This window comes from Bubalus kerabau, chromosome 10, assembly GCF_029407905.1.
Source record: "Bubalus kerabau isolate K-KA32 ecotype Philippines breed swamp buffalo chromosome 10, PCC_UOA_SB_1v2, whole genome shotgun sequence".
Lineage (NCBI taxonomy): Eukaryota > Metazoa > Chordata > Mammalia > Artiodactyla > Bovidae > Bubalus > Bubalus kerabau.
The window spans coordinates 48,888,168-49,005,953 of record NC_073633.1 but is presented as its reverse complement, the minus strand read 5'-3'; the positions used below and the strand labels follow the sequence as shown (position 1 = coordinate 49,005,953).

Genomic DNA, 117,786 nt, shown 5'->3' with positions numbered 1-117,786 from the left:
TCATCTCATGAAAGAAAAGAAGATATATACATATATAAAATACTCATACATAGAATTCAGTATCTATTCATTTGTACAAAGAAAACGTCAAAAAAACAAACTCTAAATTAGTGATATTGGTTACCTACAGTGATTGGGAACAGGGCAGAAACACATGGGGAAAGAGAAACAGGGTAGTGATGGGAGGAGTGGAAGTATTCTGAGTATACTTTGATTTAAATAACTCTGATATTTAAAACAATGTAATGTTTCACACACCCCAAAATAAATAAATGATTAAACTAGGAGGTGGGGAGAACCCAAATGGAATGAGCAATAACAAATGAACTTAACAGGATTACAGATGGATAATGCGCCCATTTGAAGGAGGTGGAAAAGGAAGAACTATCCTCAGATGCAGTATTTTGACTATCTATTACAAAAAGAAGTAAAAAGAAATATGCACAAATATTGTACTCTACTTAGTCAAGTTGTAAATACTGGTTGTGAACAAACAAGTAAATATATTATGAATAGGAGCCAGGTTTCTTGTTATCAAAGAAAGACATTGCAAATAAGGAAGTGGAGGTAAAGTGCTGAAATGAATCCTATGATACTGGACTGGAACTGGAGGTGACAAGGGGTCGCACAGAGTCAGACACGACTGAAGCGACTTAGCAGCAGCAGCATATGAACTCATACTTTTTAATATGTGTACAGATGGATAGCTATGAAAATATTAACACATGAAAATGTGTGTGTGTGCATGGGTTAATATACATACATATATTTTCCAGCTCTATCCTCTGAGAGGGCCTAGAAGCAATGAATGAGCACACCTCACTCCACGATTTTGGTTTCCGAATACCACTCTCCAATAAATGGAACCAAAGCTCCTTGGAGAAACGGCAGGATCCAAGACTGGGACAGGAAAAATAGAGATGCACCTCAAACATTTCCTGGTGCCAGAAAGGAAGGAGTGCTCAAAGAATGATAGGGGTGTGCTGAAAGGATACAGGAGCCAACTGGAAGGAGCTTAAGATAGGAACAACGTACATTTTGATATTTGCACAACAATCCATATGATAGTGATTGATTATACTCCAATTGATGAAAATCAGCCTTCCGATTAATAAATGCAGAAGAAGTGATGGAAACAGAGAATCAGGGTTAGGCAAACACCGTACCTAGTAACTGTTACAGAGAAGAATCATCAATGGATAATAAAATTAGTAGGCAAAAAGTATTATGAGAAACATGGTTTTTCCATAGTCTCAAAGTATCTCCCTACAAGATACTTAAGGATTACAAAGGAAGAAACAGCCACCTGACAGCGCAGAGACCTGGCATCAGATCAGATCAGTCACTCAGTCGTGTCCGACTCTTTGCGACCCCATGAATCGCAGCACGCCAGGCCTCCCTGTCCATCACCAACTCCCGGAGTTCACTCAGACTCACGTCCATCGAGCCAGTGATGCCATCCAGCCATCTCATCCTCTGTCATCCCGTTCTCCTCCTGCCCCCAATCCCTCCCAGCATCAGAGTCTTTTCCAATGAGTCAACTCTTCGCATGAGGTGGCCAGAGTACTGGAGTTTCAGCTTTAGCATCATTCCTTCCAAAGAAATCCCAGGGCTGATCTCCTTCAGAATGGACTGGTTGGATCTTCTTGCAGTCCAAGGGACTCTCAAGAGTCTTCTCCAACACCACAGTTCAAAAGCATCAATACAACATCCTAATCAGGCGATCAGCGTGAACATCACCAGTAACAAGACATGGCGACATCATGCACCCCGATGGAATGCAGTTAGAAGGGCATAACTTCTCAATATTCTTAGCAAAAATTGCAAAATCTCGGTCCAAATGTGAGACATCATTAGACAAACCCAAACGAGGGACATTCTACAAAATAACTGACCAGTACTCCCCAGAAGTGTCAAGGTCATGAAAGACTATTAGAGAGATAATAGAAACATGACAACCGAATACAACGCATGATCCTGGACTAGATAGATCCAGGACCAGAACAATTTCTTCAACATTAGTGGGAACATTATTGAATGTGAATAAGGTTTATAGATTAGTTGATAGCAGAGTGTCAATGTTAATTTCCTAATTTTTCTGTTTAAGTGTAAACCTGAGAGAAAGCTGGATGGGGTATATGGGAACATTCTGTATTATTTTTACAAGTCTTTTCGGTGGCTCAGACGGTAAAGCGTCTGCCTACAGTGCGGGAGACTTGGGTTCGATCCCTGGGTCAGGAAGAGCCTCTGGAGAAGGAAATGGCAACCCACTCCAGTACTCTTGCCTGGAAAATCCTATGGATGGAGGAGCATAGTAGGCTACAGTCCATGGGGTCGCAAAGAGTTGGATACAACTGAGCGACTTCACTTCACTTTATACTTTCTTCAAAAATAAAACTCTTTTTAAATGATTAAGAAGTGATGCTGTAAAGTGAAAACATGTCCGTGTGGCACATTTCTGAAGAGTATTACATGTGTAACACCTTTTCATAATTACTGACCTTAAATTGCTCTGCAGATAATAATTTGTAAATTCTGTAGGAAAAATGTTGGACACCAGAGAAAACATCAGCAGAACAATACTTTGTTTAAAACATCACAAAATAAAATGGAGCCTATTTGTTTATTTAGCAGATTTGGGGAACTAGGAATCATAACTAGGAGTTATTTGTGCTATTTCCATGTTTTCAGAAATATAACCCAGCAGTCACTAGTGCATGCTATGCACTCAAAACTGAGTTGGGGCCTGTTAGGTTTGTGAATTTTTAATGAACACTTCTTATGCACTGATGTAAATCCTTTTGGTCCCACCTTATGGAGTTAACACTTGCATGGGTCAGCCTCAACCAACAGGAGACAGAAACCAGTGAACAAATGCTTCCCCCTTTTGCTTCCCAGGCAAATAGTTCAGAGACACGTTTAAATCTCCTATCAATACTGAGCACCATTGACCCACAAGAATGGAAAATTTGATAATGTTTCACTGTATTAGTTTTCCCTCCCTTCCTATTCAATTCCCCTGATTCCTCATCCTTGCTCAATGGGATCACTTCCAAACAAATTACTTACTCACCAGGTTTTGTCCTGAGCTCTGCTTTTGGGGGTCAGAGAAAACAGGGTGAAAGGGAGCGTGGAGGAATGGATGGTAGAGACACAAGCTAAGAAACTTATGGGCTTACCTTTAAGTATAAACTGCAGACACAAGTATGAAATGGACACCAATCAGTGGGAGTATATTACCAAGTACATAAAACAGTCATAAAGACGTCCACAATGAGAATTCTACCCAGTGAACAATCTGTTCCAGATGGAGGGAAGCTGTGAACTGATCCCTGAAGGAGTAATAACTTTTTGAGAGAGTGATAGAATAAGCAGAGGGCATTCCTCATTCAAGGAGCGACAACTCAGAACCGGTTTTCTTTTTGCCACATGGAAAACAAGACTGTCAAAAGGCTTCACCACCACTGCTCAACGACTTTTTATGTACATGAGCTCTGAAAGAAGTCCACTATTAGCCTGCAAAGACGAAAAATGAGAACATTTTGACCTGGGTAGGAAAAAGGTGTTATTTCCGACTTGCTTATATAAGTCCTACAAGTTTTTAAAGGGAGGGGTTTCTTTCGTGAAATACCAGATAAGAAATATTTGGTTTTTTTACGCAGGAACAAAAAAAATTAGAGGATCCTAAAAGAAATACAGTTTAGCAAAGTTTCCATCCAACCTGTTAAAAAAAATAAATTCAGCCATATAGATACTAAAACAATTTTTTAAACAAAACAGCTAGCTATCAATTTATGCCAATCACAGTCACATTATTCTATATTTGGAACACAAAACTTTTGTTGCTCTTCTCTCCCTGAATTTCCTTTCTTTATGGTAATACATTAGCTTGCTTTCTTTAAAAGATGTATTAGCTACTCCCCTTGAGAAGAAAAAAGAGGAACTGTGAAGTAAGACTGTGGTTAGCCAGTAACCACATTCTTTGCCAATCTGAAATTTCAGCTGGAAAAATACTCAGCTACTCAACATCAGATCAGATCAGATCATTCGCTCAGTCATGTACGACTCTTTGTGACCCCATGAATCGCAGCACGCCAGGCCTCCCTGTCCATCACCAACTCCCGGAGTTCACTCAGACTCACGTCCATCAAGCCAGTGATGCCATCCAGCCATCTCATCCTCTGTCGTCCCCTTCTCCTCTTGCCCCCAATCCCTCCCAGCATCAGAGTCTTTTTCAATGAGTCAACTCTTTGCATGAGGTGGCCAAAGTACTGGAGTTTCAGCTTTAACATCATTCCTTCCAAAGAAATCCCAGGGCTGATCTCCTTCAGAATGGACTGGTTGGATCTCCTTGCAGTCCAAGGGACTCTCAAGAGTCTTCTCCAACACCACAGTTCAAAGCATCAATTCTTTGGCGCTCAGCCTTCTTCACAGTCCAACTCTCACATCCATACATGACCACAGGAAAAACCATAGCCTTGACTAGACGGACCTTTGTTGGCAAAGTAATGTCTCTGCTTTTCAATATGCTATCTAGGTTGGTCATAACTTTCCTTCCAAGGAGTAAGCGTCTTTTAATTTCATGGCTGCAGTCACCATCTGCAGTGATTTTGGAGCCCAAAAAAATAAAGTCTGACACTGTTTCCACTGTTTCCCCATCTAGTTCCCATGAAGTGACGGGACCGGATGCCATGATCTTCGTTTTCTGAATGTTGAGCTTTAAGCCAACTTTTTCACTCACTTCTTTCACCTTCATCAAGAGGCTTTTGAGTTCCTCTTCACTTTCTGCCATCAGGGTGGTGTCAACTGCATATCTGAGGTTATTGATATCTCCTGGCAATCTTGATTCCAGCTTGTGTTTCTTCCAGTCCAGCGTTTCTCATGATTTACTCTGCATATAAGTTAAATAAACAGGGTGACAATATACAGCCTTGACGTACTCCTTTTCCTATTTGCTACTCAACATAGTGTATCTTAAACCTGGTCAAGAAATCCAGCAAGAAAAAAAAAAAGAAAAAAAAAAATCCGCCAAGGTTTGAAAGATTTGTAAGACAGCTACTTCTCCTGGGATGAATAGCTCCTCCCAGGTGAGGTAAACACATGCACAAAGGAGTTTAGTATAAACAAAAAATAATGCATATTATGCATTATTTATACATCATAATAAAACATTAGGAGTTTGGGATTAACATATACATACTACTATATATAAAGAGGTAAACATAAGGATCTACTATATAGCACAGGGAGCTTTGTTGTACACTTGAAACTAACACAACATTGTAAATTAACTATACTTTTTTAAAAAATGATGTTTTACTGAGAGTTTACTCTTATCATCTCCATATTTAACACACCTGATGAAGATAATGTGGAAGTCTGATTTAGAAACTTAAACTTTAGACGTGATTTATCATCCCCATGAGACAAACTTTCCTCAATATGTCAAATCATGTTGCTTTCATTTATCTATTTCAGTTTCTCAAACTACAGGATGCAAGCTTTTAGGAAATCTAACCACCACATACAGTTATGCAGCTTGCACTGCACAAATGTACCAGGGGGATGTGAGGGCCAACGAAGGGGTTTGGCTGGCCCCAGGAAATTGTAGGAATATATATGTACAAACTGTTTGTAATGTCAGGGTCTCTCAAACTTTCTGAGGCCCAGATCACAAGTTTAGAATCCTTGCTTTATTCATGTCTATTCACATAAATGAGGTTTGCATCAAACAATGGGGATTGACAATTTGTTGCTGAGTCAATCCAACCTGAGGCACAAAATTAATTACAAATGTGCGTTCTTCAAGGGAAAACAAAATTTATCTTTACCAAGTTAATTAATTATTTCATCCTCTACTGTAAAACATAGATTTTTATCTAAATAAGATTTTAACACAATAACTTCCAAGTATTCTCTCTACAATTTCTCTTCTATCCCATGAAAGATCACTCTGTGACCTTTATAAATTTAATAAAGAGCTAATACAATAGAAAGCATTTGTTGTTGTTCAGTTGCTAAGTCGTGCCCGACTCTTTGTGAGCCCATAGTCTAATATCTACTTTGTATGATTTTAAAGTTTCACTAAAATGAGTAGAATTTATCATTTGAAACTATCAGTTATCACAGCTTAACTGAGTGAAATGGTGCAGCAACATTTCCTTAGATATGTACATTCATCTGTCAAACCCAACTGATTTAATAATATATTTAACAATGAAAGGGAAGAACAAAAGCATCACACTAATGCATCACACAGTTATAGATGCATCTATAAATTTAAACTATTCAGTTCTGTTGTTTGTGACATCACCCTTATGCTTCAGCATAAAGATGGCGTCAAATATTATAATTAAATGATCTTCCACAATAAAACATTTTTGTTCATCTTTAATTTTCTCAAAACATGGCTAAAGTAATGGTGATTACTTTGAGATTTTTTAAGTGTAAATCTACAAAATATAAAAAAGAATAGGAGAATACTTCTGTTTTACACAATTCAGTGGAGTGGATAACTCGAGAAAAACTCCCAAGACAGTTATCTAAAAGATCCAGACAAAATGTTTTTTATTTCTTTAAATTTATGGCTGAGCATTTAAGGAGAAATGCTCCGCAGGCCAAACAAAGCAAAGACTTGAATCCATGAGACAGCTAGGTGCTACAGCTAACAACTTCCACTGAAGACTCTGCCCACCTTTGGGAGGTCTGATTTCCAGTATTTTGGTCTTTATAAAAACAGGGGCACCAGAGAAAAACCCTAACATGGCAGGTCAGATGAGACGAGACTTGCCAACAATTCCCTCAGAAATAAGATGAACACAGACATGATGAGAAAATGTGTCTATTTTACTTTCACTCTGGGGGAAAGGAAAGGTCTTCTCTGGAACTTTCCATCCACATGTTGGCCCTGCACACAAAGACAAAAATCTGTACTTCCCTTACATGGGAAAAAAATCCATGGTGAGAATTTAGCTTAAACACTCCAACTGACTGGCAGGAATAAAGGCAAATCCTAGAGGAACATATCTTAAAGCCAGGCCTCCAAAGATTTATAGATAAATAAGACCTTCAGATCAAAAATTCTTAGGCACAGAAGGAAACAAGTTAGCATCCACGACTGACACTCAACAGATTACAAGCACATCCGACTCACAATGACTGGAAATAATTACACTGAATATATTCAAAAGATAGTACTTAAAATATGAACAGGCAGATTTCATAAGTGTATAGAAATGAAAACATAACTGAATTTAGAAACTCAATGAAGAGATGAAATAGAAGATTAGACATGATTGAAGAAAGAATTACTACTGGAGATAGGTCTGAAAAAATTATACTTGAATAAGGAAAGAATATAAAGAGACAAAAAAATTAAGAGGGAATTTAATAGACATTGAGAACAAAGGGAGAATGCTTAACATATCTCTAATAAGAGTGTACGAATGAGCTAATAGATAATATAGGGATGAAGCAATATTCAAAGATAGAACAGCTGAAGATTTTCCAAAAATGATAAAATGCACAAATCCTCAGATTTAAGAATCTGGATGAATTCTAAAAAGCTTAAATAAAGAGATTCACACCTAAACACCAAAGAACAACAAAAGGCAGGTCATATATGCAGTCAGAGGAAAAAAGACAAGTTACCTTTAAAAAATTAGCCTAATAACTGGCTTCTAAAATTCAGGAAGAAGTAAAATAGGCCCAAAATCATGGTACATAATGCAAAACCCAACGGTGGGCAAAACAAATGGAACCTATATGGAAAAACCTAAATTAACATTGACTGTATAAGAGAGCAACAACAGTAATATCTAAATTGTGGGGTTAAATATAGAGAACTAAAATTTTTAAATTATATAATTTGGGAGGTGGGCAAAAATAGTGATTTTGAATTTGTTAAGTTAAACATGCTTGTTAGGACCACAAAAAATTAAAATAGCACCAAATTCAACAAAGAAGAAAGATGGAATTTTTTTTTTAATTCTTAAATCTCTATCAATCCAAAAGAAAAGAGAAAATATGTATATAAAAGGCAGGACATCCAGAGGGATAGTACAGGGAGGGGTGTGGGAGGGGGGTTCAGGATGGGGAACATGTGTACACCCGTGGCGGATTCATGTTGATGTATGGCAAAACCAATACAATATTGCAAAGTAATTAGCCTCCAACTAAAATAAATAAATTTAAATTAAAAAAAATAAAAATAAAAAAGTTTATTCATTTAAAAACAAAAGGCAGGACACTTACAAAGCACAAAATAAAATGGTAGGAAGAAATCCAAATATATCAGTAACAACAATAAATATTAAAGGACTATATTCTCCAATAAAAGGCCCTTATCTAGCCATCTGTTTTATAAATACTGCACTACTGGAATGCAGTTACACAACTTGCTTTATACATTGTCCAAGGCTGTCTTTGTGCTACAACAGCAAAGTTGAACTCTTTGACAGTGTCTAACTCTAGGCTTTCCTAGTTACTAATAAATCTCTCTGCCTATTTGTACAATAGCAATGTGTACAAGCTTTTAGTGTTCTTGACTTAATTTCATGGGAATCAAGAGGTCAAAGGTTTACCACAATCTTCTTTTTGACCTAGTGGCAAAACCTGCTGCTCTGATAGTTACAGCATTTAACCCAGTGAAGGCTTCTGTGAATTTTGTTTCACGGTCTCCTTTAAATATGATGTGTCTTCAGTTCAGTTCAGTCGCTCAGTCATGTCCAACTCTTTGTGATGCAGCATGCCAGGCTTCCCTGTCCATCACCAACTCCCGAAGCTTGCTCAAACTCATGCCCATCGAGTCAGTGATGACATCCAACCATCTTATCCTCTCATCCCCTTCTCCTCCTGCCTTCAATCTTTCCCAGCATCAGGGTCTTTTCAGATGAGTCAGTTCTTCCCATCAGGTGGCCAAAGTATTGGAGCTTCAGCATCAGTCCTTCCAATGAATATTCAGGACTGATTTCCTTTGGGATTGACTGTTTTGATCTTCTTGCTGTCCAAGAGACTCTCAAGAGTCTTCTCCAACACCACAGTTCAAAAGCATCAATTCTTCAGTGCTCAGCTTTCTTTATAGCCCAATTCTCACATCCAAACATGACTACTGGAAAAACCATAGCTTTGACTAGATGCACCTTTGTTGGTAAAATAGTCTCTGCTTTTTAATATGCTGTCTAGGGTGGTCATATCTAGGGGCTTCCCTGGTGGCTTAGAGGTTAAAGTGTCTGCCTGCAATGCAGGAGACCTGGGTTTGATCCCTGGGTCGGGAAGATCCCCTGGAGAAGGAAATGGCAACCCACTCCAGTGTTCTTGCCCGGAGAATCCCATGGACAGAGGAGCCTGGTGGGCTACAGTCCACCGGGTCGCAAAGAGTCGGACACAACTGAGCAACTTCACTTCTTCAGAGTGGTCATAGCTTTTCTTCCAAGGAGCAAGTGTCTTTCAATTTCATGGCTGCAGTCATCATCTGCAGTGATTTTGGAGCCCAAGAAAATAAAGTCTGTCATTGTTTCCCCATTTATTTGCCATGAAGTGATGGGACCTGATGCCATGAGTTGAAGTTGAGTTTTAAGCCAGCTTTTTCACTCTCCTCTTTCACTTTCATCAAGAGGCTCTTTAGTTCTTTTTTACTTTCTGCCATAAGGGTGGTATCATCTGCATATCTGAGGTTATTGATATTTTTCCCAGCAATCTTGATTGTAGCTTGTGCTTCATCCAGCCCAGCATTTTGTATGATGTACTCTGCACATAAGTTAAAAGTAGGGTGACAATATTGGAGAAGGCAATGGCACCCCACTCCAGTACTCTTGCCTGGAAAATCCCATGGATGGAGGCGCCTGGAAGGCTGCAGTCCATGGGGTCGCTGAGGGTCGGACACGACTGAGCGACTTCGCTTTTCCTTTTCACTTTCATGCATTGGAGAAGGAAATGGCAACCCACTCCAGTGTTTTTGCCTGGAGAATCCTAGGGACGGGGAAGCCTGGTGGGCTGCCGTCTATGGGGTCGCACAGAGTCGGACACGACTGAAGTGCCTTAGCATAGCATTAGCATAGGGTGACAATATATAGCCTTGACGTACTCCTTTCCCAATTTGGAGCCAGTCCATTGTTCCATGTCTGGTTCTAATTATTGCTTCTTGACCTCCATACAGATTTCTCAGGAGGCAGGTAAGGTGGTCTGGTATTCCCATCTCTTGAAGAATTCTCCACAGTTTGTTATGATCCACACAGTCAAAGACTTTGGCATAGTCAATAAAGCAGAAGTAGCTGTTTTTCGGGATCTCTCTTGCTTTTTTGATGATCCAACGGATGTTGGCAATTTAATCTCTGGTTCCTCTGCCTTTTCTAAATCCAGCTTGAACATCTGGAAGTTCTCGGTTCAGGTACTATTGAAGCCTCGTGATGTGTCTTATGCTGCATAATCTTTGTTGCTTGCTGAACACACACATTTCTGAGCAAGTGGGCTTACTCCATATGAAATCCTATTATTTTCTCTTCCACATGTTCCATTCATTGTTATAATATTTTAAATGATGCTGCTCTTATTTTCTTGGACTGCAAGATCAAACCAGTTAATCCTAAAGGAATCAACCCCAAATATTCATTGGAAGGACTGAAGCTAAAGCTGAAGCTCCAATACTTTGACCACTTGATGTGAAGAGCCAACTCATTGGAAAAGATCCTGATGCTAGATCCTGATGCTTTTTACTAAAAGGAGAAGGGGATGGCAGAGGATGAGATGGTTAGATAGTATCACCTACTCAATGGACACGAATCTGTGCAAATTCTGGGAGATAATGAAGGACAGAGGAGCCTGGCATGTTACAGTCTATGAGGCTGCAACTTAGCAACTGAACAACACAACCCTTCTATTACCTGGAGAAGGAGAGATTCATGACTATTTAATCTCTATGTGTGAACTCTCTATTCTCCAAATTAATTCATTAGAAAATCCAAACTTAAACTTTCTCTGTTGATGGATCATATCTTAAGACTTACATTAAAAAAAAAATACCAACGGAGATACACCATAACAGGTCTCACTTCGTCTCTAGAATATGACCCCTTGCAAGAGGCAAAATTTGCCTGTAATGAGCAGAACTCATTACACTCACCAGAGCTTGTTGGTTATTTAAAGATAAGGGCATTGATACATAAACTGACAGCAGATATGCTTTGAGGATTGCAGAGTCAGACCGGACTGAACACACACACATGCTCTGAGAGTAGACCATGTTTCAGAGTGCTTTGGATACAATAAAGGTTCTTGGCCTCAGACCAAAATCCAGTTAAGATCAGTTAGCAAAATAAGTAACTTTTTAAGTGGTCTAAAACTTTTTAAGGTGCTGGTTGTTAAAAAAGTTTGGACCCATCTCCAAAATGACTAACCCTCAACAAAACGCCCTGGCTGGCCAGTATGTGACACAGGCATCTCCTGCTAAGATCCTAGCAGCCATGAAATCCCCAAAGACCCAATTTTTGGAGCAGCTCAAAGAGGCTTTTACAGAATGCCAGCAATTAGATCCAGAGTTGAAAAGAGGTACTGGGAGAAATCTGGACACAATTATGTAAGGTTGAAGCACAAACTGGAATCAAGATTGCCAGGAGAAATATCAATAACCTCAGATATGCAAATGACACCACACTTAGAGCAGAAAGTGGAGAACTAAAGAGCCTCTTGAGGAAAGTGAAAGAGCAGAGTGAAAAAGCTGACTTAAAACTCAACATTCAGAAAACTAAGATCATGGCATCTGGTCCCATCACTTCATGGCAAATAAATGGAAAAACAGTGACAGACTTTATTTTCTTGGGTTCCAAAATCACTGCAGATTTTGTGGCTACAGCCATGAAACTAAAAGACACTTGCTTTTTGGAAGAAAAGTTATGACCACCATAGACAGCATATTAAAAAGCAGAAACATTACCGACAAAGGCGCGTCTAGTCAAAGCTATGGTTTTTCCAGGAGTCATGTATGGATGTGAAAGTTGGACTATAAAGAAAGCTGTAAGCCAAAGAATTGATGCTTTTGAACTGTGGTGTTGGAAAAGACTCTTAAGAGTTCCTTGGACTGTGAGGAGATCAAATCAGTCAATCCTAAAGGAAATCAGTCCTGAATATTCATTGGAAGGACCGATGCTGAAGCTGAAACTCCAATACTTTGGCCACCTGATGGGAAGAACTGATTCATTTGAAAAGACCCTGAGGCTGGGAAAGATTGAAGGTAGAAGGAGAAGGGGATGACAGAGGATGAGATGGTTGGATGGCATCACGGACTCAACGGACATGAGTTTGAGTAGGCTCCGGGAGTTGGTGATGGACAGGGAAGCCTGGTATGCTGCAGTCCATAGGGTCACAAAGAGTCAGACACAACTGAGTGACTGAACTGAACTGAACTAAGGATCATCTCTGGTATCCCCAGCATGGAATGTTGTAAAGTTTACATGAAATTACTCACCACAGTAAGGAAATATTGGCCACTGGACTGAATCAACATTGGTTCCTGTATTAGTCAGAGTCCTCCAAAGAAACAGAACCAGTAGAACACGTATAGTTATAGGAGAGATCAAGATGGTGGAGTAGGAAGACGCTGGGCTCACCTCCTCTCACAAACACCTCAAAACTACATATAGAGGGACTCTCACTGAAATCTACCTGGGGATCAGAAGGACAGCTTTTCTACCACCAAGGCTGTAAAGAAAGATCTACACAGAGTCTCGTAGGAAGGGCAAGGGGTCTGGTTGAGACCCATACCCCTAGTACAGGACATAGTAAAGGAGAGAGCTATCACGGGCTCAAGGATCCTCCCTGGTGGGGTGGGGGATGGTGAGAAGTTCGATCCACATATTAGGCATCCCAGCCACAAGGTCCAACACCAAGAAGACAAGCCCCTTAGAAAATGAGTGGGACTTACTGGAGGACGGTAAAAAACCAAGACTCCACAAGGGCATGTGCACAGACTTGGTTATTCACAGTCACAGTGTGGATGCGAGAAACTAAAAACTGCCTGGGGCTCTCTCGCCTGCTTCCCAGGACCACCCTATCATACCCCGTCCACACCAGGCTGCTACTCCAGCCCCTCTTGCTCCTGTGCTGCTTCCCACTAAGGTGGGGGCTGCCAGGGAGAGTGTGTACAGTTGAAGAAAATGAAGCTTGCTTGGACCCTAGCCCTGCCTCTGACCAGGACGGAAGCAGCCATTGCCAGTGTGTGCATCAGTGAATATACTTGGGAGGGAGTGAAACCAGCTCAGTAATGTAGTACCAACCCCTCCAGCCCCAATCTGGATTCTAAACAAGGCACGTCCACTGGGGGGGAAAGGAAACCAGCACAGAAATGCAGACCCAAGCCCTCAGTGTCCGTCACGCCCCTAACCACGGCAGATGCTGCCATCACACCTGGGAGAAACCCAACTCCCTCGGGGCTCCTGCTCCGGAACCTCAGGCCCAATCAGTCCCCCTTCCTCCACAGGATGGTGATGGCCTAGGAGAAATCCCAGCTTGCGCCTGGCTCTCGTTCTAGCTCCTCCAACTCTAGCCCTACCTCCCACCAAGACTGTGGCCGCCACCACACCCTAGGGGAGATGCAGTCAGTGTTCACGCCAGGGTCAGCTCTCTCACTAAAGGCACTGGGCACCTAAGACTACAGAGGGAGGTTCCACACAAGCACATGCCATCAAGACTGGGGCATGCAACGGTTTTAACTAATTTTATAGAGACAGAAAAGTTCAAATGAGAAAACAGAGGAGTATGTTTCAAGCAAAACAACAAGGAAAAAAACCCGGGGGAAAAAAAGTTAATGAAGCAGAGATAATTTCCGTAATAAAGTGTCCAAAGCAACTGTAATAAGAATGATAATTTTACTTCAGTAGATGAACAGTGAGAATTTTAACAAAGAACTAAAAAACAAAAGAACTGGTCAGAACTAAAGAGTACAATAACTGAAATGAAAAATACACTAGAGGGAATTAATAGCAAATTAGGTGATACAGAAGGCATAAGCAATCCAATCAGAACAGCAAAGAGAAAAACAGACTTTAAGGGACCTCTGTGACAACATCAAGCATACTAACATTTGCATTATATAGGGGTCGAAAAGGAGAAAAGGGTCAAAAATGTATGGCTGAAAATTTCTCAAACCTGAAGGAAACAGATACCCAGGTACAGGAAGCACATACATCATAATTAAAATAGCAAAAGTTAAAGAGAGTTCTAAAGGCAGCAAGAGAAAACCAAAGAGTCACATATAAGGGACCCCCTCATAAGTCTATCAGCTGATTTTTCTGCAGAAACTTTGCGGGCCAAAAGGGAGTGGCATGATATATTTAAAGTGCTGAAGGAATAACACCTATAACTAGAGATACTCTACCCAGCAAGGTTATCATTCAGAATTGAAGGAAAGATAAAAAGCTTCTCAAACAAGAGTTTATTGATACTGACCTTACTTGAAGTGTTAAAGGATCTTCTTTAAGTGAAAAAGAAAAAGCTATTGACCCTTATATCACCTGGAGCCAGACTAGTCTTCATGCTGCTGCTGCTAAGTCGCTTCAGTCATGTCTGACTCTGTGCGAACCCATAGACGGCAGCCCACCAGGTTCCCCCGTCCCTGGGATTCTCCAGGCAAGAATACTGGAGTGGGTTGCCATTTCCTTCTCCAATGCATGAAAGTGAAAAGTGAAAATGAAGTTGCTCAGTCGTGTCCGACTCTTAGTGACCCCATGGACTGTAGCCCACCAAGGCTCCTCCATCCATGGGATTTTCCAGGTGAGAGTACTGGAGTGGGGTGCCATTGCCTTCTTAGGTGGCCTCCAAACCATAAAAAACTATTTGACAACTCATAGGGGTATTTTGACCAACAACAGATGACTGGGTAGCCCGACCAATGGCTAGATTTGTAACACAAAATTCAATTTGTAACACAATTACTTCTTAAACACAAAAGCCTATTGGCTACAACCTGCATTCTATGGATGGGGATAGTTACCTTGGTAAATGGAAGCCTGCCCTAAGGATAGCCTGACATCATCCATGGTTCACTCTGACTCATCAATTTCCCTCTTAGAGATTAGATAACTTAACAAAGAGGAGAATCGGGCCTTGACTGGAGAACTGAAACCCTAACAACTCCTGGGGAATTCTGGATTGCCTTTTTTCTCCTCTGGACTCTCTACCTCATCTTCTAAAAGGCCTAGAAGTAGGGAGACACCTTAAATGCTATGGTTCAGAGAAAAGCAGACACAGGTGAGCTACACAAAGCCACCAAGGCTATAAAGTTCCACCAAGGAACTCATCATCCAAAAGGTTCAGGAAATTGAATGGAATGAGCCCAGCAGATATACATAACTGGTGTCTTAAGGAGAAGCATGTCCTATTTGGCGCAGGCAGGGCACAACAGCAGCTTATATCCATGTAAAACTTTCTGGCATCACTATTACTACCTAAGAGATCTGGTAAACTAATGAAAAAATTACAAAATTGGGTAATTTGGCTAATAATCCCATATCTGGTACTGCAGGCTCATTACATCAGAAATGACATCTGTTCTTCCAGCTTAATTTGGGGCACTCTTGGGTCATGCATTGGGATATATGCTGCTGAAGCGAGCATGTAGCTCATGCATTAGAACTACAAATTCTGGTCATTAACCCTTCCCTTGGTTTTCGTTATATAGTGGCTCAGATGGGTGATGACAAGTTTTAGACTACAAGTTTTATCTATGAAATAGATGACGTGCAGCTGTCATCCACATGATTTAAAAATGATCAAGTAAAAAGAACAAAAAAATCTAACACTTATGGATATTGAAACAACCGTGTGGGGAACTTGACACATGACCATGATGCTACAAATAGTTTTGAAGTTCTGCCGTTAAGATCATGAGATCACATTCCCAGTTGTGAACCCTTCAGTTCAGGCCAAAGAATGGCAATAAGGGGACCATACTGAAAACTGAAATCAACAGTTAACTTACTGTTAACCATCAACAGCTTTATTCTTCGACTGTCTTCATTCACATAGTATTACTATTCTAGGAAACTTGCCCAGGAAGCTAAAATTGCAAATAGCTTTATTGTTCAAGAACTTCCTCAATGTCATTTATCTGAATGTTAGACTACTCAACTTACCCTCAGCAAACCATATACTTCCTTCTGAAAACAATAAATGGCACTGAATGACCGTTTACTTGGGATGATTTTTCACTTTGAAAATCCCTAATATGTCCAATCATAAACAAGCCCTCAAATAAAACATAAAATAAACACCTTAAAGAGAATCCCCAAAGAACGCCATAACCTGACTCTGAGACACTACTAAGACTTATCAATGTAATGACTGTCTTTACCAAATATAGTAGCAATAAACTCAGCTTTGGTTTATCAATAGGATGATTCTGGTATATTTTCAGGGAGCAAGCATAGGACAATAGAGTAGGAAGCTTAAATTATAAGGTATCATACACAAAAAAAAATTCCATACTAGAGTAGCATGATAAAGGAAAAGTTATTATACTAACAACAGACTGGTTATTAATAACAATATTATATTTTAACAACATACTAGAAAGAACAACAGACTGGTTCCAAATCGGGAAAGGAGTATGTCAAGGCTGTATTGTCTCCTGCATGGCAGGTGGTTTCCCTATTGTCTGAGCCACCAGGGAAGCCCAAGTAATTCTTTTTCATCCCTTTCATACTTACACTGCTCCCATTCTCAGTAGAAGACTCAAGTTGCTGTCAAAAATGACATTTAAGAATTTGCTCACTAAATATAAAATCCAAATAAAATAGGATTTAAACTTGCCCATCGTGAGACTGAAGTTGCTTCCTCTGAAGAACAGGGATGCAAAGAAATGGAGAATTTAAAATCTGGGCTCTGGTGTGAAGGATGACATCAGTGTTAACATCAGTGAGAGTAAAAAGGCAGGGGAGTCTTCTCTTTTCCTGCTCCCCCATCTCAGTAGACTAAGGACCCAAGTTAGCTCCTAGTGACACTCACATAGCTTACAGTCAACATTAACAGCTTTACTACTTGACTGTCTTCATTCACATGGCATTAATATTCTAGGAAACTTGCCCAGGAAGCTAAAGTTACAAATAACGTCAATGTTCAAGAATTTCCCCAAGTCATTTATGGGAATACTAGACTACTCAACTCACCTTCATTTCACAAACATGAAAATCAATGTCCAGAGAGGCAGCAGTCACATCCCTTGATGATGTGGAGCAGAGACAAGATCTGGAGCCAGGTCCCTTGACCTCTGCCCAGAAGTCTCCCCACAACACTTTATTTTGTCTCACCCTAAGTGTCAGGCCTCAAAGAGGTAACAATCAGGTTTTTAAGACAACAAAGTGATCTGACACACACACATGCTTTGAGGGTGGACCATGATTTTAGTGCTTTGGATACAGTAAGGGTTCTAATTCTCAACTCAAAACCCAATTAAGACCAGTTAGCAAAATAAATAACTTTTTAAATAGTCTAATACTTTTTAAGGTGCTGGTTATTAAAAAAGAGATTCACCCCCAATGACAGCAATGTTTATCTTGTTGAAGGTAAAGAACCTCAGAAATCACTCTACTCATAAACTGAGGCCTAGAGATGTATTATGATTTACTCAATGTCAGTTAATTGTTATAAATAAATCCAAGAGAAGAAATACTAGATAGTATGGCATTTAAAATGGTAAAAATTGCAAAATAGCTTATTTATGAAAGAAATGACCGTGGGCCAGAAAGGACTCACAGGATTTGAGCTGACTCTTAAACTAACATGTAATGAGATATAGCCTCACAGGACAATAGCTTCACTTGTTCAGGTAGTTTCAGGCACATCAGCTGGGTTGGGGCAGGAAAGACAGAGTTAAGAGCATATAAAATTTTCAACCAAGTATATACTCGATTCGGATGACACAGAAGAAAGCTTCTTAGGAATGCCTTGGTAGCAGTATGTTGAAACTTTAAGTACTTACTTCAGTTGATATAGTCTAATCCACTAACAACCTTATTTCTACTATATACTTTATTAAAACACTGAAGCTTAGAAAGTTAAAAAAAAAAAGTTATTCTTCAAAGTGAAGCATACTTTCAATGAATTTAAAACAGGACTTTCTCAATTATGCTTTGATTTAAAAGAAGTTTTAGATATATCAAATCTTGGTCAACCCATTTCATTTTCAAGATTCAACCAGTCTGAGCTGTGATATTATGATGAAAACAAGCTTATAAGTAATGTCACACATAGTCAAATGGGTACTAAGGAAGGACAGCTGATTCCATTAATGGCCACAATCCGATACTGATATTATCACCATTTGTAATGAATGAATCAACATAAACAAAAAAAAAAATCATTAAAGGAAAAGGAACAGTTTAGATGGTAGTTCAAATGTGTAACTAAATCTTACTACCTACAGATTATCAAAGTTCCGATTTAAACTTAAATGTTTTTCTAGTGTCAGTAGTTTTAAACAGGTACAAAAGTTGCTGGGTGTGCAATACCAACATATCTAAAACTGCAGAAGGATAGTCAATTTAAAATTTACTTTTAGGACTTTACAATTATACTCAATATGACCATTCATTTAAATTCCAAACCCTAACAATTATGAATAAAAGATTCATATCAAAAGTAATTTGTCAATCATACCTCAATAAAGCTGGGGGGAAAATTTACTGAAAGAATTCTAACTACCACGATAAATCAGAATATCCTAGGTAACTCTAAAATGAGTTAAAATGTGAAGTCCAGAACTATGCATTTTTATGCACTGGATTCAATAGACACAACTGCCTTGAGAGAAAATTTCTTTCAAGAGCATCATTTACTGTAATAACCTTCTTTATATATTACCCAATAACACAGGGCTGCAAGTGCTGAGTTCTGGTTACTTCTTAATAGCATTTGTTGCAATATTCTGATAGGAGGAAAATTCTAAGTTGTATTTTCATATATAAAATGCTAGATGTGCAGTACTCACACTGAAGAAAAGCACAGCACTTGAAATCTTGTAGATTCAAATTTTACCTATTTCTGCCAGTTCTTTGAGCCTTCAACTGAATCACATATAAGGCTCAGCTATCACATACTGCAGTAGATTAAGTAATCACAGAAAAATAGCACCACTCCAATACTCAATGAATGAAAAATGTTACCTATGGAATCATTAAACTTTTGTCCGTCTCACTCATTTAAGTATTTAGGCAGTACATAGTAAATGCTGTATTTTCTAGTGATCAGATTTCAATACTTCAATGATGGAGCTGAATGCCTGGGGTAGGGAGGGAAGCAGGGTTCCCCAGGATGCTGATCCTGCATCTTATTCACTCATGAGATGATCTGGAGCTAAGTTGCCATGTGGAGTCCTTTTAAACCAATGCAGATACAAAAGGGGTCTGTTAAATATAAAATGATCCCCATAGTTTCTATAAGTAAGCCTCTGGTGTGAGAGAAAATGGACTATTCAGGTATCTACAGTGACAATCCTGAAGAAATACAAGATACATATCTTTTCTGAAATATCAAGTTTACATGTTCAGTCTACCTGTAACTTTGTGTACATACTACATTTTTTAATCACTTAAATACTTAAAAATATATGATGTGTAAGACTAGAAAAATAGAATGCTTAATTAATGAGCAGCATTTCTTGATCATCTCAGATAACAGAGAGATATATATGACTCTAGCCTTTTGATTACATGTATCAAGTATGTATACAGTGACACCACTATTCACTTGAACACTGTTAAATACATATTAAGCATCAATTAAATATTTAAATGTTAAGTATTAATTAAGCACCAATTAGAAATCACACTTGCCTTCAGCTTCAGTGAAGCACTTAGAAAAGTTTATTTTGTGCTTAGATTTTCCTAAAGCATCACAAAATTATTACACATCCAAACTCTTCAGTGGTAGAATATTTAATATTCTAAAGAAGAGGCCTTTAAAGGGGACATTATAGAAACTGTCTATTACCATAACAGAGAAGTGATCCATTCAGAGTATCTATGTTTTTTCCTTTTACTGCAGCTAATACATTTCTTTACTGCTGCCCCACAACTCCACCCACTTCCTCTTGCTGTAAGGTGAAAACTATTCTCTTTAAGGAGTAAAAAATATATTAAATGTCCCATCTTGCTGATTCCCATCTGTGAAATACCATAATAGAAAGTAGAGAATACAGTTTGTCTTTTCAAAAACATAAAACTTTATGAGTTTAAATCATCAAACATACGCTGACTTTGTACAATCAACTAAGAACTTTTTGGATGAGGACAAATATACATTGAAAACACACACTATAAGATGCTTTTTCCTGAGTAGAATACTAACTTTATATCATATTAAGCTTCTGTGAATTTTCAAAATAGAAAATACCAAGGCTTTTCCACAAAATCAAATAAAAATCAGGAATGTTCGCCTTCAAATCCAAAAAAAGAAGTTCAAGTATAGGTTCAACAAAAATGATGTAAAATCTGAAACAAATAGCCAAAATTTTAAGTTATCAGATGGCTCTTCACTTTAAGTATTCTTCAGTAAACTTCAGTTTGAAACAATTTATTAAAACATGAAAGACATTTCTAGGAAATTATCCAATTTGGAAAATTAAAAAATGTAACCCATGGTAAGAAAAATACAAATCATACACTGAACACAGGAGAACAAAAAAGGCAACCAACCTTTATAAACTTTCTAAACATATCCTGTATTATCACGGGTAGAAAACTGTAATTAAAGTAAGGTAGTTTTTATTAGTCGCATAATCTAAAAGTATGAATAAATTTTGGACTTTAAAGGAGATAAAGGGTTTCAGAGTTGTTAGTGAAATACACATTTCTTGAGACAATGGGCAAAGTTCCCATTAATGGGAAATATGTTCTCTTCACACAGTGAAACTGACAAAAATTATATCAAATGAGAAATCTTCTTCTCTAAAGTAATCTCCTTAAATACCTCAATAATGCAATACTTGGGAAATGTAATTTTTCAACTCAGACTTGAAAGTTATTATGAAACAAACATACAGAAATCTTATTGCTTGGCACCAGATTTTCCAAAAATAAAGAACTGTTTGAACCACCATACTGTTTTCAAATCTTATTTTTTCACAGTGCTACGTTTATTTTCCAAAGGTAGAATGTTCAACCTAATGACAATCCAGGCTGAACCCTGCAATGTACAAGCAAGTCACAGTTCACTTCAAACCAAAACAAATGCTCGATCTTCTGTTTCTGCCAATATCATATGAAAATATTTGTAAAAATTAACTAGGATTTATCTGTGGCCAGTGAAGGACCCACAGAACGTTGTCTTACAGCATTCTGTGCAAAGTCTTTGTTTGTTCCTTCTTTGCTTTCAGATTCCTCTTCTGAAACATCTTCTACATCAGCCTCTTGTTCTTCCTCCACTTTTTTCAAAGGTTGGGAAGATTCTGGTAGTAATTTTCCTTAAAGATAAAAACCAGAAGTGTTTTGTTGTTGATGTATTCTAATACAATCAAGACACAATTCATATGCCCATAAACTGCTTTGGCAATGATTTATCAATCATGTTTGGATTTCCAAAAGGAAAAAGCTGTATTCAAGAACAAATGACACTATAAAAATAACTGGTTTGGAAGGTCCATTTTACTTACCAAATTCATTCTTATTACCCACCTATTCATAAACTGAACTGAAATTAATGAATCAGAATTAATGCTGTGAATATGGATGCCTATAAAAAAATAGACTGCATTAAATAAAACTACATTAATTTACTATTAAATCTTCTAGCTAATAAAGATACTAAGACAAACTTCAATAGTACCCTTGTTTCAGCTCCCAGGCAAACAGGAATCAGATGAAAGCTATTTTCCTAGACATGATTCTTTTTTAAGTGGATTCATAAATGTGCCTCCTCCTCTCCATATATATAATTTTACTGAGGCATAATTACAAAGAACATAATATACCTATCTTAAGTATACAGCTCAATCACTTTTTTAGTATGTACATACGCACACTATCCGCCCCCACCCCAGTTGTTAATAGGAACTATTGCAAGTTAACTTAAACTTAGAACACTTAGAACATACCATGTTACTGAGATACAGAACACAGACTCTGGCTAATGAGCTTTTCTCTGTTCAGTGGTCCAAGACCGTCCCTAATCCTAGGCAATACAGAATGGAGCAGGAAGAAAAGGGGGATAAGGTAGAAGAGACCACAGGAAGGAATTCCCATACAGTGGACAATCTGTTGTTTGATCTGTCTGGCATATCTCTTTCTACTGGGTTAACTCCTTCCCTACGCCCCATCCCATGCAGCTGTAGTTGAGTACAAACAACAGCTGAGAGCAGTGCTTCTCCACCAGGGGCGATTCTGCTGGAACACTTGGCAATGTCTGGAAATATTTCTGATTGCTACAACTGAGAGGGGCAGTGCTGCTGGCAACCAGGGGGATGATGCTAAAGATTCAATAATGTACAAAAGACAGCCTGTCACAAGAATTACCCAGCTCAAAAGACCAACAGAGCCAATGCTGAGAAATTCTGATTTACAGTTTAAAAAAAAAAAAAAAAAAGTGAGCCCTCTACACAAGCAGAGTACACCAGAATTTTTTCAAAAGATAGGTGAATATAGGGAGAAGTATATTTCCTTCTTACTCTGGAATTATGAGCTACAGCTTTCTGTAGTTATTCTATGCTCAGGACTAAAAAGAGCCCCAAATGGAACAAGCACAAAGTCATAGAGAACTGAGCAATTCAGAAACATTTGAGTCCCAGGATTTAGTCAACTCTGTCCTCTGGCTTCCTCACTACATGAACCAATAAATTCCTATTTCGCTTCAAATTAGACTTAGTTGGGTCTTTTCCCAGCAACTTAAAATCTAAGCCAAAAACACAAAATGGAAAACAACTCAAATCCAGAAGCCTGGTATAGAAGGGGCAATATCACATTAAAGTATGGATTAACATCAGCAGTGTAACAGATTACCTAAGACAAATCTGTTGTTAGGTTTAAGGTTTTCTAAGCAAAAAATATAAATAAAACATACATTTGCTGACTTAACTGTCCAATAAGTAATCTGCGCTTATTACACTTTTCCTACAGATCAGTGTCCCTTGGTGGATAAAATTATTCCCTCCCCTCCATGCATGCAACTTTTGATATCGATGCATCTAAGAAATTTTTTTAAAACCCTATCAGTTCTTCAACAATGAATACTTAACTGCCATCTTCACTGAAATGTTTCTAAATTGCTCAGTTCTCTATGACTTTGCACTTGCTCTATTTCATTTCAGAAGTTTTGACCTCAGTAAGTCCTAAGTCACGAAGGCAGCAAAATAGAAATATCAGGCTAAGAGTTCAATTTAGGTTCTACTCTCAGCTCTCATTTTTGCATAAACCTGGAAACACAGTTCATCTCTCAGAGCTTTAGTTTACTCAATCACAAAATGGGAAGAGTATCACTTATGCAGTCCACTTTAAAGAGCTGCTGAAAAGCAAATGGGATGACAGAAAGTGGAAGTTCTTTACAAATAGTAATAAGGCCTTCATAACAGCATAATTTTCAAAATTAAAAATAAATGATAGGTAGGTAAAATTATATTAAGACAAACAGCAGTGAATATTCTAATTCCCATCTTGTAGTAAAATACACAGCTAATGAGACTCCTAAAGCAATGACAGGAATTGCTTTTCCCAATATCCAAACAGAAAAACTTAGACTTGACCAACATACAAAGAAAAAGCCTCAAATGTGGTCACTATACCAATGAGATGACTTCAAGACTGGAATATATTCAACTTTTTTGGACCCAAATATACTCAAATGGATCCCTGAATATTATGGAATTTTCAAACAAATTGACATCAGGTCAATGGTTATCAAATATCTGTTAAGGTACATGCAGTGTTAAAATTCTCCACACTATAAAAGCCAAAATAATGACTATTATGTTCCTAAATGCACTGGGCTGCCATGTCCTTCTTACATGAAATATGTGCTCTCTTCTGCCACTACTCGAATTTAGAAACCCTAGTTAGAAAGGCAACCTGTTATGTGTGTGAGTGTGTTTATTACAGAAATGAATGGGATTACAGTAAACAAAAAATTTAAAAATATACTTACTGGAAGGGTATGGCTGGGGTCTGCGCCTTTTTGAAGGACACAGGCAATCCGCTACAAATATCATGAACTGCAAAAATAAACATAAGAATCTGAATGTATAATAAAAAGCTAGAGCAATTATATTAAATCTCAAAATTCTAAAATATTTTTCTTCCCAGTACTCCAAAAATGAAGAACTTACAAGTCCTAATAACAGTCCTGAAAGCAGAGTTGCTAAAGCAAACACTGTATATGATCCCCAAATCGGTAATCCAAGGTCTTCAATAAAATAGTTATGGCAAGTCTAAAATCAAAAGAAAAAAAATAAACTAAAAATCACAGCCATTTCTTAAAAAAGTGACAGTGTCAAAATGTTTAAAATAGAAATAAATTTGAGCCCTTACCCTGATCCACATAGAGAGCTGAAAGAGTGCTGACATACTACTCATCCTAAAATAAAAAGAAAAATCAAGTCATATACACAGCTCTGAAGTAGAAGACGTGTATATTACCTATATTTTCTATTTTTGACTCTATAATTTCCAACACAACAGATTTTATTGGTGATATTACTCAAGATTAGTGAAACAACAGTGATTTCAGGCCCATAAGAAAGCTTATTAGCGAAAATCAACAGTTTCAGAATTTTTGCCACTATGTAATATCCTCAAACAAAACACTTGATCTTTTTTCCTTTTCTCCTGTTGTTTTGCCTTTAACCTTTCACTTGATGGTTTCTCCAATGTACTGTGAATATAGGTTGAGCTCTATGGAACCAGCTAGTTTGATGTTAGGCACACTATAAGCAAATGGAAACTCTTATTCACCCTTAAAATCCTCCAAAGAACACATAAGGAAGGGAACCTGAAGGAAGACTGGGAGCACTTGCTGAGTCGATCCTTCTCACCTAAGAATTACCCTCCTTTCATATTAAAATAAAATAGAACTTACAATAGTATTAATTTGATACAGTTTAATAACAACAAAATAATTACCTAAGAAATAAGGCACCACAGAAGTAAAAATAACTATTCTCACATAATTAAACCCAAGTAGTTTTGACAGGCAGTCAGAAAAAAGGTATGCTCCAAAAATTAGGTTCGTGGGTTCTCTCTAGCATAAGTGGCACCCACCAACACATACTAATTCACACATAAGCCAGAGCACCTGTACTCAGAATGACCTAATCCAATCACCAGTCTCGGGGGATGGGGGGGCGGGTGCCCCTGCCAAGCCGACCCTAGGAGTACCCTTTATTCAGTCTAACAAGAAAGGTATGAACTGCTGCCCTGAGGAGTCAACAGAGACTTCCAAGCAACCCCCACTTCTTCCATCAGAAAGAGCAAGAATCATTTACGACACGAGATTTCAAATAAAATCAGTTACATTTTCACTCCAACAGAGAAAGGTACTTTAATCATGTTGCTTCTGTTGTTTAAAACACAAAATGGGAACAGGAACAAGGAACCAAAACATAAATCACCGTGCAGGCTCACTGCAGCCTGTGCGAATTAGATTCTATCAGGAACATTAGGTCCCTTACTTGGGTTTGGTGGGCATGGTGGTTCAGTGAGGGAATTCTAACAGTTTAATTCAGAGATATAAGGAAAAGGTCCTACAGATAAACTTCTATTTTAAAACACTGTTTAGGGGTAAACTTTCCTGCACTCCCAGAATCCAGAGCATTCTCTTATATACTGGTATTTCCAATTCTCCATCCTCCAAAGACACAACTGGTAAGAGGACAGGAAGAGATAACTTAGCTGGACTAAGATGAGTCCACGATGGCCTCAGAAAAACTCAATATTCCCAGAGGTCTCTCAAATGACCTGTGAGGCCCTGCCCCCCAAGAAAGTAACAAAAAACCTTCTTGCTATGCCCAATCCTTACTGCCCATAGACATTGCTCATCCATACTCTTCACACAAAAAGTTACCAGACAGGTGGAATAATTCAATCACATTAAAACAAGAAGTGAAATCTAAAAGTAGCACAAGTCAGTATATGGTTGAGGCTTCTCATTCAAATATTAAGCTTGAATGACAGCTTTACCCATTATGTCACTTCTAGAGGAATTATTCTGATGATACAAATGACCATATTTACAGAGCTAAAATATTCCTAACAAGACTTTCAACTTAATTCTATAGAATGCCTCTCTCTACCTTAAAAAAGGACCACGCTATCTGTTGGACTTAGAAGATAAAAGTCTAAACTAAAAATATCACAGAGTAAATCTGAACATATTGTAACAGTCCTAGAATTAAAACGAAATATAAATGCTTTATTTACATGAAATACATAATCCAATTAATTTTGAAAGAAAAAAGAGAAAAACCCTTTATACTTACAAAATAGAACCTGGACCAAACCATGATGAAACGGGTTCAATACTTTTCCACTCTTTGTCACTTATAAAGTTTATGAAGTCCTTCTTAGTTCTTGGACCCTGATACCGCCTAAATTCACCATCTTTACAACTAATGAAGATCAGAAGCAAATATTAGCACTGAATAAATAAACCTTGTTTTGCTATTTCTATAATCTCATTTTACAATCAATCCTGTACTCAAAATCAGCAATGAGCAATACACAAGTAGCAAATTACACTAATTACCTACCCTTAACATCTTAGCCCCGTATTTCATTAACCACTGAGGTTATATTTTTGAACAGTCATAAGCTTTCAGACTTTATTATACTCTTCCAAACAATAAAACTGTAGAATAAGTATTAATAATTATATGTCAATTTGTTGTTGTTTAGTCACCAGGTTGTATTCAACTTTTGCAACCCCATGGACTGCAGCCCGCCAGGCTCCTTCATCCATGGGATTTCCCAGGCATGAACACTGGAGTGGGTTGCCATTTCCTCCTCCAGGGGATCTTCCCAAACCAGGGAACAAACCCTCATCTCCTGTACTGGCAGGTAGATTCTTTACTGCTGAGCCACCAGAGATTACATCTCAGTGTAATTACATCAATTACATCTCAGTAAAAAACTGAGGAGAAAAAGAAATTCAGTATGTAGATACATATCAGAAAATTACTTTTAAGCCACAATACACACATTAAAAAGACGACTTCACGAAAAAGTGGTTAGAATAGTGTCTAACATTTATTATTTATTAGCTACTATTAAACTAGAAGTGAACAATTTGAGGCATTTTTCTGGTCTTTTTGATCATAATCACATCATCTCAGCCATCAAGCTTTAAGTCACTGGAGGCATCTGGTGCAGTGCAGTGATTCTATTTTACAGTCTGCTTCCTGACACCCACCTCCTCCTCCTCCTCCTCCTCTCCAAGGTATGGAGCTCTGCCATAGGATCGTAAGTGCTCTCCCTGTTCCCGTATCTTCATCATTTCCAATCTACCTTAAATAATATTGCCAGTCTAGGCCTACTTACTTAACACTTCTATTTTGATCACTTACGGGCAGAAACTCCCCACTACTTACAGTAAGATTACAGGACCCTTTATCCATCCAAAAAAATTACAGGTTAGCTCCTACTCAAAAAACCAAAGATTTTTGGAGAAAATGGCATTTGAGCTATTTTTGAAGGATAAGTACAATTTCAACAGCAAAACTTAGGGGAATGGGCATGATAAACAATAAGATTAAAAGAAAAGGGCAGGAAATTGTAGAAAATTTCAGGGAGTGTTGAAAAAGCTGGGAGACTAATAAGGGGCATGTGGAGAACAGGACTGCGTGAAAAGGGTGAGAAGCACTTATAGGGAACATGAATTTAAACAGATACAAAGGGGAAATAAAAAGGGGAAACATATGAACATGAAAGAAAAGACAAGGAAAATCAAGATACACACAGAATCGCTGACTTCTTGTTTCAGGAGACAAGTGCCTCCTGGCAGTCAACACATCAGCTTAAGGTTCAGGGCAGATACAGAGATGTAACATTTCTTATGTCTAATTTAGAAGATAAAGACAAACTAAAGAGCCTACACTGAAGACTACATAATGGTGTTTATTTTAACTTAACTGTTTCACCCACCACTGTTCCCAAGGCTGAGCTAGAGCACTTTCTGAGCTAATGTGTAGACATTCCATGCTCCTATTTATGACTGTTTATGAGACAATCCTCAGATGGAACACTTAACTCTGCACTCTTAATAATTCTACTTCCAAGGTTGAGTTTAATCTCCATATTCTCAGGAACCAGTCCAGTGCAGTGATTTTCCCCCTTACCAAATTTCCTGCAGTACTTACCACAACTCTGGGCTCATGATCACTTATGCCACTATTTTTCGTGCACGTCATTTTCTAAGGCAATTAGAAATCCCAGAGATCACGGATTATTTCATACCTCATTCACCCAGCTAAAGGCACCTAAGATAGCACTAAGCAAAACAAACCTTCTAATAAACTTACTGAATATAATGCTCTTTACACATGATCAAGGCTAGAGGCTACTATTCTGATTATGTTATGATGCATCCCTCATAATACTTACTGATAAATAGTAGGAAGAGCAGTTATAATAAATCGTCCACTTAGTCCTACAAATGAGAAAGATTAGAACTAAATATAAGAAAGAACATATAGGTTTTACATGAGCCGATCCTTTACTACTTAAAAGTTAACGCAATTATTTAAATGCTAATAGACAAAGAATATGAAATTAGACCTAAAAAGAATGTAGCTGTATAACATAAACAATGAAAGAAATTTCATTTACATACTTAAAGCAACTTAAAAAAAATACTATATATTAAAAGTACATAAAATCTGAATATTGAAGACATGTGTTAACATATATATATATATATATAAACATTTGGTCGATTATACTACTATAAGATTACTAGCAATGAGTCATAGGACAGCACAATATAACTAGTCTTATATCTAAAACCAAATGAAATTGCATTTGATAATCAAAAAACAAGCACAGAGTTTCTAAAGTATTGCTAAAAATGGAATTGACTCTTTCAAAAGGTGGGCAGTAATAATATCAGCTAAGATTAACCATGTGTTAAACACGAAAATGATGAAGAACCAATCTATGGCTCAGCTTTCACATGTGTAAAACTGGGATATTATCTATCCCACAAGGTTGGGTAAGGACTACAAGATAAATGCAAAACACTTGGGAGCAGTACCTATAAGAGTAGTGCTATGCTATGCTATGCTAAGTCACTTCAGTCGTGTCCAACTCTGTGTGACCCCATAGATGGCAGCCATCAGGCTCCCCCGTCCCTGAGATTCTCCAGGCAAGAACACTGGAGTGGGTTGCCATTTCCTTCTCCAATGCATGAAAGTGAAAAGTGAAAGTGAAGTCTATCAGTCGTGTCCGACTCCTAGCGACCCCATGGACTGCAGCCCACCAGGCTCCTCCATCCATGGGACTCTCCAAGCAAGAGTACTGGAGTGGGGTGCCACTGCCTTCTCCAATAAAAGTAGTGAGTGCTCACCAAATACTAGAGATTATTCCCATTTGGGATAGGGGCAGAGTCAAGAATCCAAGTTTACCGTGGCCAAGAGCAGGTAATAAGCATCACGTAAGGGCAGGGCTTGACACCTGTCCAGGGAGCCAAGTCAGGAGGCCACAACCATAAGGGCTCTGCAATTAAGAGCCCATATCCTCAAATCATTATTAATGGATTAAATTTGGAACCCAACTGCAGAGAGACTTAGATAATTTGTCAGGGAACGTGGCCTGGACTCTACAAAGAACTTCAACCACATGCTCCTTATTCTAAGCTTGGTACATATGTAAATACTGGGGTGACCAATGTCCACTTGAGCCATAAGGTTCTATGCCTTCTCACAGATGTCTTACATACTTGTCTGGGGCCTGGGATGCTAAGGAAAAAAGATCAGAGGAAGTTACATGGGGAACAGTGAGGGGAGGGAGATGCCTCCAAGTTCCCTTACAGAAATACAGAAAAGAATTAAGCTGCCGTACACAACCAGGGAACACACTTCACACTGAACCCTCATTAAGGAGGTGGGTAAAATCAGCTTAACCAGCTGTTCATAAAACCCAGTGAAAGGCAGAATTAAGACCATGTAATGTGGAAAACAGGATCAACACACATCCCAACCTGCAAAGAAACAAAATGAACCAGAGACTTAAACTACCTGGCTGCTCTGTGACATCAACTTTTGCAACATTAACCTCAAGATCTTCTCCCCATTCGGCAAAACTTTCCCATTCTGGTTGAAGATTCTGACAAGCAGGACACCATGGAGCATAACTAAGAAATACAGTTTAAAAAGAAAAGTTAAAACACTCTAATATGAGCATTTGGGGATAAAAATTCTAAAATGTATAATTTGTAAAGAACATCTTTTAAAAACAAGATAGCAAAGTGGTTTAACTTTGTGAAGACAAAAAGGTTTTAAGTGTGAATCTAACACTCTGGAAATCAAGAACTATGAATTGATAATGCTAATCACAGAAAAGTAATTCTGGGAATAAGTTCTTAAGACACAAGGGGACTTTTTTATGTGCAAAACAGCTCTTTAAAAACCTTTGGCTTTCTCTATATAATGGGGCCAGAAAGCTCAAAGCCGAATTTGGGGTTCATCAGTTTTAATAATTTTACGTGCAAGAGTCGCAAATGCAAAGTGCCAGTATGAAAAAAAGGAAGCACCCAGTGCTGTGGTGGATAGGACATGCGTGCCTCATTTTAAAGAGGGAAACACTACCCAACTTGACTGTCAGGGGAACAGCTGGCCCCAGGGAAGCTGGCCCAGGACTGCAGGCTATTCTAATTTAAAAGGAGCTGAAAATCCTTGCTTTTATGTAAAAATGCTACCTCAAAACTTAACCCAGACACAAACACTAGGCAGGCCAAATGAAATTCTTTGGCCAGACCATGGTCAACCTCGGGTTTTCAAATCTGTGGCCAAGCATACTAAGCATTTTAATTACTCTTCTGGTATTCCCTTGAAAGGCCCTGAATCTTTCAGCTTTTCCCATTTTGTATATTATCTCATAATTTACCGCAGTTTTTTTTTTAATGGAACCAGGTAGAATAAAACGTATACCTGTTAAACATAATACAGTTTCTGTACTTCGTTTTCTGTTTTCTTGACTTATTTTATGAAAATAAAACTTCTAAAAGTAATCAGCATTGTGGAAAAAGACTAGTACCACACACAAAAGCCAAAGTCCACAACAATAAACTGAATTACAATCAAAGTATCTCTGTAACATAATTCCTGATTAAAACAGATTTAACATAGATAACTAACTTGTAATAGAAGCAGCCTATTATTAGAAATACTAGACCCTTTTCAAGTTTCTTTCGTTTCTTAGGTGCTTTTTATAAGGTTTAACTTCATATTCAGTAAGCTAAGGGAAAAAATACTATGGTATATGTATTCTTAATTTCATACAGATGCTCTAATTCAAATTCCCTTTCACTTTTGACTTCTATATTGATTAGTTGGATCAATTTTTTTTATATTGATAAAAAAAATCTCCTTGAGTAATACTGGATTGTAATTTGCATACGAATTCATAATCACGATTGCTCAACACATTATTTATGAAATCGTTGAGTATTTTATAGGCACAATCTAAAACAAGTTACTGAGGACCATGAAAACCAAATGCTGTCCCTGGTTGTATTTCCTCACCCCTGCATCTTCAATACTTTCTGAAAATTGTTTCGCTGAGTTATAAACTATATGCATACTACATAAACATTTCCCCTAACGTTCTATGCCTTGTTTGATTTTATGACTGGAGCTATTGATCTGATCTTCTGGGTTCTCCCTTGGAGCTGTCCACCTCCACCTTTCTCCTTCACTGGCAACCTAACCATACAGGAAAACACCTACCTGAATCTTGTTAAGGAAGGGGGTTGTTCTAATAACCTTTGCATGTGTACGCTGTGTTAGTTTCTGGAGACAAAAAGAAAGCCACTATGGCAATACCTGAACATATTAATTAAAGCTATGTCTCGCATCTGTAAAATCCAGGAAATAAGACCTTATAGAATTTGTAAAGAATTTAATATGATAATATATGTAAGTGCTTAGAAGTGTTTCAGTTTGGTTCAGTCACTCGGTCATGTCCCACTCTTTGCAGCCCCATGGACTGCAACAGGCCACGCTTTCCTGTCCATCACCAGTTAACACTCAAAATGGGTGTTTTCTACTAATATCACTAATACCACTGATATCAGTAATACTGCCACCACCAATTCAGCGACAAAAACAAACGCAAATAGTTTATTATCTACCGATACAAAAGGGACATTATTATAATGGAATTAGCACAGACATGACTTTATTCAAATAGCATGTTTTGCAATACCACTTAGGAAACGTAAGAGTAACAACCCATAACATTCAGTACGTTGCAAAAACACACACCGAAAGGAAAAAATGAGATGTGGGCAGAGAAAAGCAACAACAACAACAACAAAAAAATGAGGATTTAAAAAAAATAACCCAAGTTGAATTTATTTGGCATTTAAAATATGCCTAATTCATAAAATAAAATTTTAAAAGTTTCCAACTGTAACATTCTAAGTGGACTACTTTTTAAGGGTAATTAGAGAAAAGGAGAAGAGACTTCAGTTAATTTCCCTCTTTTGTAGAGTTTGGTGAAATAAGTCTGTGAGTCTCTGAAGACTCATTCTCAAATAAATAATTGTAAAGGAAGTACAGAGACCCACCTCCCTCAATCCCAAGGCCAGGAAGAAAAGTTGAAAGAATTCAAAGCTGAACGTAACCTCACAGGCGCACCTCAGCCCTAGCAACCAAACTAGGATGCACACTTTAGGGGAAATTTAAGAGCATTCCCCGGTAAGAAACGAGGAGAGGGTGAGACCAAGGCGGTGGAGGATCCCAGCAGGAGTCAGGAAATCTCGAGGAGTCGGGGGGCTCCCGCCCCATGGCTCAGAGTCGCAGTCCCGGGCAGCCTGGGATCCGCATGAGAGGAATGAGGATGATACCGGGGGGTCCAGACTTGGATCTAGGACCCCAGCCCACCGAGGGGCCCCATGACAACAGCCCCCCACTCACAATTCTATCATCCACTCTCCTTCCAGCAACTCTCTCCAATTTTCGTCCGTGATGATGCGCACGTCGCTCCGCCTCCCGTGGGCCCAGGGAGCTCCCCAAAGCAACAGTAGCAGCACTGCCACCGGGATCCGGAGACTCCCGGAGGGCGCCATGTCAGCCGTTTCGCCCACCCACAACGAGCGAGGCGGCCCCCACCTCCGCGCAGCAGCTCCTCACTTCCGCCCGCGCCCGCTGATCAGTTTGTGCGCATGAGCGCGGCAGGGCTCGCGCGCGCGCGCCTTGAGGACGCGCAATGCGCAGGACAAAGCTGGATCCTAGTGGATTGGTTGAGGAAAGAAAAAGGGAGCGCCCCTAGTGCGCATGACAGAGAACCTTCTCTTCCTTCTTTCTGCTTTGCCCCAGAGCCGTTTTGCAGGAAGAATGAACCGAGGGCGTGGTGTACAAAATGGGGCGGGACTTTGGAGAGGAAAGGCTTAAAAATTTGCATCAGGATTTTGGCGCCAAATGTTTGACATTTATACTTCCTGAATACAGTTGGTAAGTTTACACTAAAGCAGTTTCCAATTAAATGCTCGTCAGAGTTTTCTTTTGTTTCATTTGAAAATTTTCATAAGAAAGCTAATGGATGTTTATATGAGTCAGAATATTGGTTTACTTCTGGAGGATTAGAGAGACTGGAGGAGCATAAGGGAGACTAAATGGGTTCCCTTTATTTTGTATATCTTGGTCTGAAAAGTAGTTACACGGGTTTACACATATGTTAAAAACCATCGACCTGTACATGTTTCATGCACTTCTATGCACTTTAGGATGTATGTTATCCCTCAGTTTTTTGTAAATCATTAGTTACAGAAATAACTAGATCAGAAATTCAAAATGGGACAAGACACATAGGTTTGTAACAAATACTTAAGATTTTTTCCCAAGCACTTGTAAATACAACTGCAAATCAAAATAAGCGCTGTCTTTAAAAAGTATTAATCAGTCAAATGAAAATAATTGAATAATTGCCATTACACCTCCTGGCCTCACATTCTCTCATAAACTCAATTCATTTGGCTAATTTCCCCACCCCTTCCGTGCAAGGCCCTTTGTAGGACACTAGTAATTTACTTGACTGCCAGCAGCATTCTGTCACATACTTTTCTTGAAAGGTGCAATGTGGTGCCTCATTTGCTTTTTTTTCTTCCCCCCTCCTTTTCTCATAGCTGCTCCTTCTGAAACTTCTTGGCAGTCCTTCTGTACTTGACTTCCAGACACTGGCTTGCTCTGGAATGCTGTACTGGCCCCCTCCCTTTTATATCCACACACTCTTCCAGATAACCTTAATTCTGGCTTTAAAAGCCATCAATATGCCTGTCATTCCAGCTCTCACCTTTCTTGGAACTTCAGACATGTATATTGTTAAAAGACAAAATTCAACCAAATAAATTTAAAGATCCACCTGTCTTTATTACGTGATTCTTGAATCAGCATCCCATCCAGCAGCTAGAAGAGCTCTCCTTCAGGTTGTACAAAATGGAAGGCTTTCATAGGAAGAAGGGTGAGAGGAGAGAGTTATTAGCAAAAGTAAAGGAAGTATTATTTTTCAGGTCTTTTTGAGGGGAAAAGAACTGGCAAGGTTTTTATCGTGAGATTGCCTCTTCAAGTCTGGATTGCTGTCATGGGGGACAAATAACTCCATTTTGAGACATTTCTTTTTCAACAGTATTCAACTCTTTGCTGGACATCTTTGGATATCTAATATGTAGCTTAAATATAACAGGAACAAAAAGTAAAATTCTAGTTCTCCTCCTAGTTTTACATTTCAGTTAAGAGCCCCAAGGTCCACCTGGTTGTGCAAGACAAAAATTTGCATTTTAATTCTTTATTATTGTTCTCTCTTTTCACATATTCTTTATGTACTCCATCAGCAAGTCTGATGAACTCTACCTTCTCTTCTTTACATCTCCACAGCCTGGTTCAAGTTTCTATTATCTCTTGCCTCAATAATAGATTTTTAACTGATCAGCCTGTGAATCACATTATCCATCATATTTGTCCATGCTAATTCTCTATGTAGTATTAAACTGATTTGCATCTGTGTTTATGCTCTAGTTTCTTTTCTCACCCAATAAGATGTGAAACTTCTGTTTTGTTCATTACTGTAATCTACAAGGTTTAATGCCAAGCCACATTAGAACCTGTCACATAATAAATGTCCAATAAATATGTGTTGAATGAATGAATTAATGAGGAAAATTATAATTATAGATATGCTGTACTTTTACTGTAATGTGCTGCATTGGTAAAAAGGACATAAATATATTCTTATATGTAATATGGAGCAATACCTGCCATTTATACCTCATGGAGTTGGTAAAATAATAAAATGAAATATGTTCATGAATATTCTTTTTGCACTAAGTCATTCATGAAAATTTATTATGACTATTTCATTTTAATATTTCATTTATATTACAAAAGAAATGCAGGCTTATCACTAAAAAGTGCAAAGTACAAAAGGTTGGAAAGTGAAAAGAAATATCTTCTAGATTCTGTTTAGGTCTCCTGCCAGATTCTGCACCTCTTAAGCAATTGCTGTTAACATTTTCTTTCGTATAATTTCAGAACTTTCTATGCACATAAACTACTCTTTAAAAATCACACACTAATGAGCTCACATTTCATAGGAGCTGAGGTGTGGAGGGAGGAAGTAGGTGGCTCCAGGTAGCAGTTACTCACCAACCATCATGGAAGTATTTCAGTATTTTAGCAACTGGTGTAACTTTATTATCACAGTGTGACCGAATAACTACCTCTGCCAACTAGTTTTTCATTGTTTTATTTCATTAGGTTTAGGGGGAGGAGCCACTGATAATCTACCTTCATTTCGTCATCTTACCATGAAAAAAGCCCTCAAGGAAATATTATCAAATTTGAGTCACTAAAATCAGATTAACCCTCCTAACTAATCAACTAAGTCATCAAGTCCTGTGCATGCTAACTCCTAAACTGATCTCAAATCTGTTATCACAGCTTGGATATATGTCATCATCTTTTTTTTTCCTGGAGTCTATAGAGTTTATTTTTTTTGTAACATCATTATTGGTATATAACTCATATACCATACAGGACACCTACTTAAAGAGTGCAATTCAACAGTTTTTAGTATGTTCATAGAGTTGTGCAACCAAATCAAATTTAGAACATATTCATCACCTAAACAGAAACCCATATTCATTAGCAGTCACTCCCCATTTCTACCCAACCACCAGTTTCCCCAGGTTTAAGCAACCACCAAGCTACTTTCTGCCTCTGGTTTTGTGTACTCTAGATATTTCACATCATATGAATAGAATATTTTAATATGTGATCCTTTGTGACTAACTTCTTTTATTTAGCATAATGTATTCAAAGTTCATCCATGTTGTAGTATGTATCAGTACTTTATTTCTGTTGATTGCTGAGTCACATTCCATTTTATGAATATATCTGTTTATCAGTTCATTAATTGATGGACATTTGATTTGTTCTGCTCTTTGGCTATAATGAGTAATGCTACTGTCAACATTCATATACAAATTCTTGTTGGGACATAATGTTCTCGTGGGCTCTCACCTTGAAATGGAAATGCTTGTGGTGCAATATCTAAGAAACTATTGCCTAATCCAGGGTAACCTATATTTTCATATGAGTTTTATAGTTTTAGCTCATACATTTGTGCTTTGACCCATTTTGAGTTACTTTTTATATATGGTGTGGGATAGGCGTCCAACTTCATTCCATAGCATGTGCATAACTGGTTGTCCCAATACCGTTTGTTGAAAAGACTATTATTTCACCATTGAATGGTCTTGACACCCTTGTCAAAAATTGACCATAGATGTCCGAGGAGGTTTAATTTTCCTCTGAATTTTCAGTTCTATTCCATTCATCTGTGTGTCTCTCAATGCCAATAGCACACTTTCTTCATTACTTTAGTTTTGAAATTAGGGAGTATGAGTCTTCCAACTATTTTTTTTTTTCAAGATTTTTTTTACTATTCTGGGATCCCTGACTGTCCATATAAATTTTTTAATCAGCATGTCAATTTCTATTAAAAAGCATGCTGGGATTTTGCAGTCTGTAGAACAAATTAGGGAATCCTGCCCTCAACAATATTAAGCCTTCCAGCCCATGAACAGAGGAAGTATTATCATTTATTTAGGTCTTCTTAATTTTTTTCAGCAATATTTTATAGTTTTCAAGTTCTAAGTTTTGCACCTCTTTTATTAAATTTATTCTTAAGTATTCTTTTTGATGCTAATGTGAGTGGAATTGTTTTCTTTATTTTTGTTTTGTTCATTGGTGCTGTATAGAATACAATAGAATTTGGTACTCATTTGTATCCTGCAACTTTGCTGAATGTGTTTATTAGTTCTAATAAATAATTTGATAATTTTTAGTGGATTCTTTAGGATTTTTTATATATGAGATTATGTGATCTACAAGTAGAGATAGTTTTACTTTTTTTTTTTCCAATCTGGATGCCTTCTATTTAATTTTCTTATTTAATTTCCCTGTGGTTCAGACAATAAAGAATTCACCTGCAATGAAGGAGACCTTGGTTTGATTCCTGGGTCAGGAAGATCCCTTGAAGAGGGAAATGGCTGCCCACTCCTGTACTCTTGCCTGGAAAACTCCATGAACAGAGGAACATGATGGGCCACAGTTCATTGGGTCCCAAAGAGTCAGAGGCGACTGTGACTAAAACACACACACACACACATACATAATTTCCCTAGCTAGACCCTCCAATACAATGTGAAATAGAAGCAGCAAGAGAAGACATCCTTGTCTTGTTCCTACAGTTAGGGGGTAAGCATTTAGCCTTTTATTGTATGATGAATGTGACATGTATGATGTGAGTGTGGGTTTTTTAAAGATGCCCTTTATAGGTTGAGGAAGTTTCCTTCTGTTCTAGGTGGTTGTGTATTTTTATCCTGAAGGAATGTTGAATTTTATCACATGCTTTTTCTGCATTTATTCTGATGATCATGTAGTTTTGTCCTTATTCTACTGATCAGTTCAGTTCAGTTCAGTTCAGTTGTCAGTTGTGTCCGACTCTTTGCGACCCCATGAATTGCAGCACGCCAGGCCTCCCTGTCCATCACCAACTTCCAGAGTTCACTCAGACTCAGATCCATCGAGTCGGTGTTGCCGTCCAACCATCTCATCCTCTGTCATCCCCTTCTCCTCCTGCCCGCAATCCCTCCCAGCATCAGAGTCTTTTCCAATGAGTCAACTCTTCGCATGAGGTGGCCAAAGTACTGGAGTTCAATTCTATTGATATGGTTTATTAATTGATTTTTGAATGTTAAACCAACCTTGCATTTTTTATATCAATCCCATTGAGTCCAAGCTCATACTGCTTGCCACATGATAGGCTAGTAAACTTCGAGATGCATTGTTGAAGCAAGGAATAGTGACTTATTTGGAAAGCCAGCAGACCAAGAAGATGGTGAACTAGTGCCCCTAAGAACTATCTTGCCCAGGTTTGAAGGCTAATTTCTCTTATAAAGCAAAGACTGGGAGGTAAGGAAGTAAACTTAAAAGAAAAAAAAAAAGGTAATACAAATAAGTTGTAAATATTTCCTGGGCCCACCTGGACTCCAGAGGAAATGTGTTAACTTCCTTCCTGCAGCTAAAGGCAAAGTAGAAAAGGAAAGATATACCTATATGAATGCAGAGTTCCAAAGAATACCAAGGAGAGATAAGAAAGTCTTCCTCAGCAATTAATGCAAAGAAATAGAGGAAAACAATAAAATGAGAAAGACTAGAGATCTCTTCAAGAAAATCAGAGATACCAAGGGAATATTTCATGCAAAGATGGGCTCAGGAAAGGACAGAAATTGTATGGACCTAACAGAAGCAGAAGATATTAAGAAGAGGTGGCAAAAATACACGAAAGAACTATACAAAAAAATTGTCATAACTTAGATAGCCACAATGGTGTGATCACTCACCTAGAGCCAGACATCCTGGAATGTGAAGTCAACTGGGCCTTAGGAAGCATCACTACAAATAAAGCTAGTGCAGGTGATGGAATTCCATTTGAGCTATTTCAAATCCTAAAAGATGATGCTGTGAAAGTGCTTCACTCAATATGCCAGCACATTTGGAAAACTCAGCAGTGGCCACAGGACTGGAAAAGGTCAGTTTTCATTCCAATCTCAAAGAAAGGCAATGCCAAGGAATGTTCAGACTACCGCACAATTGCACTCATCTCACACGCTAGCAAAGTAATGCTCAAAGTTCTCCAAGTCAGGCGTCAACAGTACATGAACTGTGAACTTCCAGATGTTCAAGCTGGATTTAGGAAAGGCAGAAGAACCAGAGATCAAATTGCCAACATGCGTTGGATCCTAGAAAAAGCGAGAGAGAGTTCCAGAAAAATGTCTACTTCTGCTGTATTGACTATGTCAAAGACTTTGACTGTGTGGATCACAACAAACTGTGGAAAAATCTTAAAAAGATGGGAAAACCAGACCACCTGACTGCCTCCTGAGAAATCTGTATGCAGGTCAAGAAGCAACATTTAGAACCAGACATAGAACAATGGACTGGTTCCAAATTGGGAAAGGAGTATGTCAAGGGTATATATTGTCACCTGCTTATTTAACTTATGTGCAGAGTACATCATGCAAAATGGCAGGCTGGATGAAGCACAAGTTGGAATCAAGATTGCTGGGAGAAATATCAATAACCTCAGATATGCAGATGACACCACCCTTATGGCAGAATGTATAGAGGAACTGAAGAGCCTCTTGATGAAAGTGAAAGAGGAGAGTGGAAAAAACTGGCTTAAAACTCAACTTTCAAAAAACTAAGATCATGGCATCCGGTCCCATTTCTTCATGGCAAATAGATGGGGAAACACGGGAAACAGTGACAGGCTTTATTTTTGGGGGCTCCAAAATCACTGCAGATGGTGACTGCAGCCATGAAATTAAAAGATGCTTGCTCCTTGGAAGAAAAATTGTGACCAACCTAGATAGCATATTAAGAAGCAGAGACATTACTTTGCCAACAAAGTTCCATCTAGTCAAAGCTATGGTTTTTCCAGTATGTGAGAGTTGGACTATAAAGGAAGCTGAGCACCAAAAAATTGATGCTTTTGAACTGTGGTGTTGGAGAAGACTCTTGAGAGTCCCTTGGACTGCAAGGAGATCCAACCAATCAATCCTAAAGGAAATCAGTCCTGAATATTCATTGGAAGGACTGATGCTGAAGCTGAAGCTCCAATACTTTGGCCACCTGATGCAAAGAGCTGACTCATTGGGAAAGACCCTGATGCTGGGAAAGATTGAGGGCAGGAGGAGAAGGGGACAACAGAGGATGAAATGGTTGGATGGCATCACCATCTCAGTGGACATGAGTTTGAGCAAGCTCCAAGAGTTGGTGATGGACAGGGAAACCTGGTTTGCTGCAGTCCATGGGTTCACAAAGAGTTGGACATGACTGAGTGACTGAACTGAACTTCCCACAGTCATTCATAGTTGGGTCTGGTTAGCATGTTTACTGTGAGCTTAAAAAAAGGAATTTTAGCTTGACCTTCAGGCATGGGAGGTTCAGTCCCTGAAGATGGGCCATTATTTATACTTTAAGCTATCAGCAAAATCCCTTTAGTGATTAACTTGTAGCAAAAGCAATAGAATACAAAGATTAAAGAGGCAGATCCAATATGGAGTCAGATTTCTTCATCTCTATTATAGGTATGGTATTTAGGGGTTTGGGGATATGTGTGTGTGTATTTTGCTAGATCCAGTTTGCTAGTATTTTGTTGAAAATCATTATATCTGTATTCACAAAAGATACTGATTTGTAGTTTTCTTGTGATGTCTTAATTTCATTTTGTTATCAGGCTAATACTAGCTTCACAGAATGAGGTGAGAAATGTTCCCTCCTTTTTTATTCTTTGAAGTATTCATGAAGAATTTCTGTTGTCTTCCTCTTTAAATGTTTGGTAGAATTCTGCAGTGAAGTCATCTAGAGCTGGGTTTTTCCTTGTGGATTATCTCATTAATTTTCTCAGATATTCTATTTATTCTTGAGTGAGTTTTGATAGTTTGTATCTTTCTAGGACTATATCTAGTTCATCTGAATTTTCTAATTTTTTGGCCTATAAGTGATCATAGTATTCCTTTATAATCTTTTTAATATCTGCAAGGTCAATATTAATGTCTCTTCTTTCATTCCTAATTTTAGTAATGTGAGCTTTTTCTCTTTTTTATTGGTCAGTTTAGCTAAAAGTTTGTCAATTTTGTTGATGTTTTCAAAGAACCAACTTTTAGTTTTGTTGGTTTTCTCTATTTTTTAAAATTCTGTTTTTCATTATTTTCTTCTTTTTGCATACTTTCAATTTTTTTTTTGCTTTTCCTCTTTCCCTAAAGTATTTTAAAGTAGAAGACTAGGTTATTGATTTGCAATGTTTCTTCTTTTTTTAATGTAGGCTTTGAACCTCTGAGTTCCTCTCAACACTTCTTTAACTGCATCCCATAACTTTTGTTAGATTTGTTATATTATGTCTCTCATGTTATTCATGTCAAACTATTTACTGATTTTCCTTTTGATATCTCTTTATTGTTTATGTAGAAGTTTGTTGTTCTTTTCCGTATATTTTTGAATTTCCCCAATTTTTTTGTTATTAATTTACAATTGTGTAATTTCACTTCTTTCTAATTTATTGACACTTGGTTTATGGCGTAGTATATGATCTATTCCAGAGAATGTTCTAGCCCTTGAAAAGAATTTGCATTTTTCTGTGATTGGGCAGAGTGCTCCGCAGATGTCTATTAGGTCAAGATGGTGTATAATGTTGTTCAGGTCTTTTAATTCTTTGCTGACCTTCTGCCTAATAGTGTTCTTTCTGTTACTGAAAGTGGGGTATTAAAGTCTCCAACTATTGTCTCCTCAATTCTGAGAGTTGTATTTCATGTGTTTGTGGGCCTGTTTTCTATATCTTAATAATTGTTATGTATTTCTGATGGATTGACTCTTTTATAAAACTTTCCTCTTTATATCTACCAACATTCTTATATAGTCTGTTTTGTCTAATATTAGTAGAGCCACTTGCTGTGATTTTGTTATTAGAGTTCTGGGGTGCTGGATGGATAGCTGCTATGCAACCGAAGACCATTAGGGAAATGGAAATAGAGAAGTTTATTACTCACAAGTCCTGAAGGAAGTATGCAACATGCCTTGAGGGCCTGCACAGGAAGGGTGAGGCAGGGTGCAAGCAGAGAGAAGCAGGACTTGGGGCACATGATTTTAGTAGGGTCAGTGGGTAGAGTGCTTTGGAATTCCTGGGCAATTTGAACTAGGAAGAGCAGGGTTTTGGAAAGCTTCACAGGGGTCTTATCTAAGAGGTACAAAGTGAAGCCCTTGAGAGGATGAGGCGGAGTATTTATCACAAGGGCTACTGGGAGGGGGGTCATATCAGTAACTTACATTCACTTGTGACCCTCAGGGTTATTATCTACGGCATACATTCACAGGAGGGGCTAGTGTTAGTTCAAGGCCCCTGCAGGCTGCTGGGTCACACAAAATGGATGCCAAGGCATCATATTATAGAGTAGCTTAGCCAAACTCTCCAACAACTACTGATACATTAACAGTGAGCTAATATCCTCAGATGGTCTGACAGCTCTTTAAGTGAAGATTAAGAAGATTAATTATTCTCCTCTCCCATCAGGATACAGAAAGGCAAAAGTACGGATTATTCTAAATTTATGAGGTTGGCTTTAAAATTTAACTTTAAAGAAGCTTATTAAATATTTTATAATGTTCATGCATAAAAGGTTTCAATCTAGCTAGAGAAAATTCTAGCTTTTCAAAGGGGTACTATCATGTGAAACCCTAAATTAGAGTTAACAAATGAGGATCTGGCCACCTAAGGAGTTACTAATCACTGACATAATGACTTGGCAAGTCACAGAGTATTTGTAGCTCAAGGTTAGCTTAATATATGCTATTGCAATTGTCCAAAAGCACAAGGAACGCTAAAGCTATAGATAACCAGAATTAAATTCTGAAGTCTGGCTAATTTGAAGAGGAAAAAGAGAAGTGTGTTCACTTGGCATTAAAATCTCTGACACAAGTAGCAGCTTTCCCCACACAGATGGCTCAAGGCATAGAAAGGATCATAAATAATGCAGTTCCGGACAACAAGAAATGCTTGAACTGAACCAGGAAAGAAATGGTTATTTGAGCATGCTGTGGATTTCACAGTTGCCCTGCCCGTGAGAGTTGGCAGTTAATATAGAGCAACATTGCTTCTTAACTTATTGGAGAATCTCAGGGACGGCGGAGCCTGGTGGGCTGCTGTCCATGGGGTCGCACAGAGTCGGACACGACTGAAGCGACTTAGCGTGCATGCGTGCATTATGTTATTTATAGTAGGTTAAGTATCAAATTTCATATGTGTACACAGAAATATCATACTTACATGTAAATCTCACTCTGAAATTCAGTAACTATGGGAAATGACCACTGGTTGTTATTATGGACTGAGTGTGTCTCCCCAAAGTTCATATGTTGAAGCACTAACCCACCCTACTCTGCCCCACCCATCGGTGGAGCCTTTGTGAAATAAGTGGTTTAAGTCAGATCATGGAGATGGAACTCCCCCTTTATAGAATTAGTGCCCTTATAAGAAGAAGAAGAGAGACTGAAACTTGTATTCTCTGTCATGTGAGGATAACAGCAAGAAGGCAACCATCTGCAAACTAGGAAGAGGGTCCTTACCAAGAATCCAAACTGCTGGCATCTTAATCTTAGATTTTCCTATCTCTAGAACTGTGAGAAAGAAATGCCTAATATTTAAATCAAGTCTGTGGTGTTCCGTTACAGCAGCCTGAATAGACTAGGACTGTCATTTAAAAAAAAAAAAATTAAGACAAGTCAGTATGCCAATATGCTTTTCTTTTTCCATTCTAGATAATATTTGGACCCCGTAGCATAGGAGTCAGAGAAGGCAATGGCACTCCACTCCAGTACTTTTGCCTAGAAAATCCCATGGACGGAAGAGCCTGGTAGGCTGCACTCCATGGGGTCTCTAGAGTCGGACACTACTGAGTGACTTCACTTTCACTTTTCACTTTCATGCATTAGAGAAGGATATGGCAACCCACTCCAGTATTCTTGCCTGGAGAATCCCAGGGACGGGGGAGCTGGTGGGCTGCTGCCGTCTATGGGGTCACACAGAGTCGGACACGACTGAAGAGACTTAGCAGCAGCAGCAGCAGCAGCATAGGAGTATCTGTTTTGTTTTGCTTTGTTTTAATTTTATTTTTGGCTGTGCCTTGACTTTTTCTAATATATTAGTTATCTATTGCTACCTCAAATTACCTAAGGTTTAACAAGACCAGGAGCTGACTGTGGCTCAGATCATGAACTCCTTATTGCCAAATTCAAGCTTAAATTGAAGAAAGTGGGGAAAACCACTAGACCATTCAGGTATGACCTAAATCAAGTCCCTTATGATTATACAGTGGAAGTGAGAAATAGATTTTAGGGACTAGATCTGATAGACAGAGTGCCTGATGAACTGTGAACAGAGGTTTGTGACATTGTATGGGAGACGGATCAAGACCATCCACAAAAAAAGAAATGCAAAAAAAGCAAAATGGCTGTCTGAGGAGGCCTTACAAATAGCTGTGAAAAGAAAAGAAGTGAAAAGCAAAGGAGAAAAGGAAAGATATAAGCATCTGAATGCAGAGTTCCAAAGAATAGCAAGGAGAGATAAGAAAGCCTTCCTCAGCGATCAGTGCAAAGCAATAGAGGAAAACAATAGAATGGGAAAAACTAGAGATCTCTTCAAGAAAATTAGAGATACCAAGGGAACATTTCATGCAAAGATGGGCTCGATAAAGGACAGAAATGGTATGGACCTAGCAGAAGCAGAAGATATTAAGAAGAGGTGGCAAGAATACACAAAAGAACTGTACAAAAATGATCTTTATGACCCAGATAACCACGATGGTGTGATCACTCACCTAGAGCCAGACATTCTGGAATGTGAAGTCAAGTGGGCCTTAGGAAGCATCACTATTAACAAAACTAGCAGAGGTGATGGAATTCCATTTGAGCTATTTCAAATGCTAAAAGATGATACTGTGAAAGTGCTGCACTCAATATGTCAGCACATTTGGAAAACTCAGCAGTGGCCACAGGACTGGAAAAGGTCAGTGTTCATTCCAACTCCAAAGAAAGGTAATGCCAAAGAATGCTCAAACTACCACACAATTGCACTCATCTCACACGCTAGTAAAGTAATGCTCAAAATTCTCCAAGCCAGGCTTCAGCAATACATGAACGGTGAACTTCCAGATGTTCAAGCTGGTTTTCGAAAAGGCCGAGGAACCAGAGATCAGATTGCCAACATCCACTGGATCATCGAAAAAGCAAGAGAGTTCCAGAAAAACATCTATTTCTGCTTTATTGACTATGCCAAAGCCTTTGACTGTGTGGATCACAGTAAACTGTAGAGAAATCTGAAGGAGATGGGAATACTAGACCACCTGACCTGCCTCCTGAGAAATCTGTATGCAGGTCAGGAAGCAACAGTTAGAACTGGACATGGAAAAACAGACTGGTTCCAAATAGGAAAAGGAGTACGTCAAGGCTGTATATTGTCACCCTGCTTATTTAACTTATATGCACAGTACATCATGAGAAACGCTGGGCTGGATGAAGCACAAGCTGGAATCAAGATTGCCAGGAGATATCACTAACCTCAGATATGCAGTTGACACCACCCTGATGGCAGACAGTAAAGAACTAAAGAGCCTCTTGATGAAAGTGAAAGAGGAGAGTGAAAAAGTTGGCTTAAAGCTCAACATTCAGAAAACAAAGATCATGGCATCCGGTCCTATCACTTCATGGGAAATAGATGGGAAAACAGTGGAAACAGCAGCTGACCTTATTTTGGGGGGCTCCAAAATCACTGCAAGATGGTGATTGCAGCCATGAAATTAAAAGATGCTAATCTTTGACAGAAAAGTTATGACCAATATAGACAGCATATTAAAAAACAGAAACATTACTTTGCCAACAAAGGTCTGTCTAGTCAAGGCTGTGGTTTTTCCAGTAGTCATATATGGATGTGAGAGTTGGACTATAAAGAAAGCTCAGCACTGAAGTATTGATGCTTTTGAACTGTGTTGTTGGAGAAGACTCTTGAGGGTCCCTTGGACTGCAAGGAGATCCAACCAGGCCATCCTAAAGGAGATCAGTCCTAGGTGTTCATTGGAAGGGCTGATGTTGAAGCTGAAACTCCAATACTTTGGCCACCTGATGCAAAGAGCTGACTCATTGGTAAAGACCCTGATGCTGGGAAAGATTGAGGGCAGGAAGAGAAGGGGATGACAGAAAATGAGATGGTTGGATGGCATCACCAACTCAATAGACATGAGTTTGAGTAAACTCTGGGAGTTGGTGATGGACAGGGAGGTCTGGCGTGCTGCAGTTCATGGGGTCTCAAAGAGTCAAACATGACTGAGCTACTGAACTGAGCTAGTAACTTAAAAACAGTAAAACATGATCTCTCACAGTTTCGGTATATGTCTCACAGTCTCACAGAATTCATAAGTGGCTTAATTCCTGGTGGTTCTGGCTCAGTCTTTCATGAGGTTGTTGACAACCTGTTGACCATGGTAGTCATCTGAAAGTTTTAAGTGGTGCTGAAAGAGCCACTTCTCAAGTGGGTCTCATATACTAGCAAGTTGGTGCTGACTGGTGGGGGACTTTAGCATCTTTCCACATAAGTCTCTCCATAAATTCATGACTCCAGAGCAAGCCATCCAAGAAAGCAAGCCAGAACCAGTGATGCCTTTTATGACCTAGCCTCAGAGACCACTAACTATCAGTTGCTTCTGCAGTATACCACTGGTCTTAAAGGACAGACCTATTCATAGTGAGAGAGAATCATACAAGACAGTGACACACGTAGACAAAGATCACTGGGGGCCATTGTGGAGGCTGACTACCATACCTAATAGCTCCACTTTCATGGTCATAATGGCTTAAATCTCATGGCTAAGAACCTGGTTCTGGGGTTGGAAAGACAAGCACTCTCTTTTTAATTGCACTGTCTACCTACGTACTCTTTCTAATCCTGTTTCCTCATCTGTTATATGGCAATGGTAGATCCATCCCATAGGTTTGTTATGAGCATTAAATGAGTTAATGACCATAGAATAGTCCTTTCTGTCAGATCATGTCATTTTATAACTTAAATTCTTCCAGGGGCTTCCCATAGACTTGGAATTTAACTAGTCTATCAGATCCAGACCTAGCTACTAACTGAGTAGTTATCCACTACTACTACTTCTGCCGCCACCACCACCACTACCTAATCTAGCTCTGATCTGGTTTCTTTGTCTCCCTTCCTCACTCCACTCTATCCACTGGCCTCCTTTCTGCTCACCCAAGTTAAGTTCTCTCCTATCTCAGAGCCTTTGCACTTGCTGTTACCTCTACATGGAACATCTTTTCCCTGTATGTTTTCATGGATCATTCATTCACTTCATTGAGATTCCCTACCTGAATGTTACCTCCCCAGAGACCTTCCTGGCCATTCCTTTCATTCCTTTGTCCTTCTTTATTTTTCTGTTTATAGCACTTATCCCTACTTGACATTTCATTATATATTTGTTTGCCTATTTTGATTTATGTGGCTCTATTAGTATGTGAGTCCATATATACTATATTTCATTCACTACCTTATCCTTAGTGCTTAGAAGTATGCCTGGCTTAGAGTACATGTTTAATAAATATTTGTTTAAAAAGTAAAGAATACATGCAAGTTACTCAGCACATTGCTTGATCCACCACATCATAAGTTCAATAAATCTTAGCTGATGTCAATCTCATCATCATCTACATCCTTCCAATTATCCTTGACCACCTTAATATCTCAAATGTATATGGGACTTTGTGAGTGTGTGCTCAGCCCCTCAGTCATGTCTGATTCTTTGTGACCTCCTAGACTGTAGCCTGCTAGGCTTCTTTGCCCGTGGAATTTTCCAGGCAAGAATACTGGAGCAGGTTGCCATTTCCTGTTCCAGGCGATCTTCCTGACCCAGGTCTCTTGCATCATCGCATTGGCAGGCAGATTCTTCACCACAGCGCCACCTGGAATATGGTACTTGACTCTTCTCAAATTCTTTTGTCATTTATAGGAAATAGGCAGTAATACTTTAAAGCAAAGCTATAATTGTGGAGCTATAATTGAAGTGCTCTGACAAGTAATGAAACTGGGAAGTGCAAGGGGAGGATTTTTCACCTATAAATGACTTTTTTTTTTTCAAAGGGCCCTACCTGAAAATTGGTCTTTCCCCACCAAATGAGTAGGCTTTCCCCAGGACAGATGAATGTATTATAAACTGGTCATTTTAAGCTCATTCAAGATTTGACTCTTAAAGAGCCTTTAATGGTTGAGCAGTGCCCTGGATCTTTCTAGGCCAAATTTGAAGCAGAGGATCAGGTTTTATGACTTTTCAACTTTTGGAATTCTCCTGGAAGTTTAGTCATTTCTTCCACACACTCACTCTACCTCTGTCTACACCCACTGTTCCCTGGCAAGTCAGATCCTCATGCTGGCCTGCTGGCCTGTTTGGTGCTTTCTTGTAAATTAGGAGAAGGAAACCTTTCCTCCTGGGAGAGGAAGCCCTGCAGGGGTCTTGACTTGGCAGAGACAGTGGGGTCTTATGTTCTGCAGGACGCAAGGTGAATTTGAGCCTCACTCAGCCTTTGGCTGGAAACCCTGGAGCACAGTGGTGAGGAGTGGAAGTCTTTGCTTCCTTTGTGCTGCCCACAGGCCACCCATGTTTCTGCTGTTCTTCTGGGAGACAACTATCCTGCTGAATCCTATTGAGTAGAACAAGTCTTGACTGAGAGGCAGTCTAGCACAGTGGGGACTGTATAGCAAGGTGCTTAAGAGTTAGGGTTTGAAAGACAGGATTTCTGACCTTGAATCCTATCTCTACCAATCAGTGACCTGAGACCTTAGGCAAGTTATACAATCTCTCAGTGCTTCAGTCTTGGGCTATTGTGAGGTTTATATGAGTTAATATATGCATACATACTCAAAACACATGATTTATTATATGAGGGGGGGCAGAAAACCTAGGAAGTTTGTTCAAACAATGCCTCCTTGTACATTTATGAGCAACTGGGTGAAAATATAGTAACATCTGAGAATACTTCTCTGATGCCTTCCACTTGCCCTTTCTAGAGTTAGAGACTAGTATTGAGTCATCCAGCAAGCATTTGAACAGTTACTGTGTTCAGTGGTGGACAAACACATTTAAAGACACTACCCTCACCTTAAAAGTATATTCCCCAATTTTCAAAAAGTCAATCAAACTAAGAGAACACTAATTACTGTCCTAAAACAAGTGTGACCACATTCAGGATGCATGGCATATTCTAGTTCACTAGAATGGACTCATTCTTTAGAGATAGGTTATCTTTCAATTCAAACTTCCTCTTATTGACTGTGTGATCTCAAGTAAGTTATTTAACTTCCATGGGCCTCAGTTTTCCACAAAGCAAAATGAGCGGAGGGGGGGAGTTTCAAGGGTTATTTTAAGGATTGAGACAACATTTAGAATAAAAAGGGTCTGGTATACAGGAGGCAGTTATTCACTGGTAGTTTTTGTCTTTATCAATATTTTCTATTGTGGGGCTAATTTCTGTTGTGGGGCTTCCCAGCTGGCTCAGTGGTAAAGAATCTACCTGCCAAGCAGGAAACGTGGATTCAATTCCTGGTTCTGGAAGAGCCCCTGCAGAAGGAAATGGCAATCCACTCTGCCCAGAAAATTCCATGGACAGAGGAACCTGGAGTGCTGCAGTCCATGGTGTCACAAAAAGTCAGACACAACTTAGCAACTAAACAGCAAGAACAATTTCTATTGTAAAGATCTGTGGTGGTATCTTAATATCCCACAGATGTAAATCCAGATACATCGCACGCCAGGCCTTTGGGAATCTGGCCTCACCTACCTTTCAACCCACTGCTTTCACCATGAACCTTACAGCCCAAACATGTAGAACTACTTGCAGTTTCCAGAACTTGCTGCGACACATACACTGCCTTTGCTTCCAGCGTCCCCTCTCCCTAGATGACTCTTCTTGTTTCCTTTGCCAGTGAACTATCATTCTTATGTAAAACAGATACATTTAGTTAAAGAATAATAATTTAAAAAAACATGTTCTTACAGGTTTAGAAATAGAAGGCCCCTGAGATCTCCACATTTTAAGAAAAAATCAGCATTTGTGATATTTGTATTTTAAAAGCATTGAAGATGAAATCCTTATGTTTATGTACCCCCTCTATCATGAAGAAACCAGGGAATTTACTTGTGCCCCTAAAAGCCATAAAGGCTCCCAATCATTCTGCAGTGATGCTGTTACTAATTAAATAATGAAACACAATTTGATCAATAGAAAATTATTAAGAAAAAATAATATATTAAATTCAATAAATTCAACTTAATATATTACATTTTTTTCTACTATGTTTTGCTTCTTTTGAAAATCTACAGCGCGATTCCTTTGTTAAAATAAATATGGTGGCCCTTGTGGGGATTGGAGGGTGTCTTTTTATGTTTTTTTCTTGACTGGTCATAAGGAGCCACTAGGTGGCAGAGGATGCTTCTTTTTATCACAATGAGAAGGCCTGAAAAATATTTTCAGTTGGAAACAGGTTTTAGAAGACATAAAAAGCTTCACTTCATAGGTTAATATGTTACGCTAGTATCCAACGGCCCTGCAGGTAGCAATTTTGGCCTATTGCCTATATTATAGTAACAATAACAGCAATAATAATAATATCAAAACCACAGCTATTTATTGTATGATAACTGTGCACAAGGCATCAGATGAAGAGGTGTCCCGATATTTTGCTGTTTAATTTTCACAGCAGCCAGAGGAAGCAAACACTGTTAATCTTTTTGCAGAAGAAAAATCTGAGTCTTGAAAAGAGAAGAAACAAAATGCCCAAGACACAGATAAGCAGCAGAAACCAGATTCAAACCAGGTCTGATGGATTTTAGCACCTGGGGATTAACAACCTCATTCTACAGACTGTCAGAACTGGGAAGATACTTAATTTTTTTAGAAGAATTAACCACTCTGTGATATCATGGTTTAGATGTTATTATAATATCTATGAGCTTAGTCCTTATAGGCCTTATGAAATAGTTTATTAAGGACTTAACAGATGTGTTGGCCCAATCTCTTATCCCTTTCCCCATTTAGTCACCATTTGAACCTAATTCCAAATTATCATGTTTAATCCATTCTCTCAAAACCTTCTTTCCATTGTGCCTGTATGTCAAGAAAAGATAATTTATGAATGAAAGCCAAATTTTCACCAGTGTTTTATACACTTTTCTCTAGTCAAAAGAAAATTAAGTCCCCTGCTGCTGTGTAATTGACAAGAATAATATTATAATGGTGTCAAAGTACATGTGTAGAAAATAAAGTGAAATCAAATGTCATTAAAAAATTAGTTTTTGCAATCCAAAGTGCTCATCTTCAGAAAATGATGCCATTATTTAAAGCCTCAAAGTAGCAGAAGACATCCATCCTAACAAAGAAGCATTTTTCCTTATTTCAAAAAAAAACAAAAAAAACCTTAAAAACAGTCTGAAAGATATAATGGGAAAAGTGAGAGATTATGGAGTCAATACTGGTTAATGTTAAGCTTTGTGGCAGTGTGTGACTTTTATATATATCTGAAATGGGGCGGTGATCATGTGGAAATATCACAGGGATCCATGATTCATAGAAAATCTCATAGGGCTGGACCTCTTAACTGATAAAGTTTTCCTAAGTATCTTTTTACTTGTGTTTCCTTTCTATATTCTGTTGTTGTTCAGTTGCTAAGTCTTGTCTGACTCTTTGCAACCTCATGGACTGCAGTATGCCAGGCTTCCCTGTCCTTCACTATCAGAAAATGATGCCATTTTGCTCAAACTCAAACTTATGTCCATTGAGTCGGTGATGCCATCCAACCATCTCATCCTCTGTCGTCCCCTTTTTCTCCTGCCTTCAATCTTTCCCAGCATCAGGGTCTTTTTAAATGAGTCAGTTCTTCATATCAGATGGCCAAAGTATTGGAGCTTCAGCTTCATCATCAGTCCAACCAATGAATATTCAGTCTTGATTTCCTTTTAGGATTGATTGGTTTGATCTCCTTGCAGTCCAAGGGACTCTCAAGAATCTTGTGAGTTAGATGGTATATTCAGCCCTGGAAAGGAGTGTGAATGAACTCATCGCAGCAACTTCTGTGTGGAAATTTCACTGGTTAAATGTTGGATTCTATTTATCTGTTCATTATTTAAAAAGAGATTACTGCCTGTATTTTTATGTTTTTCTTTATTTTTATATGTATTATTGTGCAATGCAATCATAAAAGTCAGATGGTTTGTATTTTTATCTTTACTTTTTTCCAATTCACTGGGCCTTTGTAATACTTTTTGTTTTCCTACTAAAAATAGCTATTGGTTAGCTAAGTGTCATGGGTCATCACGCCACTGAAAACAGTGATGTGGCTTTAACAAAAAGGGGGCAGCCTTGCCAAAGGCATCAGGAATAAAAAATTTCATACGGTATAAAACTACTTCCCCTTCCCCATTGCAGTAGAGTAAATAAGGCTAACTACTATGACAGTCAAATTTCAAAAAGTCAATAAAAGTTTATTTTTGCTCTCTTTTAAAACCTAATGAGGGCATTCTGGATTGGAAGATGGCCTTCAGTGTGGTCATCCAGGGTCTGCTTCCCCCATGTGGCTATGACTCACTAGGATCTGATTTCTCTGTTCACACAGAAATGTGTACGGATGATCACGTAGAAAGTTTGCAGGTCAGGCCTAGACATGGTCAGCATGGTTTTGCCCTCTTTTGGCCATAGCTCAGTCATGTGCAAGGGAGATGGGGAACTGTGGCTTAGCCATGTGACCAGGAGGTAAAGGAAAACGTTTTATTGATCATGAAACAGTCCTTGCCTGGCTAGTGAATTCTGTTACTGAGATGTCTAAAATGTTACGTGGCTCTGTAAGGCTTTAGAGCAGACACTGGCTGTGGATGGGCATGAAAGAGGAAAAATGGATATATAGTAGCTGAAGCAGGGGCTAAGATTTACTTGAGTCCACTGATGGCACTGCCTAGATACCACAATGAGAGCTCTTCTGCCATCTTTACAACTCTCCTTTGAGTTCACTTTCCATTGCCTTTAGCATGACCTGGCCTCCACCTCTGGCAGCCAGAGATCTCATAATCAATCAATGTGGCCAATATTCATTAGTAGAATGAAAACTCACAACTGAATAAGAAAATTAATGAGGCTATAGGCTCATTAAGCAAGTGTATTAGTGAATAGTTTAGTGATATTTGAAATAGATTACAACATTGTTTTTATCCTTATACTATGAAGGACACATGCTTAGCACTGAATTTGATAATTGTGTTGTTTGGTTATTGAAAATCACATTCAAGTGTATTGATCACCTTTTTAATCTTTGAAGCTGACTGAATGTAAATTTGATTTGATGGCTTCAAACTTGAATATGTTGTCAAAGGGCCTTAACCCCTTTTATGGAGATTAAGAGAAACCTCTTTCAGTTAACTTGTTTTATTATTGTTACCATGGAAACCACAGGAGGCCCAATCTTCATAAATTCATAATGCAAATGAATTATCCTTCAAGCAATGAATGTTTTTATGTATGTATTCACTTCAAATAATTTTTGAAGTGATTATATTTTTGTCAAAAAATGAATATGGATTTTTTTACTTGCTTAAGTTTCATAAATATGCAGCCTAGGATCATAGGTTATAAATATAAAATTAATTCACTGAGATATTCACTTTATGAGTCTAAAGTTATTAATTAGTTCATCACAAAATATCATAGCAAAAAAACAGTTTAATAATGTAAATTGCTTTTATGAGCTACAGATCATTAAAATGTGCAGTTATAATGAAAAGAAAATCTTATATATAATATCAGGCTTAATATTAGAGCTCTATTCTAAAGTATTTGATTTATTCTATAAGATATATATTATTCTGTTCTAAATTTTGAAATAATAATTATAATTTCAAAATATATACACAAAATGAGAATCATCAAAAGTCATGAATGAAAGTAATTTACTGTTGTCAGTTTACTGTTGTTAATAGTGATGACCATCTATGTTTACTTAATTCTCATAACAAACTCTTTGTTTGAATGGTATCATTTCCTCACGCACCCCTAAATATTGTGTCTTTCTCATTGAGAATTATGACCTCAGAGATCTCTGTGGATTCTGGAGAAAATGTGGCTTTAGCCCAAAACACTGTTATAATTCAATAAATTCGTTCATCTTAGCCAGAAATGACATCTCATGTTTATGTTAATTTAAAAAGAAAAGTAAGTTTACTTTGCTACTCTCCTCAAAGAATAGTCAACAATATTCTGCATCATAGCTTGGGTTCAGATGCAGCCTGTTCCTGGGGGCAGAGGAAAGAAGCAGTCCTTTTTAGCTACTTGGGGATTCCCTCTCACCAACCTTCTAATCATCCCAGGCTGGAGAGTCATCCAACCCTTCCTAAAACTACCCTCCCCACTAGAGCGCTACAAAATAATTTTTCCCACAACCAGTAATTAGCATGTACATAGAGATGATTTGGGGCCACTGGGGGCTGTTTTGTCTAATTTTCCCCATCAGAGAAGCAGAAAAGCATTGGAGCCAGTTTGTTACCTCTCAGCTCAGTCATTCACAAATTATGGAAACTTGGACAAATTGCTAAACTTCTCTCCACCTCATTGTCCTATTAACATAAAGCAGGGATAATAAAAGTACTTCTTTCATAAGCAATGGTGTGAAAAAGCCAGCTGTTACATTTTCAGAAATGTTGCAAGTCATTGTTAAAGACAGCCTATATTAAAATTTTTTATATAATTTAATAAATAACATTAAATCAATGGTAGCAAATACTCAAAACTTATTTTTAATTATTTTACTAAGTTTTACATTTATTTATATTTCTGAGATTATTTACAGTTATTTAATCTATATGGAGCAAATAGCACATAAGGGTGAGCTACTGTGAACTTCCAGATGTTCAAGCTGGTTTTAGAAAGGCAGAGGAACCAGAGATCAAATTGCCAACATTCACTGGATCATGGAAAAAGCAAGAGAGTTCCAGAAAAACATCTATTTCTGCTTTATTGACTATGCCAAAGCCTTTGACTGTGTGGATCACAATAAACTGTGGAAAATTCTGAAAGAGATGGGAATACCAGAGCACCTGACCTGCCTCTTGAGAAACCTGTATGCAGGTCAGGAAGCAACAGTTAGAACTGGACATGGAACAACAGACTGGTTCCAAATAGGAAAAGGAATACGTCAAGGCTGTATATTGTCACACTGCTTATTTAACATATATGCAGAGTACATCATGAGAAACGCTGGACTGGAAGAAACACAAGCTGGAATCAAGATTGCTGGGAGAAATATCAATACCCTCAGATATGCAGATGACACCACCCTGATGGCAGAAAGTGAAGAGGAACTAAAAAGCCTCTTGATGAAAGTGAAAGAGGAGAATGAAAAAGTTGGCTGAAAGCTCAACATTCAGAAAACGAAGATCATGGCATCTGGTCCCATCACTTCATGGGAAATAGATGAGGAAACAGTGGAAACAGTGTCAGACTTTATTTTTTGGGGCTCCAAAATCACTGCAGATGGTGATTGCAGCCATGAAATTAAAAGACGCTTACTCCTTGGAAGGAAAGTTTTGACCAACCTAGATAGCATATTGAAAAGCAGAGACATTACTTTGCCAACAAAGGTCCGTCTAGTCAAGGCTATGGTTTTTCCAGTGGTCATGTATGGATGTGAGATTTGGACTGTGAAGAAAGCTGAGCAACAAAGAATTGATGCTTTTGAACTGTGGTGTTGGAGAAGACTCTTGAGAGTCCCTTGGACTGTAAGGAGATTTAACCAGTCCATCCTAAAGGAGATCAGTCCTGGGTGTTCATTGGCAGGACTGATGCTGAGGCCGAAACTCCAGTACTTTGGCCACCCGATGCGAAGAGTTGACTCATTGGAAAAGACTCTGATGCTGGGAGGGATTGGAGGCAGGAGGAGAAGGGGATGACAGAGGATGAGATGGCTGGATGGCATCACCGACTCAATGGACATGAGTTTGGGTAAACTCCGGGACGGGAGCTGGTGATGGACAGGGAGGCCTGGCATGCTGCAATTCATGGGGTCACAGAGTCGGACACGACTGAACGACTGAACTGACCTGTGAATTTCTGACCAAGTCCCATATTCAGTAATATCAGATTGGGAGCTTGAAATTGGCTATGGTGGAGTGTATGTACATGTGGAAATAGGCAAACAGTACAACTCAGGCCTTTTTTTCTTGAGTGTTGGGTGTTAAACATTAATTAGTACACCGGTACATCACCAGTTCATATTGTTTTTACAATTTGTCATCCTAAAGAATAAGTTCAATTTATAATATATTATATATTTATGTAAGTGTGTTAAATATGTATGTACCTATTTAAAACCAAAATAGCATAGTTGGCACTGTAAGTTCTCAAAATGTGTTAGCCATTAGTATTTCTGAGGTGTGTTTATTTCATTTTTCACATTTATATTCTTTCCTCCCTTTCTCCTTGAGTTCTATTTCTTTTTCTCCTCCCTCTTTCCCTTCCCCTACTCCCAAACCCAAAGTAGGGTTTATGGGGAGATATGACAATAATACCAGACCACCTGACCTGCCTCTTGAGAAACCTGTATGCAGGTCAGGAAGCAACAGTTAGAACTGGACATGGAACAACAGACTGGTTCCAAATAGGAAAAGGAGTACGTCAAGGCTGTATATTATCACCCTGCTTATTTAACTTATATGCAGAGTACATCATGAGAAACTCTGGGCTGCAAGAAGCACAAGCTGGAATCAAGATTGCTGGGAGAAATATCAATAACCTCAGATATGCAGATGATACCACCCTGATGGCAGAAAGTAAAGAACTAAAAAGCCTCTTGATGAAAGTGAAAGAGGAGAATGAAAAAGTTGGCTTAAAGCTCAACATTCAGAAAACTAAGATCATGGCATCTGGTCCCATCACTTCATGGGAAATAGATGGTGAAACAGTGGAAACAATGTCAGACTTTATTTTTGGGGGCTCCAAAATCACTTCAGATGATGATTGCAGCCATGAAATTAAAAGAAGCTTACTCCTTGGAAAGTTATGACCAACCTAGATAGCATATTGAAAAGCAGAGACATTACTTTACCAACAAAGGTCCGTCTAGTCAAGGCTGTGGTTTTTCCATTGGTCATGTATGGATGTGAGAGTTGGACTGTGAAGAAACCTGAGCTCTGAAGAATTAATGCTTTTGAACTGTGGTGTTGGAGAAGACTCTTGAGAGTCCCTTGGACTGCAAGGAGATCCAACCAGTCCATTCTGAAGGAGATCAGCCTGGGATTTCTTTGGAAGGAATGATGCTAAAGCTGAAACTCCAGTACTTTGGCCACCTCATGTGAAGAGTTGACTCATTTGGAAAAGACTCTGATGCTGGGAGGGATTGGGGGCAGGAGGAGAAGGGGACAACAGAGGATGAGATGGCTGGATGGCATCACCCACTCGATGGACTTGAGTTTGAGTGAATTCCGGGAGGGTGATGGACAGGGAGGCCTGGAGTGCTGCGGTTCATGGGGTCACAAAGAGTTGGACACAACTGAGCAACTGAACTGAACTGAATGACAATAACTGGAAACCATTCTAGCTTCTTTTTCTTTTCCTTTCATCTCTATTGACTTGACTTTAGGCCTCACCCCCACCACATCACTGACTAGATACATCTGACTTAATACTGGTTCCCCAGAACCCCATATATTTGCAGTCTTCCTTCTGTTCACTTTGACTCTCTCATGACCCATTTGTTTCTAGAAAGTCAAAGCTACAGCTACAAACTGCTGCTCTTCAACACTGTTGCCCTTCTCAGACCACTTCTACGATCCACTACAAGGGTTTAGAACATTTTCTAGAGAATATATTTGATTAAATGAGCTCAAGCAGCTGTAAACAGCAGTAGACTATTCTGTGAAGAAGTATGCAGATAATAATGTTACTAAGATTTTAATTTGTCCCCAGTTCTGGAAGCTTCGTCTTTGCCCTTTGTCCTCTATTTTATATGCCTAGTCAAGAGCTTTCCTATGTAGTGATTGTTGTCAAATGGGCTCTGGTTTTGAGAACCAGATATTCATCCTGTTTGTCAATTTAATGACCTGCTTTGGTTCATTTTACAATTAGATATCCCTCTGCCTCATGGCCTAATTCTGTTTTCATTAATTTGCCTTTTAGTGACAAACTTTGAGATTTAGTTTTACCATGTCTTGGCTGCGTTCTATTTTAAAGTATAGGTTACCATTTTGCCCTAATTCAAACTACCAGTAACACCTGAATTTTAAGTTGCAGTTGAACATATAAAAATACTGATTTGCTACACCAATGAAATAATTACTGCCTATGATTATACTTTTGGTAAACAGAGTCAGTTATACAGTCTAAATTTTAGAGAACCATCCAAGGGATTACTTTTTTCTCCAAAGGATTTTTATGCCTGACTTTTGCCACAACCCACAGTTATCTTTCTAGTGCTCCTCGTGATCAAAATAATTTAAGGTTCTATGACTGGCTCTTTTTTCTATGCCACTGGGAATACTTTATCTAAATATGTACAGTTGTATCTTTAAATAATTGCAGATTAAAAATGAAACTGTAAAGTAAGACCTTTAATGACTAGTCCCTTAAAAGTTTTTTTTTTTTTTTTCCCCAAAAAATCAACTAACACTTTATCTCAAGATTTTGCTGCCCATATCATCTTAAATAGGCCATGGACTGGCATTAATCCACCATCTGGGGCAATTTAGTAGTTGCTTTTTAGGTTAAAGGTGGCCTTCGGCAGCGTAAGTTAATTGTCTAACCCTCCCCTGATATTGTCCCAGCTGCAGAGCAGATGGTGCAGTGAGCAGAGGGTAGCTGTTGGGGACCCACTCTATGGTTTCATCTGCTTACAGGCCACAACACAACCCTCTGAAGCTTTCAGAATCAGAAACAAATGAAAACCTACTGGGGGCTCAAGCACATGCTCTTCCAGCTCTGCCTCCCCAAACCAACAGAGATCTGAAATATAAACTATCTTTTTGTGTAATAAAAGATAATGGAATGACTTCTACAAGTGTTGAAAAAAGTTTTCTTCGAGTTTAGGGAGAAAGCCTGAGTGAGAAGTCCCCTAAAGAACAGGTGTTCTGATGTGTTTGAATAGTGGGCCATCTGCTAGGCTGTAGGAACCTGCTGGGTGTAACTGGAAGCCTGACACATCAGGGAGTCATTGATTAATGCCTCACATAAAATACATTAACACCATGCTTGGAGGGAATGGTACCCGGTGTGGTATGAAGCTGAAATTAAAATCGAAGATCTGTAACTTGTTTGTTCTGCTTGGTGTGGTCTAATGTGAGATTTAAGTATATTATATTTGGGAGTATGATAAGCTTTTCATTCACTTACTTAGTAAAACTATAAAACCTGCTACTTCTTCTTTTATACCAATAAGATCCAATGGAATGAACCTTTCAAAATGTAAAATATCTTCTCTACAAAATATAATGCAGTCAGACAATATTCTACTCAAAATCACATCTCCCAAAGATCAGATTATCTCATTAGTAAAATATTCTTCCATCCTAATCCAGAATTTTTTAAGAGTATTATTACCAGAGCTTAATATTCTTTCATGAATGTAGTATATATATATAAAGTGTATTACTTTGTCTTGACTTCCTTTGAATGACATTTCTGTTTCATAGAAGTTCTTGTTCATATTTTTGAAAGGAGTAGGTGTAGAACCATTTGCAGCCTTTATATAGCTTCTGAAGTATGTTGTGTGTTATCTGAGTGATCTGTCTGCTACTCTTAGGTCTTTCAAACAGGCTGGAAAATTACTAGTAGCTGTCTCCATCTTGAAATACAGGTGATAGAAACTGAAGGGAACACCTTACAAATATCAGAGAAAATCTTATAATTGGATTATAATTTTTCTTTCTGAAGGGAAAATACCATTTAGACATAGGAAATAGGCTGGGAAATATAAATTGAGCTTAGGAGCAACTGGATCTGTAATACATTGACAGCTTTTGGTAATCCTCAGTGTGATTAGAAAATTTCTTCACGATAGAAGTCGTCCATGAAAATAGAGCACAGTTTTCTGTGTTTTCCATTGTCAGATCTCTCCAGTTGTCATAGGAATTACACAGATAAATTGTAATAATGCGCTCATAGTCCTGGACCCCAGAAGCATCATTAGTTATATTGTTGGTTTGCAAACATCTATTGCAAGTTCCATCTCAAAATTCAAGTCATAGTCTGGGGCTCTTCTCCCCCTAGCAAAGGGCTTAGAAACTGGGATTAGACCCCTGGGGTTCTGGCAAACTGAGAAGAGTATTTTGTCCATCTATTTAAATGCTTTGTGGGCTCCAATCTGGTTAGTATGGGCCTCAAGACACAGTTGGGCTTCCCTCATAGCTCAGTCAGTAAAGAATCTGCCTGCAATGCAGGAGACCTGGGTTCAATTCCTGGGTCAGGAAGATCCTCTCCAGTGATCTTGCCTGGAAAATCCCGTGGACAGAGGAGCCTGGCGGGCTACAGTCCATAGGGTCGCAAGAGTTGGACACGACTTAGTGACTAAACCACCACCACTACAAGACACAGTTGGTCTGGGCCTTCAGGGAACAGCAGCTGAGGTGTAGAGAGAGAAGGAAAAGGAGGAGGCAGGTAGCATGGGCCAAGCAGCCACCATCCATGGCAAGAGTCCATCCTGTTCCCACACAGGAGGGAAGGGCAGTTCTTACTGGCCAGGTATATAGAATGGAAGTTAGCACATTAGCCACTCCCTGCATAAATTAAAACCTGAACTCCCAAACTCAAGACCTGCTCATCTTTATAAAGTGCAACAGTCTAGTCTGCCAGTGCATCAGTGGGCTTCCTCTTGTGGCATCAGCCTATGATGACAATCAGCGTTGAAGATAATTATCATTCCATAAGAAGTAAAATAACATTTTAAGGGTTTGTTAGCTACTCCTTTGTTAAGTAATGTGATTCTGCAGACTTCTGGTTCACCCTGATGAAATGCAAGGATTATGAAAATTAGATAAACTAAAATTACTTCCAACAACAACAAAAAAATTAAGCTTAGGATGTTGCATGAATCTAACTAAGAACAGAAATCTGAGCTGTGTTCAAAGGAGGTATCTTTTACAAAAAGCAGGGGCAGATACAAAAATAGACATTTTAGCAGTGGCTCACAGCCTATTTTGTATCATTTGGATTCAGAACAAATGGTACCACAATATCTATGGGTAGAAAAGATCATACCCTGCTTGAAAGGAGAATGGGAAAAAGTGATTTATGAGGTGCTTTTGAAGAAAACATGGCTTCTGGAAAACAAATGAGAGACAATCAATGAAACAGCTGAAAATGGTGACTATTAAAATTCAGGAACCAGACCAATTCAAATTGAAACATTAGCTAAAGATGAATAGGTAAGATACCTTAAAGTCCTCGATACTCATCTCAGGCTCTTTGTATTCAGATGACCATAACTAATTAAGTCTCTACCCTTTTATTTTCCCAACATACATAAATTCCACCAATGACCTAAACTTAAAGTTATATTGTCTTTGTATGTTTTCATTTAAGAAAACAATATTTAAGAAAAACAATTAAAAAAATTCACTCACTCAAAGGAGGTCTCTGAGCCACCTGGAACTTTCAAGTTTGCAAACATGTAAATTGAGTCATGTAAATTGATTAAAGGACATGGTAATTTTTCTTAATCTGGAATTTGGATTCTGAAATCAAAGAGATATCATCCCTTGGCACTCAGTTCTGGGGCAGCACAGAGTTCTGTCTCTGATCTTGCATCAGCAGTTTAACAGGAAATGCAGAGCCTATCCCTTTTTTTTGAGTAGGGCACTGGAGACACTGTTCCTGGACAGAGTGGACATGTAATCCTTCATCATCACTTCACTCATCTTCCCTTGTCTCAGCCTTCTCCTCTGCTACCACCAGCCCATGTAGCCACTGGTGTAGCATATGTTAACTTGATTAAAAAACAGCAAAGAATAAGAAGGAACTAGCTCCAGCAGAGAATGGAACAAAGCTGCTTTTGCCATAGGATCTGGCCCCTACTTTTGAGCTGCCTTTGGCAAAGCTCCTTCTGAGGGAGACTGGCTGGACCAAGGCAGCAGGTGACTCTGGGCCTCCCAGCCCTCTGTCATGTGTGCTGGATGCCTGGAGGTTTTCATCCCAGGAGAGATGCACATTTTTCCCTCCGTGGCTTTAAGAAGTCTTCACTTTTCCATATTTCCACTGAAAGGGGACTACTGAGGTCAAATGCCATTGAAGCTAGGAACACATACAGGTAGCTATAAGCTGACCACCCAGAGGCTTGGCAGGCCCATGAAGCCAGCCTTTCTGGTATTTATTTTTAAAGGAGTACTGTATGCAAAATTGTTTAGCCAAGAAAAATAAGTACTATTTTTTCTCATTATGGAAAAAAGCACCAGACTTCAAGTGTGATAAATGCATGGACTTATTTTTCTTAAATGACATTATTTTTTTTTAATGACAAAGGAAATTTATCCAGATTAAACTTAGTTTTCACTGATACTTCTTTCTGTTTGGAATTTTCATAGAGAAGTGAAATTTATTTTGTATTTTATAAATGCATTTCATTAAAATTTTCAGAAGTTTCTAATACAAATGGCACCATTTTCTATAAATACAACAAATAAAATAATATCTCTATACTTAAGTATTAAAAAATACCAATAGTGACAGACAGCAGTTAAATTTATCAAAAGAAATATAAGTATGGTAATCATCCTTTAGTAAGATACCATTTGAGATATTGTATCTTTAGTAAAATATAATATTTACATATTGTTTTAATCCAAGTACACAGGGGACTCAAAGGTTGAATTTTCAAGAACAAAAATAGAGGTAACAAAATAGTAATAACACAAAATAAAGATTAAATAAGATTTTACATGTCAAAATTGAGTGCAGTTATTTAGGAATTCTGCTTCCCAGGTGGCTTAGTGGTAAAGAATCCACCTGCCAATGCAGGAGTTTGATCCATGGATCGGGAAGATCCGCTGGAGAAGGAAATGGTAACCCACTCCAGTATTCTTGCCTGGGAAATCCCAGGGACAGAGGAGTCTGGTGGGCCATATATAGTCCATGGGGTTGCAAAGAGTTGGACACAACTGAGCAAACACACACACATATTTAGGAATTCTAGTCTCCCTGGTCCCAAAAGCCAAAAATCAAACTTTCTACTACACTAATGTTTGAACCTATAATTTTTTTTCTTGAAATGTAAGGAGAGAAATCTCACATAAATTGTTTTGTAGAGCCTCAAACCAACAGTTCACTGGTGACAACTATCAATAATATTGGTATACCTTAACATTCAATGTCTTTTGGGAAGAGAAGGAAAATTGTATAATAGCTTATTGTTCCACTCCATGTCACAAAATTAGAATACTTTATTAAGGTTATGTGCGTAAAAGAGCTCTAACTTAGTTCATGGGAAGAAAGGAGCCTGTTTTATGTTCAGTAGATTGCGTTGCATGCTTTTCAAAGTTGAGCTCCATGAGTTATGATCAGTGAAAATACTCTGTGCATTTGTGTTCACAGAGCCTGTGGAAGTCTATCAGCCATATGAAATGTTGTGTTGAAAGACTTCATTAAGCTCACCCACAGTTCACCTCACCAGGAGTAATTAATAAGTTCTACATTCCCCTGCTTGCCATTTTTGCTGGGTCTTTCTTTTAGTAAATTTTGGAATTTATTTAGAGCAATGTTCCCTCTGGAAATAATACATGATAAATAGGCAGAAGTGATTAGCTCCAGGCAAGTATGGGGATTACGGATAGGAAACCTTGGAGATGTAAAACCTTCCATGCGGTCTAAGCTCCAGGAGGCACAGCCGTCTCCACCATCTTTATTTCCTTCTGTCTCTTCCCTCAGGTTCTGCTTTGCTCCCATCAAGAAAGTCCTACTTTGCCTCCTGTATCATACCAATGGGTAAGAAAAGTCCAAATTTCAAGTTCAATCAAAAAACTATCAAATGGTTGTGAATGTGGGTCCCCCATGCTGTCCTACAGCCATGTTTTACCAAAGTAATTCTTGAAAAAAGCTAAAGAGGGATTTGATAATTACTGGAAAAATTCAAGCTAGACATGGAAAGAATTTCATGGAGGCAGGATTGATTATACACTGGATCTGGATGTTGAACAAGGTCATGAGATAGCTACCTAATAAAAAGATCTTTTCTTAATATGACTTTTATTTAAAATATTGCAGTCTGCTTTATGACACAGTAACAATTTGACTAAGGCAGAATGTTGGATAATGGATTATCAGTTCAAAATGTTTTCTACAGTGCCTATGATTATGTAAGAAATAGCTCTGATTTGTCTTTTTCAAAAAGCCAGTAAAACATGCCTGTGTTCATAAGAAACATTGTAAGCATAAAGCATTTGGACCCCAAAATACCTACATTTTTTAGCCCATTGACTACTGGAATATCCAGAACAATGGATTTCTCAGGTGAAACAATGGATGTTTCCAAGCGTAATAGATTCAAGGAGGGGGGAAAAAATCCCCCCTTTCCCACAGGCAAGAACATCTTGCATTCCTCAGAATTAAATATATACCAATCTACTTTCTATCCATCTAGTCCATTCATTTGCCAAAGGATTATTTCCTAATACACCATAAAGCATGAAGTGAATGGATGAATAATGAAGATAACTAATAATTATAACTCATGATATCTACATTTGATACAAATGATAAAAGTCACAGGTTTAAAATCCCTTGAGATAAATATTTTTTCTTTCTACTCTGTGTTCTAACATAGAGAAAGTTAGCATTTTGGAGTTAAGCTGCTACTTGAATCATGACTGGTGGCATTTTTGAAAAGGAAATGCCAAACCATTTTAAGATTTCAACAACAGAAGAATCGAGGGAGAATCAGAACTAAAACTGGGGCAGAAAGAAATCCCTGCTACTTAGAGATTGACGCTTTCATTCATCTTCTAATTCAGTCAAAAATGCATTCAATTATACACTGCCTAAGAGTTGGACTGTGAAGAAAGCTGAGCGCCGAAGAATTGATGCTTTTGAACTGTGGTGTTGGAGAGTCCCTTGGACTGCAAGGAGATCCAACCAGTCCATTCTAAAGGAGATCAGTCCTGGGTGTTCTTTGGTTGGAATGATGCTAAAGCTGAAACTCCAGTACTTTGGCCACCTCATGGGAAGAGCTGACTCATTGGAAAAGATGCTGATGCTGGGAAAGATTGAGGGCAGAAGGAGAAGGAGATGACAGAGGATGAGATGGTTGGATGGCATCACCGACTCTATGGACATGAGTCTGAGTGAACTCCAGGAGTTGGTGATGGACAGGGAGGCCTGGCGTGCTGCGATTCATGGGGTCGCAAAGAGTTGGACATGACTGAGCGACTGAACTGAACTGAACTGAAGTCACCCCAGTTACCACTGCTCTGGGATTGATCCCTGAGTCCCTCCTACTGTTTTCTGCACACAGCCATCCATATAATACTAATTTTATTCCTGATAGCTTTCCAATTAATTATATTCTGTGCCATAAAAGGAATATAAGGTGAGCACTGTTCCCAAGGGGTGATCTGGTTCTAGTCTGTTACCTTCAATTCAGTTCAGTCACTCAGTCGTGTCCGACTCTTTGCGACCTCATGAACCGCAGCACTCCAGGCCTCCCTGTCCATCACCAACACACGGAGTCCACCCAAACCCATGTCCATTGAGTCGGTGATGCCATCCAACCATCTCATCCTCTGTCGTCCCCTTCTCCTCCTGCCCTCAATCTTTCCCAGCATCAGCGTCCTTTCCAATGAGTCAGCTCTTTGCATGAGGTGGCCAAAGTATTGGAGTTTCAGCTTCAACATTAGTCCTTCCAATGAACACCCAGGACTGATCTCCTTTAGGTTGGACATCCTTGCAGTCCAAGGGACTCTCAAGAGTCTTCTCCAACACCACAGTTCAAAAGCATCAATTCTTTGGTGCTCAGCTTTCTTTATAGTCCAACTCTCACATCCATACATGACCACAGGAAAAACCATAGCCTTGACTAGACGAACCTTTGTTGGCAAAGTAATGTCTCTGCTTTTGAATATGCTGTCTAGGTTGGTCATAACTTTCCTTCCAAGGAGTAAGTGTCTTTTAATTTCATGTCTGCAGTCACCATCTGCAGTAATTTTGGAGCCCATAAAAATAAAGTCAGCCACTGTTTCCACTGTTTCCCCATCTATTTCCCATAAAGTGATGGGACTGGATGCCATGATCTTAGTTTTCTGAATGTTGAGCTTTAAGCCAACTTTTTCACTCTCCTCTTTTACTTTCATCAAGAGGCTCTTTAGTTCTTCTTCACTTTCTGCCATAAGGGTGGTGTCATCTGCATATCTGAGGTTATTGATATTTCTCCCGGCAATCTTGATTCCAGCTTGTGCTTCCTCCAGCCCAGCATTTCTCATGATGTACTCTGCGTATAGTTACCTTCAGGTAAGGAAATAATGAGATGAGAGGGTTGGATGCCATCACCGACTCAATGGACATGAGTTGGAGCAAACTCTGGGAGATAGTGGACGACAGGGAATCCTGGCATGCTGCAGTCCATGGGCTCAGGCTCAACTTAACGACCTAACAACAAAGAGTCAGGAAGAACTTAGCAACTGAACAACAAGTAAATAATGAAAGCACCCATCTAAATATATCTTGATCTTCTCCATATTAACAAGCTTTACACTTGGAGAACCATATCAAGTTTGTTCCAGGATAGAATCTGATGTTTAAAAGTGCCCTACCACAGCATGTTATATTCTAGTATAATCAGCTTTGGCAGCTTCTAGTTCAATCCTTCCTCAAGCTGAGGCATTTGGTATGTTTTCAGATTCATCAATTCATTCACCATCTTATTTAATCAAGACTTTCAAGTGTATCCTGTAATTCAACAGGAAGCTTATAAACTAGTGTTTCTCAAAGTATCTGTGGTGAATGATGATTTTTTAAAAATTTCCCCACTGTCACAGGCCAACTTTTTGGTGAAGTACAATGAAAATGAATTCCTAGAAAATGATACTGCTGCTGCTGCTGCTAAGTCGCTTCAGTCATGTCCGACTCTGTGCGACCCCTTAGACGGCAGCCCACCAGGCTCCCCCATCCCTGGGATTCTCCAGGCAAGAACACTGGAGTGGGTTGCCATTTCCTTCTCCAATGCATGAAAGTGAAAAGTCAAACTGAAGTCACTCAGTCGTGTCTGACTCTTAGCGACCCCCATGGACTACAGCCTACCAGGCTCCTCCATCCATGGGATTTCCCAGGCAAGAGTACTGGAGTGGGATGCCATTGCCTTCTCCTGGATATCAGCAAAATTAAGTTGCTATTAAAAAAAATTCTAAGGCTTGGGTCAATTTCTGTACTTGTCACAAATCAGTCTCAGTACGCAGCCCATGCCTACCTTGCACAGCACTGTTCTCAAATAATTCTTGTTACCTTACCTCAGAGTTTTTCCCTGTGTGTGCATCACTGTCCTTCTAAGAACAGAGAGATGGGAACGTACCACCTGGGTGCACTCAATAGGAAGTTGTGCTTTCTGTAGACATTTTTTAAACAATCATAAAACTGAATAAAAATCAGTCTAGTTTTTGTTATCATCATTCACCACTCATTGACAATTCTAAACAATGTCAAAAAATCTTCTCCCTGAAAAAAATACTCCTCTCCCCTCAAGAAATCTTTTCCACACACACAGATCCCACTGTTTGCACTGCAGTCAATTTTGTTGCTGTGCCCTACATGGTTTCTAGTGTCTCCACACTGTGTACGATCAAATAGGACACACTATTAAGAGTCTGACCAATTCAGAAAGTAATCATGATGAGATGCGTATCAGATAGAGAAGCTAGTCAATTTAATGTCCCAGAGGTTGACAGTGGGGACATTGGTTCAGGTAACGAGATAGTATTACCTTGTTTGTTCATTATTTTTTTCTTTGTGTAAATCCCTCTCTAGAATCACCCATGAGAGGGACAAGGCCAGAGGACAGGATGGTTAGCAGGGGAGAACTGGAGAATTCCAGTACCCTCAACTATTAAGTTTCTAAATTAGGCCCTAAAAGTGATAAAGATATCAAGATAAAAATGGAAAAATATAGATGTATTGTTGTTGTATGCCAGTGTATGAGACATATGAATTCTCTTTATTGCAACAGACACTATACAGAACTCCCTGAATGCATGTCAAAATATTCACATTAACAAATTACCAGGTAATCACAAAGGCCATGTGCAGTAGACGAGAATTGCCTTGAGTAACAGCTTTTTAATTTCTGTCTACCACTTAACAACATCATAATTGTACTGTTAATTTTATTATTCCATGTAATCCTGGAAATGCTTCAGTTTCAAAAGACAAAGACAGAGGGAAAGTTTCTCAAATGAAGTACTTCTTGTATAATTGTGTTGTCACCATAAATGATGAAATCATGCCTATATCTCCTTGGCCTTAAGAGCTGGAAATGAACATTGAACTGCAATTATTGCTGCTAGGTCAGTCATGGAATAAAAGCAAGAGCAAATTTTGAAGTGAGTTAAGACTAGGTCACCAAATAAAATACAGGCTGTCCAGTTACATTTGCATTTCAGATAAGCAGTGGATACTTGCAGCACAAGTATGTCCAGATATTAAATGGGATATGTACTTATACTAAAAACTTATTTGCTGTTTATCTGATATTTAAATTTAACAACATATTCTGGCTATATCTAGCAACACAAGATGAGAAGAGAAGCCCCAAAATTCGAATCTATTTGTTTTTCTAAAGCCATGGAACAATCTCAACAGCTTTACTCAATAAAGAGAATATAACCCAGATAAAACAACTGGCACTAAGCTGGGAGTTCTCCCAGGTGTTTATCAGGATTGAAATTAACTGGAAAAAATTAAAGATACAGATTAGGGGACTATCCCAACCCTCAAAGAGATAGAAAGATTGAAAGAGGGAGGAACTAAGGCAGAGGGAAATACAAGAAAGAGAAAAGAGAATAAGAAAGGAAGAGAACAGAAGAGGAGGGAAAGAAACTACTAGGAGAAGGAAGATGGAGCCACACAGGAGAAGACAGCACCATTTACATGGAGAGCTGGCTGGACAGCACCTCTTATTGGCTACTTTTCCTTCTTTGTTGCATTTCTTTACTCTTTTATCAGTGCTCTGCCTTTTCACCTCCCAAATCAACTATCTTCATTTGATTCATTGTTTGCTATTGCTGCTCCTAAGTCGCTTCAGTCGTGTCCGACTTTGTGCGACCCCATAGACGGCAGCCCACCAGGCTCCCCCGTCTCTGGGATTCTCCAGGCAAGAACACTGGAGTGGGTTGCCATTTCCTTCTCCAATGCATGAAAGTGAAAAGTGAAAGTGAAGTCGCTCAGTCGTGTCCGACCCTCAGCGACCCCATGGACTGCAGACTTCCAGGCTCCTCCATCCATGGGATTTTCCAGGCAAGAGTACTGGAGTGGGGTGCCATTGCCTTCTCCGTCATTTGCTATTAGGGAACCCAAACTAAGGTAGTCAGATTTCTAGAAGTCTGTTGTATCTCCAAATTTCTGATCAATGTGATAGATTATTAGAGTGCATTTGGTTAATAAATAGCATTTTATTATACTTTGATTATATACTACTGTATATAATAACAGTAATTGCTATTTGCATCACAGTGTTTTCAAATAATGTATATATTAATATATGTATATATTGCCAATTCAATATTCTTTCATTCATTCATATTTTCTCTTTTAGATGAATTTGTGAATTAGTAAAATAATCTAGAAAAGTGTTACAGATGAACCTGTCTCCAGGGCAAAAATAAAGACACAGATGTAGAGAATCTATATCTGGGAGGGTGGGACAAATTGTGAGATTAGGATTGACATATGTACACTTGGAGAATCCTATGGACAGAGGAGCCTATCGGGCTATAGTCCATAGGTCGCAAAGAGGCAGACACACTGAAGTGACTTAGTATGCATGCACATATACACTACCGTGTGTAAAATAGATAGCTGGTGGGAAACATGGGAAGTTCAGCTTGATGCTCTCTGATGACCTAAACAGGTGGGATTGTAGGGTGAGGGGGAGGAGAGGGGGGATATATGTATACATATAGCTGATTCACTTCATTGTATGGCAGAAAAACACACAGCATTGTAAAGTGATTATCTTCCAATTTAAAAAAAAGTGAAACTTTACTATCAGTAGATAGTGATCACTAGGCCTTTAAAACAAGAAGAAAAACATAAGTGCTTTAAAAAAATGGTGAGATGAGGCAGACATAGAAGAGAATGAAGTCCATCTAAACACACTGGCATCATTTAAGTTGCTCACTACTTCCTATAGCAGCTAAATGGACTAGGAGACCTACTAAATCAATGTCTGAAAACTCTAGATTTAAAAAGTTCAGAGGTTTCTTTGACCTCTAAACATTTCTTCTTAAGAAGCCTCAGGAAAGTCATCTCAGTGTTTCAGGCACTCTACTTCTCAGGCAAGAAAGGATTTAAGAAATTTAGAAGGCAAGAGACACTTTATTCAAGCCCCCATGGGGTAGACAGTTGATATATTTTGGGATACCCTATTCCTGGATCACCCTTCCTATGCTGGGAAATTCTTCATCTTTTGAGTCCTGTCCTTTTCATGACAGAAGCCAGAAACTCTTTCCCACCTCCCATGGAGTCGCACAGAGTTGGACAAGATTGAAGCAACTTAGGAGCAGCAGCAGCAGCGGCATGTAACTAGGCACCAGCATGTGATAGAGGCCACCCCAACCAGACACATTCATGCAACACCTCAGTTCAGAAACTGCTGACCACCTGAGCTAGTGCTACACAGATTCATTCCAGGGAAAGTAAATTGCAAAGACATGGACTTCCAGTGGCAGCCAGAACTGAGGTTCAGCTGCAAGCTACAGCTTGTTTTCCAGGGTCTGTGGTCTTGCCTCCACCTGGTGACTCCACAGGACCATCCTGTGTTAGAAGTACATGTTGCTCCCGAGACCACAACTTGGCCACCTGATGACAAGGTGGCATCCTGGTGCAAAGAGCTGACTTATTGGAAAAGACCCCGATGCTGGGAAATATTGAGGGCAAGAGGAGAAGGGGGTGACAGAGGATGAGATGGTTGGATGGCATCACTGACTCAATGGACATGAGTTTGAGCAAACTCAGGGACATAGTGAAGGACGGAAGCCTGGCATGCTGCAGTCATGGGGTTGCAAAGTTAGACATGACTGAATGACTGAACAACCTGAGACCACAGGGGCTTTCCAGGTGGCACAGTGGTAAAAACTTGCCTGCCAATGCAGGAGATGGGGGAGACACAGGTGCAATCCCTGGGTTGGGAAGAACCCTGGAGAAGGGAATGGTAACCCACTCCAGTATTCTTGCCTGGGAAATCCCATGGACAGAGGAGCCGGGTGGGCTACAGTCCATGGGTCGCAAAGAGTAGGACACAACTGAGCACACACACACACACACCTGAGACTGCACACCTCAGATGGGTCTTGAACCCGGCCAAAACTCGGTTTGGGACTTGAACCCGTGGGCTGAGACTCACTGCCTTCTAATTGAGATCACACATCTGGTCTTAGGACTTAATGAAGATCAGGTTTTTTATGTCTCAGCATAAAAGGAATTCAGTGAGAGGCAAAGTGATAGGTTAGAAGTAGATTTATTGAGAGAGATACAAATATAGGCCATGCAGTCCATATCAGAAAGCAAGAGCGGCCCTGAAATAAGGGGTGGTTAGTTTTTATGGGCTGGGTAATTTCATAGGCTATTGAGTGGGAGGATTATTCCATCTATTTCAGGGAAAGGGGAAGAGATTTCCAGGAATCTGAGGAAGATGTCCACTTTTTAGCCTTTTATGGTCAGCCTCAGAACTGTCATGGTGCCTGTGAATATGTTATTTAGCATATGCTAATATATCACAATGAGCATATAAAGAGGCTCAAGGTCTACAGGAAGTTTATGTGGTATCCTCAACAACTATGTCATTCTTTTAAAGGCTGTATCCTGCACGCTTCCCTCCTGTTTCATTCTTAGCTATGTAACTCAAAGCTGATTATCTGGTCCTTTGGAAGGGGCTTTGTGCTACCAAAATCACTTGCTACATTTCTTTTCTGCTTAAACAAGCTAGAGTTTGCAACTGTGGCTTGCAACTAAAAACTAGCTGACATACCCTTTAAAATATGCAAAGCTACAGTGTAGGGAATTTAAAGATGAATGGAATCTTTTCCTCAAGGAGTTTATGCAGTACAGTGGAAAGAAAAAAAAAAAGTAAATGACCACAATGTACAGCAGACTCTGAGAAGGCAGATGAGTATTTCAGGTAAGAGCATACCCTTTGGAGCCATACTGCCTGGGGTTCAAATCACGGCCCCACCATTGTTAACTTTGTTTCACTGGACAAATTACTTAACTTCTCTGTGCCTCAGATTTTTTATCTGTAAAATGGAGGTAATAATATGACTATCATATAGGGTATTATTGTGGAGAGTCCTGATTATTTTCCTACATCCATTCTCTCCTTTTTGGGCACATGGTCAATCAACTGAAGATTATATGTTCAACCTCCCTTAGAAATAACTCAATGCAGTTATATCACTAAGTGTTAACCATTGGAATGAGAGCAGAAGCAATGTGCACTACCCTGGCTTTACTGGGTTAAAAAGAAATTCCTTATTCTAGACTTATACTCTTTATTCCCTTTACTCTTGTTTGAAAATGGTGATTACAGGTGATGAAAGGTGATGGTGAAATTTAAGGTTGAGGATGGGCCATCCTGCTCACCTGGGTTCATGGGTCACTCTGCAGAGCACAACAACCGTTCTACTATCATTGCAGTGTTGTAAGAGAAATCAGTGTCTGTATCAGTCAAGGTTCTCTAGAGAAACAGAGCCAGTAGGAGATATAGATAGATAGACTGACAGAAAGATACATACATACATACATAGAGATAGAGATATATTACAGGAAATTTCCTGTGGGGATTGGCTCACACAATTATGGAGACTGACAAATGCTATTGTTCCTGAACCAAGCTCGGGTCCACTTACCTGCCACACAGCAAAGCCAGTCTTCTGACACCAGGATGTGGTGAAGGAAAGGCAGCATTTATTACAGGTGCCAAGCAAGGAGAATGGGAAGCTTATGCTCAAAAGATGCAAAATCCCCAGCTACTTTCAGGGCAAGACTTTTAAAGGCAACATTAGGAGTGAGGGTTGCAGCATGCATGATAAACTTGTAGACTTTCTTCTGGTTGGTTGGTGGTGAGGTAACTGGTGTATGTTTTAGGAATCTTAATCATCATCCTTATGGTCCCAAGCAGTCTGAAGTCTACATGCTTGTGGTCAGTATGTACTCACTATCATCCACCTGGGTAGAGGTCTTAATTTCTGCAGAACAATTCAAAGATATGTTTCAGGTTGTTATAGATATACCTTGAGGAGAAACCAGGGGTCCTGTGATTCTGCTTTATTGCTGAAATTGTTTAAACTCTCATTGCTTTTCTTGCTTGATTGTTCTTATTTTTGCTTGCCCCTCACTTCCCTAATTAGTAAGTACTTGTGTCTGTTCTTTGGAACTCAGGGAAGACCTGGGAGATTAAAACCTTTTTATCTTTTTTTCCGTATTGCCTTTTTAACAATTTGTTGCCTATCAAAATTCTCCAAGCCAGCCTTCAGCAATATGTGAACCATGAACTTCCTGATGTTCAAGCTGGTTTTAGAAAAGGCAGAGGAACCAGAGATCAAATTGCCAACATCCACTGGATCATTGAAAAAGCAAGAGAGTTCCAGAAAAACATCTATTTCTGCTTTATTGACTATGCCAAAGCCTTTGACTGTGTGGATCACAATAAACTGTGGAAAATTCTGAAAGAGATGGGAATACCAGACCACCTGATCTGCCTCTTGAGAAATTTGTATGCAGGTCACGAAGCAACAGTTTGAACTGGACATGGAACAACAGACTGGTTCCAAATAGGAAAAGGAGTACGTCAAGGTTGTATATTGTCACCCTGTTTATTTAACTTATATGCAGAGTACATCATGAGAAACGCTGGGCTGGAAGAAACACAAGCTGGAATCAAGATTGCCGGGAGAAATATCAATAACCTCAGATATGCAGATGACACCACCCTTATGGCAGAAAGTGAAGAGGAACTCAAAAGCCTCTTGATGAAAGTGAAAGTGGAGAGTGAAAAAGTTGGCTTAAAGCTCAACATTCAGAAAACGAAGATCATGGCATCCAGTCCCATCACTTTATGGGTACTAGATGGGGAAACAGTGGAAACAGTGTCAGACTTTATTTTTCTGGGCTCCAAAATCACTGCAGATGGTGACTACAGCCATGAAATTAAAAGACGCTTACTCCTTGGAAGGAAAGTTATGTCCAACCTAGACAGCATATTCAAAAGCAGAGACATTACTTTGCCAACAAAGGTTCGTCTAGTCAAGGCTGTGATTTTTCCAGTGGTCATGTATGGATGTGAGAGTTGGACTGTGAAGAAAGCTGAGCACCGAAGAATTGATGCTTTTGAACTGTGGTGTTGGAGAAGACTCTTGAGAGTCCCTTGGACTGCAAGGAGATCCAACCAGTCCATTCTGAAGGAGATCAGCCCTGGGATTTCTTTGGAAGGAATGATGCTAAAGCTGAAACTCCAGTACTTTGGCCACCTCATGGGAAGAGTTGACTCATTGGAAAAGACTCTGATGCTGGGAGGGATTGGGGGCAAGAGGAGAAGGGGACGACAGAGGATGAGATGGCTGGATGGCATCACTGACTCGATGGACATGAGTCTGAATGAACTCCGGGAGTTGGTGATGGACAGGGAGGCCTGGCGTGCTGCAATTCATGGGGTCAAAGAGTCGGACATGACTGAGCGACTGATCTGATCTGATCTGATTATATATTAGCAAGACTCTGAAGAGGAAGGCTGTAGTATCATGTGAATGGCTTTCAGACTTTTCTCCATAAATATGAATAGTTCAAGATGATCCTACATGACAATGATGCCCCAAAGAATTAAGACTGTAGATATGCATAATATAAAAGACTTAGCACTGAAGGGCCAGAGAAGGCGTACAGGAAATGCACTAGCATGTAATCGTTTTCTGTACTAATATCATTATTTGTAGGTGAATTAGCTTTTCATTTCTTTACAAAATTCCATCACTAATTATCAGTAAGTTCCAAAAGTAAAGCCTTTTTCTATTAGCAAGAAATGGGGGACATAGCAGGGCTTTCATACCCAGGAGGGTTCTGCAGAATGCTCAGTTTCACTGTTTGCAAAGCAGAGAACCAGTTTGCAGTAATTCTCTCCAAATCTGAAGGCCTTAGAATAGGGGCTGGGAGATGAGAGGTGACGAGGGGGCACACTGGTATAAGTACAGGGGCTGAGAATTACGGGCTGCTGTGTGGGAGGGCAGGAGACAAGCATTCCAGCTCAAGAAGGGAAGGAAAGAATTTTCCCTCTACAGAATTTGCCCTCAAAGGATTAGATGATGCACACCCATATTGGGGAGGGCAGATTTTCTTTATTCAGTCTATTGATTCAAATGTTAATCTCTTCTAGAAACACTCTCATAGACACACCTAGAAATAATGTTTCTGAGCATCCTTTAACCCAATCAACACATAAAATTAACCATCATAGTGTCTTTATTTTTAAGCTTCTGCATCATTGGGGCTCTTTATCACAGCAACTCTGGCTTTAGTAATCACAAGGATTAGATATACGTGTTTTTAACCTGAGCTTAGAACAGTTCCTGGCTTAAAGGTACTATTTAAGCACTGTATACATTTTGCTAGTATTAGACTCATTTTTTTTTTTTATGTGAAGACATTGAAGCCTAGATAGATGAAGCAGTTGGCCCAAGGCTACACTCAAGGTGTTAGAATTAGGATTTAACCCAGTCTGTCTACAATAGAATGATGTGTAAATTTCAAATTTTAAATGTCTTTTTATTTAGACAAGTTTCACACTTACATAAAAATAGCAAGGTCCTAACTGATATTGTCATCCCTGAGAATTTACATGTATTAGGTTCCCTTGAAGGTCAGGAGGGGGACTTTCTATCCCAGGCTTCCCTTATCCTCTTATTAACAGGTAAATGAGTCCATCAGGGGAGTAGGAGGTTTGTGACACTGTCTCTAGAGTTGGGATCCAAGGAAGTGATCACGAGAGAAGGAGTCTAAGTCTCACTGAACAGGCTTTTCATGGGGTCCAGCTGGGAAGGAATAAAGTGAGGACAGAAGGACCAAGGAGCTTTGAGCCCAGGCACCAGCTCTCTGTCCGTCTAGGGATATAAACAACAGACACGGCACAGGGAAGACTGAGAAAGACAGAAGAATGAGAAATAGCAGTCACAACAGCGTATTTTGGACGGAGCGTAAAGACCATTTAAGCCTTTGCCTTGATAGTATGTACATATTTATTTTTCCCTCCATTTTAATAGTCAATGAGATCTCTCTATCATCTATTTGAGGGAGGTAGTTCTTATATGTTAACAGCTCATATCATTTCACGATGTTCTGCTTACAAAGGATTTAGTCATTTCATGGTTCATTTGCTCAGTCTGACGATTGAATACCTATACAGGCTGCTTCTCCAGGCTTGATTGCATATGGTGACTTTTGATTGACAGCCCTTCTGTACCACAGTAGTAGAGACCTCCAGGATTGCAGGGGAAAGAAAGGAAAACTAGGGTTTATTGAGCCCCCACTGTGTGCTTGACATTTTAAGCATATAATTTTCTTTCCATTTACTAAGTCATGACATTTTATTATCCTAGTTTTCAGAGATGAGCAACCCAGTTTAAAGAGGTTACATAACTTCTCCAGGATATTACAAATATAGCAAGTGGAGGAACTGTGTTCAAGCTCAACCCCTTCTGACTCTGAAGTCTGTGCCCTCCACTCGACTCTGCACACACCCATGAGGCTGCTGCCATTCAGACTAAACTGGATTTTCTCTATGAAGCAGGGATGATAAAGCTACTTACCTCATATAACTGGATGAAATGAGATGATATATGCACTTAGCCTGGTGCCTGGCCCGTCGAAGCTGTTGAATGTGCTTAGAAACACATACACATTTTCTGTATGTGACCACGAGTTGCTAGTTTTAATGACATTTCATTTTGCACCAAGATCTGTGAAGTGGACTGATTTGTCATCTTAGTCAGCCTACCTTAGCTGTGAGTGGACCATTGGGCTGATTGCTCCATTTAGTAGTAAATGAAGAATTATCATATGAAGACAAAAAAAAAAAAGTGGCAGCTGACTTCTTGGTTGCTGCAGAAGGTAAACAAAAGCAAATGGGTGGAAGTTACAGAAAGGCAGAGTGCAACAACATTTAGAGAGAGAAGTCCAGTTGTCAGATGTCTCCAAAGGAAGTAAAGATCACTGAACGTGTCCAAGCTGACTGGGGGACCACCTGACGAAGGTCGCGTGTGACAGCATCTTCTTCTGGGCAAGACACCAGACTACAATGTCTCACCCTGTCTCTTGGCTTTTATGTGCAGCTCTATAGCTTTTATGTAGCTTACAGAGAACAGTTTTATTTATTTCCTGGGTAATCTCGGGACATCTCAACCTTGAAATTTATATGAATTATGCCTGATTGAAGACTGTTTTCTTCTTCAAAAGCCAGTTTTCCCATTTGTCTTTCCCTGCACCTTTTGAGGGAAGAACCATGTTGGGCATCTGTTCCCAGTTTTCTGTCCTGGCCTCCAGCTATGAAGAACACCCCCGTTCCCGTGGGGGCGGGAGGTTTGGCTCTCCTTTTAGAAATTCCCTTCTGTGCTGCGCTAATCACACCCTCGGTACATTTTACATCTTATTTTTAGGAGCAAAGTATAAAGAATCCTAGCACCAACAGCAGTTTCTGTGGCAACCTGCATCACCCCCACCCCTTGCTTGTCCAGCTGTGCAAGAATTAAATCCTAAAAGAGGCCATTTTACATCATGTAAAGGAGATCCAAAGTGAAGGTGCTTTTTAAATGCAGATTTTCTTCTAAGTTAAGTGGGAACCAGCCAGGAATTAGATTGGGAGGTGGGTGGGTGAATAAAAGAAACAGAACCTTTAGTTAGACCTAGAACGCTTATAAAGTCCCAGGTGTTCACAGGCATGCCCTAGTTGCCCTGATTTTTTTCCCTCAGGGCATCATTTTAGATACAGAAATAGCATTTAGACCAATGAAAACTAGGTTTGAATATTTATATCCAGGGTATTTGTTGATAAGTCCTCCTTTCCCCTCCTCTTCCCCTTATGGGGTCTAGCCTGCATAACCTTCCAGGCTAGACAAGATTATAAAATGACATACTTTTCATGTTTATCTTGAATAACTATCCAAGCTTCTAGGAGATTTTCACCAAACTCTGTCTTCCTAACACAGTCAAAACAGATAGAGACCCCTGGCCAGGCCAGCGGGTAGGCCTGTAAAAGCTGTGCCCTGAGAATGATCTTCAGTGGACTTCGAAAGACCACCCAACCAAAATAATCTACTCCAAGGCTATTTCCTGTCCCAGAGTATCATAATAACCCCTGCTTTGTGTTGTCATTTGCTTCCATCTGATTCTAGGAAATTACTTATACTTCTGGGAGGAATAAGATGTTCTAATCAAAGTTGTATTTTATATTCTGTTTGCTTCTAGGAAAACATTATGTGGTCCATAATTTTAAAAAAGACATTTATCCTAAGACCATTAATATAGAGGCCACAGAAAAGAAAAAATAAACATGCCCCAATCATAGACTATGCTTAAACATTGATTGAACTACAAGTTTCTCGAAGTCAAATGAGTTTTTAAATTATGATTCATTATATAGTTATCAGGGGCTTCCCTGGTGGCTCAGACAGTAAAAGTGTCTGCCCGCAATGCAGGAGACCCCTGTAAAAAGATACCAGTTTGTCAGAAGATATTTTTCTGATACTAAATTCTTAAAAGAGATACTTCTATGTAAGAAACAGAGGAATGAACTTTTTTCAACAGTAATTTATGAAAAGATACAAAATCATTCACCCTAGAACCATTTTATAATATTGACCTTTGATAAAATCTAAGGTTATAACCTCAAAGTAAGACTCAGTGAAGCTACCAAGGTAGTGCAATAAAACATATTACAGTCAAAATACATTTTACCCTTGTAGTTTTTTTTTCTCTCCGTTAGATGTAGATTCATCAAAGACAGGGGACACTTTTTATCCATGTTTCCATCCCCAGTACCAAACACAATAGCTTACATACAGGTGACACTTAGGACATATTGAATGAACTGATAATAAGACCATTTCCTCAAAGTATAACCTCTAACACCCCAGAAAAAATTTCACCCTGGCACTGGATTTGAAGAGATTTGCTCTGTCTAACAGGGACATAAGAGAGGAGGTGAAGTCTCATCTCTGCATCCCCATCCCCCTCACTATGCCTTCCTCAGCAGCTGCTCAGCTCATGTCAGCATCCTCTTATTTAGTTCTGTGGATAATTGGGGAGTTTGTGTAATCTTTTCTGGTAGAAGTGGTTCAGGCCGGGGAGATGACATCATAACAGGTGCTGGCATTAGAAGGAAGTCCGGCCAAGCGGCCCCAGAAAGAAGGCATGGCAGACGGGAGTGAGTGACAAGAATGCTGGCATGTTCCTTCCGGCAGCACAAAAATGGAACAAGCTCAGAGAAGCTCAAAGACTGAAGGCTTCCTCACAGAATCAGAGAATGGAAGTTTCTCCTTTACTCATCACTGGCATCATGGGTCCTTCTCTATAATTCTCTAATATCCTTCTCAGTATCCATAAGATACTGAAGCATACAGTTTTGTATTAAATGTAAGGGAATGGTAGAGTCTACAGTATATACTAATCAGATGACTTACAAGCACTTGGACCCATTCAGTTGAATTTGGCATGTGTTCTTTGGTGGACTCTTACTTTTAGGTCACCTGTGTTTGCTAAGTCGCTACAGTCATGTCCTACTCTTTGTGACCCCCATGGACTTGTATAGCCTGCCACGGTCCTCTGTCCACTGGATTCCCAATGTCCAGGGGAGTGGTTTGCCATTCCTTTCTCCAGGGGATCTTCCGGACCCAGGGATCAAACCCAGGTCTCTTATGTCTCCTGCATTGGCAGTCAGGTTCTTTACCACCAGCGCCACCTGGGAAGCCTGTAGGTCACCCCTACCTCTCCTATAACCACCTGGCTCTGAGGATGTTTCATCATGTGCTCTTTGGCCCAAGGCTGCTTTCTCTTGGTCTCTTCCTTCTTAGCTGAATTGATTTCTGATTCTCATAGTCAGATGCCTAACAGCTACCTGGAATTTTGTACAATTTCTTGAAAGTCAAGTCCTCCCTTTCCGGGGAAGATTTTACCCACACCAGATCTCTTTTGTTGTTGCTCTTTTGCTATTCTCCCACTCTTTATTTAAATGCCCCAAATTCTGTAACAATTCTAGGCTTGACTCATTGTCTTACCTGACAAATGTTAACATATTTAGTGGAGGACTTTAACCCACTCACATTTATTTTAACCACCAGTATATTTAGTCATATTTTTGACTTTATAAATTCTCTTTTTCATGTTTTACTATTTGATTTGTTTGTCCCTCTTTCTTGACTTATTCTGAATGAAGTCTTCTTTTTCTTTCCCTCTACATCAAGAATAATTTTTCTGTTATGGACCAGATAATAGATATTTTAGTCCCTGTTGGCCATATGGTCTCTGTCACAGCTCCTCAATTCTGATGTTAGAGTGTGAAGCAGCCAGAGACAATACCCAAATGAATAAGCATGGCTGTGTTTCAATAAAACTTTGTTTACAAAACAAGCAGCAGGCCAGACTTGGCCTGTGCCTGAAATTTACTAACCCTGTTTGTAGAGGATTGGAAGTTCTATATTCTTCATTATTAACAAATATAGTTTGTGTTTATTAGAATATACATTTAACTTCTGTGAAAGATCGTATAAATGTGTTGTGTTGTATGTTAGTCACTCAGTCAGAGTTGTCTGACTCTTTGTGACCCCATGGATTGCAGCCCACCAGGATCCTCTATCCATGGGATTTTTCCAGGCAAGACTATTGGAATGAGTACCATTCCCTTCTCCACGGGATCTTCCTGACCCAGGGATCGAACCCAGGTCTCCACACTGGAGGAAAATTCTTTACTGTCTGAGCCACCAGGGAAGCCCAAAACAAGATAGTTTTATTTCTCTAATTGTATGTGAGCAGTCAGGGGCTGCTTGGGCAACACCACAGTTTGAGGACCCAGGATTCTATCTTGTTAGTCCTGGTCACTAAGGTGTTGCCCTCACCTGAACCTACATGCTCATCCACACTTCAGCCAGTGGAGAGGGGGCACAGGAAGTGGAGAGCATGCCCCTTTTCTTTAAGGGCACAGCTCTGAAGATGCACAAATCACTTCTCCCTGCTTTTTGATTAGAAATTTGCCATAGGTCACACCTGGCTTATAAGGGAGCCTGGGATATGTAGACAAACTGGGAGACCATGTGAAAGTGAAAGTCGCTCAGTTGTGTCTGACTCTGCGACCCCAAGGACTATACAGTCCGTGGAATTCTCCAGGCCAGAATACTGGAGTGGATAGCCTTTCCCTTCTCCAGGGGATCTTCCCAACCCAGAGATTGAACCCAGGTCTCCCGCATTGCAGGAGGATTCTTTATCACCTGAGCCTCAAGGTTTCCCCATGTACCCAGCTTCAAATTCTATCACTGTAGAAAATGGAGAGGGCAGACAATGGGAGGCATTTAGAAGTCTCTTCAGCAACTAAAATTTCATTTCCTGACTTGCTTCAAAAGTTAATTAGAATCTATAACCCCTCATCCAATGAAAACACAACCGTTAGCATATATTTATTTAGCACAAAATCTAGTTATGTTTTTACTGCTGTCATCTTGCTAGATTCCAGTTCGTCAAACTCCCGTGGGAGATTTTGTTGCTCCATGTGAAATAGATGTGATTGGTTTATCAGTGATCACTTTCTAAGATCTGACCTCCAAACTTTCAGAACAATTTTTCCACACATCTTTCTCTTTTTTTCTCTCATAGAGAAAGAAGAATCAGTACTTGGGGAAGTCTTTATATTTTTACTTAGAAAGACTTGAATTTTAATAAATGTAACTTACACGTGAGTTTTGTGTTTAATGGTGGACAATGTGAAGTGAAATATCTGCTCATGAGATATGACACTAAGTGAAGGAACAGCCCTCCACAGACGACATGTCAGTGCGTTAGTTAGTTCCCTGTCCTATCTCTTCTGAGAACTTCAGTCAACATCCCCCTTCATGAATAATTTTCCATTCATACGTATCGGTGTTTGGCAGTTTGTTTACATGAACATTGGGAAGCAAAGCCAAAATTATTTGGCTTGGCATCAAAAACTCCCTCTATTTTTGTTGTCTGCAGAGCTCTGATTCAATGCATTTTAATAAGTTTTTAACAATGCATGAATTTGAGTCAGAGGAACTAGAGGAAAGGCTAGGATGACACACACTTATTATAGGATATAATGGGATGAGACGTCATCTATTGTTTGCCCTGCCAGCAACCCTTATATTAACGCCCTTTCTCCTTCAGAACCAAATTGGTCTCATTATGAGCAGGCGTGAGCAACTTGGCATGATCTGGCATGTTCCTTTCAGAAGTTTTAAATCTCAAATCACACTTGAGTTAATCTCCAAGTTCTGTGTTGCCCAGATTTTATCCGCTTTCTTCAAGATTCAGGCTTTGGAAGATTTTTTCCACACATTACCACTAGACATTTGTAGTTAGTGCATCCTGTGGGGATATTTCTTGATTGATGCAAAAGCAGGCAAGAAATGCAATATTGTTTTTTTTAGAGGCTGGAGTAATCCCTTTTTCTGCATGCTTGTTCTCCGGTTCTTTGGCTTACAATGATGACCCAACAATGTAACAAAGTAAAATTTTAAAGCTTTGGGGTATTTTAGTTTTTTTAGTAGATGAAAAAGTAATTTGGACTCTGTCCTTTAGTCCTACTGAGTAGCCACAATTTCAGAGAAAAACCAGTATATTTAAGTTGCCTGCAGTTTCTTCCTGTTGCTAGAGGTAAATTTTGAATTTTAGGTTGCCCAAACTGAAAACTATCTAGGGGTTCATAACTAATTTGTGCATATTAAAATGGAAACAGAAGCTATTCTGTAGGCAAGCATTTTGCATTGTGGATAGATGTAAAGCAAATCATCCCAGATTAATTTTAGAAAAGCAAGCCCTGAACCACTGAAATAATACAAATATAGATGCCTCAGACTGAAATATTTTCATTCAGTTTAGAAATAGGAATTGGATATGTCTTTAGCAAGACTGTGTCCTTTCAGTAAAAAAAAAGTCTTTTTTCTAAATATGTATTTGAACTGCACTGAATGTGTCCCCAAAGAATAATTATTTAGGACTGAATAACCTACACTTTAGGCTTCCCCAGTGGCTTAGCTGGTAAAGAATCCACCTGCAATGCAGGAGATGCAGGCTGATGCAGTTTCGATCCCTGGGTTGGGAAGATCCCCTGAAAGAGGAAATAGCAACCCACTCCAGTATCCTTGCCTGAAAAATCCCATGGACAGAGGAGCCTGCGGGCTACAGTTTACGGGGTTGCAAGAGTTAGACACGACTAAGTGCAGGCGCCACAATCTACACTTTGGTTAATATGTTGACTATTATTGTGACTGCCTTGCAGTGCAGGGAGTGGGGCATCAGTCCACACTGAGATTCCTTCCTGTCTGTCGTACTGGGGTGGAAAAAAGAAAGTTGGGCTTTGAAGCAAGGGAAAGGGATCTCTCTCTCTCTCTCTTTCTCTTTCTCTCTCTCTCTCTCTCTCTCTCTCTGTGTGTGTGTGTGTGTGTGTGTGTGTGTGTGTGTGTGGCTAAGAGAGATGGGCAACTGGGCTCTTGGAGAAAGAACAAGGGATGTGCTATTTGTGGGGCATAAATAGGCACATGTACACAGAGGCAGGTCTGGAGGAATGACCTGTAGGGGACTTCTGTGAAGGGGCACGGCCCATGGGCTCTACTTAACCTTTTTAGCCCCAGATTTCCCAACCTTATTCAAATAAGGAATCTTCTGTTGCATAACACTTGTTAATATGTCTTTGATACTTATCTGAATACTACACCATAGGAAATAGTGTTAGTCAGACATCCTCCAAGCATGCATTGTAATCACCCAGATGGCTTGCTGGAACACAAATTACTGGCCCCACTCTCAAAGTTTCAGATTCAGTAAGTCTGGGGTGGGCCTGAGGATTTGCATTTTAATGAGTTCCTGGGCACATGCTGATGCTGCTGGGTCCAGGAACCACACTTTGAAAGTGAATCACAGACAGAAATGGTCTGGTTCCTTCCTTCTTTTCATAGAGTTTTTGTTGTTCAGTTGCTTAGTCATGTCCAACTCTGGGACCCCATGAAATGCATGCCAGATTTCCCTATCCTTCACAAACTCCTGTAGCTTGCTCAAACTCTTGTCCATTGAGTCGGTGATGTCATCCAATCATCTCGTCCTCTGTTATCCCCTTCTCCTCCTGCCTTCAATTGTTCCCAGCATCAGAGTCTTTTCCTATGTGTTGGCTCTTTGCATCAGGTGGCCAAAGTACTGGAGCTTGAGCTTCAGGATCAGTCCATCCAATGAATATTCAGGGTTGATTTCCTTTAGAATCCTAGAGTAACACAAATCAGATCAAGAAGTAGTCACTGAAATAAAGACCAAATATGAAAAGCCACATTTAAACATCATACTTAATGGTGAAAAACTGAAAGGTTTTCCTCTAAAATAAGGAATAAGGCAAGGATGTACACTCTTGACACTTCTGTTCAATATAGTACTAAAAGTTTTAGCCAGAGCAATTAGGCAAGAGAAAGAAAGAAAACACATGCAAATCAGGAAGGAAGAAGTTAAACTGTCCCAATTTGCAGATGACATGACCTTATATATAGAAAACCCTAAAGATTCCACAAGAAGACTCTTAGAATTAATAAACTAATTCAGTAAAGTTGCAGGATGTAAAATTAACATACAAAATTCAGTTATGTTTCCATACACTAATAATCATCAATCTGAAAAGGAAATTAAGAAAAAAATTCCATTTACAACAGCACCAAAAACAAATATTTAGAAATAAATTTAATGAAGGAAATTATTTGTATAGTGAAACTACAAAACATTGATCAAATAAATGAAAGAAGACACAAATTGAAAGTCACTGTATGTTCATGGATTAGAAGATGTAATTATGTTAAAATCCTCATGTTATCCAGAGCAATCTACAAATTCAAAGGAATCACTATCAAAATTCCATTGACATGTTTTACAGAGATAGAAAAGCAATTCTAAAACTCACATGGGTGCATAAAATACCATAAAGAGTCAAATTAATCTTGAAATGGAACAAAATTCATGCCATCATGCTTCCTGGTTTTAAAATATATTACAAAACTATCATAATCAAAACAATGTAGTACCAGTATAAAGACAGACCTATAGACTAACGAAACAGAATAGAGATCCCAGAAATAAATTCACACATATATGGCCAACTGATCTTCAACAAGAACACCAAAAATACAGAATAAGGAAAGGTTAGTCTCTTCAACAATTGGTGTTGGGGAAACTGGATATCTACAGACAAAAGAATGAAATTGGACTCTTATACCACACAAAAATCAGCTCAACATGGAATACAGACTCCAATGTAAGACCTGAAACTATAAAATTCCTAGGAAAAGACATATAGGAAAAGTTTCATGACATTGGTCTATGCAATGCTCCATAAATATGACATCAAAAGCACAGGCAACAAAAATGAAAATAGACAAGTGGGACTACATCAAACTGAAAATCTTCTGTACACCCCAAACTACCAACAGAAAGGCAATGTATGGAATAGGAGAAAATATTTACAAACTGCATATCTGATAAGTGGTTACTCTCCAAAAAATGTAAGGAACTCCTACAATTCAATAGAAAAAAATCCTAATATACCAATTTTAAAAATAAGCTAAGGAGTTGAATAGACCTTTCTCATAGAGAAGACACGTAAATGGCCAACAGGTGTATGAAAAAATGCTCGATGACATTACACATCAGGGAAATGAAAATCAAAACCACAGGGAGATTTCACTTCATATATTTAGGATGGCTATTTTGAAGACAACATGTTTTGACAAGGATGTAGACAAACTTTAACCCTTGCAACACTGTAGGTGGGAATGTAAAATGGTGCAGCCCCCATTTCATGGAGATAACTCAAAAAAATTAAAAACAGAGCTACTGTATAAACCAGAAGCCCCATTTCTGTGTGTTTATCCAAAAGAACTGAAATCAGAATCTCAAAGAGCTATTAGAACTTATGGGTGAGCAGCACTATTCACAATAGCCAAGAAACAACCTAAATATCCATTGACAAATGAAAGGATAAAGAAAATATGGTTTATACATATAATTGAATTCAGCCTTAAAAAAGAAGGAAATACTGCAATATGTGACAACATGGAGGACATTATGCTAAGTAAAATAAGCCAGTCATAGAAGATAAATATTGCATGAATCTGCTTATATGAGGTATCAAAAGTAATCAAATTAATAGAATCAAAGAATAGAATGGTGGTTTCCAGGGACTGGGAAGAAGGAGAAATAGAGACTTACTAATCAATGGGCATAAAGTCGTAGTTAAACAAGATGAATAAGCTCTAGAGATCAACACTTTAGCTATAGTCAATGAGAATGTTTTATTAAGAGGGTATATCTCATATGAAATATTCTTACCACGATAAAAGAAAACAAACAAAAAAGTAGTTGTTGAACTTGTCATTGAACTCATAGCATGAGCAGGGCATATAGGAATTGTTCTGTCCCAGAAATGCAAATGCACGCTGGTAAAGAAGATCCCAGAGACAAAGATTTAATATACAATTACCTCTCAGTTATCATAGCAAGGGGATTTTTAAAATTAATAAACACTTATTACATCATTCACACTTCCTGGCTACTTTGACCATTTTACAATGCAATAGTGTTTTGTTTCAAGTGTGAAATAATTGGAAGGAGTTTCACTCATTAATATCAGCTATAGTGCATTTTCTGCCGTCTTGCCACCTTAAGACCATCTGGGCGTGCTGATTTATGTTGTCACAGCAGTTCAACATCTAGTCAGTTAAATCTGAAGAAACCCAGTTTGTCATTAGGTGATTTGGAATTCCAACAATAAACAACCGGTTTTGTTGATTGCTTTGGCTGAATTGATTAAATGCCTCTGAGATATAGTAGAAACACTTCCGTTTGTATGACAGCATTGCGTTTCTGCTTTCCAGTAATTATAGTCTCCGTTGAGCCAATATTTCCAAAGGAAATGCTGTGAAATGTTCCGAATTGGTGTTTCATTTACAATATATTATTATCTTTATTATATTTACCTGAAATAGGGAATTAGCAAAAACAAAGCCACAGGTAAAGCAGAATAGATGAGCTGCTTGTACCCAACCAAAGTTCATCTAGAGACGTTAACTATAAACACAGTATTTCTATATCTGTGAGGCACTTAGAAAGTGATAGTCATTAACAGCCCACAAATGCCTCTTGGCACATCTGTCTATAGTGATGAACTTAAAGAAAACATCAAGGTCACTCATTCTGTGTTTAAAGACTTAGGGAACTATTCCTTCTTAATGACTGTGCATCTTCTAAGTGCATCTTAATGACTGTGGTGGCCCCGAACTTGTGCTGCTCAGATATCTGCTGTGATGAGCGTACTTGACTGTTGCCCTACGAGCTGCCCCTCTGAATGTACCACTGCATTTGTGCCAAGGTCACAATTCCCACTGGAGAAGGAAATGGCAACCTACTCCAGTATTCTTTGCCTGGGAAATCCCATGGACAGAGGAGCCTATTGGGCTACAGTCCATGGAGTTGCAAGAGTTGGACACGACTTAGTGGCTAAACCACCACCACCACAATTACCACAGGCTGCTTCTAGTGACTAAATGAACATGATGAAGATCAAATGTGTTCTGTTCCTAAGAAACACGTTGTTGTTCAGTCGCTCAGTCATATCCAACTCTTTGTGACCCCACAGACTGCAGCACACCAGGCTTCTCTGTCCATCACCATCTCCCAAAGCTTGTCCAAATTCATGTCCATTGAGTAAGCGATGCCATTCAACCATCTTGTCCTCTGTTGCCCCCTTCTGCTTTCTATCTTTCCCAGCATCAGGGACTTTTCCAATGAGTCGGCTTTTTGCATCAGTTGGCCAAAGTATCGGAGCTTTAGCTTCAGCATCGGTCCTTCCAATGAATATTCAGGGTTGATTTCCTTTAGAATTGACTGGTTTGATCTCCTTGCAGTCCAAGGGACTCTCAAGAGTCTTCTTTAATGCCACAGTTCAAAAGCATCAATTATTCAACAGTCAGCCTTCTTTTTGGTCCAACTCTCACATCCATACATGACTACTGGCAAAACCAAAGCTTTGACTATATGGACCTTTGTCAGCAAAGTAATGTCTCTGCTTTTTAATATGCTGTCTATGTTTGTCATAGCTTTCCTTCCAAGGAGCAAGAATCTTTTAATTTCATGGCTGTAGTCACTGTCCACAGTGATTTTGGAGCCCAAGAAAATAATGTCTTTCACTGTTTCCATTTTTTTCCTCATGTATTTGCCATGAAGTGATGGGACCAGATGCCATGATCTTAGTTTTTTGAATGTTGAGTTTTAAACCAGTTTTTTCACTCTCCTCTTTCACCTTCATCAAGAGGCTCTTTGGTTCCTCTTCACTTTCTGCCGTAAGGGTGGTGTCTTTTGCATATCTGAGGTTGTCAATATTTCTTCCGGCAATCTTGATTACAGCTTGTTCTTCATCCAGAGACAACTTCAATGGCTAACTTAGTTTGAGAACTTCCCATTGGCTCGGCTGAACCTCTTTGGGAGCCACACCCAGTCTGAGACTTTCACCACCCAACCTTCCTACCCCTTCTCCTTCCACGAGAGTCAGACTTTGCTTCCATCTGAAAGCTCTCTCTCCCTTCTCCTGCTCTCTCTCCATTTGTGCTTTATAGCTGTTACCCTCTCTTGCACCTCTCATCTTACCCCATCTTGGCATCTACTTCTTGGAGGACTTGAACTCACAATGACCTTGATTTTACACTATCACCCAAAACAAAATCAAGAAAACCTGAAGCTGTGCCTAGAGTAACAAAACAAAACACCCAAATCTAGAACTTTAATAGTTTTCTTATCAGAGTCACAAATTCACTGTAAAATTTTGTGATGTTACTTCTCTTTGTATTTTGCATGTCAGAACTACCCACAGCAGCATGTTACTATGAGAAAAAGTCTTGCTTCTCCCGACATGTACCCTCTCTTATTCGAAGATTGATACAGAATATATAACTAATGAAGACCCAGTGTATAGCACAGGGAATTCTACTCAGTGCTCTGTGGTGACCTAAATGAGAAGGAAATCTAAAAAAGAGGGGTTATGTATATACATACAGCTGATCCATTTTGCTATACAGCAGAAACTACCACAATATTGTAAAGCAACTATACTCCAATAAGAAATTTTTTAAAAGATTGATTCAGAGATATTGAAAACTATCTTTCATGTAAAAATTTATAGTTTATATTAACTAATATATTTTAAATAATTTTACATGTTCCTGCTTAAAAATTTTTCCCATTAGAAAATCATTATGAAAAGTACAGAACATTATTTTAAAAAATTAAAATCACCAGATCCCAGCGTCCAAAGATACATGCTATCCAGAGTTACCATTTTGGATGCTTTTGTCTGTATTTTTTTCTATCCAGGCATTGATATCTACACAGGTGAGATAATACTCTCTATATAAATTTAGTATCATGCTTTTTCCCATGGTATTAATTTTTTTATGAAACACTTAATATCTACATAATATTCTATTGTACATTATCTTATGATTTACTTCACTCTTACCTTACTATTAGAATTCAGGTAATTTCTAATTTCCCAGCTATTATAAACAGCCTATGATGAATGTATGTGTTCATAAAGCTTTAGTTTATAGTTTGGTGGTTTTTTTTTTCCTTTCTATATAGATCCCTAAAAGCCTTTCCTGGCTTCCTGATAAACCTGCAGATGAGGAGAATCAACAAGCTTTCTTCCCGCATTCACACAGCATGTTAGAAGGATACCAAAGGCTCATTGCTGGGCCTGTATCCTTCTGACAATACCAAGGTATAAAATCAGGGAGTTGAATGAGATAATCCCATCTTTCCATCCATACTTAATATTTCTTAAATATTCGATTAGTGGACTTAGCTCCTCTCTGGTTCTGTAATTTTTCTTATACCCTTTAGGGCTGTAAGACACAAACATACACAAATGATAACGATGCATCCAGGATGTTACTATATTGTCTTTATACCATAGAGAACACTCAGAATTATATAGGAATGTGTTGGCTCTGTGACGCTGTTCTCTCTAGCACATATAACTTATTTCTGTCTGTTTTTAAATTACTTTAGGCTTCTAAGTATTAAGAACTATATTATAGCTCTGTGAACCAACTCACTGAGCCTTCTAATATTAACCCGATCAAAATGTTGTTCACTTGCTAGATATTAATTTTTTCTTTTGTGTTCCCTGAATTTACCCTTGACTCTACCTTCATTAAAAAAAGACTGTATTGTGTTTCACAGTGCATGACCTTGTACTAGGAACTGAGTTACAAAAATGTTATTCTTGATGTCAAGGAATTTCTAGTTTAAAAACCATGACACTGAAGACAAAGGAGCATCTAACAACCCGTCTGGGTCTCAGTGCCTGCCAGGCGCTGAGGGCCTCTCGGGGAGTTCAGGAAAGAGAGGTTCTGGGTAATTCCAGGTTTCCAGAGGCTGCAGCCAGTACAATACTGTGCTCCTCAGAGGGAGATCTGTGAAGGAAATGGGATTCTGGAAGCTTTTCAAATTGCAGTGGTGAGGCTTGGGGTCTGCCAGAGAGAGAACATTTCAAGATCTGGGATCTAAATCAGGAAAGATTCTTTTTCCTGATAAAGGTGGAAGCAGAGCCATCTAATGTTTTACAGATTGAAAATACAGATTCAGAATAAACAGCGATGATAACTTAGGAAAGGCAGGTCTTAACAAATGGCAGAGCAAACAATCAGTGAGAGTTAGTGTGGAGAATTAAGGCTAAGCACTTGGACACATTAAAATGCTTACAGGAGGTAATGCAATTACTTTCAGATGTACTGGACCTAATTAGGCCCACTTATTGCTTTTAATAATAACTGCTCTTTATAAAATACAATAGTTCTGCCTCTTTGCTCACACATAATGTATTGTGAGCTTTACCTGGCTTTGCCATCAAGGACAGCGTGAGGGGTATGGGAAAAACACTGCTTCTCCCCTAAATGAACTTGGAGTGGAGAAAATGAAATGTAACTCTGGCAGTATCACCAATAATCAATTAATGCTAAGCTGGGATATGTTTTCCAAATGAGGATGTTTTAACATAATAATAATATGCTAACTGGTTCCCAAGTTTAAGCACAGAAGAAGAACCTTAGATAGGGCTCCCCGGAAAACAAAGCATGAGACACAGGCTGGGGTGTCGAGTTGAATTGGGAGGTGGCCCCAAGGAGCAGGAGTGTGGCTGCTGAGAGAAGGACACAGAATACGAGAAAGAATAATACATGGCGACTTTTTGACGTTAGAGCAGCCTGTGTTTGAGGTCAATACAGGGAGAGTTTTTACCGCTGTGGACACCAAGGACTGGTCTCATCACAGGTCCTCAGAGGAACTGCAGCCAGCGTGTCCCAGGATTGTCCCGCTGAAGGACAGGGCGGTGGGGGGCGGGGGTCATTCACTCACTGCGTGTTCCTCGTTTCCCAAAGTTCCTCCCCTAAGGCATTAACACTCTCACACTTCTACATCACGTCCATGTGGACCAAGCAGACTTTGGAGAAAGTCCCAAGGCAGAAAGCAGAGAGATGGCCAGGCACGTGCCTGAGGTGAGACATGTCACTCACAGGGACTGTCCACTGACCAGCTCCAGGGTCCCCTGCCAAGGTCTGCACTGGAGCCAGATGAGCCAGGGGTTCAGTTGGGCCTACGGAGGACAGTGCCTTGACTTTTCGTTGCTGTCTCTGCCACTGCCACCCTCACAAGTGTGTTCCTTGTTGCCTCAGTCGTGGGGCTGTCTTCTGGACCCTCTTCCTGGGGGACACAGTCACTGGTTAGGGTCTCGGTGTCCTGTCATAAACCAACGCTAACAAACCCTCTGACTCTTCTCTCCACACTTCACCCAGGCAGTTGTGGCACCTCTGCCTCATTTGTTGTAAGCTATTTTTATGTCCAACCGACAAAGAACCCAGCCAGCAACCTATTAAGTGTCCTTACCAGGAAGTTAGATCTTGAGCCCTGGGACGGTGCTCCTGGGTTGATAAATGCACCCTATACCATGCTCCCCTTCATACTCTACCTCCCTCCATCCAACACACTCAAGATCCACTCCCACACATGTTCCTGTCAGTACATTTTAGTGAGATCCTGAAGTTCTTCCCGTAAGAAAGCTGTCTGCTGCTGCCACAGTACTGCTTGGGCTATGCAGAGAGCTGACCCAAATTATTAAAATCTGGTGATATCCATGTCTTGACTATTGTAAATAATGCTGCTCTGAATATTAGGGTCTTTTATCTTTTGTAAAAAGAGATTTATCTTTTCCAGTTATATGTCAAGGAGTGAGCTTGCTGGGTCAGATGGTAACTCTAAACAACCTAAATTTTCATTAACAGATAAACTGATAAAGAAGATGTGGTGTGTGTGTGTGTGCATGTGTGTGTGTGTGCATGTGTGTGTGTGTATAATGGAATATTACTCAGCCGTAAAAAAGAAGCAGCATGGATGTACCTAGAAATGATCATACTAAGTGAAGTAAGTCAGACAGAGAAGGACAAATTATCATATGATATCACTTATTTGTGGAACCCAAAAAAATGATACAAATGAATTTATTTACAAAGCAGAAATAGATTCACAGATATAGAAAACAAATGTATGGTTACCGAAGGGGAAACGGAGTGGGGAGGGATAAAGTCAGAGATTGAGATTACCAGATATATACCAGTATAAATAAAATAGACAAACCATAAGGACATACTGTATAGCACAGGGAACTATCAATATATTCAATATCTTATGATAACATATAATGAAAAAGAATCTGTAAAAGAATATGTGTATATGTGTAACTCAATCACTTTGCCATACACCTGAAACTAACACAACATTGTAAATCAACTATGCTTCAATTAAAAAGTCTGATGGCAATGATGGAAGGTGGGGTTAATCTTGAAAAGGAGAAGAATCATCTTCCATCTACCTCAGGTGAAGCCTTGTGTCCTCTGTTGGCAAAGAGGAGCTTCTCTTCTCTAGGAAGATGGAGGGGAGTTTTTCTTCCCACTTAAAGGAATCCAGGGCTTTGAAATTCTCAGGTGCATCCACAAAATATGCCTGATGAAGGTGAAGAGATACAAGTCCATTAAAAAAAAACAAAAATGCTTCCAACCAGATTCCTTTATCAGAGGTGCAGCCCCATTCTCTATTCTGGTGTCTCTCGTGCTCCTGGTTCCTTTCTTGGAAATAACCATCATGCTGATCCTTATTAAGAAGCAGGTCCTGATGCCTCCTGCTGTCCTGCTGCTCTCTTGGGACTAGCTAGACGATTTCTCCCAGAACAGATGTCTTTTTCTGGAAGAGCTCCTGCTGGCACCCACACTGTAGGACTTGGCTTCAGTGCCATGAACCACTTAAGGGAGATGAGGACACAGCAACACTCATCACTGGTGGCCTGAGACTGTTTGATAACAGCAATAGCTGTGTGCAGCATCTCAGTCGAGTCACTGTAGTCCCCTGTGCTGGCTCCAGAAATCACTTTGGGATTGGCATGGCTCTGGTTTGCTTCATGATCTCTTCAAATTCAGCTTCATTCACCATTGAGGGTCGAAAGCCCAAACCTTGTCTGCCAAGGTGGATAGAGGGGTCAAAGGCCTTCATGTAAATATCTGATGGAGGCCCTACTGTAGCATTTGGTGAAGGAAATAAGGCTGGATTGAGGTAAAGGGCAGGTGGAATGGCCCAGGGGGAGGTATAGCTATAAAAAGGAGGTAATGGAGGGGCAGGAGATGCTCGTGGGAGATGCCAGAAGAAAGAGGAAGACTGCAAATGTTGAGGAGAGAGGCGGTAGGGATAGAATTGGGCCTGAGACCAGACTCATCAGGTGAAGGACTGGAGGAGAGCGACTGAAGTCAGGCAGCACATGGCAGGGCTTATCCTTTTAGGCAGATGTGAGTACAAGGTTCTCAATCTATGGCCATCAGCAGAATTACTAGAATACTGCGTTGGTCCTTTATACCTATTTCCACTCTTGAGACTCTGAGCCTCTGCCTCAAATTATGACAGGTCTGCCAGGTGGCTAACCCCACGTCCACTTTTTCTCCATTAAGTACTTTTCTGGAAAGAGTTTCCAATAATTTTGTGGACCAGGTTTTCAGAGGCTACCACCACCTCAGCATACCCTCACTGGCTATTTGCCCCATCATCTGCAAATTTCAACCCCAGCACATCACAGACTCCTACAAAGGGAATAACCTGGCTCAGGACCTGGTCTGCAGTCCACCAGGAGAAGCCACTCACATGGACAACAGGTTGTCTATTATTCCAGCCACCGCAGGTATGCAGAATTGCCTGCAGGACGTTGTTGCTGGGCTTGGAGTTGACTCCTGGTGAACAGGAGGCGGTGCCTCGGAACTGCTGCTTCTGTCATCTGAGGGCTGTGAGGGGGACATCAATGAATGGGGTTGCTTTTCCCATAACATCCAAGTTGTGATGTGGTTCCAGCTGAAGGAGGCATGGCAAGAGTCCTGCAATGCCCACTGAGGGCGGTTCTTCATGCATCTGCAGGCAAGCTGCATCTAATATGAGAAGAAACAGGGCATGTAAGGTGAGACTTGGCTTGTGGGAGGAAGAGGCACTGGAGACCCTTCTGGCTCAGTGGAGAGAGACTAAACTGGACTGAATTCTTCCTCTGTTCTCTGAACATTTCTAACATAGCTCTTAATCAGTCACTGAGGGAGTCTCCCCAGGGTTGAAAAGCCATGTGCCTTGGGTCAGAGGCTACAGACTGTAGCCTTTTCTCCCTGTTCTAACCCCATCCTCACCTCCCCTTAAGACAGGGCACCTGTCAACTGGCCCAGTGGTATAAACAATGTGCTTAACCTCAAGGACAGCTCTGCGGATCTTTTTAAAATGTAGAGATAATCAAATAAGGTGATGATTCAAAAAAAAAATCGAAAATGGCTGGAAAAGCCATTTACCTAGAGGATTTTTTTCACCCCTTCTTTATTTTGTTTTCACTTGATATAATTTTTAGTTTTAATTACTACTGATAGCAACTGGGGAGAGATGTCTTGTCCTGCTGTTGTTCACTATTTATCTTTCTGGTAGGTTGACAACTGGGTAAGAAACTTGATGATGCTGTCAAGTCTTTTAATCTGCATTGTGTTTCTTCAGTTTTGTAACAACACATTTTAAAATGAGAAATGGGATGTGAGTTGCTAGAAAAAAAAACAGAAGACAAATACTATGTGATTCCACTGGTATGAGTTATTAAAGTAGGCAAATTCATAAAAACAGAAAGTATACTTGGCAGTGACCAAGTACTCCTTCTTTGAAGGAGCCAGCTCTAAAGTGTTGCCATTGGCCATACTAAATGATATCATTTTAAAAGTCCATGATTCTCCAAGTGATACTCAAGAGAAAGAGGAAAAGATCTTCTTTATAGAGAGTAACTTACAGAGAAGCACATAAGGTATAGAAACAAAATCATTTCCTTAGAAATCATCATTTTGTAACCCTTGGATAATAACTGATTCAGCCAAGGATTAGTAAAGGATGCTTAAACCATTGGGTGAAAGTTCATTGAAGAACAAGATAGTTATCACTCCCAGGTCCTTTACCCCACAGATTCTTTTTTAATTAAGAAGGAAAAGATACATGCTTATGGTGAAGATATCTAGCAGACATGCCTTAACCAAGTGATCAAATTGTTTCTCAGTAATAACAGAACAAATTTATATTCTGTACCTCTTTCTCACAAGCTACAGGGGGAAATACACAATATCAGTTATGCAGTAGTTTTGCCAAAATGTTTAACATGAATCTAATCATTAGGACTAATCCAGAACTATGCTATTTTCAATAAAACAATTCAGATTCTTCAAAATGTCAGTGTCAGGAAAGAAAAAAGAAAAGATGGAGAGATACTGTTCTATATTAAAGAGAATGAAAGAGGCATAATGTCAAGTATAATGCATACATCTGGATTTTAAAAATATGTATATGCTATTTTGGGGAGAAGGCAATGGCACCCCACTCCAGTACTCTTGCCTGGAAAATCCCGTGGATGGAGGAGCCTGGTAGGCTGCAGTCCATGGGGTCGCTAAGAGTCGGATAGGACTGATCGACTTCACTTTCACTTTTCACTTTCATGTATTGGAGAAGGAAATGGCAACCCACTCCAGTGTTCTTGCCTGGAGAATCCCAGGGACGGGGGAGCCTGGTGGGCTGCCGTCTATGGGGTGGCACAGAGTCGGACACGACTGAAGCGACTTAGCAGCAGCATATGCTATTTTGAAGATAAATGGACTCTATGTTAGATGACATTAAGGCAATGTTAAATTTCTAATGAATGACAATAATAGGAGTGGAAAGTCATTGAGAGTGTCATTTGGGGTGAAATATCATGATGTTTGAGCTTCCCAAGTGGCACTAGTGGTAAAGAACCTGCCTGCCAATGCAGGAGACATAAGAGACGTGGGTTCAATCCCTGGGTTGGGAAGGTCCCCTAGAGGAGGGCACGGCAACCCACCCCACTATTCTTAGCTGGAGAATGCCATGTACAGAGGAGCCTAGCGGTCTGCAGTCCAGTGGGGCACAAAGAGTCCGACATAACTGAAGCAACTTAGCACACATCATGTTGTTTGCAACTTATTCAATGATTTGGAAAGTATATTTTTAAACATTTACATTTTATGTATCATATAAAAGTTATAAACATATATAAATATAAATATATGGAAATAGACAAAGAGACTGAGTAGAAACAATGACTGTCCTCTTAGCAGTGAGCATTCCTAGGACCCAAACTGTGGTCCTGAAATGCTATTTCTCACTAAAAGAAATCAGAGATTCTGGGGAATAAATGGCTGGTTCCAAGTCTGTAGCAGAAAATAACAAGAAGGGCCTAGAATATATTGTCTCTCAAATACCAAGAAAGTTATCAAAGACTGTTAGGATCATCTCAAAAAGGCTCCCAGTCCACCTGAAGATTTCACTGGGCAAAATCTCCAATTGGGACAGTTGGAGCTTCAATCATGATAATAATAATTTGGATGGGTTAAAACAAATCAAATATGTTTAAATCTATAAGCTCAAAAAGAATTGATCACCTTCAGAATGTGATGGCTTCCCTGATGGCTCAGCTGGTAAAGAAACCACCTGCAATGAGGGAGACCTGGGTTCAATCCCTGGGTTGGTAAAATCACCTGGAGATGGGAATGGCTACCCACTCCAGTATTCTGGCCTGGAGAATTCCGTGAACCACATGGTCCATGGGGTCACAAAGAGTCGGACACAACTGAGTGATTTTCACACACAGAATGTTATAGGACATCAATGTATTGTCTTTAAATCTGGTTTAAACAACAACAATCTATCCTGCCTTCCTATTTGAACTATACCACTATCTACTTCTGCTTTATTGACTATGCCAAACCCTTTGACTGTGTGGATCACAATAAACTCTGGAAAATTCTGAAAGAGATGGGACTACCAGACCACCTGACCTGCCTCTTGAGAAACCTGTATGCAGGTCAGGAAGCAACAGTTAGAACTGGACATGGAACAACAGACTGGTTCCAAATAGGGAAAGGAGTACGTCAAGGCTGTATATTGTCACCCTGCTTATTTAACTTCTATGCAGAGTACATCATGAGAAATGCTGGGCTGGAAGAAGCACAAGCTGGAATCAAGATTGCCAGGAGAAATATCAATACCCTCAGATATGCAGATGACACCACCCTTACGGCAGAAAGCGAAGAAGAACTAAAGAGCCTCTTGATGAAAGTGAGAGAGGAGAGTGAAAAAGTTGACTTAAAACTCAACATTCAGAAAACTAACATCATGGCATCCGGTCCCATCACTTTATGGCAAATAGATGGGGAAACAGTGTCAGACTTTATTTTCTTGGGCCCCAAAATCACTGCAGATGGTGACTGCAGCCATGAAATTAAAAGATGCTTGCTCCTTGGAAGGAAAGTTATGACCAACCTAGAGAGCATATTAAAAAGCAGAGACGTTACTTTGCCAACAAAGATCCATCTAGTCAAGGTTTTGGTTTTTCCAGTGGTCATGTATGGATGTGAGAGTTGGACTATGAAGAAAGTTGAGCACCAAATAATTGATGCTTTTGAACTGTGGTGTTGGAGAAGACTCTTGAGAGTCCCTTGGACAGCAAGGAGATCCAACCAGTCCATTCTAAAGGAAATCAACCCTGAATATTCATTGGAAGGACTGATGTTAAAGCTGAAACTCCAAAACTTTGGCCACCTGATGTGAAGAGCTGACTCATTTGAAAAGACCCTGATGCTGGGAAAGATTGAAGGTGGGAGGAGAAGGGGACGACAGAGAATGAGATGGTTGGATAGCATCACCGATTCAATGGACATGAGTTTGGGTAAACTCCGGGAGTTGGTGAGGCCTGGTGTGCTGCAGTCCATGAGGTCACAAAGAGTCAGACATGACTGAGCAGCTGAACTGAACTGAACTGAACTGAGTAACCAAATAATAGATTAGGAGGAGAATCTCTTTATAATAATATTTCAACTAACAGATGAAATAGAAATTATTAAAATTAGAACATCTGCATTCTTCAAACCAAATGAATGACTAGATACAGGCAGTAAGCATCATCAGTGGCTGCTGACATCACCCTAGGGGAGACAACCAGATGTGCTTCTTACAGAAGTACCCAACACCTCGTTGCCTTGACAACAGGATCAGTGTGATCCAGCTGCCAATTTGCAGGAAATACAGAGGGCAGAGAATATGTTGAAATACACCACGAGTGTGCAATCAGCAGAATCCAGACTGGGAAACCCTGCTGGTCAAAGGATGCAGATGAGATATAAGGAAATGAAAGGGACTGTTAGTTTAAAACTTAAAATACACTTTTAACTTTTTATTTTATATTGGAGTATAGCAAATTAACAATGTTATGATTTTAATAGTTTCAGGTGGACAGCAAAGGGACCCATATATATGTACCCATTCTCCCCCAAACTACCCTCCCATCCAGCCTGCCACGTAACATTGAACAGAGTTCCCTATACTATACAGTAGGAACTTGTTTGTATCTGTTTTAAATATAGCAGTGTGTACATGTCAATCCCAGGGCTTCCCACATGGCACTAGTGGTAAAGCATGCCATTGTGGGAGACATATAGACTCAAGTTTGATCCCTAGGTCAGTAAGATCCCCTGGAGGAGGCAACCCACTCCAGTATTCTTGCCTGAAGAATCCCATGGACAGAGGCACCTGGTGGGCTACAGTCCATAGGGTCGCAAAGAGTTGGACACGACTGAAGTGACTTAGCACGCACACATGCATATGTCGATCCCAAACTCCCTGTTTCTTCCCCCATTCTAACTACCTGGCAGCTATAAGTCCATTCTCTACGTCTGTGAGTTTGTTTCTGTTTTGTAAATGAGTTCATTTAAGTCATTTTTAATAGGACTAAATTATAATATCCAGGGACATTTTATCACAATTGGGTGATAAAGTTATTTGCAAAGTAACAATTACTATAAAAGTAATTGAGAAGAAAGTGTTCAGCATTGAAATGAGTCTCATGGACAGGGCTTCCAAAGTAGAAGGTAAAGTTTTATTTTCTGTCTGGGGTTGTAGTTTCAAAGTTATTCACTTTTATAAAAAATAAATTGTCATATATTTTTGTGTAGTTTTCTATCTTTATTTTTATAGTCTAATAAAATTGTTTTAAAAGAGAGAAAGATACTTTTAGCAGACACACCAACCAACTGCAATCTGTGGACCTTGTTTGAATCCTAATTTGAACAAACCAATTATCAGCTATTTATGAGATAATCAGGAAAATTAGAACATTGACTAGATCTTTGATATTTAGGTATTATCTTTTAATTTTAGATGCAAATTAAATATGTTAATTTTAGATATTATTATTTTAAAATGTACACTGAAATATTTTACATAATGCCTGAGATTTACTTCAGAATAATACGTTGGGAATAGAAATGGCAGGTAGGTGTATAAATGAAACAAAGTGGCCAAAGTTGATAATTTGTGAGACTGGCTGCAGAATACATAGGGGAGTCATGATATTATCCCATCTACTTCTGTGCATGTGTGAAATTTTCCATAAAAAGTAATTTCTATTACTGACATGATTTAGATGACTAGTTCATAAGCAAAAGAAAGCTGGACCCCTAAGTTCCTGTTTGCAAATGATTCAGACAGCTGTCTCTTCAGTGAACCACTCTAAAGAGTCTCCCTCCATGGAACAATTGTTTAAGTCGACCAAAACTTAACTGTTTAAGTCAACCAAGACTTCAGGACCAGGTGTCATTTTTCAGATAAAATGTCCCTGCATACCAAATGTCCCAATGCTTCTTTCAGATCAGACTGACCAAATAAAATACACTTTCACTTCTCTGTGGAGAGCTAGGGACTGTGAACCACAGACTCCACTGAGTACCTGGCCTGCCTACGAGTTGATGCCCAGATTGGTAATGTATAGGACAGAACCTTCCATTCCATTCTGCAGAATTTCAGGTCCAGACCAAAAATCTGTCTCTGAAATGCCTCCCACAATTTTTGAACAGCTGCTCAATCTCAAGTTAGCACCAAAAGTAAAACATAATAATATGGGTTGTTTTTTAAGGCCTTGATGTCTCGATTTTGTCATGCTGACATCAGCAGCATATGCCTACTGGTGTGGCAAATTGAGAAGAAAATGTTTCTATGACCATGCTGCTGATTTTTAAAAATAACATTGCTAATAAGCCAGCTGTGATTAGACAGGAAAACATTAATAATCATTTATGCAGTTTCTTTTGTCCTAAACAATTCTCAGATATTACTCTATCTTTTCAAAACTGCAATACAGATATCATACAGATGGCCCATTTGATGGGTTCTGTTTTTAAATAAGCAACCTGGGAGACCATTGTTTTTATTAAAAGGTAGGGAAAATAATTTATCCCAGCACTAAGAGTAAATTATTTTTCTGACAAAATGGTGTACTTTTTATAAGACAGTGTTGTCAGTTCGTGAATGTACAGTGATTTATCTCCCTGGAACTTGAAAATGAGGGCAATAAAGAATGACTTAAGGGTTAAACTCTACAATCAATATAGTGTGATAAGGGCTGAGAATACAAAACTGCTTAGAAACCAGATAGTGTCAGGTCAGCAAGCCTGGGCTGTGAAAGAATGAATATATTATGATACCTAAAGGGTATGTTCACCAAAGCGTGTGGGAGCAAGTGATGTTGATCCATCATAGAAATATAGGAAAGAGTGTCACTCAGACAAGTGTTGGCTCTGTGTGTCTACACATTGTTCTGGACACAACAACCGTAACCAATGGCTCTGAGTTATTCGAGTCTCATGGAAAGATCACCCCTAACATGAGCCAGATGCGTCAGGCTTTGAAAACTCAAGGCAGAGATCACAGACTTGAGTGTGGACACCTAACCTTGCTCCCAGCTGGATTTGTCTGGTTCTGTTAGGTTCTTTTTTAATGTGTGTGTTTATATGTGTGTGTACTCAGTCGCTCAGTCTTATCTGACTCTTTGCAACCCCCTGGACTCTACCCTGCCAGGCTCCTTTGTCCATGGAATTTTCCAGCCAAGAATACTGGAGTGGGTTGCCATTTCCTACTCCAGGGTATCTTTCCCACCCAGGGATCGAACCCATGTCTCCTGCATTTGGCAGGCAGATTCTTTACCACTGCACCACCTGGGGAGCCCAATATTCAAATTAATTGGAAACTTTTAAAATGTAAATATTTTATATAAAATTCTTCATTTATTACTTTTTTTGAGAAAAATCCCACATTGCCATGTGGCAACAATCAGCTAGAACTGTGTAAGAGTTGTCCCCTGCAGACAGCTCCCGCCATCCACAGCCTCCACCGGCATCTTCACTCAGCTCACTTACCTCTCAGACCCCTGGACACATCTGCACTGGCTGCCCCTAGCTTAATACCTTCAGCTACTCAGCTGGTCTTACTTCCTGTGTACTGAATCCATGCTCAGCCTACAATCTCCTAGTCCCAGTCTGACTTCCCTTGTTGGTTTACTTTAGGAAGAAAACGAGCTGGACATGTCAATGTAAGGACTCCTGCCTTTGTGACAGTTTTGTTTCATGGCTCAGTAAGAAGCTGGCATTTTGATTTTACACATCAATCTCCGGTAACTCAGCCCTAGGGAGATGGATCCACTCTTGGTGTAATAACAAAGTCAGGTCTCAGCCTCCAAGGCTGAGAATCAAGCTTCTATTGCTGCTAAGCTCTCAGTGGCAAGCTCCCTAACTCAGTGACTTGGGACTGAACCATTCAATACCACTATATAGAATCCTCCACGAAGAAGACAGTTTTCCAATTTTTACTGTACTGAAAAGGTCCTATATGCTCTAATTTTGTTTTGTAAATCACATTTGTGGAAGAATGAGTGCCTTTTCAGACTCTTCTAAGAGAAGATAAGAAACCTGATCTTCTCTACTTTGTGAATGTCATTGCCTCTGCAGTCACCCACTAGCCTCCTATATTTTATAATTTAGAAAATGTCCACCTACATATTGCACCTCAATTGTGTCATCTGCCAAAAAGCAAGATGATTGGGAAAGAAAATCTTACAAACACTTCCTACACATTCACACATTGCCGAGGCTTTACATCATAGGCATTTGGGAGTCCCACTGTGCCTGAAAGAACTTTAGAACGATTCATGCAAGAAATAACTTGGGAAAAGATAATTCTGAAAGATTCTCTTAAGCATGGGGGTTGTAATGCTAACTGGTGTAGCAACTCTGATGTTTAAGATCCTCCAACTCTTTTCCCATTTCAACCATAAGTATACACATCGCATTCATTCATTCATTAAAAAAAAATGGTTACCAAGCCATCTATTGGGCTTCCCAGGTGGTGCTAGTGGTAAAGAACCTGCCTGCCAGTGCAGGAAATGTAAGAGATGCAGGTTTGATCCATGGGTCAGGAAGATCCCCTGAAGGAGGGCATGGCAACCCACTCCAATATTCTTGCCTGAAGAATCTTATGAACAGAGGATCCTAGTGTGCTATGGTCCATGGTCACACAGAGTCGGACACGGCTGAAGTGACTTAGCACAAATGAGCATGAGCAAAGCCATCTATTATGTGCAGGTGACCAATAGCCTGCACCTAAAGCCAATAGAAAGCAGTTTTCCTAGACTTAGTAGCAATAATCATAATAACAATGACATTTTTGCCTTTATAACCATATGATTGATTTCAGTTGTTTTGATGTCTACCACTACAGGATAGAACTGTTTGGCAGCTTACAAAGATTTTTAGAAAGTGCCAAGTGGTTCTACACTTATGATTTTTGTTTTCCTCCCATAAAGAGATATCTTTGGTCACCTAACTGGCTGCTAAGTGGCTTCAGTTGTGTCCGACTCTGTGCGACCCCGTAGATGGCAGCCCACCAGGCTCCCCCGTCCCTGGGATTCTCCAGGCAAGAACACTGGAGTGGGTTGCCATTTCCTTCTCCAATGCATGAAAGTGAAAAGTGAAAGGAGTTTACTACAAAACAGTTGACGCTGAAGCTGTCAACTATTTAGTGAATATTTCTGAGTATTGCTTCTAAGTAATTTTTAAAACACAACAGAATGTCAGAAACTCTATTCTATCTCTGTCCTTCATATATCATTCCTATGTATCACATGGTTGCCTGGAGAATCGTATGGACTGAGGATCCTGGTGGGCTACAGTCCATAGGGTCACACAGAGTCGGACATGACTGAAGAGACTTAGCATGAATGAGCACAAACAAAGCAACTTTTTATGTGAAGGTGACCAAGAGCTTGCACCTAAAAATGAAGTGAATATGTGGCATATTGAGAAACCATAATTAGATGTATTTCTTAAAATTATGTTTTTGGAATCACAGATGCATTTGGTTAATAAATAGTGTGTGTGTGTGCTCAGTCATTCAGTCATGTCTGACTCTTTGCCACCCTCTGGACTGTAGCCCAACAGGCTCTTCTCTCCATGGAATTTTCCAGGCAAGAATACTGGAGTGGGTTACCATTTGCTACTCCATGGGATCTTCCCCACCCAGGGATAGAACCTGCATTTGGTTTTCTTGCATCTCCTGCATTTGGCAGGCAGTTTCTTTACCACTACACCACCTGGGAAACCCACTTAATAAATTAGTCACAGATAAAAAGATCTTAACTGAGTGGTTTTTCAGAGCTTTCATATCTGCAAAATGGAGGACTTCCAAGGCTGATTGTTTCCTCACTAAAGTATCAATACATTTTCAATGACAGGGAGAAGTATTGGGGTCAATTCCTTATCAGGGTTGCAAGCTAAGTTTATTTTAGATCTTGCTTTCTAAGAATCAAAGAGAAAGACAGAGGAACAGGAAAATGACCACATTTTAAAGGACTGCATATTGCTGCATTAATTACAGAATCGACAGTCCAGCTCCAGTAATGTAAATGAAGCAACTGACATTGGCCTAGAAGTGGGTTTAGCCCATAAAGATGTTATGTTTCTTGAATTTAATGATTTCGTAGAATTCAGATAGAGATAGGAACATCAGAGGTACAATTGTAATGTAAATTACATTACATTACAATTCAGGTGAGCAGGATCTATTTTTTTCCTAAAGCAGATCTACTTGACTGAAAACTTGTTCTCTCTCCTGTAAACTCAGTCAGCAACAAATCAAGGAATTTAGTCACCTGACAAATAGTGGTCTGGAAGCTATGTGAGATTATGTGTTTTTCAGTTCAATTCAGTTGCTCAGTCGTATCCAACTCTTTGTGACCCCATGAATCACAGGATGCCAGGGCTCCCTGTGCATCACCAACTCCCAGAGTTCACTCAAACTCATGTCCATCGAGTCGGTGATGCCTTCCAACCATCTCATCCTCTGTTGTCCCCTTTTCCTCCTGCCCCCAATCCCTCCCAGCATCAGAGTCTTTTCTAATGAGTCAACTCTTCTCATGAGGTGGCCAAAGTATTGGAGTTTCAGCTTTAGCATCAGTCCTTCCAATGAATACTCAGGACTGATCTCCTTTAGGATGGACTGGTTGGATCTCCTTGCAGTCCAAGGGATTCTCAAGAGTCTTCTCCAACACCACAGTTCAAAAGCATCAATTCTTTGGTGCCCAGCTTTCTTCATAGTCCAACTCTCACATCCATACATGACCACAGGAAAAACCATAGCCTTGACTAGATGGACCTTTGTTGGCAAAGTAATGTCTCTGCTTTTCAATATGCTATCTAGGTTAGTCGTAACTTTCCTTCCAAGGAGTAAGCGTCTTTTAATTTCATGGCTGCAATCACCATCTGCAGTGATTTTGGAGCCCCCAAAAATAAAGTCTGACACTGTTTCCACTGTTTCCCCATCTATTTCTCATGAAGTGATGGGATCAGATGCCATGATCTTGGTTTTCTGAATGTTAAGGTTTAAGCCAACTTTTTCAATCTCCACTTTTACTTTCATCAAGAGGCTTTTTAGTTCTTCTTCACTTTCTGCAATAAGGGTGGTGTCATCTGCATATCTGAGGGTATTGATATTTCTCCCGGCAATCTTGATTCCAGCTTGTGCCTCTTCCAGCCCAGCGTTTCTCATGATGTACCCTGCATATAAGTTAAATAAGCAGGGTGACAATATACAGCCTTGATGTACTCCTTTCCCTATTTGGAACCAGTCTGTTGTTCCATGTCCAGTTCTAACTGCTGCTTCTTGAGGTGCATACAGGTTTCTCAAGAGGCAGGTCAGGTGGTCTGTTATTCCCATCTCTTTCAGAATTTTCCAGAGTTTATTGTGATCCACACAGTCAAAGGCTTTGGCGTAGTCAATGAAGCAGAAATAGATGTTTTTCTGGAACTCTCTTGCTTTTTCCATGATCCAGCAGATGTTGGCAATTTGATCTCTGGTTCTTTTTTTTTTTTTTTTTTTTAATCTTTGTTTTTTTTTTTAAACTTTACATAACTGTATTAGTTTTGCCAAATATCAAAATGAATCCGCCACAGGTATACATGTGATCTCTGGTTCTTAAAAACCTTTAAATGACAACTATATTACTTTATCATCATAACAAAACAATGATCATGAGTTTTGTGTGGGAACCTTGCAATTCATTTTAAAACCACCTTAGCAACCTGCAGGTAAGCATAGAGATTTGACAGCCAACGAGGACATTTGATGGCCTCACAGGGGTGGATTCGGTATGATATTTTATAGCAAAAGGGAAAAAATACCAAGCTGAATGCCAAGTATCACACATTCTGTAAGCAACCACAGAATGATAGATTCCATGTGTTACATACACATTTACCTGTGCTACTCAAAGTCATGGCCCAGCTACTCTAAACATGAAGGACAGAAGGCTCGTGACTCTTCTGCCTGGTATTTACCTTGCAAAGCAAAGACTGTAGTGAGCCGAAACCACTACAGAACCTTTGGCTTCAGAATTAGACCTTAGAATCTTTGTGACCTTGACCAGTTTTCATAACCTGAGTCTAAGATTTTCATGTATAAAATTAATACATTTAATCTATAAATTCCAGCTAGAATGTCATCTTTGGGGGGGACAGGAATCTCTCTGTTTTTTGCCTGGAACACTTGATAATTTGTTAAATAAACAAATAAATCAATAGATTTATTCATATTTACTTGGATATATGCAAAGAAACTCTGGAAACTTTCTTAAGAAAATAACAGTTGTTATTAGGGCAGGGAAAGTGGAAGAGGTGGTCTAGACAAATTGAGGATGAGGTGGGAAGGAGATCCCAATATTTGAGTTTTGAACCATATGAATTATATATATATATATATATAAAACTGTATAGATATATAAATCAGACCTCATTGTTGTTAAAGTCACCTACCATCTCTGACAGGCCTGATTTCTTTCTCTCCACTCTCTAAAGAGACTACCCTTTCCTGTCCCTTTCCTGCACCTCCTTAATTTCTCCATGAAACCTCAAAATAACAAATTTTCTTCCTGCTTATCTGTTTTGTAGGAATAAATGTTGTACGAAAAGTATGAAATAGAACTTCAATTTCAAAACAGAGATACTCTACTCAAATACAGAATGTGATCAAGTAAAGATTTAATAAACAAAACTAACCACAAAAAGTTGAACCCAAAGAGAAAGGTCAATAAGGAAGAGCAATGGTGACTTTAGAGGGTTTGAGAAGTTCATGGTACATGATGGCAACTGCTTTGTGGGCATTGGCCCTCACTCCCAGGGGTCATGTGATGGATGTCCATGGTGTAGCTGGTGAAGTGACCTCTGGACTGGGAACAGGTTTTCTGGGATTCTCCCTGCTGAGCATCTCCCTGAGCCCAGATATCTGCTTCTGGGCTGCGCTCTCCACTATTCTGATCAAAGGACTCCTTGGTGTTAGGGCATCTGAGGCAAATGTCCCAGGGAGACCAAGAGAATACAAACAAGCAGATCTGCAGTGTGGTGAGAAGAAAACAGAAGAGGCCCGTGAGTTGGCATGTGTTATGTGCTATGAATTCATTTACATAGTCATCTGCAGAAGCAACATGATCCAAAGTCAAGATGAATCCCAGAGCCTTGCCTTCCTTCAAATCTCCAGGGAGTCTGAATATAAGTCAAATTTTAAAACATAGAGGCTTTCTTCTTCCCTTTCCACCTCCCTCCCATGTTTCCAGCCAGTTTTAGGCAAGTGAATCGTTATTCTAGCCAAATTCCTCTAGGAAGGAAAGAACAAGCTTAATCCATCTTCATTTCTCTCCTCTGACAAAGTAGGTAAGACAGTGATGATATCAGTCTTTTAACTCAAGGGATCTTGCTCACAGGGATTTAATGAATATTCGTTAATACACAGTGATAAGCAATGCAAAAATATAAAGCACAGCAAAGTGATAAGGCCATAAATTACAAATTCCTAAACCCTTATTATGCAGAAAACTAATTTCTTCTTACTACATTAAGATCTGACCATCCCTAGATCCAAAAAAGTGCTTTTTATGCACTTCTTTGAATTTTAATTATGTATAAATGAAAACTGGAAGAAAGGAGTAATTTTAAATACAAAGGTTTATTTCTAAATTCTTAGAAAATCATTTCTCTTTATGAAAAACTGCTAGTGAACAATGGTCCTCCAGCCCCAACAATTGTCAGAGTCACATGCCACAATGACCTGTAAATACTGTATATCAAGACAAAGTCTAAAAGGATGCTTTAAATCCACTCATTAGATTGTCCATTCTATTTAATCCACTAACCTAGAAAATCGTGTTAATGAAATTAGAGATTGAAATCAACATTTTTGGAACTGCTGCTTGATATTTTTCAATATTGGCTGTTGCTTCTACCCTGAAGACTATAATGACATCACCCCTTGAGAATCTCCCCCTCAAAACTGTCTGTCACACAACTCCAGAGAAGCACATCATTCAGTTCTTTGTGTTTTCCCCTAGTTACTCACCACCATGACTGTGGTTATGTTTCTACTGTGGGAGTCACACAATGGGAGAGAAGCAGGCCCCATAACATCTCCAGGTTACATAAGCACCTACCCAAAAGGAGCAACCCAGATTTTCTGAGTGGCATCCACAGAGAGAGGCTCAGACTCCAAATAGCAAGTCTGCTCTGAGCAGCAAGAAGATGTAGTTCCACTTATGATATTCAGAGACTGCAGCCGTCTACAAAATTGGACTTTCCTAGAGCACTAACCAGAAGTCACGCTTCACGGTCAAGTACTGGAGGAAGGGCTAAAACAGAAAGATCCAGCAGTTGCCATGGCAGCAGCAACAGGACTGGAAAGGTTTCCAGAAGCAGGTCTGTCTCAAGAGTTTGTAATGCATCACATGCTGTCTGTGTTTAACACAGGCCAAATGAAGACAAATACAGTGTGTTTTCCTACTCCCTCTGTCAGTTTGCATTATGATTATCTGGTGAAATTCTGGAGAGGCAAGTGTGATCATTCTCTGACCCAGGTCTTCAAGTTAACCTGCAACAAAGAAGGCTTAAGCCTTTCTCTCCCTCTTGTGCAGGAAAAGCAGCAAAAGCCAATCACTGACCTAGGCTTAACCAGGTTGGCTGAAATTTCTGGTTATACTGTCACATTTACCTGTTTCTAACTACAGAGTGATTGATTAAGTAGCAAAGCTGTTTCAACCTCTATAGTATTACTTGGAAATATTAAGAGTTAATCCAGATGGTACAGGGAAATAGTCTTTGAATCTAAATTCATTTCAGAAAAAGCAATAAAGGGTTATTCCTTTCCCTCTTTATTCTCGAGTAATTTGCAGAACAAAATTAAGCTCTGATTGCAGATGTCAGCTCTTCCCTGGGACAGGATGCCAGACCCTCAGATGTGGGTCCTTTCTCTAGATGAATTTTACCCTTCCCCCATCCTAGGGAGACCAACTTACTTTTTTATTATTATGGTAACATATACACAACTTAAAATTTACTGTTTTGACCACTTTTAAGTGTGCAGTTGAGTGACATTAGGTATACAAAAAATGCTGTGTAACCACCACCACCACCATCCATTCCCAGAACTTTTTCATGATCCCAAACAGAAACTCTGTACCCATTAAACAGTAACTCCCCACTACTCCCTCCCTTCACTTTCTGGCAACCACAATTCTACTTTCTGTCTTGATGAATTTGCCTATTCTATATATAATTTGCCTATATGTAGCTGAAATCATATAATATTTGTCCTTTTATGTCTGACTTCGTTCACTTAATATAGTGTTTTCAAGGTACATCCATGTTGTTGCATGTGTCAGAAGTTCCTTCCTTTTTAAGGCCTAATAATATTCCACTGTATTTATATTCAACATACACACATTGTATATATATTTTGTTTTTCCGATCCACTGTTGATGGACATTTGAGTTGTTCCTATCTTTGGCTACTGTGAATAATGCTATTATGAATATTGGTGTTAAGTCCCTATTTGAGTCTCTGGTATCAGTTCTTTGGGGTATATACTAGAAGTAGAATTGCTAAATCATATGCTAATTCCAACTTAAACTTTCTGAGAAACCATCAAACTGGTTCCCCTGGTGGCTGTAGCATTTTACATCCTCAGCAAGTTCCCCCTTTTAATGCCTTTAAAGTACATAAAGGCATTATGTACTCTATGTCCTTTGCGTCACTTTCCCAAATTTTGAAGTGATGGGGGAAGATTGCCATCCCTATTGTCAATACATTTCCCTGATGTCACACTGAAATCTTAGTAAGTTAAAGTCAGTAAACATTTGTTGAATGCCTGCTATGAGCCAGGAACATGCTAGGCATTAAAGATACAACGACCTCAAAGCTTAGTGAAGAAGATAGACATGCAAATGCAAAAGTGTAGTGTAATGAATCCAATAATTAGAAGGATATGCAAGTTAATAAGGGGCAGGAAAAGCTCTGCAGAAGGGATGACTGAGCTGGGTTTTGAATGATGAACAGGAGTTTGCCATGTAGGAGGAAGGAGAATAGCCCAAGTAGGGAATAGTAAGTTCAAAGAACACCCAAGAGAACAAGGCACTCTCAGGGAATAAGGGAGAGTTCATTATGCTACAACTCACTGCCTACCTTCTGGTCCATTGGTGTCCCCACTTCCTTGGTGGCTCAGAGGGTAAAGAACCTGCCTGCAATGCAGGAGACTCAGGTTCAATCCCTGGGTCAGGAAGATCCCCTGGAGAAGGGAATAGCAACCCACTCCAATATTCGCTCCTCAGTATTCTTGCCTGGAGAATTCCATGGACAGAGGAACCTGGCAGGCTACAGTCCATGGAGTCGCAAAAAGTCAGACACAACTGAGTGACTAACACTTTCAGAAACTCTGTTGACAGGGGTAAAGACATGCATATGTGTAAGCATGTGTTCATACATGGACTTGCATTTGAAGGTGAGCAGAGGTGGGACTTTACCAAGTGGTGTCTAGATTCTTGTGATTTGTGGACAGTAGAGATGCTGAGGGAAGGAGATTTCAGGGCGATGCTGACACTTCGAGGTGTTGAAGTGATTGTTACCAAACAAAACTTTAAGGTCTCCAGAGATAGGAAGTATGACTTACAACTTCAGAAAAATTTACTTTTGAGTCACCCAGTTTCAACAATATGGCAGATTAAGAAACCTGAAAACCCTCCCACTGCAACTCCTAGAAACGGTTTGTAAAATACAATTAAAATTCTTATAAATGAAAAGCCAAATTAACACATACACAAAATAGGGACACCCCCTGATGCCAGAAAGGAGGTCAGTGGAAGCCAGAGCAGTGACCTGAAACTGTAGCCACACAGGGACAAGGATGCAGGAAGGATGGTGAAGGAGTGGCAGAGTTTCCTTGCTTCTATAAAGGCAGCAGAAAAGCAGAAGTGAGAGTCAACAACAAGGAGTGTGATCTAGAATAATGGACACAGTCATGGGGCTGCCAGTCCATGCCTTTGCCATAGCGTGTCAGTTAGAAGCAGGTCCTGGGTCTCACAAGAAAAGGGGTGAACACATAGGCCATGAATACCAGAAGACGGGGATCAAGGGGGCCCAATTTAGGGTCTGTCCACCGCGTGTGTACAGATGTTCAGTAGTGCCACATTCCAGGAGTATCTATCAAGACATTTCTACTAACATTAGAGCAGGGTCCAAAATTCTCATGCCATAAGTAGGACACTAGTGACATGCTTTGTCCCATGGCCATTGCCTATAAATGTTGAAGAAGACAGGATTTCCTAGTTTTTGTTTATTTTGTGAAAATACTACATGGTTATGGAAACACCTCAAACAGTGCAGATAAGGATAAGTACAAAGGACAGGTTCTCATCTCCTTTCCCATTCACAGACCCCCTGCTACTATTCAGAAGTTATCTTTGGAGATGGTTTGTGGATAGTGTGAGTAATCGAAACTATCACCGTTGCAGGGAAACAAGAACACTATCTGTCCAAGAGAAAACTAGAGTTGTCCTGGGCAAGTGCAGCTATTTTTTAAGGTTTCCAGGTAGAAGTGGAAGCATAAGAGGTTCATGAAGGGGATGAGAGTGGTCACAGGGCAGCTGCAGAGGCGACCTCCAGTCTACCTTGCCTTCCTGAGTTAAATAGGAGAGTTCCGTGGTTAAGGAGAGAATAGAACCAAAAGGTTGATTACAAAATAAGAGAATTAAAAAGTAAAAGGAATGAAATAAATAAATTTACATAGAAAAAAACAAGAGATTATTTTGGAGTAAAGATGAAAAATACTAACATGAAAATAGTACAAAGTATTTTATAATACTTTTATAAGTATTTATTATAAAAGTAAATAAAGGTCAAAAGTTGAAAGAAGCCACATTGAAAGTTAAAAGCCAAAGAATTACAAAAGCAAGGCTTAATATTTTTTTAAAAAATATGGGTGAAGAGATGAACTGACAATTTACAAAGAAACACAGATGGCCTGTATGTGTAAAAAGATTATAACTTAATCTTCTTTATAACTAAAAAAATTATAAAAGTCTAAGATACTATCTTTCACATATTAGATTAGCAAAGATTTAAAACTTTTATAATACCCAGTATAAACATGAGGAAAACGATCTCATATACTGTTAGTTCAGTTCAGTTCAGTTGCTCAGTCATGTCTGACTCTTTGCGACCCCATGAATCACAGCACACCAGGCCTCCCTGTCCATCACCAACTCCTTGAGTTCACCCAAACCCATGTCTATCGAGTCGGTGATGCCATCCAACCATCTCATCTTCTGTTGTCCCCTTCTCCTCCTGCCCTCAATCTTTCCCAGCATCAGGGTCTTTTCAAATGAGTCAGCTCTTCGCATCAGGTGGCCAAAGTACTGGAGTTTCAGCTTCAACATCAGTCCTTCCAATGAACACCCAGGACCAATCTCCTTTATGATGGACTGATTGGATCTCCTTGCAGTCCAAGGGACTCTCAAGAGTCTTCTCCAACACCACAGTTCAAAAGCATCAATTCTTTGGTGCTCAGCTTTCTTTATAGTCCAACTTTCACATCCATACATGACTACTGGAAAAACCATAGCCTTGACTAGACGGACCTTTGTTGACAAAGTAATGTCTCTGCTTTTTAATATGCTGTCTAGGTTGGTCATGGGCTTCCCTGGTGACTCAGAGGTTAAATCGTCTGCCTCCAATGCAGGAGACCTGGCTTCAATTCTTGGGTCGAGAAGATCCCCTGGAGAAGGAAATGGTAACCCACTCCAGTATTCTTGCCTGGAGAATCCCATGGACAGAGAAGCCTGGTAAGCTACAGTCCATGGGGTCACAAAGTTGGTCATAACTTTCCTTCCAAGGAGAAAGCGTCTTTTAATTTCATGGCTGCAATCACCATCTGCAGTGATTTTGGAGCCCAGAAAGATAAAGTCAGCCACTGTTTCCACCGTTTCCCCATCTATTTCCCATGAAGTGATGAAACCAGATGCCATGATCTTCGTTTTCTGAATGTTGAGCTTTAAGCCAACTTTGTCACTCTCCTCTTTCACTTTCATCAAGAGGCTCTTTAGTTCTTCTTCACTTTCTGCCATAAGGGTGGTGTCATCTGCATATCTGAGGTTATTGATATTTCTCCTGGCAATCTTGATGCCAGCTTGTGCTTCATCCAGCCTAGCATTTCTCATGATGTTATGATGTTATACTGTTAGTAGGAATATACATTTCTATGAACTGTTTAGATGACAATTTGACAATATCTATAAAAATTCATAAAGCTACTTGACTTAGCAATTCCATCTCTACAATTGCATCTTATATTTGCATGGTGTATGTGTATAAATACACAAGATAGACCAATTTGTAGATTCATAGATAGATCATCATTGATTGAAACAGATAAATCGGAGAACAACCTACATAAGTTACTTTATATTAAATATGATTTATCCCCACAATATAACATTCTTCTCCTTCAGGAAGACTTCTCAGATTATTCTATATCCAGTCACTAATTTGGGGGTTTTTGTTTTCTCTCAATCTACCCTAGTTTCAACAGCGGTACAGGATCTTAGTTGACATAGAACCAGTTTCAAATTCAAGAGAAAGAGGTGTAGCCACAATCATTACCCACGGTAAGAGAATTAAAAAAAAAAAAAAAAGCAGGAAGCTTTCAGATTGGGATGAACATGCCTCTATTTTGATCTTGAAAAAATGTCAAACATTTTTTCCAATGCTGTGTGACACAAATTGATTTAACCCACTGTCCTCACTTTTATACTTTTAAAAGCCTACAGAAAATAGATGCTACTAAAGAAGATGCCAGTGTTAACATTTTAAATCCCTAACTTTTAAATCCGTCAGCTTTTCTTTCTGCTCAATACCTTTTCTAGAACTTAGTCTTTTCTTTGCATTTTGTTCTTTTTTTTTTTTAAACAGCCTTCAATTTTCTGAAACAAAGGAGAATTGATTGGGACCTTCATTCAGGTTTCAGGTGCCCCATTCTTGAAAGATGAAGTGCTTCTTCAAAAATCCTTTCTAAACAAGCATTTAAGTCAATTACTCTCCTCTTCTGGTGATATAAAACAAAGTGTACCATTAGTCATTTAGCAAGAGCAAAACATCTCCTTTTGTGAAAACCACCAACCATGTGGTTTAAAAAAGCTAAAGGATAAATCACATTTATCTAATGGATGGAACATGATATTTATCCATATGTTATTACTAAAATTGACATGGCAGAAGTTGCCAAGAGGAAGAAATAAACAGTCACTCTAAAGAAAGAAGAAAACTTCTTGAATCATCATTAAACATATCTTTGTTTTAAGGTTTCTTTTTTCACCATGAAATTAATTGACATTTTCACTTATTATTTTTACTTACAATGAAACAGCTTGAAGAGAATGGTTTTCAAAATAACTCTTCCCTAAGTCAGTCTTTGGAAAAAGTAACATTCCCCACTAACTTTTTTATGACACTTGGGTTACCAAAGAGACTTGTCCACATGCCCTTTTTTATACCTAACAAAGGAACAAAAAGATGCCCACATCTGCATCATTTGTTTTCCATGATACTGGACCTGGGCATGAGTATCATCAATTACAAGAAACTAGAATCTCCCAAAGCAAAAGGACCTAAGTTTCCATCACTTTCTCTAAGTCCAGCCTGGATTTCCTGAGGTCATTGCCCATATTCAAAACGTACCCTTCTTTCTTCTGGCAATTATGCTGCATACCAATGAAACTTCCTCTAAGAAGCTGAAAATTCTATTCATTTAATTCAATCTCTTTTTTGCTATGTAGCAATGGTTTCCCAAAAAAATTAACTGAAAGGCTATAATGGTAGCCAAAACCAACTGTTACTCAATGACAGGATGTTATGATTTTTTATATATATATAGGCCTCATTAGTCTCCTTAGTTTTAAAGTAGTTTTTTTTTTTAACCTATCTGGACAGGTCATGGCAAAAGATTATTGTTTCTTTCATCATAAAATTACATCCATGCTGTGGTTCTTTAAGTTGTTGAAAAAGTCCCCTTTTATATCCACTAAAGAGAAGTATGATTCAAACAGAGGAAAGTATAAACTAATTTAGGAGTACCCATGGGTCAGATGCTTTACACACATTAGCTTATTTAGATGACTTGGCGAGACAGCACATGGAGTTCAAATATGATCCCACCTGGGTCTGATCCCACAGCCAGAGGTCTGCTGCTGCTGCTGGTGCTGCTAAGTCGCTTCAGGCATGTCTGACTCTGTGCGACCCCATAGACGGCAGCCCACCAGGCTCCTCCGTCCATGGGATTTTCCAGGCAAGAGTACTGGAGTGGGGTGCCATTGCCTTCTCCGGCCAGAGGTCTACCTCTTATTATCCAGTCGGATTTTAATAAAATCTATTTAAGTGAAATGGCAACCCACTCCAGTATTCTTGCCTAGGAAACCCCATGGACAGAGGAGCCTGGTGGGCTAAATACAGTCCATGGGGTCTCAAAGAGTCCAACATAACTAAGAGACTAATACTTTTATTTTCACTTAAATGACACTTACAAGAAGCCATCAAGATGCATCTAATTTAATTTCTGCATCTAGGATTATTTTCTCCTATTTTTTATTTAATCTATTACTTGCTTATATTTGACCCTTCTCAGTTGTCCAAACTATAGGCATAGTATTAAACTACAGTCCCTAATACAAAACCCCAAACTTTCCTGACTCAATAGGCAAGAGAGGCAAGCTCTTTGCATAGATTCAGAGGAAGCATTGTGGTTTAAATTCTTGGCTCAGACATCAAGTAGGCCAATCAAATCCTCAGGGATTTTTTGAGGACTAAACAAGGTCATGTATTAAGTACCTGATAGATGTACAATAAATAGAAACTTAATTTGAAACTTACAGAGTGGCAAACAAAGCTGACCCAGTTCCCACCCCCAGTAGGCAGGCCATGGAAGGGAAGAAAGAGAAGGAGAGGTGCAGAGACAGAGGAGAGAAACAGGCAAGAGCCTTAGGGCCTGAGAGTTCAACCAGTTGAGAACACAGAGGTCAAACCTTCCACTTTCCAAAGTCAAGGGCTGTGACTTTTAATTATCTCTAGGGCTTGGTAAAGATTTTTCCTCCTATTAGAGAGCCTTCAAGTTGCCCCTTGAGAGAGAAACAATCAGGCTTGGCAGATAACAAGCCACTCTGTGATGACAACAAGGCTGAGACATCAAGCCTGTTGACAGAACAAGCTGACAAGTTCATACCCTCTATGCGGGATTGCAAATTCTCAAATGTGTTTTTGCCACCTTCAAGTATGGACAGATGTATTTGGGGGGAAAATGACTTTATAACAAATTAGATTTTTCATGTGTTGTTGAGCAGCCCCTACAGTTTTGACAGGTGCAGGAGAGGCGGCAGAGGTAGTTTTGCAAATCAAGCCTCAGTGCCGCCCCCAACAGTGCTGAGGTGCGTGATGAGCAGGATGTACATGCAGGTTCCTGCCGGTATTTGTTCCATCAGGATGGAAGTGACAAGTGCTGCTTGGAAAAAGCCTGCTAGCTAAACTCACCCCACCTCCATCTTTCAGCCTTTATGAGTACATTGCTTTAGGGAGATGACTGTGTGCACACACTGTTCTAAGCACTGGATGTGTAGTAAGTTGCTGCATCTTCACATCAGCCTGTGA

At 39.4% G+C, this 117,786-nt stretch overlaps 1 protein-coding gene, 1 long non-coding RNA gene and 1 pseudogene across 2 annotated transcripts; 1 reads left to right on the top strand and 2 right to left on the bottom strand.

The window, feature by feature from the left end:
• Positions 1 to 19,825: 19,825 nt before the first annotated feature.
• On the bottom strand, positions 19,826 to 33,389 carry TMX1 (thioredoxin related transmembrane protein 1). The gene is made up of 8 exons (XM_055537634.1): positions 33,098 to 33,389; positions 30,197 to 30,312; positions 28,566 to 28,611; positions 26,447 to 26,575; positions 24,501 to 24,546; positions 24,299 to 24,400; positions 24,118 to 24,184; positions 19,826 to 21,448 (listed from the first exon to the last, which is right to left on the bottom strand). The coding sequence occupies exons 1-8, from the start codon at positions 33,247 to 33,249 to the stop codon at positions 21,270 to 21,272; spliced, it is 837 nt and encodes a 278-aa protein (XP_055393609.1). The 5' UTR covers positions 33,250 to 33,389; the 3' UTR covers positions 19,826 to 21,269.
• Positions 33,390 to 33,500: 111 nt separating this feature from the next.
• On the top strand, positions 33,501 to 78,013 carry LOC129621321 (uncharacterized). Its single transcript, XR_008699215.1, has 3 exons — positions 33,501 to 33,634; positions 64,232 to 64,288; positions 77,146 to 78,013. It is a non-coding gene; the product is annotated as an uncharacterized LOC129621321 (long non-coding RNA).
• Positions 78,014 to 93,712: 15,699 nt separating this feature from the next.
• LOC129622097 (cleavage and polyadenylation specificity factor subunit 7-like) lies at positions 93,713 to 95,181 on the bottom strand (annotated as a pseudogene).
• Positions 95,182 to 117,786: the final 22,605 nt, after the last annotated feature.

Excerpts from the sequence above, each read along its gene's own strand:
- TMX1 (XM_055537634.1), bottom strand. The coding sequence starts at position 33,249 with ATGGCGCCCTCCGGGAGTCTCCGGATCCCGGTGGCAGTGCTGCTACTG. Across the intron at positions 24,185-24,298 it reads CAGGACTGTTATTAGGACTT|TTCATGATATTTGTAGCGGA; the intron begins GTAAGTTCTTCA and ends TTATTTTTGCAG. Across the intron at positions 21,449-24,117 it reads ACCCCAGCCATACCCTTCCA|GAAAATTACTACCAGAATCT; the intron begins GTAAGTATATTT and ends TTTATCTTTAAG.